General features: G+C 37.9%; 1 pseudogene; it reads right to left on the bottom strand.

The window, feature by feature from the left end:
- Nucleotides 1-48,838: 48,838 nt before the first annotated feature.
- Nucleotides 48,839-108,597, bottom strand: LOC101419528 (tubulin alpha-1B chain pseudogene; annotated as a pseudogene).
- Nucleotides 108,598-144,179: the final 35,582 nt, after the last annotated feature.

Here is a 144,179-nt window from a genome sequence, read left to right as displayed (position 1 = left end):
AATGAGAGGGATGACTTCCACACTCTCATAAGAGTTTTTGCTTAAAGCAAGTTTTGATAATTGACATTTTTTTAAAGTGTTCAATTTTTTTAAAAAACTTACAATAGCATCTTTAAACAAACTTGGTTGTCTGTATCTAATGAATTTTTAAGAATGTACTTTTCTGGTCTAAATTTCAAGAAAGGACAGTTGTGGTAAAAGAGGAAAGTAGGGAAACAGCATATAGCAATCTCCTTTATTGTGAATTATTATACATTTGACTTCTTTTTAAGAAGTTTTTTATTTTATAATAGTCTTTGAATTATAGCAGAGGTGTAATTATTGTGCAGAGAGTTCCTATGTAAGTCAAGTACAATTTGCCTTATTATCAGCATCTTGTATGGTGCATTTGGCACAACTAATGGAATGATACATTGTGATTAACTAGGATTGGCACTTGATTTGAATTTCCTTACTCTTTACATGATATCCTTTTTATCTTCCTAGATCCCATCAAGGATATGAGATTACACTTATTCGTTGTGTCTCCTTAGGCACTTTTGAACAGTGACAATTTCTCAGACTTTACTTGTTTTTGAGGACCTTGAGAATTTTGAGGAGTATTTTTCTGAATGCTCTCCAATTTAAGCCTGCCTGATGTTTCTGGTGTTTCTCTTATGAATAGACTGTAGTTGGGTTTGAGAGAGCAAGTCGACAAAGGCATCATCACATGATTGTCAAAGGTACTTTCTTTCAAGATGACTTACCAGTGTCTGGGGTTGTGATGTCAGGTCTTCCTCTGTAAAGTCACTTCTCTCCCACACTACTTTACACACTGTTTTTTTTGGAAGGATGTCAATATGCACAGACTTTTCTCTTTTTTCTTTTTTAAATTAAAGAATCAGAAATTAGCTTTATTCTTATACTTGTTTTATTTAAAACCAAACAAACCATAATTTGCCCATTTCTTTTTATATATAACAACTTTCATTTTTTAAAGAAGTTTTAGATTGAAGAAAAGTTATGCTAAAAGTATAGGGTATTCCCATCTACCCCACCCACTTCCCCTCCCACACTTTCCCCCATTAGCAACATATTTCATTGTTGTGGTACATTTGTTACAATCGATTAACACATATTGAAGCATTGCTACTAACCATGGTCTCTTATCTATATTATGCTTTAAATGTTGCACCATAAATTTTATAGGCTTTGACAAAATGTATAAGGGCCTGTACCTGTCATTGCAATGTCATGCAGAGAAATTCCAGTGCCCTAAAAATGTCCTACGTTCCATGTACTCATCCCTCCCTCTCACCTGAGAACTTTTGGTAACCACTGTCTTTATATCAATCTTAAAGTTCTCCTGTTCCTACCATAATAAGTCTACTTTGGTTCATGGATGCATTTCCCATTAAGTTTGTTCATTTCTCATTCTTGATGATTTGGGGATGGCAATGTCCACTCTGCTTCAGATTGAGAGGGCGAATACATCTTAGGAGGCAAATGAAAGGAATCGTTTTTCTTGCAGTTGTAGATACTCTTTACTTTTTGGGATGGGGGTTGTCCACCACCATCACTTTGTTATATGTCCTGAGTGAGTCCAATGAAATGGAGAGTAGGTGTTCACTCCAACTCTGCTTAAATTCAGGGCTCAGCTAGCATATGAACAGAACAAAGACTTAAGTCTCTGAGACATATATTTAATAGATATTTGTTAATTATACAGTCAGATAACAGGGATAGAAGAATCATGTGTAGGGAAATTATATGAGTCTAACTCTGTTACATTGGGGAAAGGAAATAGGTTATCAGATATTCCAAAGTAAGGACCACTAACAGGCTGCTGACCTCATGGGGTTGTTTGCCTTGTCTATAGTGTCTGGATATCTCTACTGACTTCGGGAAAACCCTTGTTCAAGGCAGTTAGTGAGAACTGCCTGCAATGTGCGTAAGCATAACTTTTGGAATGACCTCCTGACTCACTTTGAAATCCTTAGCTATAAAAACTTTCTTTTTTAAGTTTTCTCCCTTTTGGTCAAGGTCTTTTTCCAAATGTGTCACTTGTTGGCTCTTGGTAATAATTCCTTGGTGCCAGGGAGACTCAATTCCAGGAGTCATGCCCTATGCTTGTGGGGAAAGTAATGAGTTTACTTGCTGATTTTGGCTTAGAGAAAGCCACATTTGAATAACAAGGAGGTTTTCAAGAGGTAACTCTTAGGCAATAAATATTATTAGGCTAAGTTTCAATTTTACAAGAATAAGATTCGTAAGTACAAGCAATATTGACAACTTTGCATATTGGTCTGACTTAGTCACTGCCTATGTACTAGAGAGATTTTTGCCTCTCTATTTGAGAACATAGCAGGACTCTCCAGGATGGTAATTTGACATTTTATTGGTTATTGTGTGGGTCTCCACCCACAGAGATAACACTCAATGACAACATGAACATATCATATTCCATAGAGGCATGCCCCAGTTGCATCCTCCCTCACACATCCCCCCACCAACAACAACCTGTACCAGTAACCATCACCTAACGTTAGTTACCAAAATAACACTCGCACAATTGTATTTTCAACAACAGAACTCAACAACTCCAGAGTTCACCTGTCCCTTCCTCCAACCCTACCCCAATCTCTATAGATAGCCCAGCTCACTCCCTCCAAACAACTAACACACTACAACACTATCAGCCACACTAACATCATTACACCATCACTGCTGTCCACTGCCACACCATCCCAACCACCTTATCAAACATTCTGCCCAGATTGAGCACAGACTCACTGTGGGAATTCCCCCCATTGGAAAGTCCCTAAGGGAAGATGGTGCCAAGAGCTATCAAAATGGCGCCTGGGGCAACCAAAGTTCAGGACAGTAACAAAAGAGCGCCTGGGGCAATGACTCAGCATATACTGGAAACCGGCCCATTTCCAGGAAAAGGCAACTGAAACCGAGTGAGCACAGACCTGCACAGACCTGATAAGGGCATGGCAACCAGCATGAGAACTCTGACATCCGTTTAACTCCGCCCGATATCATCTAATCAACCTCTTACACGGTCCTTCCCCTTAGACGCCCATAGAAGCTGTCGCATTTCAATAAACCAGACCTGCGCTACCAAGCCTGCGTCTCCGGAGTGGACTCTGTGAGAACTGTTGCTCCCTTCGCCGCTCACCTCGTTGCCGGAGTTGAGATTGCCGGGGACCCACGAGTGGCATCTCTCTCTCTCTCCCTCCCTCTCCCTCCCTCTCTCTCCCTCTCTTTCCCTCTCTCCCCTGGGACCCTGCTCTGCGACAGGCAGCCTTTCCTCCAGTCCGGTCCCAGCTGGCCCTCCACACGCGTCCTCTGTCCCCCCCCGATGGATAAGCGGGGTCCAGCGGAGGGCATAAGCGAGGCAGCAAGAGGCTGAGGACAACGGTCTGTTGAGGAGGGCTGTGTGAGCAGTCAGGAAGCCTGAAGGAGGAGCAGCAACAACTCACCACTTTCTACCCCCTTTCTTTCTTCTGGTAACCTGCCTTCCAGACTCTTCCTCTATGAGTCTGCTCAACATCCTTAGTACATATCAGTGAGATCAAGTAATTGTGCGTTATTGGCTGGCTTACCTCACTCAACATAGGGTCTTCAGGATTCATCTATATTGTCACATCGGTCAATACTTCATTCCTTCTTACAGCTAGTAATATTCTGTCATATGTATGTACCACATTTTGCTTATCCCTCCATCCACTGAGGGTCACTTGGGTTGCTTCTGACTTTTAGCAATTGTGAATAATTCCGCAATTAACATTGCTTTGCATATATCTTTTTGCATCCTTTCTTTCAGTTCTTCTTCATATATTCTTAGTAATGGGATAGCCAGATCATATGACAATTCTATACCTAGCTTCCTGAGGAACTGCCAAACCACCCTCCACAGTAGCTGCACCATTCTACATTCCGCCCAGCAGGGGATGAGTGTTCCCTTTCCTCCACATCATTCCAATACTTAAGACAGTTTTCAGGTTTTTTTAGCAGCCTTTCTTATAGGTGTAAGTTGATATGTCATTGTGGTTTTGATTTGCATTTCCCTAATAACTAGTGACGTTGAGCACCTTTCCATGTGCCTTTTAGCCATGTGTATTTCCTCTTTGTAAACGTGTCTATTCAAATCTCTTGCCTATTTTTCAAATGAGTTGGTTGTATTTTTTTGGATGTAAGATTTCTTTATATATGCTGAATACTAGACCCTTATCAGATAAGTGGTTCTGAAACACATCTCCCATTGGGTAGGCTGCCTTTTCACTTTCTTGACAAACTCCTTTGAAGCACAAAGGTTTTTAATTTTGAGAAGGTCCCATTTATCTATTTTTCTTTTGTTGCTTATGCTTTGTGTATAATATTTATCAAACCATTTCCTACTACAAGACCTCATAGATGCTTTCCTACATTATCTGTTAGGAGCTTTATTATCTTGGTTCTTATATTTAGGTCTTTGGTCCATTTTAAGTTAATTTTTGCATAGGGCCTGAGATGGTGATCTTCTTTCATTCCTTTGGATATGGATATCCAGTTCTCCAGCAACTGATGAAAAGGCCATTCTGTCCCAGTTGAGTGGGATTGGTGTACATGTGTAATATCAGTTGGCCATATATGCAAGGGTCTATATCAGAACTCTTGATTTGGTTCCATTTGTTAATATGTCTATCCTTATGCCCATACCATGCAGTTTTGACCACTGTAGTTTTGTAGTATGTTTTAAAGCCAGGTGGCATAATTCCTGCAATTTCTTTTTTTCTTTTAAATAAATTTTTGGCTATTCATGGCCCCTCACCCTTACAAATAAATTTCATATTTGGCTTTTCCAGTTCAGTGAAAAATGCTTTTGAATTTTACTGGGATTGAGTTGAATCTGTAAAACAATTTGTGTAGGATAGACATCTTTTTTTATAATCTTTTTTTTGAAGATATATAGACTGCACAAAATGTTACATTAAAAAATATGAGGTTCCCATATACCCCCACTTCCCACCACCCCACCACTCCTCCCACATCAAAAACCTCTTTTATCTGTGTGGCATATTCACCGCATTTGATGAATACATTTTGGAGCACTGCTACACAGCATGAATAGTTTACGTTGTAGTTTACACTCTCTCCCAATCCATTCAGGGAGTTATGGCAGGATATATAATGCCCTGCATCGGTCCCTGTAATAATATTAAGGACAATTCCAATTCCTGAAAATGCTCCCACATCACACCTCTTCTTCCCTCTCCCTGCTTTCAGCAACTCCGTGCCCACTGTATCCATGTAAGTGATACAGTCTCTTCCATTGGTAGAGTCACAATACTTCTATAATAGAATACCAGTAAGTCCACTCTAATCCATATTTTATTCCTCCATCCTGTGGACCCTGGGATGGTGATGTCCACACCACCTCTAAATTGAGAGGGGGCTTAGATCCCACATAGCTGATGGATGGGATTCTCTTGCTTGCAGTTGTAGACTCTTGATTCCCTGGTGTGGTGGCTGACCATCCTCACTTCCATGTTAGCTGACCTGGATAAGTCCAATGAACTGAAGAATAGGTGTTGCAACTCTGCTAAGGCTCAGGGCCCAGCTGGCACATGGGCAGTCCAGGGATTCAAGTTGCCTGAGCATATACCAACCCCAGCACCATCCACAGGTTTAGTAAAATTGACAGAAGATGCATGAGTAGAGAGGTCACATCTAAGTAAAACTTCATCTCAAAGTAGATGCCCCTGACAAGGCACTGGACTCCAGAGCCATCTGTCATGACTGTAGGACCTGGATGTCTCTGTAGCCTTCAGGAGCACCACTACCTAAGGTTATATCTACTTTAGCTGTCTCTGAGATCCTGCTGAGACATGTGTAAGTGTGACACCTCTGATGACCTCCTGACTCATTTTGAAGTCTCTTAGCCATATAAACTCATTTGTCTTTACCATTTCCCCCATTTATTCAAAGTTGTTTTTTAGTTGCATCACCAGCTGGTGCTTGGCATGAGGAGGCTTATCCCTGGGAGTCATATCCCATGCTAGGGGAAAGGTAATGCATTTATATGTTGAGTTTGGCTTAGAGAGTGGCCACATTTGAGCAACATGGAGACTCTCAGGAGGTAACTCTTAGGTACCCTGTAGCTCTAGACCTAGTTGAAATTTCAAGACTCATAAGCATAGACATCAGTATCAAGGACCTATCATTGGACCATCCTTCTTCACTGGTCTTTGTCCTTGTACTTGGGGGATTGTTGCTCCTCCATTGGGGAGTGCATCAGAGTTCCCTAGAATGGGAACTGAGCACTCCCTCAGTGTCATGTGAAACTCTACCCACTTTGTCAATACCAAGCGATTATCTGAACATATCTATATACCTTATATGCATGTCCTGGAGAACTCCATCCCACCCATGCATGGGTGCTCCTCACCTGCCACAGTTGAACCCCTCTGTGATCCAAAACTTCTTCAAAAATGAAGTGTAATATATTGCCAAATTCAAAAAATAAGAAAATGAAATAGGTTTAATGATAGGTTTAAGGATTAGAAACAGAAGGCCATGTTAAATTTCACCAAAAATTTATAAGTGTATATATCTTGGTATATTGTTTAAGTTTGCTAGGCTGCTGGAATGCAGTATACTAGAATAGGTTGGCTTTTACAAGGGGGATATACTAATTTATAAGCTTACAGTTCCGAGGCCATAAAATGTCCAAATCAAGGCATCATCAGGTGATCCTAACACTCTAAAAACTGGCCACTGACAATCCTGACCTAGTTGAAATTTCAATCCCTCCTCTGTCACATGGCAAGGAACATGTACCCACTGGTCTTTCCCTTCTCTTCCAAGTTTCATTACTTTCAACTTCAGGCTTCTGTGGCTTTCTCTCTATATCTATCTATCTATCTATCTATCTATCTATCTATCTATCTATCTATCTATCTATCTATCTATCTATCTATCAATTCATCCATCCATCCATCCATCCATCCATCCATCCATCCATCCACATTCTCCTATAAAGGACTTCAGTAAGAGGATCAAGACTCATCCTGGGTCTTACTGAAATAATATAATCAAAAGGTCCTTAACTGAAGTAACCTAATAAAAGTTCACACCCACCATAGGTTCACAGCCACATGAATGGACCAGCTTTGAGAACATAGTTTCCTGGGATACACACAGTATCAAACTAAGACACAACCCCAGCTAAAAGCCCATCTCTAGATCTTAAACATTGTATGACTGTGAACAAATCATATCACTTTTCATCTATTTAATTAACAGAACAATATCTAGCTATAGGCTTCATACAAGACATAAATGGATATGGGCAATTATTTAAATGCAGAACCTATAGCAGGCATGCAATATTAGCTGTTATTTTAATTTTTAATATCAGTTGTTTCAATAATAACATTAATAGTAATAATTCCATATAGGCAAGAAGATAAATTTGAAAACTGAGCTAAAGACTATTTCTCCGTCATTAATAACTTCAGCATGAAGAGTTGGATCAATTTTGGTGAAGTGATTTACTAAAGCAATATGGAATTATAGGATCACAAATATTGGCTGAAATTGATTTAACATTAGATCAATAAACTGTACTGAGCACCTCCCATGCTCAAATTTATTTTAGGCCCTATATTTATGAGGAATAAACCCTTTGGGAATATGGGATTTGACAGTGAGGGCACTTTAGGGAAAGCCATCCATCCTTGGACACTGTAGTGAGTGGGAGTCAGGAACATGGTGGGCATCCTGGGATTTAGGGATGTGTGAACCACCCTCCAAAAGAGTGGGAAATGAGAAGGAGAGATGAAGTCCCACAAAAGATAAGCCACCTAGTTTTGCCAGACCTGCACTGACCTGTAGACACTGCTGTGCCATGGAAGTAGAGTCAGAAGATGCATACCTTTACGCATCGCATTTAACTCTATACATGTTATTCCCTTACATATTATAGATAAGGAGAGTGAGATTACACAGGTGAAGTAAGTCTAAGGGAACAACACTTTTCAGAGGTAAAGCTGCATTTTCCCTTTTTAAGGAGGCACCGGCATTGAACACAGATTCTCGTACATGAAACAGGCACTCAAACCTATGAGCTACACCTGCTTCGCTAAAGCTGCAATTTTAGCTTAGCTAAAATGACTCCAAATCTGTGATTTTCCCATTAGTTTCTAAAAAAGGGAACACTGAGAAAGTTTGGTCTTTCTTTTAAGTAAGTTGCCTGAAGTGGGTTGTGTCCAAGTCTGAGGATTCCCTGGCAATTAACGGGTTGTTCTGATGGCCCGAGGGCATTGTGGGGCACCCACGCTGGGCAGCCTTCCCACACTGAGCACAGCTGCCTGCCTGACACAATGGGGAACAAGAGATGCAGCACAGTTTTTCCACAGTAGTCCGTGTCCCTTGTTGCCCCAGGACCATCATTTCTTCTTGGAAAGTCCCAGAGCAAACCTACAGTTTGTCCAAACACACCCCAAAGAACAATCATGAGATAACATTCTAGAGATATATGAGGTGTTTCCCATTGTCCCTGTGAGCCCTTCATCAACTCCAGGCAACTAAACAGCCTGCCACGTGACGGCATCACAAGGAGACCAGAAAGGGAAGGATTCTTTTACTTTTTTGATAGCAAGTAGTCTTCTGAAGGAAAGCATGGTTACTTTAGGGAAGTTTGTGACCAGACACATGGGCAGCATTGAATAGAGGAATTTCAGAGGAAAAGACATGGATTAGAACAAAAGAACAGCAGAAACTGAATGGCAAAGGAAATGAAAAAAGTATCTGGATTGAGCTTCTGAAGTTTTTCTGCTAAATGTTATGACTGGAGAGCACAGTCAAATAATTTAGAGTCAACGGTTTATATACACTGTTGTCTGGAACAGGAAAATATTTAGATAATCTCAAGAAATCCAACAATGGTGATGGCCCATAATTTTGTAAACAAAAATGCAAAACAAAATAAAGGACCATTTGACTGCATGCTATATAATGTTTGAAATCAGCACAGATAATATTAGGGGTCAAGTTGCTTTGTATTCAGAATTAGAAATGCCTTTCCATAAGTTAATGGGGGCATGGCATTCTTGCATGCTTTCATCTGTACAACTAGTAAAAATAATGTAACTAGGAATTGATTATTGATAATAAGCCACAACTCCCTAGTGACTTTCTTTATATTACTAGGAAATTAGCTGAGCCGCCATCTTTCAAAGCTTATTTTTTAGTTGGCTAGAACCTTATACAGCACCAGGATAGTATCTCTATATATTAAACAAGCGAAAATATGTTCCCTGTGAACTTGAGGACTCTCCTGCTCAGTATACAACCAAGTGAGGTGAAGAATGAAGAATTGGACAGATCTGCTCAGCCCTTCATCAACTGCCTGAACTTGGGTAATTTATTTCACTGAGTTATCTAATTTTCCTCATTTGTAAATATGAGTAACCATATCTATTTAGTTGAAGTGATTTAATAAATAAGACATGTTTATATATATTTATCATCATGCCTAACATGTCATATCTGAGGGGAAATGAATTTGCATTTGTTTCACTCTCCTATAGCACATGTGATTTTAAAAACTTAGACATGTTACAGAGTGGGACAAGCATGGTCATTGCAATAAAAAATTCTGGATCTGAATTTCTTACTCATTCCCTTAACGTTAATGTAGACCCAGATAGATTATTTACTTTTAAGTAGGCTCAGATTTCCCAGGAGGGGGGGTAGGATGAGTAAGTATTAATTCTAGGAAAAATGGAAAGTGAACAAAGAAATAGAACAATTAATGTTACTTATCTGATTAGTAAAGAATATTTATACCAATGAATAATGTTAAGAGTGAATATTTATTTAAAACCTAGAATATTAATGTTTTGGAAAATGGATGTGGGAAAGTAGGAAAGGTTACATTATAGAAAAATAAATCTGTATCTACCATAGTAGAGATAAAATAGCTACATTTAAAATTCATGAATTAAGAAACACAGCCTAAACACATTATTTAGAAGTGTGTTTGAAATAATAGATAAAATAGCAAAATATTTCATAGTGGCTTCTTCTATACAACGGAAGTGGAGATAGGATGGGGTTGAAAAGAAGACAATGTATTTCATGGTAAGCTTTTAAGTAATACTGCTTTTCAAATTATATACTTATATAACTTTGTTAAAAATAAAAATATGCTACAGGATATGAGACAAAGGTGATCTCTGAATAGGTGAGTTGATTACATATCATTAATTTGTCTAATTCTTATCTACCTTAAATCCCCTAGGGCATGTACCACTGCTGTTTGGTAATCACTCTGTACTTAATGCTTGGTTCTTCTTAGGAGCTTGGGATAAACATAAATAGGTGGATTGATCAATGAAAGAAAGGTATGTGGTCACCAAAGTCCCTTCCAGATATAAAATAAATTAATGTAATCACAACATTTTGTGAGTATTAACCACTCTTTGGTTAGCAATAAAATACGAGTCATCTTTGAGGAAAACAGTCCTCCATGAAAAGATACGTGGGGAAAGAAATCAAAGCATGCTAAGCTATCCACCAAGATTTGAACTCCACTTCCATTATAGTGAAGGTACAGCTGGGAAATAGTGGTCTGGGCACTATGTTCTCTTGCCTTCTCATTCTGTAAGGCATGCTTGGCTGTGCAGGTCAGATCTATTAAAGCAATGATATCTGATTGCAAGTGAAGTGTGTCACCTCCAGTGGTAATTTAAGACCCCATAGATTCCGTCATGCTTTTTTTGGAATAAGTGCTTTTGAGTCCATATATGATTAGGAAGCAAGAAGACATTCAAAACTAGTAGTATGCATACAGGGCAACAATGTCAATAATTAAGGTCTACTCAAAGCATTATTAGACCAATAAAAACCTTTTTTTTCCTAGGCTTTCTTATTTCTTAAGTACATCATATAGGATGCTCATTTAGTAAGGGTCTCTAACTGGTAAATTCTGTTTTTTGTGCTTTTGTTTTACTTTTGTAGGAAATCCTCTTTAATTTACTATATCCAGTTTAGTCAGTTAACCAACTCTGATTTGAGAATTATTTTTATCAGTACATTTAAGGAAATTATTATTCCTGTGTGTTGTGGCTTCCATTTTTGCTGCTCAAAAGGTTCTGGTCAATCTAAGTTCTGATTCATTATAGATAATCTGTTTTCCCTTTGGAAGATTTTAAATTGTATCATTTCTCATTGTGCTTTCTACTACATTAAATTTAGGTATGGGTACATTTTTATTTATTCTGCATGAGTGTGGTAATTTCTAAATCTGACAATTATTCTTTCTTTCTCTAGTTTTAGCCCATTTTCAGGCATTGTTTTCTTTTAATTTTTCTTTTCCTCTTCTTCTAACATTTCTTTCTCTGGATTTACCTCATACCAAGCTTTCTTATATGAGCCACAATAGTTTTTTTTTATTTTTAAAATTTTTTTAAATTTTTTAATTGTCTTTTTTTTTAAGATACATAGGTCACAGAAAATGTTAGAATAAAAAACATAAGAGGTTCCCATATACCCCACACCCCTCCGCACTCCTCCCACATCAACAACCTCTTTCATCAGTGTGGCACATTCATTGCATTTGGTGAATACATTTTGGAGCACTGCTGCATTGCATGGATTATAGTTTACATTGTAGTTTACACTCCCGCCAGTACATTCAGTGGTTTATGGCAGGGTATATAATGTCCGGCATCTGTCCCTGCAATATCATTTAGGACAACTCCAAGGAAGAAATTGTATCACTGATGTGGAGACAGTGGCCACAGTTGTTTTGAAACACCTATTTTATAGTTCTCCTTCTCTTTGTATCTTTGTTTTCCGATCTTTATAATTTCTTTAGATGTATCTTTTTTTCCCACAAAAATCATACCTTAATACTCTCTCTGCACTTTCACCCATCCAATCAGTGTAATTTTAATGTTTGCCTTTTTTCTATTAAATTGTACCTTACTCATGGCTCACGTTTTCAAAATTCTGTTTATGCATTTTTTAAACATTTTGAACATATGCATTATCCAATTTTTTGTATTCCACTGAGCTTTTTATTTTTCTACCTACACTCATTCCTGGTATGCTTTTCCTCTTGTGTTTTATGCATTTAAAAAATGGGTACTAATTTTCAAGCAGCAAGGCATTATGGGTATACTGTAGGAGTGCACACCAGTAGAGATTATTTGCATTAGTTCTGTGAGGAGCTCAAAGGAAATACCAGTCTCTGACCATTGTACATTACCGTACTGAGTAGAGGTGAGATTAAATTCATACCTCAGACCCACGTGGTCAGGTGTATGTCTATGAATCTCCAGAAGACGCATATTCCCACCCAAAGCCTAGTAAACAACCCTATTTTGTCTAGTCCTTTCTTTCACTGAACATATTAACTTTGAGTGTCTTTGTTTTATGTTCCTTTTTGTATGTTCTTTAACCTTTAATAATTTTTAATTTTAAAATAATGTACACATATTAATTTAAGATGATCTTTTAAAAACAGATAATACAATTTTAAAATAAGAGGCCTTTTATTTATTTATTTTCTGGTCCACATGAAGCCATTAGAACCCAAGTGCCTAAGTTAGCTAGATTAGCGAGCACCTTAATAGCATTCATAGCTGTAATGCTAACATGTCAGTCTGGATTTCTAGTCTATCTTCATTTTTGGTGCCTGGAAATTTACCTTAATACTTTATTAACTTAACCATAATTATAATGAAATATTCTTATATCATACTCACATTTTCTAGCAGGGCTTTATTTATTTTTAGTTTATTGAAGTATATCATTTATACATGAATATACATAAACAATAAGTGTATAGTAAAAGTTGTGAACTTACAAAATAAACATGCATAACATCATATTGGGGTCCCATACATAACCCCACCAGCAACACCTTGCATTGTTGTGAAACATTTGTTATAAACTATGTAAGAGCATTGTCAAAATATTACTTCTAACTATAGTCCATATCTTACATCTGGTGTATATTTCCCCCAACCCACTCTATTATTTTTTAAATATATTTTTATTACAGAGAGAACTTGCAAAACAATCATGCACATGTGTAGAATTTCCATACAACACCCTTTCACCAACATACCACACTATGGTGGAATCTTTGTTACAGATTCTGAGATAATATCAGATTATTACCACCAGCCGTGATTCATAGCATACATTTGGCATGCTTTTTCCATACTTCCCCCTTATCAACACATTAAAACTTTGGCATTGATGCAAGAATATTACAGTGTTGCTGCTAACCAGGTCACACCAATTGTAGTTTTCCCATGCTTCTCCACAATCCCACCACCCTGTAATAGTGATATATATCCTCTCTAGCTCACAGAAGGACACTCTTGCATCTGTCCCATCAACCACAATTCTCACCCACCTCTGGGTTCACTGTGTTACTCATCCCCTAGATTATTCTTTAGCTTTCTTTCATTTGACATATACATCATTAGACTACCCTTTCCAGTCACATTCCCACTCATAAACCAGCTCTAGCAGGGCTTTTTTATATGAAGAGGTAATTTTTAAGCATCTTCTACATTCCCAGAAAGAAAATTTCCTTAGCACATTTCCTCTTATTGATTGGCAGGAGAGAGGGAAACATAAGTAATGCAAACGAGTACAAGATTGTGTGCAGAAGATTTTTTGAGTAGTCGAGAGCCAATAGAATCCATTGTTCTCAGAGATGCAGGATAGTACAACCACTGTAAATGAGAAAGACCTGAGAGAAAGAGAGTATGTATTTATGTGTGATAGACTTGGGAGAGAGATGAATGACACTTATATATATGCATATATATATGATGGTGCGACGGTTTGCTCGGTCGGTAGAGGTGGGGTCTGGCTGCGGATGAGGGGTCGGTCCAGCTCTGGACGAGGGGTCGGTCCCACTTGGGATGAGGGGTCGGTCCCACTTGGGACGAGGGGTCGGTCCGGCAGCAGACGAGGGATCGGTCTCACAAGGGGTTGTGCGGTTCGGCTGACGGGGTCGCCCGGCGAAGCCGGCGACGAAGGGGCCGCCCGGAGAAGCAGGCGACAAACTGGGGACAAGGGAGGCCAGGCCCTTGTCGGGGGCTCTCAGGACTGGAGGGCGCACGGCAGAAAAACTACCACGGAGACAAGGTAAACACGCAAGTCCACTTTACTGAGGGAGAGGCAACAGTTTTATAGGGGCTGGGGAAGGCTGATTGGTCGAAGCCACGCCCTGTTCTGATTGGTTGCCGGTGAAAGGTCAGTGGGCGGTACTGGACGAGGGAGGGGTGGTGGTTAGGGATTGGCTGTTGCTGTTGCTGGGGGAAGGGGCAGGGTTTAGGGATTGGTGGCTGCTGTTGCTGGGGTGGAGGGCAGACTGGATTTTTCCGCCCACGCCTGGCTGTTGCTGCTGTCGGGGGAGGGGAAAAGGGCAGACTGGATTTCTCCGCCCACGCCTGGCTGTTGCTGCTGTCGGGGGAGGGGAAAAGGGCAGACTGGAATTTTCCGCCCTGCGCCTGCGCAGGGAGAAGGAAGAAGAACGGTGCCGCCCCACAGGCATCGTGTGGCGCCATCCGGGAGGAGGGGCGGCCGCGGAAGCATGGCTGCCGAGAAGGGGAGACCCGAGGGCACTCTGCGCCCATGCCGAGCTTCCTTCAGGGGTGGCGGTGGGCCCGACCAACCACCCTATTATGGGGGCAGCGGAATTAGGCCTACCGCGGCCGCTCCCCTTGCCAGGCCAGCAAACCACACTTCAGCCCGAGGGGTGACCACATGATGGCTTTTATTGTTCCAATGAACTTATAATGAGGCAATAGCCAAGATTATGCAAAGGGGAAGGAGCATTTAATTTCCAAGAAGCAGCAGAATGCATAAAATAGTCTTATCAGGCAGTTGCAAATTGATAGAATTAGGAAAATATTGAGTTACCATCAAGCAGTGCTGAAGGTACACTTAAAAATGTGTTATCATAAGTCAATCAGAAGGTTTTGGCATAATATCATTAATATTATATAATAAATAAAATAAATACAATGTAACAAAATATAAATGAATTATACTCTCATTCAACTATATTTGTGGAAAGAGTGGATCTGCTAATATAATACATTTAGTGAGCTTGATTTTGGTCAGGTATATGTCAAAAGTGGAGAAAAAAGCAAGGCAGTTGAGAGTTTCTGTTTAAAGAAACAGTTTTTGTGGCCGACAATTGCATCTAAATTGACATAAAAGGGAAATGAAAGCACAAAGGAGGTGATCACAGTGAAGATGCAGTTGACATCCCATATGGCTGCAAATGTCTTGGAGTTGAGATCAAATCATAGGTGAGATTTAAAGATAGGGAATGATATTTTGAGGGCAAGATAACTGAAACCAAAGTTGCAGAGACAGAGAAGTAGAATCCAGAGGTTGAACACCTGAGAAATCAGCATATGAGATGGAACTCCTTGGATGTTAAAGTTACAAATAATTATGTTGATGTTGAAGGTGGATATAGAAAAGAATACAGAGAGTGAGAGGTGGAATACATAGTTTGTTCTTTTGAGAAGAAAGGAAAGATATTGAAATATTTGTAGCATCCTGCAACAAGGAGTAATGTATCCCACAGGAATTAGTCTGATGGTGGATCAGTATTAATTGTTCATTTAAGTGAATGAAGGGAAACTTCTAGAAGGAGAAATGAAGCTTGGCAATTGTGTCATTAATGTTTCTAGAATGTTCTTTCACATGGTAGACTTAAAATAAATATTAGTAAGCTTCCCCTTTGGATCTTAATTTTATAATTTGCAAAGTCCACATACTTTTCAAATACATCACCTTTATTAACTTGGGTACTTTGAATACCCAATGTATATTTCTCCACAAACAGAATCAGGCGTTTAAACAGAATACTATTTTCTAGCCCTGAAATAGGAAGAAATATCACAACATGACCAGATCTTCTACATGACAGACGTGTGTTCTGTGGGCTTTCAGCATCTGTTCCACACCTCAGTAGAGCGTGTTAAGTACCTTTCAAACACTCAGAACCTCTGGGATCTCAGCCTGCGCAGGATTCTTCTCTGGAGACCTACCATAGTTCCATTACCGGATGTGCCTCAATGCTGAAATCGCTAATCTTGGCTGTGTATAAAGTTTTTGAGCCTTTCTTCCATCCTAACTCCAGTTAGGAAGGCTGTAATCTATTTCTGGCTCCCCTTCATTGTGAAGATAAATCAGCATTGGGGGCAAAAACAAACAAACAAACAAATACCAAACTGAGAACATGGAAAGAAAGCCCTTCAAGCATCACAGGAAACAAATTATACTCAGTATTCAAAAATTCAGGATGATGCCTTAAGTATTTATGTTTGAACAGTTGGAGTCACTGGAGAGTAAAAAAAAAGATAATAATAATGATGCAATTGGGATTGAAATAAATCTGGTAGGAGCCAAAAGGCATTCTGTTTTCAAAACATTTCTACTTTGAAATTCAGGTCAGGAAAGCAATGAAAATACTTTAGCAAAAACACTATTTGAGTATAGCAACAGCTTCCAGCTTCCCTCAGTAGCCAAGTTTGCAGTCCTGGTGAAATCACCTTGCTGTGAGAAATTTCAATATCTCACACCTGCTGTCCCCCATCCCCAGTCCCACTTAACCAGCCTGCAAATCAAATCTGCACTAAAAACGCAGTGTGGCGATCATTTTCCTCTTGCTATGGGGTAAATTTACAGGGGGTAAACTCCCACTTTATTTAAGAATTCATTGCCAAAACAAGAGGTGCTTCTTGGTTCTCACTGGCTTTTTTCCTCCTTTATTAAGATTCTAATATAGGCTTTTTTTTTTGGTTGTTTTTTAACTCAGGGTCATCCATTAATCTGTGTATCTGTGGCTGTGTGTGTTTGTATGTGATGTCTGCTCCATCTGATCCTAGCCAGGACAGCCCTCCCTTCTGAGAAATGATTTGAGGGTGAGTATAGGGAGAGCCCTAACGGCTTCCCATGCCTACCATCTTCTCAGCAGGCTACAGTTTGAACATGGCAGGTGGGTGAGGGTGTCTTCTGCTCCCTCCCTACTTGTGCTTCTCTCTTCTCATTCTTAATGGAGGTTTCCTTGTTTGTTTGCCGGCAAAATAGTGCTTCGACTTTTCTATGAAATGGGATCGATATCTGCAAGAGTGAGAACTCTTTGGCTGTGGGTGCCCCACTTTTAAAAGATGTGACGACTGAGGAGAAAAAGAACTTGCTGGTATAGTTTCAAGAGGATTTCAGTAGAAACAACTTTCTAGCTCAAGCAGGAATCCTGAGGAATGGGAGAGGGCCAGGGGCAGAAAAAGACCAAAGAGGGAGAACACTTTGAGACCCCAAGGAATGTAGCCCTAGCTCCCCGAGTCCCTGCTTGAGGGTTTGGAGGAAATGCTTGCATCACCATTGGGTTCCCAGCGCTGTCCAGAAAAAATGCAAATAAGCTTGCATTACTTCTCATAATAGATCAAGCCTCTCCTGTCCCTTGCTTAATTCTGGAGAGACCCATGTACAGTAGATATTATTATTCCCATTTTACAGGGGAAGAAACCGGGCCTCAGGGAGAAAAAGCACCTATGTTTCACAGAAGCCAAGTGGCAGATCTAGATTTAAATATATCTAATAGCAAGCCTTTTCCATTGTATTAATTAATTTCTGAGAGGAAAAATAAATAAACTCACAATGACCACCACTACTTCCATAATAAAGAATAAATCCCTATCACTTTACTAACTGAATATTGAAATAGAGACACAAGGAATGGTCAGGGTAGGGGAGAGGAGCTTGGAGGGAAATTTACTTCTCACCTAAAGATGCAATCCAAAGGTATAACAGTCTCAATGAAGAGGATCTAGATAGAGGGGACAAAACTTCGTCAGAGTCAGATTGAACAAAATATTCTGCAATAAATTTCAGGAGTGTGAGGAGGGAGATAGGGAAGGCAACCAAAGAGCTGTAAATCCCCTTACAAAGAAGCACATCTAAGACTTAAGGCCTGGGATACTACCTGGGAAAGTAAACTCCTTTGGCATCTCCAGATTCACTCTTGGAAGAGGCACATTTTCTATCTACTTGCAAACCGGTTTCTTGATCGCCCTCTACCAAGAAACCAGGGGTGCCTCAAGAAACTAGAGGTAGACTGCTATGTCTCACTTGATAAAATGGAAGATTTTAGGGTAATTTCTCGTCTTTCCCAAGTTAGGGGAAAAACATCAGTCTTTGATTTATTAACTGTGGTTTTATGTAACTTATTGTTTCTCAATTGCATTACCTTATCTGTAAAAGAGGGAGAGCATAATTATCATACTGATTTACATTTTGTATGCAAGGACTTGGGATAAGGTATGATGCTCCCAGGAGTTAAGAGATATTCAAAATTTGGTAAGACAATGTTGGTGATGACAATACGATGATGCCATGGTGATAAGAGCAGTGATGATGATGGGGATGGGGACCACAGCACTAACCAGGGGTGCGGTGGCCAGGTGAAAGGAGCCCTGCTTAGAGTGCTCAGTAGTGATGAGCTCAAAAGTAACTGACTTGTCAGGAACAGTAAGCACTGGTAGTCAATGACAGTTATAGGGAGGAGAATTGTTTAGCATTTTAAATTATTTAAGCAAAAAGAAGGCATAAGCCCTTTTTATTTACTTTTTTCCTTTCTGGATCACTCCCCTAGGAGTTTTCTAGGAGCCCCATGGCAAAAACCTTGGCCACAAGCATTTCTATGTGTACCTTCACCAAAAGGATGAGCACACTGAGAGCATTAACCATTTAGTGTATGACCAAATTCTGGGGACATCAGGGTCACATCGGGTGGCCACCCCCCACCTCCTTTCCAAGTGTGTACAGATGTTCCTGTAGGTTTCCATCCACAGCCCAAGGAAAAGGCCTGACCAGACCTTAGACCTAGCAACTGGTAACCCTTAGAAAACTAAAACAGGAAGTCTGACACTTCCTGATTTCTTCTGTGTATGTATTTATTTATTTATTCCCCACCCCCCTTGCAGCTTGCTTGTTGTCTGTGCTCTGTGTTCGTTCGCTGTGCACTTTCCTGTGTTTTTTTGCTTGTCTCCTTTTTTTGTTGTTGTGTCGCCTTGCTGAGTTGGCTGTCTGAGGTGCTGGTGGGCAAGGCAGCACTTCACGGCACTGGTGGGCGAGACTGCCTTCACAAGGAGGCCCCAGGCCACGAACCCAGGGCCTACCATATGGTAGCTAGGAGCCCAACTAATTGAGTCCGCTTACCTCCCGATGCCATTTTCTTTAAAGATTTATTTTTTATTTATTTCTCTCCCCTTCCTTGTCCCTCCTCCCCCCACAGTGGTTTGCTCTCTGTGTCCATTTGCTGTGTATTCTTCTGTGTCCACTTGTATGCTTGTCAGTGGCACTGAGAATCTGCATCTCTTTTTATTGCATCATCTTGCTGTGTCAGCTCTCCATGTGTGTGGTGCCACTCCTGGGCAGGTTGCACTTTTCTTGCACTGGGCGACTCTCCTCATGGAGCGCTCTCCTTGCACGTGGAGCTCGCCTACATGGAGGACACCCCGCGTGACATGGCTCTCCTTTCATGCATCAGCACTGTGCATGGGCCAGCTCACCACATGGGTCAGGAGGTCCTGGGTTTGAACCCTGGTGGTAGGCAGATGCTCTGTCCATTGAGCCAAATCCTCTTCTCATGATACCATTTTGAAAGATAAGATTGATTAATCCTCTCCAGAATGTTCTTAAGGAAGACCTATTGGTGAACTTAAAAGAAAATCAACAGCTCATGTCCCATTGATTGACAATTAGCAGCACTGGCCTAGCAGAGGAGAGTTGGATGTTTGCCCCTCAAGTTATCCAGATCAAATTCTTACGCACATTTGGAAATAAAGTAATGGATGGTAGTTTATTCCTCACTCAAACTCTACCCACTATTTCACTCTAGGACCAGCTGCCTACCCCAGAATGCCGGAGACTTTGAAAAGAAAGTAGTGCCTAGATGTTACCTTGATTTGAAACTTTTTTCTGACCTCAAACCTTGAGCAAATAAATACACGATGTTTAACCCAAACTATTTAATGGTATGTGCTTGAGCAGCTGTGACAGCTTGAAGTTATTTTGTGAAACCCAGAAGCTCACGTTCTTAGAATTAATACATTCCTGTTGTCATGGGACTCTTTGACTGGACTGCGTCTCTGAGGCCTGACCCAGGCTGGGTGCCCACCCTCTTGATGGGGTCTTAAATAAACTGAGAACTTAAAGCAGAAACACCCAGAGAAGGACAGCTGCCATTTTTTACTCTGCGTGTGAGAGGACGCCAGGATTAGCTTCAGCTGAGAGAGAGACTGAGCATTTGTTTGTTTCTCAATTGTTTGTCTAGTCCCTATTTCATTTACCTGCACTCTAATCATGACTATTTCCTTCATTTTAGTAACTTCTGGTTTAGTTCGGTCTTTTTTGTTTTTCTCAATCTGTGAAATGAGGTTATTGATTTGAGATGTTTCCTTTTAGTAAAAGCTTTCAAAGCTATAAATTTCCCCCTTGACACTGCCTTTGCTGCTTGCTGTGATGTTTGGTATGTTGTCATTTCCTTTTCATTGGCCTCTAAGAATTTTTTTTGATCTTTTGATTCTTAAAGAATATGTTGTTCACTTTTTAGATATTTGTGAATTTCCCATTTCCTCTTCAGTTACTGATTTCTAGCTTCCTTTCATTCTTCATTCAGATAAGATGCTTTGTATGATTTCAGTCTTCTTAAAGTCAATGAGATTGTGACCTAATGTGTGGTCTATCCTGGAGAATGATCACTGTGCACTTTAGAAGAAGGTGTGTTCTGTTTTTTGGTGGAATGTTCTGTATATGTCACTCAAGTTTAGATGTTTTAAGGTGTTTTTCAAACCCTCTCTTTCCTATTGATCTTATGACTAGATGTTCTATCCATTATTGAAAGTGGGGTGTTGAAGTCATCAGTTATTATTGTAGAACTGTTTATCCCTTCAGTTCTGTCATTGTTTGCTTCATGTGTTTTTGGGTTCTGTGATTAGATGAATACTCTCAATTTGTTTTGAAAAAAACATCAATTCGCGTAAATAAACACTGACATCTTAACCTTGACTGAAAAACAATTCTAGAAGATTTCTCTTTTCTGCATATGTTTATGAATTCAAAAACGTGAAAATAGTTCTTGAGTGCCAGTTATAGGCTAGGACTGAGGAAGAAACTGGAATTATAAATATGACTCTCTATATGCATATATATATATACACACATGCTTACACGTATATGCATCTTCTTAAATACAAATCTTTAAATTCAAACAAAATAGACTCAAAAACAGGAATTTATAGCATTATATTACATTCCTACAACAGGGATACATATAGGTTGTATGATAACCCCAATAGTTTCAGATGTTGCAGAAAGGTCAAGGAAAATAAGGAAAGGAAAATACCTATGGTGTTCAGCAAGAAAGAATGCCATTGGTTATTTTATAGCAAGAATAGTTTGGGTAGAGCGAAGATGGGTTAAAATGATGGTATGGGTGAGGACGTTACCTTTAAAGTTATCATCCACACATAAATACTATTTTTTTCTCTTTTTTTTTTAATGTTACATTAAAAAAATATGAGGCCTCCAATATACCCCCCACCCCCCTCACCCCACTCTTCCACCCATAACAACAACCTCCTCCATCATCATGAGACATTCATTGCATTTGGTGAATACATCTCTGAGCACCGCTGCACCTCATGGTCAATGGCCCACACTCTCCCACAGTCCACCCAGTGGGCCATGGGAGGACACACAATGTCCGGTAACTGTCCCTGAAGCACCACCCAGGACAACTCCAACCCCCAAAAATGCCCCCACATCACATCTTTTCCTCCTGAAAGAAGAAGGTGTGAAAACAATTAACAGTAATATATTGTATAAAGATATGTATTTAGTGCTCAATGCATTGATTTCATCATTGTGGTGGATCTATAAAACTCTTCATTCAGCTGAGGCAAGCTTTGCTTAATAAGAGTCTCAGATTCTCCTCCTTCTCAGGCCAAGAGCAAACTTCTGAGAATTCATTCTGTAAGACTTTCCAGTCTGAAGGCAGGTTTGGCTGGATCACAGAAACCTGAAAATCAAACCTTTTATAGATAGGGGCTGGGTTGGGGCTGAGAAGGGATGTTCAGAAATTTAGAGGGGAAAGGACGGTCAGTGCAGGGAAATGGGCTGGAGAAGAGACAGCACACTAGGAGCAATTAGGAGGATGGCTGTCCTCTGTGGTCCAGGAGCAACAGAAGGAGCAGGCCAAAAGGCCTTGAATAGCCAAGAGAGGGTTTCCCTGATGGCCCAGGCCTTAGGCAGTCTTTCCCTGGCTTTGCAGGCCTGTGGATAAACCCCACCAGGGACCAGGAGGAGATACAACATGAAACATCCTAGGGAGGAAGAGGTAGAGGCATTTGGTTTGTGATGGAAGCCTCTGGTTCTCTTTCTCCTCCCCCGACTAAGTCATGGTAGGTGCAAATGGCCTTGGGGCTTTCCTCTGAGAGCCCCTGACTGCTCTGCCTTTCCAGATTTAGCCTCTCATTAAAGCCTGAAGTCCATCCACTGTGCACGCACCTCACACGCAGATTAGGACCACAGCTACATCTGGAAATGTGAAGTCGAATTCTACCAAATCTGTTCTGGCTTATGTTAAAGAAAAAAATTATTACCACCATGTAAAATAACCTGAAGCTGTTGTATCCCCACTCTGGGGAGGCCTGATGTTCTTCAGCTGAGGGGAGGGTGTCTCTTGAGAGCATGGGTGGCTCCCAGTGGAGGACAACAGACTAATGTGTCAAGCCCTCAGCATTGTTGCTAGTATCTGTGAATCTTGTCCTCCAAGCAGTGAAGCATGGTTGTCACCTTAGGACCTGAGGGGAGGGGGAGAGAGGGGTAGAATAGATGGAAGAGGGGATAACTGGGGGCAATGGAACTGTTCTGCATGATCGTGCAATGATGGATACAGGCCATGTTAAATTTCATGAAAAATTTATAAAAGTGTACAGTCTAAAATGTAAACCATAAGGTAAACCATAATTTAACAATGGTGAGTAGCTATGTTTCAATATTTCTACATCAGTTGTAGCAAATGTAACATCCACATGTAAAACGATCTTTGTTGGGGCAAGATGGCATTGGAGTAAGTACATACACATCATCTCTCCTACAAAAAATGAGTGAGTGGGGACAAAATCCTGCCTGAGTTGAGCTGTTTTGGGAACCCACAAAGCAGGAGGATTCAGGACATCGATCTGGAGAAAGTGTGACAAAAAGAGTGATTGCTCAAGTTAAAACTGTGAGTTTCTGGCACTTGAGCCTGGAACTATGGGGTGGCTAAGCCCCTCCCTCAGGGCAGGAAGCCTTGCTGGTCCCCAAACCTGGCCAGGCACCCAGCTGGAGGAGAAAACTCGGAGAATAGAAGAGTTCTGGTGAACAGAGGAGAGGGATCCCCTGAGTGTGGGTCCTATTGTCTGGACCCCCTTTTTTGAGCTTTAAGGAGCATACCAGCTGGCCTGAGGAGAAACCAAGAAGAGGAGAGAAGTGAATCTGCTGAGGAAGCCAGATTTACCTCAACACCCTGGGATAGGGAAAATTGGTCTGGGAGAAGGTAGAGTCAGGCAATTAACTAGTCCTGTGCAACACACCTGGGAGAGGGGGATAGTGGGAAGTGCTTAATAAGCTTCCAAGAGCATATTTAGAGTTCCCAGAAAGGCGTGGGTTCTTTCTCTCAAAGAGACTGAGAGTCATTATTTTCTGTGGTGAGTTAATTCACCAGGGTCCCATTTGAATTTCAAAAGGGAACTCTCACATGGGCTTTCTGCTGCCCTGGGAGAGAAAACAGTTAGGGGGGAAAAAGGTAGGGGCTGGGGAGGACAGGTTCCTAATCAGTTTATTCAATTGCAAAGAGTCAGTCATGCCCTAGGAAAGGGACTTTTTTGAAGAGCAAATCAACCAAGAAAGAAAGTTTAGCTCAGTGTAGAATGTGCAAGGCCTCTAGTTCAATTCCCAGCTACTCTAAGAGTAGTGACCCACTGGGATATTATTTAGGACAGGGAAAACATACACATTATTCTGGTATTAGCTTCCCTTGGGTTAAAAAAAAAAGTGATACTCTTGTTACATAATTTAACTTAGTTTACTCACAAAACCCACTTCAAAATCTTCAGCGAGAAAGCTGCAGGGTAACTGATTGATAAACACCAGCAACCTGACAAGCTCCACAGTGGCTTAAGAAAGAAGTCTGGTTTTTCTTAATGTTTCATTGACTCCTTGCTGTGGGTTTGTTTGTTTTGTTTTGTTTTGTTTTGTTTTTGCTTTCTTGTCCTTCCTTCCTTTTTATCATGCATCCCTTCCATTTTTTTTCCATTAAGTGCTGCCAACTTGTTTCTTGTTTGCTGTATTTCCTCTTCCTTGATTTATTCTTTCTGTGTGTACTAATTTTGGCTACTAATGCTATCTCTTTTCCCTCCTACATCTTTTCATCTTCAACCTTCTGTTGTTGCTCTTACATTCCACCTCTCATTGTTTAGCACCCAATTTTTCTGTTTTTTTTTCTAAAACTTCTATTCTGTTTTCTATCTTTTATTAACTCTTCCTGTTTTTGTCTTTTCTCTTTCCCTCTCTCCTCATCACACTGGCCTTTTGATTCATAACTATATTCTTCTCCATATTCAGTTTCCCATTTCATTGTAGGTATTTCACTTTTTTATTCCTGTAACTCTACACTGCTTACATGAGTTTAATATCCATTATCCTAGGTCTTATATGGTGGTTCTGCTAACATTTACTATCAATATGACAATTATACTTTTTCTTTTCTTGCCTCTTTTGCTTTTGCTGGCCCTAATCTTTTTCCTTCAGGGGAACTTAGACAACAACAAGGAAATAGAATAAGAAGAACAAAGTGTCAAAGAGAAAACTTAACACACCCACAAAAACAGCAACTAAATAAACCCCAAGACTGATGGAGAAGCTAATCCACTGAACAAACTCATCAATATAAAAAGATGACCAGATAGCAACAAAAAATTACAAACCACACCGATAATCAAGAGGACAGTGCCCAGTCCAATGAGCAAACTAAAAACCAGGAAGAGGAGAGGAAATTTGAATAACTAACCAAAGCTGTCCAATCAAATATCATGGAACAAATTAATGAAGTGGAGGAAGAAATGAAGGATATTAAGAAAACATTGGAGGGCATACTGAAGAAATTGTAAACATATGCAAAAAGTAACGGATATGATGGTGATGAGTGGCACAATCCAGAAATCAAAAATACACTTTAAACAAATAACAGATTTGAACAGACAGAGGAAAGAATTAATGATGTGGAAGACAGTACATCTGAAATCAAACTGATAGTAGCATTGATAGATAAAAAGAGAGAGAAAATCCCGCAGGGACTTAGGGATTTGAATGACAACACAATATGCACAATCATACACATTACAGGCATCCCAGGAGGAGAAAAGAAGGGAAAGGGGACAGAAGGGGTGTTGGAGGAAATAATGGCTGAAAACTTCCCTAACCTATTGAGGGAGATGGATGTACATATCCAGGAAGCACACCACACCACAAACAGTATAAATCCCGGGAGGCCTACTCCAAGACATACTCTTTTTCAAATTATCCAATGCTCAAGACAAGAGAAAATACAGAAGGCAGTAAGAGAAAAGAGAAACATCACATACAAGGAAAGCTCAGTAAGATTTAGTGTGGATTTCTCATCTGAACTATGGAGGCAATATGGCAGTGGTATGACATAGTCAAGGTATGAAAAGAAAAAAATTTCCAGCCAAGAATACTCTATCCAGCAAAGCTGGCATTCAAAAATGACAGAGAGTTCAAAATAGTCACAGATAAACAGAAACAAAGAAACCTGCCCTTCAAAAATACTAAAGGGCATTCTGCAGGAGGAAAGAAAAAAAAAATAGGAGAGTCAGAGCTGGAGAAGAGTGTAAGAACAGCTAAAAAGACAACAGGAGAAATAAAAACAATATATGACATACAAAAAATGAAAAATATGGCTAATGTAAGTAATTCCTTGAGAGTAATAACACTGATTGTTAATGGATTAAACTCACTAGTCAAGAGATGCATTGGCAGAATGGATAAGGAAATATGGCCCATATATAAGCTCTACAAGAAACCCACCTTAGACTCAAGGGTTCAAGGAGTTTGACAGTGAATGGCTGGAAAATAATCTTACGAGCAAGCAATAACCAAAAATGGGCAGGAGTAGCTATACTAAGATTGGACAAAATAGAATTTAAATGTGAAACTATTGTGAGAGACACTACATATTAATAAAAGGGATAATCTTTCAAGGAGAAAGAACAATTATAAACATTTATGCACCTAACCAGGGCACCTTAAAATACATGAGGTAAACACTGGAAAAACTAGGTGGAGGAATAGATGCCTCTACAATTATAGTGGGGAACTTTAATGCACCATTATCATCACTAGACAGAACATCTCAACAGAGAATTGATAAAGAAAAAAAGATTTTGAATAATATATTAGAGGACGTGGACCTAATAGACATATACAGAACACTACACCCAAATACAGCAGGATACACATTCTTCTTGAGTGTACATGGATCATTCTCCAAGATAGACCACATGCTAGACCACATAGAAAGTCTCAATGAATTAAAAAAAGATTGAAATCATAAAGAATAATTTTTCTGACCACAATTGAATGAAGCTGGAATTCCTCAAGGGCCAGAGAACCAGATTAGGCATAAAGATATGAAAGTTAAGCAAAACACTCTTAAACAAACAGTGGGTCAAAGAGGAAATCTCAAAAGAAATAAGTAACTACCTTGAAACTCATGAACATGACAACACATCATATCACAACTTATGAGACATAGCAAAATCTGTACTTAGAGGGATATTCAGAGCCAGAAATTCATGTATTAAAAAGGAAGAAAGAGCTTAAATCAAAGACCTAACTGCACACATGGAGGAATTGGTAAAGAAACAAACTAACAAACTAACTAACTAACTAATCCCAAAGGAAGAAGAAAGAAAGAAATAACAAAGATTGTAAATCCTCACAGGGCCCACTGGATGGAATGGGGGAGAGTATGGGCCATGATGTGGACCATTGACCATGAGGTGCAGAGGTGCCCAGGGATGTGCTTACCAAATGCAATGGATGTGTCATGATGATGGGAATGAGTGTTGCTGGGGGGGGGGGGGGGAGTGGTGGGGTGGGGGTGGTGGGGTTGAATGTGTCCTCATATATATTTTTTTAATGTAATATTTTTACAGAATAAATAAAAAATAATTAATTAATTAAAGAAAAAAGAAAAAAAAGAAATAAATGAAATAGAAAATAAGAAAGTCCTTGAAAAAATACACAAAACAAAGACCTGGTTCTTTGGAAAGGTCAATAAAATTGACAAACCCTTAGCTAGACAAACAGATAAAAAAGAGAGAAGATGCAAATACACAAAATAAGAAATGAGAAAGAGGATATCACACTGACCCCACAGAAATAAAGACTACCCTAAGAGAATACTTTGAAAAACTGTATGCCAACAAGATGGACAATTTAAAGGAAATTGATGAATTCCTAAAAACACATAAGCAACCTACATTGATGGAAGAAGAAATTAATGATCTCAACAAACGAATCACAAGTAAAGAGATAGAATCAATCATTAAAAACCTCCCAACTAAGAAGAGCCCTGGGCCAGATGGCTTCACAGGTGAATTCTATCAAACATTCTGGAAAGAACTAACACCAATCTTGCTTACACTCTTCCAAAAAATCGAAATAGAAGGAACATTGTCTGACTCATTTTATGATGCCAACATTATCCTAATTCCAAAGTCAAACAAAGACACCACAAGAAAGGAAAATTATAGACCAATCTCTCTAATGAACCTAGATACTAAAATACTCAAAAAAATACTTGCTAAAAGTATTCAGCAACACAAAATCAAACAAATTATACAACATGACCAAGTAGGTTTCATTCCTGGTATGCAAGGATGTTTCAACATAAGAAAATCAATCAATGTAAACACCACATAAATAGATGGAAAGAAAAAAAATCACATGATCATATCTATAGATGCAGAAAAAGCATTTAACAAAATACAGCACACTTTCCTGACAAAAACACTACAAAAGATAGGAATAGAAGGTAACTTTCCAAACATGATAAAGGAATATATGAAAAACCCATAGCTAACATAATTTAAATGCTGAAATCCTAAAATTTTTCCCTCTGAGATCAGGAATAAGACAAGGATGTCCTCTATCACCCCTCCTATTTAACATTGTGTTAGAAGTACTTTCGCAAGCACTGAGGCAGGAAACATATATAAAAGACATCCAAATTGGAAAGGAAGAAGTCAAAATTTCACTATTTGCAGACAACATGATCCTATACATAGAAAGCCCTGAGAAATCTACACCAAAGCTTATAGAAGTTATAAATGAATTCAGTAAAGTTGAAGGTTATAAGATCAATGTGTGACAATCAGTAGCATTTCTGTACACCAATAATGACCAATCTGAGGAGGAAATCAAGAAAAAATAGCATTTATAATAGTAAATAAAAAAATCGAATACCTAGGAATAAATTTAACTGAAGATGTAAAAGACTTATACACAGAAAATGACACAATATTGTTCAAGGAAATCAAAGAAGACTTAAACAAATGGAAGAATATTCTCTGTTCATGGACAGGAAGACTAAATATCATTATTATGTCTATCTACCCAAACCAATATACAGATTTAATGTAATCCCAATAAAAGTCAACACAGCATTTTTTAATGAACTTGAAAAATGATCTTTGAAATATATTTGAAAGTGAAAGTGGCCCAGAATAGCCAAAGACATATTGAAAAAGAAAAATGAAATAGGAGGAATCATACTATGTGACTTTAAAACATACAACAAAGCTAAAGTTATAGTGATCAAAACAGCATGGTATCGGCACCAGGATAGACATGCTGACCAATGAAACTGAATTGAGGGTTCTGATGAAGATCCTTGCATATATAGTCATCTGATATTCGACAAGGCCATCAAGCATAGTCAACTGGGAAAGAATGACCTCTTCAACAAATGGTGCTTGGGGAACTGGATATCCATAAGCAAAAGAATGAGAGAGGGATGCCATCTCATGCCTTATACAAAAATCAACTCAAGATGCATCAAAGATCTAAATATAAGAGCCAAGACCATAAATACCTTGGAAGACAATGTAGGGAAGTATGTACAGGACCTTGTATTAGGAAATGGCTTCATGAACTTCACACCCAAAGCACAAGCAGCAAAAGGAAAAATAGATAAATGGGACCATCTCAAAATTAAAGTCTTTTGCACCTCAAAGGAGTTTATCAAGAAAGTGAAGAGACAGCCTACCCAATGGGAGAAAATATTTCACAGCCATGTATCTGATTGAAGCCTTATATCCAGCATATAAAAAGAAATCCTATATCTCGAAAATAAAAGGACAAGCAACCCATTCAAAAAATGGACAAGCGATTTGAACAGATGTTTCTCCAAAGAATAAAAACAAATGGCTAAAAAGCACATGAAATGATGCTCAGTATCACTAGCTATTAGGGAAATGCAAATCAAAACTACAATGAAATACAGTCTTACACCCATTAAACTGACAGCTATTTTTTTAAAAATATAGGACTACAAGTATTGGAGAGGATGTTGAGGAATGAGAACCCTCTTCCACTGCTGGTGGGAATATAAAGGATCCAGCCATTCTGGAGGACAGTTTGGTGGTTCCTCAAAAATCTAACTGCAAATTTGCCATAAGGTCCAGCAATTCCACTGTTGGGTATATACCCAGAAGAATGGAAAACAAGGACACAAACCAATATATGCACACCAAAGTTCATAGCAGCATTATTCACTATTGCCAAAAGTTGGAATCGACCCAAATGTCCATCAAGAAATGAATGCATAAACAAAATGTGGTATATACATACAATGGAATACTACTCAGCCGTAAGAAGGAAATGGTACTAACACATGGGATAACATGAATGAATCTTGAGGACTTAATGTTGAGTGAAGCAAGCTAGGCATCAAAGGACAAATACTACCTGACCTCTCTGATATGAATTAAGAAAATCAAGCTGCCTCAGAGAGCCAGAAACTTGTAGATAGGCTTATAGGAAATGGGTGAAAGAGAGGAAAGTTGTGAGCCAATGCCTACATGGGTGAAATCTCTGATAAAGTGGAGGCAAATCGTTACACAGTGAAGGGATAAGATGGGGGCATAGGGATACTATTGGATTGGGCTTTGCAGGCTTGAGGAGGGTTAGTTGGAAGGATGGATCATGTGGTCCATGGAATTGGGGGGAAGGTTGGGTGGGAGCAGGTGAACAGGGGAGATTGTCAGGTATGTGGTTTAATCTATAATGCTGAGAAAAGTCTTTAGAATTTATAATAAGGAAGTGTTACTGGTTTAAGGTGTTTGACTAGGGGTATCTGGCACAGGGTTCACCTAGGCAATCTTCTAGGGAATGTGTGGGTGTGCTCATCTCGTCATAGTGTGTTATATCAGTGGGTGCAGACCCCTACAATGAGCAGGAAGGTGTTTTTCCCCCCCTGGGGAAGCCTGATGTTCTTAAACAGAGGAGAGAGTGTCTCTCAAGAGCACGGGTGGCTCCCAATGAGGGAGGACAGATTAGTGTGTCAAGCCCTCAGCATTGTTCCAAGTATCTATGAATCTTGCCCTTCAAGCAGTGAAGCTTGATTGTCACTGGTGACCATGAGTTGAGGGTGTAAGGGAAATAGAATAGATGGAAGAAGGGGAACTGGGGGGCAAAGGAAGTGTTCTGCATGATCCTGCAGTGATGGATACACGCCATGTTAAATATCAACAAAAATCTATAAAGGTGTATATTCCAAAATGGAAACCATAATGTAAACCATAGTGTAACCAAAATTTTATAAAATTGTGCAATCTAAAATGTAAACCATTATGTAAACTGTAATGGAACCATGGGTGGGAGCTATGTTTCAATATCTGTACTTCAGTTGTTTCAAATGTAACATCCACATGTAAGATCATTACTGGGGGTGGGGGAAAAGTATTTGATGTTGGGTATATTAGAGTCCCCTATATTCTATATGTGACTTTACTGTGATGTAAAACTTTTTTGAAGACATAATGGGAAAAAAAAAAGGATGTAGACACTGAAGAAGAAATGGAAGAGATTGTCTTGCCACTGTACATACAGGGCAACACCTATTACAGTGATGAAAGTTAAAAAGTAAAAAAAAAAAATTTAGGATAATTTTCATTTTTTTAATACCTCAATCTATTTTTTACTTTATTTCAGTTTTCCTAAATTATTATGTATTCTATTCTAATCTTTAAAATTATCATTACTATTTCATTTCCCTATTAATTGAATTTGGCAATATATTAGGTTTCTTTCCTGAATGAGTTTTGGATCACAGAGAGGTTCAACTATGTCAGGGGAGGAGCATTGATGTGGGGTGTCATTGATGGGGGATGCATGAGTGGGAGGGAGTTCTCCAGGGCATGCATATAGGGTGTATATATATATATTTGGAAGTTCATTGGGTATTGTCAGAATGGGCAGAGTTTCACACAACTAAGGGAGTGCTGAGTTCCTAGCCAGGGGAGCTCTGTCACATTCCCCAGTGGAACAGCTAAAATCTCCCAAGTGCAAAGGCAAAGAACAATGAAGAATGGTTCAATGATGGGCCCTTGATACTGATGACTATGCTTATGAGCCTGTGTGCTTGAAATTTCAACTAGGCTTAGAGCTGCAGGGTGCCTAAGAGTTACCTTCTGAGAGCCTACATATTGCTCAAATGTGTCCACTCTCTAAGCCAAATTGAGCATGTAAATGCATTACCTTCCTCCAGCATGGGGAATGACTCTCAGGGATGAGCTTCCCTGATGCTGAGGGATTACTCAATGACCAGCTGGTGATGCAATTAGAAAAGGACCTTGAACAAAAGGGGGAAATGGTAAAGACAAATGAGTTTATATGGCTGAGAGACTTCAAAATGAGTCAGGAGGTCATCAGAGCTGTCACCCTTATGCACATCTATGCACAATCTCAGAGACAGTTAAAGTAGATTCAGCCCCAGTAGTGGTGCTCCTGACGGCTATGGGAACACCCAGCACCTATGGTCATGGCAGATGGCTCTGGAGTTCAGTGTCTTGCAAGTGGACCCTACTTTGGAATTTGTGCTCCTGAATGTGATGGAATTGGACTCAGATGTGACCTCTCTACACATGCCTCTTCTGTCCCTTTTACTGAACCTGTGATTGGTGCTGGGGTTGGTGTATGCCTAGGAGACTTGAATCTCTGGGCTGACCATGTGCCAGCTAGACCCTGAACCTCAGCAGAGCTGCACCCCTACTTTCCATTTCATTGGACTTACCCAGGTCAGCTAACAGGGAGGTGATGATGGTCAATCACCACACCAAGGATCTAAAAGGATCTACAACTTCAAGGAGGTGAATTCCATCCATCAACCATGTGGTATCTAAGTCCCTTCCTGATTTAGAGGTGGAGTGGACATCACCATCCCAGTGTCCTCAGGATGGAGAAATAAAATATGGATTAGAGTGGATTTATTGGTATTCTACTATAGAATTATTGTGACTCTAGTCATGCAAGAAACTATATCATTGATGTGGAGACAGTGGCCATGGGAGTTGCTGAAGGCAGAGAGAGGGAAAAAGGGGTGTGATATAGGGGCATTTTCAGGACTTGGAGTTTTGCAGGGACAGATGTAGGACATTATATATACTGCCATAACCCACTGAATGGACTGGGAGAAAGTATAAACTACTACATAAACTATAATCCATGCTGAGTAGCAGTGCTCCAAAATGTGTTCATCAAATGCAATGAATGTACCACGGTAATGAAAGAAGTTATTGATGCTGGAGGATTCGGGGGTATATGTTCGGGAGTGAGGTACATAGGAACCTCTTATATTTTTAATGTAACATTAAACATGAGGAAGTGAAGTATAGTCAACTCCTCCATGAAGCTTGGCAGCAAAACAGTAGAAAAAAATGTGTTGGGTAAGATTTTAAAAAAGGATATTTAAAATATAAATGAATTGGTCATCATGCTATACATGAATAGGAAAGGTCCAATAAAGAACATAGTATATGCATCAAAAATGATATGAAGGCTTCTCACAGTAGGTGACTTATTGGTTTTCATTACAATCTAAATCACTATGACATTTTTCTGGACCTTGTTCAAATATTTTTAAAATAAAGAAGAAATAGATAAGAATAGCAGAGGGGCACTTTCAAATGAAGGTAATGATGGAAAACTAACACTATATCATATAAAAACTGTCATCAAGCCACAGCTTCCTAAAACTGTTCTTGTAAATGTCTAAAATGATCTCTGTATCCTTGCTCACATGTTCTTATGCTGGTTTATGGACATATATTCATTTTATACCACAGAAAGTCAATAACTAAGGCCAAATATATGGCATTGATAATATTTGCTGCCAAAATACAGAGAAAAGAGAGATGCCACTTTCATTAAAATTGGCCAGAAATACCTATTTGAAAAAGTAGAAATTAAGCCAAATCTTAAATGAGAACAAAACAATGATCTCTCCCACATGAGAACGAAAGAGAAAATACTTCATCATAAGTTCTGATACAAAAACAAGTAGCATAGACTGAAGAATTATAAGCTATTTATTCTTTCATTCATTTAAAACATCTTTCCAGAGGATATTCTGTATGTAAGGCATTATGATACAAGCTGTGAAATTTCATAGGAAGAAGAGACACATGGGGAAAATGACCATTGAAATAGTCACAAAAAGCTCCACAGAAGAACTGAAAGGGCTGAGTTTATATAATAAAGTGAGATGTCTTCTCTATGAAAAAGCAGAGAAAAGATCAGTAATCCAGCTGCCATCCCCAAGCTTCCAAATGATAAGAAACTGAAGTCACTGCCAAGAACAAACTCCTTTGAGAGCAGGTATATCTTTACAGAGTATAAATAGAAACACTGGTATTTCAGAAGGCTTTGCAAATGGGTGAATGATCTTTTTTCTCAGAATCTCAGGATTTGCTTCTTCACAGCCTATGCTTCCTCACATGGTATGTCTTTTTAGTGGGAAAACACTTCCTGTGCTTGGAGAATTTTTCATCTCATGATTCTGCAGCCCACACCCAGTAGTAAAGTCCTTATTTCTTTCCCCTAATCTTTATGCAACAATGTGGGTGAACCCTGAAGACATTACATTGAGTGAAATAAGCCAGACACAAAAGGATATTGTATGATCACACTGATATGAAATAATTAGAATAAGCAAACTGATTGAGTCAGAATGTAGAATAAAGATTACCAGGTGATGGGGCGGGGATAAGGAATGGGAAGTTAAGTCTTAAAATGTACAGGATTCCTATTTGAAATATGGAATTATTTTGATAATGGATTGTGGTGATAACACAATACTGTGAATATAATTAACAGTACTGAAATACATATCTAAATATCATTAAGAGGAAATTTCAGATTGTATATATAACAAAATATTTTTTTAAATTCATAGAACTATGCCACAAAAATGATGAAACCTTAAAAAATAATAATTTTCCAATTAGTTTTAGAATTATTCACACTGTATTAAAAACCACCACAATTTTGAAATATTGCCACAAACTATCCAAACAAAATACCCTCAATAAAATATGCATTTTTTACATATTTCCCCGAAAAGTTTTCAATTTTTGGGAAATGAAATTGCTAATAAATTAGTAATATTTGGTTGGAAAAAAAAGGGTGGTTGAGGTAGGTACAGTTTGGTATTATGCAACCTTGGATTGAATGATTTGAATCCCAAATTTGAAACTTAAAAAGAAGCAAACCTGTGAGTTTCTGGGCAAGTTACCACCTGGGTCTTAATTTCTGTCTCTGTAAAATGGGACACTACCACTAGAGTCATTGTTAAGAATCGAGGGCATTTAATTCCCTAGCACAGTACCAGGCAGTAAAGAAATCCTTAGTAAATGATACATATTGTAAGTGCATTTGATAATTATTAATATGTACCTTAGGCTAAAGAACACTTCTGCCAATTGTCAGAGTACTGAGCATGATTGTGTTTTTCAGATGATGGTGAACTCTTTTCATTAAAAGTTTTCAAACACAGCCTTAAAGTTGTTCCACAGGGAATTGAAACATCAGCTAGAGACTGGCACAGATGACATCAAGGTCCCTTATGCTCAGACTACATAATTCCATGACCCAAAACATAGACATTAGTTCTTTTCTAATTAGGTGTTTGTCATGAGTCCAAGGTTCAGGTTTTACCTATATGGATAAAAGAGCTGTAAAAGAGGAATTTCCTTTGCTGTTCGGATTCCTTCAACAGCAAATATCCCCTCCAATGCTGGTAGCCAGAAAAGTCAGAGCTTAGAGAGGCCACAGACTCATGTCTTTTGAGACATGTACTGACATGACCCCATCTTCTTCAAGGTTACAGCTTCCTGCTAAAGCTCCAGCTCGATCAGGTCTGATCTTTATGAAACAAAGCCGCAAATTCCCTTACAACCCATGTATGTCATTCATAAGACTGACCTGTTGTAGAAAATATAAATTAATCTTGAGAGTTATGTCCTTGATAAAAGAGCTCAAAATGTAAATATATTTTTGTGTTAAGGGAATCGACAATGACAGAAGTAACACATCATGGAAATAATGAGAAAATCATGAGACAGTGAATAAAGCACAGTTTTTATAGTCAGAAAACCCAAGTTTAATTCCATTATTTTGAAATTTTCAAAAAGTTTCCAAAAAAGTTAATCATGATTCTTGTTACACATATAAAAATGGACATGAGCTCAATATTTTATTTTAATAATTCATGAGAAAACTTGTACGGCGTTATAACCAGTGCAAAAGGCAATTCAAAGAAGAGACACATTTATAGAAAAAGAATATGGAAACAAACGAGAGGCAAAACTGACGCCTTCAACTGAAGGGTCAAAAAGTCAAGTGAACTTCTACCAGACAAGATTTACATGTCTATTGACAATAAATATTTGCATTCATATCTCTTATCTACAAAATACACCCAGTTGTAACTGATTCCCATTCAATCGGATAACCTGGAATGCCTACTCTAGATATGTATTTCTACTGAAGCCCCAAATTTCCCCTCCACTTCCTATACCTTAGTCGTGTGAGTCTTAACATTTTCCTTAACATCTGATGAGCCTCATCTTTCATTAATAAATGCCAACTTGAAGGGTTAAGAATCAATCCATAGAGATGTTATGTAGGACATACCCAACAATATGTCTAGTATTTTGTTGCCAGACAAAACACCCAGGTAATCAACTCCATGTACTCAAAGACCAATCTGGAAACATCAGGATTTCAAAGAGAGACCAAGTCCTTAAGCAGAAGAATAGGAATCAAAATCTCAAATCTATTCCCCTTGTTTGGAGAAACTTTGAGTTTTTATGAAATTTAAACAAAGGAATGTGCAGACAATGACATTGGAATGTTAAGAGGCTGATAGATTTGTTTGATGAGAAATGTGGTAGTGCAGGCTCCAGAAGCTAGTTAGGGTTAGAGTTAGGGTTAGCATCAGATTACAGGTTACCAACTGGGATATAAACTGTTTAATGAACCTCCATTAGGAACTGACGGAGTCAGCTAGGTAATATGTAAATTCATAAATAGTTCAATTCACATAAGATACTGCTGAACTAAAAGTTTGGCTAGTCTGATTCGTAAAGTTATAAATCACCTAATTAGCATGACTTAACAAAGCAAGCCTTGGACAGGCTGTTAAAGATTGACAAAATCCAACCCAGTTATAGTTACTAGTTAAAGATTACCCAGTTATAGAAATAAAACAGTATTAGAATCAAAGAAATGCATTTAGATATTTGTCCCTAGCTACTTTATTTTTGTTTTGTTTTGTGGATAATTTTGTTTTATTATTTTTTCTTCTTTATTTTATTTTAAATGTTCATTAAAAAAATATGAGGTTTCCATATAACCCCCACCCCACCCAACCCACCCCTCCCACATCAACAACCTCTTCCATCAACGTGGCACATTCATTGCACCTGGCGAATACATTCTGGAGTACTGCTGCACCACATGGACAGTGGTCCACATTGTAGTCCACACTCTCCCCCAGTCCACCCAGTGGGCCATGGCAGGACACACAACATCCAGCATCCATCCCTGCAGCACCACCCAGGACAATTCTAAATCCTGAAAATGTGTCCACATCATTATCTCTTCTTCCATCTCCCTACCATCAGCAGCCACTGTGGCCACAACTTCACATCACTACTAAAATTTCTTCGCTTTCTAATCACAATAGTTCCCCAGCAGAACACCAGTAGGTCCACTCTAATCCATACTCTATTTCTCCATCCTGTGGACCCCAGGATGGTTATGTCCAGTCCCCCTCTACATCAAGAGGGGCTTAGATTCCACATGGATGATGGATGTAATTCTCCTGCTGCAGCTGTAGGCACTCTTGGCTCCCTGGTGTGGTGGTTGATCCTCTTCACCTCCATATCAGCTGGCTAGGTTAAGTCCAACAAACCAGAGGGTAGGAGCTGCAAGTCTGCTGAGGCCCAGGGCCTGGCCATCACATGGACAGTCCAGAGATTCAGGTCTCCTGAGTATACACCAACCCAAATGCCAACCACAGGTCCAGTAAAAGTAATAGAAGAGGCATCTGTAGAAAGATCATATCTCAGTCCAACTAGCTACTTTGAAGTTAACATACATTAGTGCCATGGTTACAGTGAGTAAGTCATTCTACATCACACAGAAAACATCTATGTAGTAATACAGTGACTCTAGTTATTTGTTAATTTTCAGTACTCTGTTTCATTGTCCATTCAAGGACTGACCAAGTTTCCATTGTGAGCTCCTCAGCTTTTTTAATTCCTCACAGTTTTTAGCAAACTCTGATGAAAGAAGGACCATTAATGTTCAAAATATATTATGCAAATTACAAGAGGTAACTTTCATTCTACTCGTACAGTGGGGCATCTAAAAAACATCACTTTAAAGCAAATTTTCGGGAAGTGGACTTGGCAAAGTGGTTAGGGCGTCCGTCTACCACATGGGAGGTCTGTGGTTCAAACCCCAGGCCTCCTTGACCCGTGTGGAGCTGGCCCATGCTCAGTGCTGATGCATGGAAGGAGTGCTGTGCCACGCAGGGGTGTCCCTGCATAAGGGAGCCCCATGCACAAGGAGTGTGCCCTGTAATGAGAGCTGCCCAGCATGAAAGAAACTTCAGCCTGCCCAGGAATGGTGCCGCACACACAGAGAGCTGACACAATAAGATGATGCAACAAAAAGAAACAGATTCCCATGATGCTGACAACAACAGAAGTGGACAAAGAAGAACATGCAGCAAATAGACACAGAGAACAGACAACTGGGGGGGAGGGAAGGGGAGAGAAAGTTTTAAAAAAATAAAGCAAATTTTCAAGAACTGTTGATTTGTCACTTCTTTTATAAAAACAAAGCTATCTTCCTATAGAAAAAAAAAAATGAACTGACTTAAAAATTGAAGAATTTGAGCAGGTATTTCAACCCAAAATAGACATTGATTATAATTTGGGATAGTCTCTGGCAATAGAGTTTTGGAAGATTCTCACACAATATTTATACTAAATTGGAGTGTAGGTGGTGTCACCATGGACTTGGAGAATGGAATTAATAGGATTTGAACTGAGCTTTTAAAAAATGATAGTGTTCAGATAAAGAAGTCAACTAAGAATTTGTCTGGATGTTGAATAATACACAAATTGCAGAGGCTGCAAGTTACCTAGTGAATGTGGAAAATGGGTAAATTGAGGAAAGCATTTGGCTATAGCATACCAAAGGATGACTGGGATGGAAACATCTGCATACACTTTCGTGGGAAAAATAGGAAATACAAGTTTCAAGGATCACCTGAGAAAAAGCAATCTTAAAACCAGGAATATCAAATAATAAAGAAAGTGCTTTAGGTGAACAACAGCACAGCATTTCTGTAGTAACTGTATTCTCTTTTCTACCACAATTTTTTTTTTATAAAGGTTATTTATTTGGGGTAGGCGCTTACAGATACCAGGCCATAAAGCATAAGCCACCAAAGTCTATTTGGAGCCAAATGGCTGCCAATGACTGTGAGGGTTCAGGCTTCCTGGGTTCCTGGGGCTTGCTTTACTCTGGCTTCAAGGTTCCTTCCTTCCTGGGGCTGGCTTCTCTTTCCTCTGGGTGCTGACTTCCCAGGGCTCCAGTTTAAGTCTACAGCATCAAACTCCAAAATTAAAACTCCAACATTAAAGGCCCCCACCTCTGTTCTTCATCATGCTTTTTATCTGTGAGTCCCCACCCACTAAGGGGTGAGGACTCAACACCCTAATCATAACTCAGTCATGCCCAGGTACAGATCAGACTACAAGAATAATCCAATATTGCTTTTTGGAATTGATCAATTATATCAAACTGCCACACTCCACCCTCTGAATTCCAAAAAGTCATTACAGTATTCAAAAAAGCCTTAAATCAGTTACAATGCAAGTACTAAATCATATCACAATCAATTTAAAGAAATACAGTTTTTCCTGGGGCAAAGTCATACCAGCTATAGACCTCTGAAATTTACAAAACCATTTATCTGTTTCTAATACACAAATGTACAGACACCGGCTAAACATTTTCATTACAATAAGGAGAAATTGGGAAGGAAACATGAGTCACAGTTCCTCTACAGTTCAGTAAACCTGCAGAGCATCCTCCATTCAATTTCAATCTCAGAGTCATTCTTAAAATGATAGTTTCTTTTCCTTGGGGCCAGATGGGAACCCACCCTTTCCACAGTCTTGCCCAATGACCATTTTCTTGGTTCCACCCTTATCAATCATCTGGGTGTTCACCAAGCTCCAGACCTCTCCCTCCAAGAGTGTTGGGGTGATTGCCACACCTCACCCAATCTTTAGGTTAGAGTCTTAACCCCCCTAGTACAGTGATGTGAAGACAACATTCCCCCTAACTTTTGGCATACAGGCTCAACCTTTCAAAGCAACGGGTTGACCACCGGCCTTCCTAACCTTTGGGGGACAGGTCCACCCCTCTCAGACCTGTGGGGTGCTGACCTTAATTGCCTTAATCCTTAGGGAATGTGCTCCACCCTCTCTGCACCCTGGGGCAGCAAAACTCTCCCTTAACATCGGACAGGAACATCCACCCTCTTCAATGCTGAGGCAAACTCACCCTCTCTGTACAAATGGGTGGGGTTCCTCTTTTGGCCCAAGGTGATGTCTTAATTCCAGATCTCAGCTTCCATGGTTTTCCTCTTAAAGCTGTTTCTCCTTCAGTTTCTCCTTTCCATGACCTTTTTATTCCAGGCTGATAGTGATTTTGTTCATACAGCTCTCTCAAAAAGTCTGCTGGTTTAGCCTGCAGGAAGTGGGGGTCCAAGCCATCAGACAGTAAGCCTTTCCACAAGTCTTTCCTAGATAACTGCATCTTCAATTTTGATTTACCAGTTCCAAATTTAGTTAAGTGCTCAAATGAGGCACTTTCATCTGGGAGCTTGATTTTCAAAGGCTCGAAATTTCCAGAAACAGTTTCTGGTTTGTTTGTTTTTTTGCCAGACAGTTTAGTCCTTAGCTTTTATCTCTCATCTAGCATTTTGCTATAAGTTGCAAGCAGAAGCCGTGCCACATTCGCTGGGTTTACTTTGGAAAGTTCTTCAGCTAAATGCCCAGGCTCGCCATTTTCAAATTTTTCCTTCAGTACAACACCAGGAATTAATTTTGCTAAGTTCTCTGCAACCTTAAAACACAGATTGCCTTTCCTCCAGTTTCTAATAATAGTTTCATGATTTACTTCTAAGGCATCATAAAAAGTCTCTTTAGCATCCATATGGCTATCAATAGTCTCTTCAAAGCACTGTTTCTTTCAAGCATCTCACAATTCCTTAAAAAAAATACCCCTTACCCATTTATAAAACCATTCTACCATTTCAGGAATTGCAAAAGCACTTCCCCACTCCTCGGTACCAAATTGTGTATTAGTCAGCTAAAGGGGTGCTGACGCAAAATACTAGAAATTGGTTGGTTTTTATAAAGGATATTTATTTGGGGTAGGAGCTTACAGATACCAGGCCATAAAGCATAAGTTACTTCCCTCACCAAAGTCTATTTGGAGCAAGATGGCTGCCCACGTCTGCGAGGGTTCAGGCTTCTTGGGTTCCTAAGTTCCTGGGGCTTGCTTTACTCTGGCTTCAAAGTTCCCTCCTTCCTGGGGCTGGCTTCTCTTTCTTCTGGGTGCTGATTTCCCAGGGCTCCAGTTTAAGTCTTCAGCATCAAACTCCAAAATCAAAACTCCAACATTAAAAGCCCCCTCTACCACAAATTTTTATACTGAATACTTTGTCAAAAAAGCTCAGTATTTCCATTTTAAGCAATTATGAAGACGGCAGTGATGTTGCTTGCCTACATTTTTTGTATGGAGAAATATTTTCATTTTTTCCCGTGTAAATGTATGCACATGGGCTTGCTGGTTCACTTGGCAAGTATTTGTTTAACTTTGTAAGAAATTTCAAACTGTTTTTGAAATTGTCTGTACCATTTTGCATATTTGGGAACATTGGGTAAGAGCTGAAGTTGCTCCAAATCTTCAACAACAATAGCCTCAGTCCAGAAACAACCTAAATATCCATGAACTAGTGAATGGATTGGAATAGTGGTTTCTCTTATGCAATGGAAAGCTACTCAGCAATAGAAAAGGAACAAACTGCTGACACATGCAACAACATGGATGCATTACCAAAACATTGTGCTGAGTGAAGGAAGACAGAGGCAAAGCTTGTCCATTTCTATGAGAGTCTTAATGTGAAGCTATTGTGATAGATACAGGTCTGCCATGGGTCAGAGTTTAAGGAAGGAGGAAACTCAGGGCAAAGGGGAGGGGAGAATACTCAGGGCAATGGAAATGTTCTATATCCTGTTTCTGTGAAAGGTTTTGCATATTTGTCAAAATCCACTCAACTGTGCACTTAAAGATTTTTTTATTTTATTGTAATAAATTAGACTTGAAAAGGCTGATTTTCTTTTTAAGGCACATGTCATTTAGAACTGTCTCCTAAAGACCCATATCAGGACATTTTATAATTGTTTCTTTTTTCATTGATGCTGCCCTTAATGCAGTTTACATTAAAATCTTGTTTTAGAGGCCATCAGTTTATGACCAATGGCCCTATTGATTTTATTAATTTGATGTGATCTTGGGCAACTAACATCTTCTGAGACTCTTGATTTCTTCAAATGATTAAACTGAAAGGTTGAAATCTATTATCAGGGAAGCAGACTTGGCCCAGTGGTTAGGGCATCCATCTACCACATGGGAGGTCCGCAGTTCAAATCCCAGGCCTCCTTGACCCGTGTGGAGCTGGCCCATGCACAGTGCTGATGCGTGCAAGGAATGCTGTGCCATGTAGGGGAGCCCCACGTGAAAGGAGTGCACCCTGTAAGGAGAACCGCCCAGTGTGAAAGAAAGTGCAGCCTGCCCAGGAATGGCGCCACACACACGGAGAGCTGACACAACAAGATGACGCAACAAAAAGAGACACAGATTCCTGTGCCGCTGACAACAACAGAAGCGGACAAAGAACACACAGCAAATAGACACAGAGAACAGACAACTGGGGCTGGGTTGGCGGAGGAAGGGGAGAGAAATAAATAAATAAATCTTTAAGAAAAAAAATCTATTATCACTAAGTTCCCTTGTACTCGAACATTTTACTGTCAAAAACACATGGAGGATGACACTCACTATACTTAGCCAGTATTTTCCTTAGTAATGTTGGATGCTTTGTCAGTAAAGAACAGGTATATCCTAAGTGAGTGAGTTCCTTCTAATTAGATGGTGGTCATGTGCTTGTGTGTTTGGTTGCTGCTTTTGTTATTTCCTTGTTTTGTGATGTTAAGATTGTCAATGATTTTTACAGGGGTGCCATCAAAATGCATAATATAGCATGAGTCTAAAATAAAGACAGTGACCCTCTCTGGATGGGACAAAATGTATTTACATTGCCTGACTCCTTACAGAGCTTCCTTTTCCTTTTTTAATAAAAAAGATTTTTATCAGAGAAGCTGTGGGTCTTCAGAAAAATCATGCAGAATATACAGAAATCGCATATACCTCCCTGTCACACAGTTTTTCCTATTTTTCACACTTTGCATTAGTGGGGTATTTTTTTTACAATTGGTGAGACAATATTATTATAATTATACTACTAACTCTAGTCCGTAGCTTACAGAAAGGTTCACTGAGTTGTACAGTCCTTTACTTGCTTTGGTTTTAATTTTTATTCTAGAAATATATATAATCCCAAATTTCCCCCTCCTCCAACCACATTCAAATATAATGCTTAATGGGGAAAACCTAATGCTTAATGGGTACCGAGTTTCTGTTTGGGGTATTGGAGACGTTTTGCTGGAGGGTGGTGGAGGAGGCAGCACAACACGGCGGAGGTGGCAGAGGCCACGACGTGGTGCCCGCCTTTCCTTTGGAGAGCCAGGCGTTCCCCCAGTTGGCTGCTGGCAGCCACTGTCTCCGCTTGAGATCAGGTGTGGAAGAAAGACACTGACTGGCTCTGACAGGATTTCCATTTCTTTGGGAAGGCTCACTTATGAAATGCCTTTAATCATTGATGAGTACGTTTCATTTGCTGTTTGCTGCAAACAGTTTGTGCTGGGTTTGACAGTTCCTTGACATTCGGCAAGCAGCTGCAGTAATAGCCTTGACAGTATCTTTAACAAATGAGGCACACGGGGTGCGAGCAAAGCTATTGATACATGCTAAGTAATCTGATAATGGAATGGCAAGTGGTATGGAAAGCACAATGGAAATGAGATTGTATCAGAGACATAGGAGAGTTGAATTCCTAGACAGAGGAAGAAATGCTAAACAGCGTCCCTTTTAATGCACAAATACCGTCTTTACTAAGGTTTTTGCAACGTTGTCTTGGAGAATGCCGGCTACTTCACCTTCCCCTATCACTGCTGAAGCCCATTCCCACCCCTGCCCACCAGGCTTCTACTTGATTTTTTTTCTCCAGACCATAAACTTCTTTGAAGTGAGCCTGTCTCACATGGCTTTCTAGCCCCAATGCCCAGCATGTTTAAATGCTTTCCGCATGTCAATCCACCTCTGATTGAGAGGCTGCCTTTCTCATCCCTGCTTCCTTCTGATCAGCAAGCATTCGGAAAAAGTGCTAGACACACATATAAAGTGTAGCAGTTTGATATGGTTATGAATTCCAAAAATAGCTATTGGATTATGTTTGTAATCTGGTCTGTACCTGGGCATGATTGAGTTATGATTAGGGCTTTGATTGAGCCATGTCATTAAGGTCTTGAGGCCCCCCCACCAAGGGGTGGGGACTCACAGATAAAAGGCATGGCAATGGACAGAATTGAGGGTTCTTAATGTTGGAGTTTTGATGTTGGAGTTTGATGCTGAAGTCTTAAGCTGGAGCCCTGGGGAAAGGGACAGAGCCATTCACCTGATAGTCTACAGCTGACCTTGGGGAGAGAGGCAAAGCCTAGAGAGCCTCATAGTCTACAGCTGACCTTGTGGAGAAAACAGAGGAGCTGAGCCCAGAGGAACCCAGGAAGCCTGAACCCTTGCAGATATCAACAGCCATCTTGCTCCAACACGTGAAAATAGACTTTGGTGAGGGAAGTAATTTGTGCTTTACAGCCCCGTATCTGTAAGCTCCTACCCCAAATAAATACCTTTTATAAAAACCTGGTATTTTGCATCAGCACCCCTTTGGCTGACTAATAGATAAAGCAATGCATGTATTTGCATAGATATGTGTAGAAGTATGCCCAAACTGCTTTGAAACATAAATGCATCACAGTGTGGTTTTTCAAGTCTGAGATGCAATGTGTTATGCATACGCTTTTGCTTGAAATGTGGATGTGAAAAATGATGGCAAAAGGAGTTGAAACCCTCGTGTCCTTAGGATCAACCCTCACCATGGAGACAGACCTTAAAGGTAAAAAACATTGAAGGTCTGCTGTTGCCTCACCATGCTTTTCTAATACGGTCATGTGATTTTTTTCACTTACATATTTTTATTTTTGACTTCATGTGATAATTTTGAACACTGAGTTGTGCTAAACCCAGTATTTGATACAATGGGATGAAATTAACAATTAAAGCTCACATCTTATTGTGAAAATTAAACTTCCAGAATCCATTTTATTTAGTAATATTGATACCTTCTGACTTTGTAATTCCACTTATGGAAATTAATCCTAAAGATATGCACCCAGAAAAATGAACATTTGAAATATATTTGGAGTTATTTCACACCATGTATGGCCACTGAAAACAGAATATAGTTAAATATTTTGAAAAAATATTTAGTATTTAGTATTACTAATGACTTAGTAAGCAATGATATGTCAATACATAAAACCTTTAAACATTTTGAAAACCACCCATTGTGCTGCTACTTTAGTAACTGTATAAAACCTTCTGGAGTAAAATATTTTGTACAGCAGACTCTTCTGATTTCACTTTACTGTTGCACCTTTATCTATTTCTTTATCTTTTTATCTATTTATTAATGGCCTAATGATATCTTTATCTATTTATTAATGGCCTATTTACTGAATACTTACATTATACAATTACCTTATTGAATGTTCAAAGCAACTATGAGGTGGGAACTATTGTTCCCCTTTTACAGAAGCAAAACTTGGGGAAATGAGCATAAAATAAACTGGCAAATGAATTCAGGCCATTTGAATCCATTTCTCTCAACCTTCATCTCTTCACTACCTATCTACCATCTCATTGTGTTTATAAGCGTTTTTAGATGTGTTAAATGAGATGAGGTCAAAATAAAAATAAATATTGGTCTTCCAGAAATGTGGAAAACATCGAAAGCACAATAGTCAGTCTAAAACAAAATGTCCTAGATGCTGTATATGCCGTATTTATAAGACAACATATATGAGTGGGAATTAAAACTAGCTTATCTGCAGAAACGTAATCTGTTCTCATAGAACTACGACAAAGTAAGCCTTTGTTCTCCTTTATTCAAATTGTTCTGTATGCATTTTAGCAACTTTTCAATAAAAAAAAAAAGTAACATTGAATCTCTCAGACCCAATTAGCAGGAAATTTTGACAGGAAACTGTGCCCGTGCCTTTGAAATTCTAAGGACATGATTTCTGACTTCCACATTAAGTAAGGAAAATTGTCTTCTCACGTGCCCTATGAGTACTTTTTCACACTCTGATGCTTTTTGATTCTCTAAATACTGAGAAGTAAGATCAGTGAGTAGGACAAGGTCAAATGCCAACCTTGCTCATCAAGACATCCTGGTGTTACCTGGAGACAGGAGTGGAGTATGATTTCAGTAAGCATGCATAGGGTTAATTGATTAATTACAGAGTGAGCGCAGAATTGTCTTCAAGTAAAACACTCCCGACATCCAAGAAAAATACCCAAGGTCACGCAGGATGTTCATGAGAAGAAGCTCTGATTCTAGAATCCAGGTGGCGTGGTTCCAGCTCTGGCCCCAGAAAAGAGATTTCATCTTTCAAAGGAGGAGGATGCCTTCCAACCCACAGAGAGGCGGATGGAAAGGGTGCGAGCACTCTGGAGAGTACCTGGCAAGACACGAGTACCTGGCAAGAGGCAGATCAGCAGCAACTCATCTTTCTCTTCCGTCGTTCCATGATTTCTTTACTAACTAAATTTTATTTCAACCTCAAAAAATAAAATAGCAGACAAAAGGCAGCTTAACAAATTATGCAAGCATTACTTTAAAAAATTCTGTCAAGGTACATTTATCTCATTTAATCCTAAAAAACAAACTCAATTGTTTCTTAATTTTCATACAATGTTATGAAAGGTCAAGTGGAGATTCTCCTGAATGAAATGGGGAAAAAAGCAGGGGTTTTTAACCTAAGGCATGAGTAAAGATGGGAGAAGACACCGGGACTGGTTGTCATGCCTAGTGACAGTACAGGAGGAAGATTTTCAAAACTCAGCTCTCAGCTTCAAGCAGAAAGCACACTGTCCACTCCTACAGCATTCTGAACTCTAGCCACAGGCTTGGACAAATTGCGCTTAAAATGCGCCTCCACTTACTATGAGAGCTACATCTACAGAACCCACAGGTAATTAAACTGCCGTTATTCTTGGGAAAGTTGAACCTTTCTCTGTGCAACTGTAAAATTCTTTGAAAATATTAAGCACAGCATAAATGTTAAGAAATATTAATTACAATGACATTGATTGTAAGTGGAGTCAGCATTTAAAAGTAGAGGGAAAAGATCATGATTATAAACTATTATCATCTAGTAAGTACTTTTATATCCTCCACTGTCATGAACTGTGGTAAGATCCCAGGATGATAAAAATTTTATGTGATAGACTTACACACACACACACAAAGTGAAGGCAAGGATCTTCCTGGTGCTGTGATACAGGTGACATAAGATGGGGAGATGGGTTCTCAAGTTCCAGCCTTCACCCAGACATTCACTGTACAGTTATTTGTTAAGTAGCAGCCATGTACTAAGTATACTCACCTGCTATGGATACACTAATCGACAAGGTAGACCCATCTCTACCTTCAGAAAGCCTGAATGACTAGAGATGTGCAATCCAACTAATTTCATCTCATTGGTCCTCAGTTTCTTTGTTAAGTAAAGGAAACAGTTTTGTTTTCTTTACCCATCTATGGTTGATTGAATTAGGTACCCCAACAAAGACATTTTCTTGGTTTTCATCCACATTCCTGTGTAAATAGAAACCACTAAAGACGTCTTATTAGTTAAGGTGTGGTCCACCTGAATTTGAATGGTCCTTAATCCCCATTGCTGAAGTCCATTATAAACAGAAGAAACTTGTATGCAGTGAATCTAAGGAGGCCCAGGAAGAAGCCAGAAGTCAGCGGCAACTGGAAGAGCAGATGCAAGGAGAGGGAGATCCCTGCGTGATGGGAGGCAGAGATGACAGTCAAAGAACCCCCCGGAATTGCAGCAAGCCAGGGCCAGAATGCCACACACTTTGATGGGAAAGCATGACCTTGCTCACCTTTGATTTTGGACTTGTATCCTCCAAAACTATGAGGCACTAAATGCTTGTGGTTGAAGCCTACGCTCTATGTGGTAGTTGCCATCATAACCTGGCAAAATGTGACAACATTTTCAGAAATACTACTTGGATCAATAGAGATAATAATTCAAGAAGTGCTTCAAAACCAGTAAAAAAAAAATGCAAATAGAAGGAATCATCATCATGGGCCAAACTGATATTTGCAATCAGCAATTTTGCCACGGAATGAATGCTCTGATATAAATATCAGGGGCGCAGAACAATTCTTCCTTTGCTAGGTGTCCTACTTCAGGAGAACATTGCCAACGAGTTTTAATATTCTCTCTCTTATTCTCAATGTTTCATGGTTTGTTTTGAAAAAGATATGGCATTCTTCTTTGTTCTCCAGAAATAAATTTCAAAATAGGGCCAGGGCCCAAAATAAGTTAGACGGCAGACCAGGATGCCAAAAAATGAACAGACAAACCAGCTGACTTTTTGGGTTCAAAAAAAGAAAACAGTAGACATATTAATGTTTGATTAAATCATGCATAATCTTTTCCTTTTGTTTTGGATTTCAAAGAATCATATCCCTCAGTGAGAGGCAAATATAATGAAAGAATCTTCAAAAAAGCTTAATTGTATTGTTTTTTTTTTACTTTTCTTAAAGCCTTTACTGAGACATGATTGAAACTTTACAGATACACATGGAAAAATAAGACATGATCACAATCAAGTGCAGACAAGCTAACCAGAGAGCTTAAATGCCTTGTCAGCTAATGGAGAAGCTGAAGTACTGGGAGTGAGACAAGCTGTAGGGCTGAGGAATGGGTACTAATATTCTTCTCCTTCTTCCTCACCTTCTCCTTCAACAGAATCTACACCAACCTCCTCATAATCCTTCTCGAGGGCAGCCATGTCCTCACAGGCCTCAGAAAACTCTCCTTCCTCCATTCCCTCCCCCACATACCAGTGGACAAAGGCAACAAAGGCACGCTTGGCGTACATCAGGTCAAACTTGTGGTCCAGGCGAGCCCAGGCCTCAGCAATGGCGTTGAGTGTTGCTGTGGTGTTGCTCAGCATGCACACAGCTCGCTGGACCTTGGCCAGGTCGCCACCAGGAACCACAGTGGGAGGCTGGTAATTAATGCAGACCTTGAAGCCAGCGGGACACCAGTCCACAAACTGGATGGTGCGCTTGGTCTTGATGGTGGCAATGGCAGCATTGACATCTTTGGGAACCACGTCGCCCCGGTACAACAGGCAGCAGGCCATGTATTTACCATGGCGAGGGTCGCATTTCACCATCTGGTTGGCCGGCTCAAAGCAAGCATTGGTAATCTCTGCTACAGAAAGCTGCTCATGGCAGGCTTTCTCAGCAGAGATGACAGGGGCATATGTGGCCAGAGGAAAGTGGATGCGGGGATAGGGCACCAGGTTGGTCTGGAATTCTGTCAGATCTACATTCAGGGCACCATCAAACCTGAGGGAGGCTGTGATGGAGGACACAATCTGGCTAACGAGGCGGTTAAGGTTGGTGTAGGTTGGGTGCTCAATATCAAGATTTCTGTGACAGATGTCATAGATGGCCTCATTGTCTACCATGAAGGCACAATCTGAGTGCTCCAGGGTGGTGTGGGTGGTGAGGGTGGAGTTGTAGGGCTCGACTACAGCCATGGAGACCTGGGGGGCTGGGTAAATGGAGAACTCCAGCTTGGACTTCTTGCCGTAATCAACAGAAAGGCGTTCCATCAGCAGGGAGGTGAACCCAGAACCGGTTCCCCCACCAAAGCTGTGGAAAACCAAGAAGCCCTGAAGCCCTGTGCCCTGGTCAGCCAGTTTGCGAATTCTGTCCAGAACCAGGTCGATGATCTCCTTGCCGATGGTGTAATGCCCGCGGGCATAGTTATTGGCAGCATCTTCCTTGCCTGTGATGAGCTGCTCAGGTGTATTGTTAACAACAGAACCACAATAAGTATTCAGGAGAAAGTTTGGAATGGTCAGTAATCAAGGAGTTTATTATTAAGAACAGTAATTTCTCTCTTCCTCAACTTGTACATTGGAATGTTATAAAGAAAGCCAGTGTTGTATAGGACGCCATATGTAGTATTATGTGGGGGGAATATTTTACAGTTTGAACTCCATAAATAAGCCTTCATTTTAACTTTCTGACATCAATTATATTTCCTATAATATAGCACAAACAAAAAATTTGATGGTCCAAAGCAAATTACACATTTGGCATATATCTCATTTTACTCCTAAGAAACACCTCTACAATGGTATTAAGTCCTGCCAGAGATATTTACATTTAAAAATGCTATTTCTGTAAGCAATACATTGGTATAAATAGCTAACATGGCAAGAGTAGTAATCCCATATAAGCCTCCAATTAGTTTTACATTTCAATTTTAGAGCAAATGGCAGGCATTTGGGAATTGCAATCCACACAAGTATGAACGTGAAGATTACCACATAAAACCATAATTACTTGACTTAAGAAATAACTTTTCACTGCATTTAGGGAAATTATGGGATACATCATGTGATTATCACTTTATGATCTGGACCTACAATCTAGCCTCTTTCTGTCTCCTCATTCTCTAGGCAGTGTGGAATTTAGGTAAAAGGGAAAGTAAAATCAGAGGAACTGCTGAGTTTTCAAAACAGTGAAGGGACAGGTATGCAAAGATTACAAAATCTTAAAGTGTTAGGAATTCATTCAATTATCATCTCCGTCAAACCTGTTAGCAATGAATGCAATAAAATGCATCTGAACTTATTATAACAATTAAAGTAATATACAGTTAATTTATATTCCTTTTAAAACAAATAAGCCAACCCCACACACACATAGCTTATTCTATTAAAGGCATCATACTGCATGCACTTCTTGGCATTATGAACTGGCCAAGATTATGAAACAATGACTTTATGTTTATTCCACAAATTCAAATTTAAATCTTAAATCTGTATGTTGGCAGGTAACAAAGTAAAAAAACAGCAACATGTTTTACAACTAGAAATTATCTTTTTAGGGATTGGAGGTTATTTTTCACTCTAAGTGCATGTCAGCTAAATGCTGAACATTAATGCATGATTTGTCATTCGGTTGCAGACTGAGCCTTTTGGAATAAAGATCATGAGAAGGTTTCGATTGTCCTACAGCAACTGAATGCATATTATAAATTAACCCCCATACTTCTTGTTTGAAATATATGATCTCATTTGATCCCTACCACAAATTCTTGGTTTAACTGACCTTCAGAAAAACGGCATTACTTCCCACAAATTTCACAAAATAAAGCAGGGCAGGTGATAAAACACAGGTCTTTGCAGCTGCAAACCAGTCACAGTCTTAACTTAAACATTTCACAATACAGAAGACAATGAAAATTAGATGGAAACAGGGACTACAATCTGCTTTGCCTTTTTTAAAAATATGACTGAGGACATAAAAATCCCATGGCCCCACTTTCTAAACTAAGGTTTCAAGATTAGCTCCTCTAAGACTTAACATTTGAATGATTAAGTCAGAAGGTATCTCAGGTATGTCCAAGTAAATATACTTTGATAGTTTACTATTTGAAAAGTATTCTTTCTCTCGGACTATTCTAGTTGGTTCTTCTCTTTTGGGTTGAAAACAAAATCTGTATCAAAATTCCTTATTTTAAAATGAAAGAATATTTATTAGATTTATCAGAATAGTGGGTGGGCAGTGGGGTACAATATAAGATAACATAATACTTTAAAGCATAGAACAATACAGCAATACAACCTAGATATCAAAAGCCTGCATTTTGAAGTCAGATGGGCCTGCATTCAAATCCTATCACTGACTCACGGAAACCTGAATAAGTTATTCTCTTCATGCCTTGGTGTACTTCTTTGTAAATCAGATGTAAGGCCCTAATTCATAAGGATGAACTGATGGTTAAGTGAAGCAATGTACCTAAGGAATTTATAGAATCTGACGCAGGAGGCCAAAATTAATATTATAATTTCTATAACTGAAGGAAATCATTGTAGCTGAAATACTATATGTGCATAGTGCTCAGTGCATTTCCAGGAGGCCTTCTGAAGTCTGAAAATATCCTTTAAATGGGCCCAGACTATCCATCCACTGCAATGAAGGCACAAAGAGGAATTGGTACAGTGGGTGCAGCTGGCTGAAAGATGTAGAGATGTCATCCCACCTCCACTTCTAACTTCCTTTGACTTCCCTAGTTTATAGGAGACAGATGGCCATGTAAGGGTGCCTCCTTCTACGCAGCTCTTGGTGATTTTGTTTTGCCCCTCCAGTTTCTGAGAAGTGATGAAATCTGCTCTTGATATAACTAGAAAAGCAGGCACGGTTTGGGATGACTGCAGTGTGAAAAATTTCCAACCCTGGGGAAATTATTCCCAAACTTCACCAAAAATTTCAGAACTTGCAGATGTAAAAAAAAATAGAATGTCATAAAATCTATGGAAAACAAGATAACATGTAAACAGTAGATGTGAAAATTTTAGGGCTATCAGAAAGACATTTAAAATAAAGGTGAGCCAGGTGAAGACTGCTGTGAAGAGTAAGGTTGGGTCAGCAGGTTTTTCACTTCCAGAGATAAGAGATACCCTGAGCAGGAGGAGAACAGGGGTAATTATTTTGGCACATGATGTTGATCTGCATAATTTTCATAGGCAGGATTGGTCTCTAGATGATATCTTGCCCTTCTCCATTTGTGCTAAATAGGCTGGAATAGAGAGTTGGGTGCTAGGACAGATTGGTAGGGCAGTGCTTTAAGAAATGAGTGAAAACTCAATCCAATGGAAAATGTCCAAACCTAGAAGCTAAGGTAATGGTGCCTGCTTACCGGCAGCACATCCATTTCCTTCCATACAGTCCATAAAGCTAACCTTTGATATACAGAAAATGTATCTATAGAGAAGCTAACAAGGGGTCTCAAATACCAACATCTCAGCCCAACAACAGGTACTTAAGAAAGGGCAACATCAATAAACAGATAAAGCAAGTCACCAAAAAGACAAACAAACATGAGCAAATGGTTATTATCAAAACAAAGAAGACTTCACACCATATAATTAATATTTCTAGAGTTACAATGGGGGGTGGAAGTCAAGTAAAACTCTTGGAAATGGGAAGTAGAACTATTAAAGGAAAGGGGCAGAATGAACACAGCTGAAAAATCATAAACAAGAAGATTGCCTCAAGGACTTCTTCCAGGAGCAGTACAAGGAGTTAGAGGAGTGCAATATGAAAAATACACAACGATGAAAGGAGACTGCAAGGAGACTTACTGCTTGTTCAGCACAAGCAGAAGAGGAAGGTGTATCTTTAGGTAGACTGGGGTGTAGGCAAATATATTCCTCAGTGTTTCAGGGAAATAACACCACAGAGGTTTATTTCTTGCTGGAACCTTCCAAGGCATGTGGTGTTCTGGCTGACAGAAGGAGGAAGGTTCTCTCTATGTCGTTCTGAGTCCCTGGCTGGTCTGCTCTGTCTTATGCGAGTCTTTCCCCAGAGTCATGGTCCCCAGCAAACCAGATGAGGAAGAGGCACTCAGCACAAAGTGCACGCATATGCTTTGCGTGAGGGCTGTACAGGATGCATGTCTCTGCCTCTCGCGTTCTACTCTGAGAACTTAGACACAGCTGCACTCACTGGAAGAAAGGCTGGAGGTGAATCTAGCTGAGGACCAGCTGGTGGCCTCCACCCTAGAGGAGAAGATAAAAACTAAGAAGTCATGGAGCAGTAATGTCCAATGTAAAAAAAAAAAAAAAAAAAAAACCCATTGAGAAGTGAGCAGATTCAATAAAAATTAAAAGCCACATGTGGAGACAGTATTTCAAAACATGTCCGCATAATCTTAAAAATAATGGAGTATTTTCCATAAAATTCTGTGGGAAAATGCTTTGAAACTAAAATTTTACACCCAGGCAAAATAGGATTCAAATGGCACAAAAAAACAATAGCATTCTTGGTAGGAAAAATGCTTAGAAATATTACTGTTTACATGCTTTTTCTGAATGAATTATTAGTAGATTTAGTTCAGCAAATGGAAAAAATAATTCAGGATAAAAAGTAAAAGAAACTGGCAATCAAATATTTTCAAATAACAAATAAACTATTACGATACTAATGGTATTATATGAGATTGAATTCATGTGGAATTTGAGGAAGACATAAGTAACCCAGAGGGGGGAGGCTTCTCGTAGGAAAATTGCACATGAAGGTGTAAATATGTTAAATAATTCATATTTGGGCCCTTGTCATCTTGCCTGGCCTAGTCATGAGTTACCCTGGAACTAGAGAAGCACGTACCTCCGTATGGTCTGGGTGATAAAAGCCACCCTATTTCTCAGAAGCCGCTTGCTGCTTCTGCCCTTCATGCTGCACAGTGCGAAGCGGCCAATTTCCAGCATTTGTGGGAAAGCCTCACCTGTAGGATGTTCTTCTTCTCCCCCCTCCTCTCCTGACCCTGGCGGGGGTCTAGGCTAGAGAAGCCCTCGGCCCCTCCCCCTCCATGCCCTTTGATCTAACAAAGCTGTGCTGTCACGCATTCTCCTCTTCTTGGCTATTTGTTATTTGCATCTCATCCCCTGAAGAACTTCCACATAAGATCAAAAGAAAAGGGGATATTTTAATTTGGAATTAGAGCTGTTGTGAGTTTACAGAAACTTTGCACCTTCATGTAGAAGATACAAAGTTCCCATATACCCCCCCACAGTTTTCCCTATTATTAACATTTTGTATTAGTACAGTACCTTTGTTAAAATTAATGAAAAAAGGGTATATTTTTAATGTTAAAACTGAAATATCTGTTGGCATCAAGTGGGATGTAAATTCTATTAATATTTAACAAAAGAGGAAAAATAAATTAGGATTTTGGAAGAAAGGAAGGTAAAGGAGATAAGTGTTATCATCTATATTAAATGAGAGAAAGGGAGCTCTTAGTACTCACCATCTTTCAGAATGAGGGACTCACTGACGGAAACAGTCGAAAGCCTCTTCTAAGTCTGGATGTGCTCCAGATGAATCTCTTGCAGGAGAAATAAAACCCTTGGATCCTTAGTGTTGTTTAGGGTTGGAAGTTGGAGAATTCTAAAGTATAAATGATGTATTTTCTGATTTAATGTAAACAAAGGGTGTCCAAAAATAGCATAAAAGGGAATGGAACTTAGTACGTATCTGGCATATTATTGAGTAAGTGTGAAATAACTACTATGCATCTCTTTTTTTTTTCTTTTTTAATTCATTCATTCATTCTTTACCTGGAAGAAGAGTCATGCCACTTTAGTTCCAGATGCCTGGTTTTTGGAAGGGTGGTGTATTAGTCAGCCAAAGGGGTGCTCATGCAAAATGCCAGAAATGGGTTGTTTTTTATAAAGGGTATTTATTTGGGATAGGAGCTTACAGATACCAGGCCATAAGCATAAGTTACTTCCCTCACCAAAATCTTTTTGCTCACATTTGGCAAGATGGCTGCTGACATGTGCGAGGGTTCAGGCTTCCTGGGTTCCTCTCTTCTGGGGTCTTACTTGTGTTTCCTCTGTGTGCTTACTTCCTGGGTCTCCAGCTTCTTAAGATTTCAGTATCAAACTCCAACATCAAAAAACCCTCAATTCTGTCCTTTGCCATGTCTTTTTTCTCTGAGTACCCACTTACCAACGGATGGGGACTCAATGCCCTAATGACGCCCAATCAAAGGTCTAATCATGACTTAATCATGCCCAGGTAACAGACAAGATTACAAACATAATCCAAAATCCATTTGGAATTCATAACCATACCAAACTGCTATAGGTGGTATGGCACAACTTCTTTAAACTGGTAATAAGAGTTCTAAGCAGAATATACTCAATATTCTAAAAGTATTAGCCTTCAGATTTATGACTATTTGCAAGTGACTCTGAAGAACAATGACAGTACTTTTCAATGGAGATCATAATGAAGATAATCTGTGTATATAAGGCTAGTAGTAATAAGACTGTTATATATAACTATCTTAATAGCAGGTATCAAAATTCCTTTTAGGGAAGAATACTGTCTTTTCTTAGAGAATTAAATAATGAGTAAGTTGGACCCTGCATATATGGACAATAAACAAACAAGGAGAGAAATTAGATGGCAGAGCCACTCTGATTTTAAAATGATAAGAATTTTTTGAAGAACAGATCATAAATAGAGAGCAGAGAACAAAGGAGAGAAAAGGGGAGAAATGTCTTTCCAGTAAAGTGAAAGAATTGCCAAGAACTCTAACACCAATGGTCTTATATTCATTGTGACATTCTTAATGTTATTAGAGTGATATAAATCCCTCCATTATTCAAAACCTCCCAGTTAGACTACTAAGCATGATAACCATCTGTGACTTTATTAGTTTGCTAGATAATATGGAATACACAGATGGGGCAGCAAGGTACAGAAGAGGAATAGCCAACACAGTATGACAAAAATATTTAAAGTCTCTCTAGTTAAGTGAAAATTACATAATTAAGACAGAAGCAACCATTAGAAAACAAACACCCCAGATACACCCCAAAAATATTGAAGAGAAGAGAATTCTATGCTATCTCAATGTAATGGAATGAAGTTCTGGGCCTCTCTTCTCTAGATATGAAGGGCAAGCTCACTGGAGCTGACCCTTGATTTATGGGAATTAGACATCTAGCATGCATTTTTATATTTATCATGCACATTGTGGGGCTGATGTGTTATAGGAAAAGGGAGTTACTAGGCCAATGAGGAAATCTTGCAATTATTAAGTATGTGTATTTCAGCTGATCATTTCCTTGAATTTGACAAATTATTAATGTCCCACTTGCATCCTTCAAAATTGTCCAGCTTCTGTTACAGAGGAAATAAGCCTCTAAAACTAGATTAATGTTTTGTTCTCATTTAGTCCAGGTGGTGAAAGTAAAATGGATCATGTGTGACCAGATTATTAGAGTCTATCATTCAATCACCTCTTTAAAATGAAGATGCTGGTTATTAAGTTGGGAAATTAGCAATTCCTCTTTCTCTGTCATTTTGCCTTAGTCCTACACCATTTTCTCGAAGCAGTAAATTAGGGGAAGAAAGAAGATTTTTTTGGTAGAAAGATGACGAGGGAGAGTTGTTAAATTAACTGCTAGAGGGAGTGTTCTGGGGATGAAAGAACCTTTCCCCAAGAGCTAGAGATTTCAGTTCTCAACCATTAACTATTTGTATCCCTTTGGCATTTGACTCTTTCCTCAGCTCCCTCGTCTATAAAACTAAAATAATAAGACATGTCCAGTCTTCCTGATGTTGGAAAGCTTTCAAAAGATATATGATAAAGTATTTTATTTAAAGTAAAATGTACAATGCAAATGCAAATAATGTTCAAATTCAGAAATCAGCTTTAAAGTCTAGGTTTTCAATCCAGTACAGAACTTTTATTCTTCACATTTATTCCTACTACTGAAAAGTAGAATGTGGGTAGAATTTTTAAATTGATTTAGCATCACTATCATTACATTTTCCACATAAAACTCATAATGCTCTTTACATTAAAAGAAAAATGTCTATTTTACGGGTAAGAGAAGCAACCCCAAAATTACTTGTATCCAGAATTTGATATTTTTCTTTTCAATTGAGATGAAATACTGGGTGACAGTACTATATGGCTCTCATAATCAAATGCTTGGTGCAAAATCTCCATTGCTGTCACTCCAAAATCCTTCAATATTACAAAAGAAAATCAGAAGGAAAGAAGTCCATCAAAAAGAAAAGGAAAAATTACATATAAAAGAGCCAAATGGAATTCTGGTGGCATAAAACCGACTTTTCCCAATCCTCACATTTACAATGGTAATGAATTACCCAGAAGGCTACATGAGAACAGTTCTTCCAAAACCAAAGAAGTAGAGAGAAGCAATGCTTGTTTCCTTCAGTTGATCTTGGCAACTGGGGTGATGGAATTCCACTGGGGAATCCTTGCCAGTCCTAATACTATGTAGCCACTTGATCCCACTCAGAAAGGTAAAAATTTTATGCCTGGTGTGTCCATCTGAAATGGCCTTGGGAACCACTTACAATAATTGCTCAGTGTTTAGGGATTTCTAAACAAACATAAATATTTTCTGAATCAATGAATACAATGTTTTGAAAAACATTGATGTCAAAATGGGCAAAGCCGCCTTTGTCTCTCCGTTGCTTTAAAGCATTACATCCACACTTTTACAGAATCAAAGTCAAAAAAGATTACTTTCTTTTACCAAATTACATTGACTTTTTGACACTTCTGGCCTTCTGTCACCATCTAGAAATTTTTTATAATTTACTAAATTTTGAAGGAGGGCCATACCTTTTCATTTTGCACGGGGCCACACAAATTATGTAGCTGGTCCTATCTACTAGCTATTTCCAGGCACATCTTTCACATACAACTCTACACTACATTTTCTTAACTATTTACCATTTTGGTACCATATTCTCATATACAGTTCAAAACACAAATAATACTATCAACATATATTCATCCAAAAGCCAGAGGTCATGCATGACTTCTCCCATACCCCAGCAAAGGATTAAGTCAAAATTTTTCTTAATTCTATTTTCTTTGGGTTTCTAAATCCAATTGTGTCTCTCCACTTTTTTCTAGCAAATGCCATACTTAATTCAAGACTCTGTACTCTATTTCGTACAAGATTGTAACATCGTTGTTGTTGCCAATATGATGAACCTAAAATCCATGCAGGCTCATGTGGCTCCTAACCAAACAAGCAAACACTGCCTTCCATTGAGGCCATGGGGCAGTCAGTTTACATAAGCTTCTGTCTCAGAACACCTCCCTTAATTCCACTTCTGCTATGCCTAACAGTGCAACAGAATTCCAAGTACACTTATTTATTGAAGTTTCCAAAACCATGAAAATCATTGTGATTTTTCAAGTGGTGGTGCTTCCGCTTGAAAAGTTCTTAACTTCTTCCCTAAGGGAATTCCTGTGAATTCTTCAAGAGCCAATACTCCATGAATTTTTTATGGGCCAATATTAATACCATCTGTACTATGGAGCATTTCTCTTTATATATACATGTTATTTTCTCCCTTTTCTGGGCTCACCTGGTACTTTGTATATATCTCAGTCAATTTATCACTTGACTTGTTGAAAGAATATTTTATTATTTTTGTTACATTTTTAGCTTTAGCACAGAACTCATAATGCAGTGGGCAAAAATATTTCTTAAATAACATTATATTAATATTAGTTATAAAACTTGTCTATAATTCATATAATAAAGTAATATATGTAAAAATTTTTCTAGTATTGAATATACAGTTAGATAGTTTAACTTTTTTCTTTTTATACATAAAGCTCTCATATAAATTGTGATTAAGTTTACATACTATTTTATATTAATTTCTATTATAAAACAATATGTATTATTTGATATGTAACTATAATATATAATCTTATGTAATAATAATATAAAATATATAATTTGATATGTAAAAAATAGTACTTTATAAACATAAAAGCATTTTTATACAAAAAGTACAACAAAAATTGCTCATTACCAAAATCTAAATACCAATAATATAATTTTTCATATAAACAAATGTTGAAATGCATTATAGAATGTTCACATAAACTCTGTGAAAAAGTTCAAATCAAATATCTTTAAGACTTTTAAAAATATAATAAATGTTTTATATTCAAAGTATGAAATTAAAACTTTAAGATTATATTTTAATTCTCAGAACTTCACCTCTATGTCTCATTTTAAATAAAATGCATTCTATTTTTACTTTCTTTTAGATGGAAATGAGGTTGTATGTAGATGGCTGAATTTTGTCATAATTATTATACCCTGTTAATAAAAGCTATAAATATTGTGTAAAAAATATATATGTATATATATAATATACACACTGAAAAGTGCACATATGAATTTTCACCTAGTAAACTTACCTATTTAAGTAGCACCTAGATGAAGAAATATAGCGTTATCAGCATCATGAGGGACCTACCACATACTTTCTTCCAGTTTTTATTCTCCAAGGAAATCACTCTTCTGGCCAGTAACAACTTAGGGTTTTTGGATCAGCTTTTGAAATTTTCAGAGCAGCATCCAAATGCTTTCAAGTAACTTAGATCCTACACTCTCATAGTTGTCGGTAGTCTGTGGTGTGACTATACCACAATTTGTTTCTGCTAATCTGATAGGAATTTAGACGGTGATCAGTTTGGGCCATTACAGAGTGTTGTTATAAACATTTTTGGACATGTCTTTACAGAACATATGAATACATTTCTTTTGGATTTATGCCTAGGACTGGAATTGTTGGGTTGCAGTGTATACGTGTGTTCATCTTTAGTGGCCACTACAACAGCTGTTGTTATCTATTTGTAATTTTACAAGAAATTTTTGAGATCCCTGTTGCCGCACATACTAAAAACCACTTGATATTGCACGTCTTTTTCCCTATACATTTATTGTAAATGCTAGACTTCTGTCAGATATGTGGCATGCAAATAGTTTCTCCCAGTCTGTTTGTTTTCTCATCTTCTCAACTGTGTCTTTTACAGAGTAAAAGTTTTAAATTTTGATGAGGTATATATTAAAATATTTTCTTTTATGGATCATGTTATTGGTGATCTAAGAACTCTGCTTTACACTTAAATCTTTTTCATGTTTTTCTAAAGGTTAATAGATTTACATTTTACTTTTAAATTATGATAGATTTTGAGTTAATTATAGATAAAGTATGAGACTTAGATCAAGGTTGATTTTTGTTTTGACTTAAAAATTGTCTAATTGCTCTAGAAACATTTGTTGAAAATGGCTATCTCTCCATCATTGAATTGACTTTTTACCATTGTCAAAAATCAGTTTCACATATTTGTGTGGGTCTAATTCTAGGTTCTCTATTTTGTTCTGTGACCTAGTTTTCTTTCCCTCCTCCAATATCACTCTGTCTTGATTATTGTGACTATATAAGTCTTAAAATATGTATGTTGATTCCTTATATTTGATACTCCTGTTCTAAAATTGTTTTAGCTATTTAGTACTTTGCTTTTCCACATAAACTTTAAAATTGTCTTGTCTATATCTATACTATTTTCACTTAGATTTTGAACTAAAATTTTACTAAACCTGGATATCACTTTTGGGAAAAGTGACATAGTTACTATTTTGAGTCTTCCAATCCATAAACATGATATATCACTCCAATTATTCATTGTTATTTGATTTATCATTGCTTTGTAGTTTCACTTACAAGTCCTGTTAGTGTTTTTTAGATTTATACTATTTCACTTTTGGGTAATTGTAAATGTTCTTGTGTTTCAAATTTTGATGCCCATATGTGTTCATTGCAAGTATACAGAAATACAATTTATTTTTTATGTTTATCTCAATTATTAGTTCTAAATTTTTTTCTGTAAATTCTATGCGTTCTTACATAGACAGTGATATCTCATCTGCAAATAAAGACAGTTTTATTTCTTCCTTTCTGATCTGCATTCCTTTCATTTCCTTTTCCTGCTTTGTTGTGTTGTCAAGAACTTATAGCACTGTGTTGCATAACAGTGGTAAAAATGGATATCCATGTGTTCTTCTTATCTTAGGGGCAAAGAATTCAGTCTTTCCACTAAGGTATAAAGTTAGCAGAAGGTTGTTTTTTAGATGCATTTATCAACTTGATTAAGTTCCCTTCTATTAATTTTTTTCTGGGAGTTTTTATCATGAATAAGTATTGAGTGTTTGCAAATGCTTTTGTGGCACCAACTCATATGATAATATCCTTTTTTTCTGCAAATTACTAATATGGTGGGTGGGCTACATTAAGTGAGTTTCCAATATTGAACCACCAATGCATCCCTGGAAAAATCCTACTTGTTCATTTATTATTTATATGTGGTGTTGAATGTTATTTGATAGTATACTATGTCTCTATGAATCTACATTTATTAAGAATATTGGTCTGTAATCTTATTTTTGCATATGTTATTTGTCTGCTTTTGGAATCAAGATAATGTTGGTGTCACAAAATAAATTGCAAGTGTTCCCTCTTTTTCTATTTTCTGGAAGAGATTGTGTGAAATTGGCTTTGTTTTTTTTTTTTTTTTTTACATTTGGAAGAATTCTCTGGTGAAATCATCTGAGGTAGAAATTTCTTTTCTGGGGATTCATTAAGTAGAAATGCAAGTTCCTTTAAAATCATGCGGTTATACAAATGAGCTCTTTCATATTATGTGAGTTGTGGTAATGTGTGCTTTTGGAGGAATTGGTCCATTCCTGTAAGTCTCTAAATTTTCCAATTTATGTTTGTAGAATTTTTGTAGTATTGTGTTATCCTTTGATGCCTGCCAGATTTTTAGAGAGAACCTTCCTTTCATCCCTGATATTAGCAATATGTCCCCCTCCTTATCCCTCCTCCCTCTGTTTCCCTCCTTCTCTCATCCCTTTTCTTATCCTCCCTCCCTTTTATCAGGCTTCTAAGAGGTTTGTCAATTTCATTTATCTTTTCAAAGAAACAGTTCTTTGTTACATTGGTTTTCTGTCTTGTTCATTCTGTTTTCAATTCCATTGATGTCTGCTCTTATCTTTCTGTCCTTATGCTTGCTTGGGTTTATTTTGCTCTGTTCTGTCCACATTCTTGTTGTGGGAGTTCATATTATTGATTTAAGACTTTTCTTATTCTCTAATGTATGCATTTGGTGCTATAAATATCTAGTTAAACACTTCTTTAGTATGTCTTGCAAATGTTTATATTTGATGATATTATTATTTCCATTGAGACTTCTTCTTAGACCCGTGGAGTATTTGGAAAGATAATTTTCTCTCCAAGTGTTTAGAGATTTTCCTGATAACCCTCTCTTATTTATTTCTACTTTCATTGCATTGTGATCAGAGAACAACACACTGTATGATTTCAGTCCTTTTGCAATGTACTTTGGTTTGTCATATCATGTTACATGTTCCTTGAGCACTTGTAAAGAATGTGCATCTTGCTGTTGTCAAGTAAGTGCTCTATAAATGTCAATTAGATCTTGCTGGTTGATTGTGTTGTTGAGCTTTTCTATATCCTTGATAATTTTCTGTCTAGTTGCTCTATCAATTGTTAAATGAAGGGTGTTGAAGTATCCAATTATAATTTCCTATTAGTCTTGGTCTTCTTTCAGTGGCATCGGTTTTTGCTTCACATATTTTGCAACTCTCTTGTTTGGTACATAGACATTTAAGATTAGGTTGAGCCTAATCATTGCTGGGTTGACCCCTTAATCATTATATCATGTTCTTCTATCTCTGGTAATTTTCCTTGTTCTGAAATCTACTTTATCTGATATTAATATATCCAATAGTGATTTTTTAATTTGTACTTTTATGATATAACTTTCCCATCCTTTTTACATTCAGCCTGTCTTATTGTTTATATTTGATGTGAGTTTCTTTTAAACAGTATATATTCAGGCCATATTCTTTAATTTACTCTGCATATCTACCTTTTAATTGATTTTAGAACATTTAGATTTAATATAATAATAGATATGTTAAGACATCATGCAATCTATATATTTTTTCTGTTTTTCCTCTGTATTTTGGAGATCTTTGTTTAATCATTCCTGACTTATTGTGGATTACTTGAATTTCTTTTTACAATTCCATTTTTATTTATCAATAATATTTTTGAATGTATCTCTTTTGTATAGCTTTTTAGTGGTTGCTCTAAGTATTATATATAATATATGTAACTTATCATAGTCCACTGGTGTCATCTTTTTACTAGTTTATTTAAAGTGTAGAGTCTTTACATCTCCTAATGTACTACCACATCCTAACCCACTTGAAGTATAATTGCCATTTTTCCTGATGGATCTTTTCAATGTAAATGGGGTTCTGAATTGATAGTTCTTTTCTCAAAGTACTTCAAAATCATGGTGCCACTTTTTTATGGTTTCCAGAGTTGCTGATGAGAAATACACTGCCCTTTGAATTGTTTTTCCCTAATTGGTAAGATGAAGTTTCTCTCACTGCTTTCAAGAAGTTTCTTCATCTTAGTTTCCATGAGTTTTATCATACTGGGCCTTGTTATGAATTTTTTTTTATCCATTTTTGGGATTTGTTCAACTTCTTGAATCTGTAGATTTATGTCTTTTGCTAAGTGTGAATATTTTCAGTCATTATTTATTTGATTATTCTTTAGTTCTATTCTCTCCTCTCATTTTAGGTCTCTCCTGACATGAATCATGAATACTACATCATTTTTATACTTTCACAGTGGCTGAGCCTCTGTTTTTTGTTTGTTTTTTAGACAACTTTATCCCTGTTATTTAGATTGGGGAATTTCTTTATTCCACCTTCAAGTTCACTGATTGTTTTCTCAGCCTCCTCCAGTTTGCTGTTGGGGCCAACCATTGAGATTTTTGCATACATTTCAAGTATTGTATTTTTCAGTTCTAACATTTCCATGTGATTCTTCTTTATATATGCTATTTCTTTATTAAGTATTTCTATTTCTTTGTTGAGGCTTTGTATTTTTCCATGTGTTTCTAGTGTATTCACAACTGTCCACGCAAACACTTTTATGATGGCTGCTTTAAAATCCTCATGAAATAATTCTAAATCTCTGTCTTCTTTTTTGTTGGATGTTGGCATCTGCAGCTTGTCTTTCACAATCAGTTTGAGATCTTCCTGGGTTTTGATAAGATGAGTGATTTTTAGATAGAAACCTGAACATTTTGGTATTGAGTTATGAGTCTCATTTGGACTTTTTGTCTTGAATGGGTTCCTATGACACAACTTGGGGAAGACACAGAGGGGCTACCTCTCATCACTTTCAGATTTATGCAGAAGTCTTGATTCTTCACTTGGCTGGGGGTAGGGAGCATGCTCCTTATTATTGCTGGCTCGAGTTGGGATTTCCAGTTCACCATTAGACCTCCATGTATATATCCCTTTTGGGGAATGGTAGGGATTCCTTGTAATTGCTCCTCATGAAGTATCCACTGATACCACGGGGAAAACAGCTCTGTTACCTCTGAGTAATGGTGAATGTTCTGACTCTCCATTAAGCCTCCTCCTATACTATCCAAGCAAGAAGTGGGGTGGATGCCTTGTTTATCTCCGTTGTATGGAAGTTCAGGGTCCACGTTATTGTCTCCTCTGAGAACACAATGCACAATGTGTGGGGGTGGGGCTACCACCTCCTTACCACACATTAAGGATGAAAATCCCAGCTCCTCTGCAGCCTTCTCTAACACTCCCTTTTTGGGGCATTTTGGAACTTCATTGTTATCTATTATATCTTTATGTCTAGATTCCCCATTGGTTTTTCCTGGTATAGATTGGGTTGTGACCACAGTTTTTTGGATTTTTTTTTTTTCCTATGATATTTGGCTGGAGAAAAATAACTTTTTTCTAGAAGTTTCCTTTATTCCTAGGCTGTCCTTTTTCTGGGTCTTCAGCTGGAGAGAATAGGCTTTTTTGGACCTTATTGTGTTCATGCTGATTTGTCTGGATCGCTAAATTCTTCAGCTCCAAGTCTGGAATATATTATATAGAAGATCTAGGGATTTCATCACCATGTATTTCTCTGGATCCTGACATCCCTAGCCAGTCTTCCTCCTCTCCTCCTGTCAGTCTTCCTCTGTCTTTTACATATAATACTCAGGGTTTTTTGTTTGTTTGTTTTGTTTTATTTTGCTTTGTTTACTTATTAGGAGGAATAGGGAAAAATATGCCTAGTCCATCTTCCAGAAGCATACATACACTTCATATGTTGCAAACTTTTTAAATGCCATTATACATTTGTACATAGCCATTATGTACAAATAGAATGGGTTTTAAAACATAAATATTGGTTCCTCTTACCTTATTACTTATTAATGCTAATATATTTTGAGTGGTTCATCACAAAATTGTCATAATCTTTTGGGAGATAGTTTCAATTTCCCCATGCTTTGAAGGGGGGCTAGGATTGTGATATGTATTTACCAAAAGATGCAAGAGAAGAAAAACTGTGTGAGTCCTTTGCCTGGGTCTCAAGAGGATCATCTGGGTGTGAACCAGACCAGAAGGACTGCACAGCTGAACCCAACCTGAAATGTAATTCCGTAGAACCATGTGCTAAATAAACAATTATTTTTAAGGCTAATATTTGTAATGATTATTTGCATGGCAAAAGAGAATTAATTCAATTTGTCTTTAGTTTATTTGAATTTTCTAGGTACTAGATAGACACCATCTAGTAGCACTCATTCAATTTAAACTGAATTGATATTTGAATGTTAATTCTAATTCCTTTCAGAATGGCAAACCGTCCTTGCCCACCAAAAATAAAACTCACTAGGTCTTGATATACTGTCCAATTTACACATGGTAGGATTCTGTTTGCTAGTTTTGTCTTAAATTCATCCATTATATTGATAGTTACATTAAAACATCCAATGATAATTGTCAATTTGTCTATTTCTTCTTTTAGATGTTTCAGGTTTTGATATATATTTTTTTGACTATATTATGAAATGCTTTATAATGTATTATATATTATATAGTATATGTATGTGTATATATATGCTTATTTATATATATATTAGAGAGAAAGAAAGGCTGTTACAGAGAAAATGATAACATAATTTCCATACTTCACATTCACAGATCGTAAGTGTAGAGTTTCATTTGTTTTGACAAATAAAAAAACATTTATAAATTTATTATTACTTTTTCAATATTTCTGTTTCTCTTTACCATTAGACATTGCCCCAGCCCAGCACATAATTTTGCAATTTGGGTGCAATAATGCTACATTTTCAAAAGAGCAGATTTCTGTCTATAAACATTGCAATAGTGCTTATTGTTTTTAACACTGAACAAAGGATTTCAAGAAGTACTCCCTTCCAATGCGTGTTATAAACCTTGGCTCCCTATGGACTGCTTTTTTTTTTTTTCCACTCACATTTCTCAATGCCGTGAGAAGCCTGAAATAGCCCTGTGACAGATTCAGCTTCTGGGTTGAGTACTATAATTTATTGAGGCTAGTGGTGGAAGCATTCCTCCCTTGGGTTAATAAAGCATGTACCTAAACAGAACACAGATGCATAGGGACTAAGGGGGAAAACTAAGGGGAAAGTAGGTCAATAGATGCAGTAAAGAGATATCAATCTCCTGGCTGTCAATTCCATTTCTTCCTTCATGGCCCTATGCCAAGCCAGAGCCAACGAAGTAGCGTAGAAGATAGTGTCCCAAAATAGTGGAGACAGTTTCTTTTTCAGTTGACACCCTATCTAGGTCTTCAGTAAACAATTTCACTTTTACAGAAGACTAAGATATAATAATGATTATAAAATAACCATATGTTAACTACATGCCAAGCACAATTCTAAAAACTTTATATATGTTAACATATTTAATGTCCAAAGGAACTCTACTGACAGTATCACATGATTTTTGCAGGTAAATAAGACACAGAGGGGTGAAACAAATTGCCCAGGGTCACACGAGCTTATTAGAATGAGTTTGAACCCAAGTAATTTATATTTAGAAAGCAGGCTCTTAGTCCTCACTCTTTCTCTCTCTTCTCCTGTCTTCTCCTCTCTTCTCTTCTTTTATCTTCTCTAATATTATTAAGGACTTCCAAAGATGCCATCCCATTATCCTCCTTAAATATGACCTAAAAATCCTTCAATTAGAGCAGGTAAGATATATGTATTCAGTCTGTCTGCTGCCCTTAATGCTGGCAAGCTCATAATGATCAGGAGAAACCTGCTTATAAAACTATTTGGTTCTGTAGAATATGTGTGGGTAAAATCCTATTCTTTCAAGCACTGTTTTACCCACATAATAACTGTACTGTTTATAAACACCATGATATACTTTCACTATTTCTATTCATTTCCAAAGATTTACAACCCTTTTACCAATTCTGCACAGATAAACCCTCAGCTTTCCATTCTATACCATCCTTCTATTTCTGGCAAATATTCAAATTATTAACTCCATTAGTTAATAATATATTATTATATTTACATAATATAAATATACATAATATAAATTTACATATATATTCAGTTTATAAGATCTCAATTGTTCAATATTTGTCCTTTTCTGTCTGGCTTGCTTCACTCAACACAATGTCCTCCAGATTCATCCATATTCTCATATGCTTCACAACTTCATTTCTTCTTACCTCTGTGTAATAGTCCATCTTGTGTGTATACCACAATTTGTTCACCCGTTCATCAGTTGTTTCCAACTTTTAACAATCATGAACAATGCCACTATGCACATTGGTGTGCAGATGTTTGTTCACGTTTCTGCTCTCAGTTCTTCTGTTTATATACCTAGAAATAATACTGCTGGTTCACATGGAAAGAATATATTCAACTTTCTTAAGAATTGCCAAACAGTCCTTCACAGTGGCTAATCATTTACATTCCCACCAAGAGTAAAGTTGCAAAATGCTTTTCAAAGGAAGGAAAAGGTTGGGCTTACCTTTAAAATGTCTGATGTCCCATTCTGGATTTTAGGGACAGCTTATACAGTTGATTATATACTTTGGATATAATTAACCAAATACAATTGATTATATACTTTGATATATGCTTTATTAATAAGTATCAAGAAAATTGATTCATTAAAAAATCTTATACATACTTCTTTTTTATTTTTATTTTTTAAAAGACACTTTGATTACATAAATGTTACAGAGAATGTATCAGGGATTCCCATATGCCCTACTTCCCACACTTCCCACATTTTCCCTCATTAGCAACATCTTTCATCAGTGTGATACACTCATTGCAATTGATAAACACATTTTGGAGCATTATCACTAAGCATGGATTATAGTTTACATTGTAGTTTGTGTTCTCTCCTATTTAACTCTATAGTCTATGGCCAGATATATAATGGCTTGTATCTGTCACTGTAATGTCATTCAGAATGATTCCCAAGTCCTGAAAATGCCCCTTTATTACAGCTGTTTTTCCCTCTCCCTAAGCCCAGACCATCCATGAGTCACTATCTCCACAGCAGTGTATTTCTTACATTGCTAGAATCACAGTAAGTCTATAGTAGAATAACATTAAATTTATTTTAGCCCATAGTTCATTTCCAAGCCTGAGGACTCTGGGATGGTGAAGCCCCTCCACTATTAATTGAGGGGAGCTTTGATCCCATACATCCAACTATGGGACTCTTTTACTTGCATTTGTGGGGACTCTCAGTTTCTTGGTATGTTGTTTGTCCATCATCTCCTCCCCGTTAGTTGTCCTGAGTGAGCCCATTGAACTGGACAGCAGGTGTTGCAGCTCCACTGAGATTCAGGGCTCAGTTGGCACATGGACAGGCCAAAGATTTACCTACCAACTCTAGTACTAATTATAGGTTAATATAGAAGGACAGAAGAGTCATGCATAGGGAAACCACTGCTGAGTCTAACTGTCACACTGGGGAGAATAAATATGAGATTAGGGCCCAGAGGCATGGGACCAAATTGCTGAGCTATCTGCCCTGACTACAGTGTCTAGATGTCTCCATATCCCTGAGGAGCTTCAATATTTGGGGTAGTATCTACTTTGGCTGTCAATGAGATCCTGTTGAGATGTGCATAAGTGCTACCTCTGGGATAGCCTCCCAACTCACTTTAAAGTCTTTTAGCCATAAAAGCTCATTTGTCCTTAGCTTTTCCCCCTCTTGGGCAAGGTCTTTCTTTTTTCCAGAAGCACCAATCCCTTGGTGCCAAGGAGGTTCATCCCCATGAGTCATGTCCAATGCTGGGGGGAATTTATTGCTTTTTATGCTGAGCTTGGTTTAGAGAGAGGCCACATTTGAGCAAAAATGAGGCTCCCAGTAGGTAATTCTTAGGCACCCTACATCACCAGGCTAAGTTTCAGTTTCAAGAAAAAAGCTCGTAAGCATAATCATCAATATCAAGGGTCCTATAATAAGCTATCCTCCTTCACAAGTCATTGCCCCTGTACTTGGAGCATTCTTGTTGTTCCATTAGAAAATGCAGCAGAGCCCCACTGGACGGAAATTTAATATTCTTTTGGTTATTGCATGAATCTCCACTCACTGCGACAATGCCCCATGAACATTTGAACACATTTCTATGCCTTACATGAATGTCCAGGTGAACTTCCTCCCATATATCCCCTCTCACTGACACCCCACACAAATGGTCCTCCCCTGTCATAGTTGGAACAGTTCTTTGACCCAAATCCTCTTCAAAAATGAAGCCAATAGGGAAGTGGCTGTGGCTCAATCAGTTGGGCTCCTGTCTACCATATGGGAGGCCCTGGGTTCGCATCCCAGGGCTTCCTTGTGAAGGCAGTCTCACCCACATGCTGTGGAGAACCACCAGCCAGGGCACTGCAGAGTGCTGCTGGCCCGCAAGCTCTGTAGAGTGCTGCCGGTCAGCAAGTGCTGCTGAGAGCTGACTCAGCAAGGTGATGCAACAAAAAAGGGAGACAAACAAAAATGCAGAAGAATGTGTAGCGAATGAACACAGAGAGCATACAGCAAGCAAAATTCAAGGGGGACAGAATGAAACCAATTAAATAGCCACATACAATTAATAAGAAAATGAAATAACAATGACAGCTTTAAACAAAAGAAGTAAAATACAGAAAAAAATAATAAGTAAAACTAAAATAATATTTTTAAAAATTGGATATTAAAAACAACTGAAAAAATATTTTTTGACATTTTGCCTTTCATCACTGTAAGACTGTTGACCTGTATGTACAGTGACATTTTCTTCCATTTATTCCCCCAGTGTCTTACTTTTTTTTCTATACGTACTTCTTAAATAATAGTATGCTATCAGTCAAACTCATATTCATGATTATGTGGGTCACATACAGGGTGTCCATACACTATGTCAGCCTGTCCAAACTACACTGGGAGTAAAAAAAGGAAGGATTACTAATCATGTTGAGACATTGGGCTTAAACTACATCTGCAGTAGGAAAATTGGGATGTATGGTTACCATAATTGGACAGTCCATAATTCGCATTGGGTGTTTCATATGACAACATGATCTGGGATACAAAGAGTTAAGTCCTCAAGATCCACCAAAAGCCAGCATGAAGCCAGGAGTTGTTTCTCACAGAATAGTCTGGAATTGGGTTTGCTTCAAAACCCTCAGGGAGCCCCCTCTGAATATTCTATGAGCCTTGGCATGGTCACCACAGGTCATCTCCATCAGCTCTATCAGAGTCCATGCACCAAGTGTTCAAGAGCCTCAACCACCTGGAGAACATTCTCCTGCTCTGGGTCAGATTTAAAACTGGCAGCTTTTAGAGTTACTCTTTGAAAGATTTAGTGCAAACACAAAACTGCAATATAAGCTGCCCCTAAAATCCAGAATGGGACGTCAGACATTTTAAGGGTAAACCCAACCTTTTCCTTCCTTTGGAAAGCATTTTGCAACTTTCTCAAGACCAGGAGCCCATAGGAATTCTCAGAGGTGATTGGTGAGGCAAATATAATTTCAACCTTAGTACTAGGAAAAATAAGGGACAAAGTTAAATGCATTGGAATTGAGAAAAGAGTGATTCATCATCCCACACAAAAATAATAGATGTGATTTATTGTTCACCCCTTATATACCAAATAAAAGAGCTTCTGTGCATTTGTTCTAACAATAATTTTGTAAAGAAGATGTATTTATTCTTGTATTCAAGAGGAGGATCTTAAGTATTTAAGGCATTAAGAATTTCTTTATTGTCACAATAATAGAAGGATTATAAAATTGGGAGTCAAACCCAAAACTATTTAAATCTGATGTTTTTAGTCTTTCAAAAAATTGCTTTAAGTAGCTCTGTGTTTTCTCTGTTTTTTTTTTCTTTTTAACTTTATTTCAACGATATTTGGATATAATTTTGTAAAAGATTGTTTTAGGTAGAAAATCATTCCACTTTCAACCTCAACTTCTGTTTCCATCATTTTATGGCAGAAATCCTAATCAAAGTTGTCAATAAAAGATGCAATCCATTGAAAAAATAAATATCCATGAGTTCATACTGTCATAGATTAATAATCAAATAAATTAATACATGGAGGATAAGTGATAGCTCTTCCATATAGTAGAATTCCAAAAATAAAAGTAGAAAGACAGAGGAAAATAAAGAATCACTGTTAGGCAAACTCCATAGTAATGAGTAGTCTATTGATGGATGCAGAAATTAAAGAGTGAAAGTTTATTTTAACACAGAATTTGCAAAAATCTCAAAGTATCTTCCCCAGGATACTTAGTAACTACAAAGAGCTACTTGTAGAAAAACCTGGCACACAACTTAACCAAGTGATTATGGCAAACCTCAATGGTTATATGGTATATTGACATGAAAAAAAACCCCTTAATATGATGTAGTTAGATTTAATCATTTTTAGTATTTTTGCCAAAATGCATAAATACATTCAAGCAAGTATTCTTCAAAAGTGTAAAGTTTATGAAAGATGAAGAAAGACTCAGTAACAGTTTCAGAATAAAAGTGACAAAGGAGAAATTACATCTAAATGCAATATGGAGACCTGAAAATGATCTTGAAAAGGAAGAAGGGAATGAGTTGAATAATTGATAAAAGTTTTTCAAAAATTGTTGTTTAGTTAATATACTAATATTACTTTCCTGTGCTTGGTAATTTTACCGAATCTTCCACTTTTCTGTAGGTCAAAGATTAGTTCAAAAAATAATAATAATACCAGAAGGGGTACTGATGCTTAATACAGTTGGGATTTTTAATTTGCTTGACTGTAAAATTGCAGAAATGGAAAGAGTTGATGGTAACACATTATAGTGAGTATAACTAACACAGTTGGTTTATAAGTGGGACTGAAGTTGAAAGGGGTAGTCTAAGGATGCACATGTCAATTGAAAGAAACCTAGAGAATAATCTAGGGACTGAATAACATAGTGAACCTGGAATTGGCTGAGGATTATGGTTAATAGTACAAATAAAAGAATTAGAACAAATGTACCTCACTAATACAAGGTGGTAAGAATATGGAGATGCATAGGAAAAATACAATTATTGTAACTTATGGACTATAGTTAACAACAATGTTGTAATATTCTTGCATCAATGTCAAAGAAGGTAATGTGTTAATAAGAGGGGGCATGGAAAAAATATACCAAAAGTACACTATAGATGATAGTTAGTAGTAATAAATCTGATGATTTCCCCTATAATGTGTAACAAATGTCCTACAACATTGTAATGTGTTGGTGGAGGGGTATTGTTTGGAAATTCTACATATTATGCATGATTGTTTTGTAAGGTCACAAGTTCTTATATATTTTTTAATGGGCCTCTCTAACAATTTAATCATTTGAAACTGCAACATGCAAACTAACTTCAGAATGCAGATGTTCATCTAAAGAAACTCAGTATACCCTGGAAATGCAGTACACAGCTGTTCAACATCAACAAATTCAAGAGTTCAAACTAAGAGTAAAGTAATTGCAAACATTTCTGTCAAAGTTTAATATTATATTTTGATTAAGCTGAAGAATACTTCATATGGTCTATGTAAGTATATTTAGCTTTCATTGTATACATTTTAAACAAGAAAGGCAAGAGACAGTAAATTTTTATTCTGCATGGTTAATGTACAAAATATCACAACTTCCCTTGAGAAATAATATCATATCTAAAACAAACGTTTTTTGAAGAACCTTGTATATTATATATATATTTATAATATTACTCTAAACATTCTTTACATGTATCTTGATGCACATATAGAAGAATTTTTCAAGACTTGATTTCCCAATAAGGTAGCCACTGACCACATGTGGCTTTTGAGCCCTTGAAATATGATTGGCCCAATTTGAGATATGCTATAAGTATAAACTGGACAACTGATCTGAAGACAGCACAAAATATAATAATGCAAAACCTCATTATTTTTTATTGTGTTCATGTTAAAATAATATTATATATTGAGTTAAATAAAATACATTATTAAAATAATAAAAGAATATCAACTCATCAAAACAAATATCTGTGGATATTTTTAAAATACATAGTGTATGAAAACATTCCAGAAAGACAATCATGATATTCTGAACTTAATTTTGGCGTTGGAAACACTGAATCTACACTCTGATTACCTGAGGTGCTTATTTAAACGAAGATTCTTTGCCCAAAACACTTGAATAAGAAATATTCTTGAATGGGACCTGGGAAATGGTACTTACCATAAGTATGATGGTGTTTTAGTTTTGCTAAAGGTTCAGGACACAAAATACTAGAAATGGAATAGGTTTTGCAATAGGTATTTTTAAAGGGAAATCTTATGGTAACAAGGCTGTAAAAATATTCAAATAAAGGCATCACCAAACTGCAGCTGAGGGTAACCTTGGACTCTTGCCACATGGCAAAGTCTGCTGGTCTCCCTCTGATTCTCCTCCAATGTCACTTCCCCCAGAAATCAGCTGTGGGCAATCCGGCACAATGGCTCCTCTCCCTCGGGCTGCTTCGCTAAATCCAGCTTCCAGCCTCTCTCTCAGTCCCTGAGAGTTTCAATGTCTTTCTGTAGGAGATTATGGAGTTGTTACTCTCATGACAGGGTGAAAATGGCAGCTGTCTTTCTGTATTTGTTTCTCCTTTCAATTCTACACTTATATAAGACTCCAGCAAGAGGGTCAAGACCCAACCTGGAGCACCCTTCCCTGAGGTAGTCCAATCAAAGGCCCTAAAGTGATTGAATCAAAAGTGATCTTAAGGATTGTGGGAAGATGGCTTCAGACTAAGAGGCAGGGCTCAATACTCTCACAAAAAACAATAAAGAGCCAAAAGCTGTCCCAGGGAACTGCTTTGTGGGTCAGCAGACCAGGACAGTGCTATACAACTCCCAAGAGAATGAGGGACAGAGAGAGGAAGAACCCAAAATAACAAGTATGAGTTACCAAGCCCTCAGTGTGGCTGGGAAGGTCTCTCCTTCCCCACTCCCAAGTTATTAAGCTGGGATAAAATCCCGGGCTCTCTCAAGCTGACTGAGAGGGGAACATACATCTTCCTCCCCATCAGTTTTTCCAAGGGAAAATGGAGGGGGAGTCGGGGCACTTGCCATCAGTGAATATGGCCAGAAGAGCCTGCTTTGGGTCTCTGCTCTGGACATTCAATGCAGGAACACAGGAAAGCAGAAACTGAAACACTTCCATGGAAATGTGCACTGACGAGTGTCATGTGTTGACTGGTCTGGAAATTGCATAGGCAAAAACTGTTTTCAATTCTCTCTGTATCCTAAACCCTTGTAGAAAATCTGCATCCCATGAGTGAGTAATATTCAGAATGAGAAATATCAGAAATACAGAGAAGATTCTGAAAGCAGCAAGAGAAAAGCAAAGCATCACATACACAGGAAACTCAATAAGATTAAGTGCTGACCTCTCATCAGAAACAATGGAGATGAAAGTACTGAAAGAGAAAAACTGCCAACCAAGAATTCTGTATCTGGAAAAACTGCCTCTCAAGAATGAGTGTGAGTGCAAAGTCTTAGCAGACAAACAAAAACTCATACAATATATTAACAAAAGACCAAAATTCCAAGAGATAATAAAAGAAGTGTTACAGCCTATAAAGAGAAAACAAGGGCAAATGATTTGAAGAAGAGTCTAGAAATGAAGATTATTAGGAATGGTAAACTAAAGGGTAAGAAAACACATAATAATATGATATGACAACAAAGAGCTAAAAGACAAAATAGATGAAGTAATGCCTTTATAGTAATAACATTGGATGCTAATGACCTGACCTCCTCAGTCAAAAGATATAGACTGAAAGAATGGATGAAAAAAATATGAGTCATCTATATACTTTCTACAAGAATGCACCTCAGGCATAAGGACACAATCAGGTTAACAGTGAAAGATGGAAAAAGATATTCCATAAAAGAGTAACCAGAAAGAGCTGGAGTAGCAATATTAATATCAGGAAAAATAAATTTCAAATGCAAAACTGTTATAAGTGATGAAGAAGGTCATTACATACTAATAAAGAGGGCAATTCACCAAGAAGAAATAATTATACTAAATAGTTATGGACCTCACATGAGTGCCCCAAGATATGAGTCACGCACTGGCAGAACTGAAGGGAAAAATAGATAATTTTGCAATAATGGTGGGAGACTTCAATACATCATTCTCAGTATTGGATAAAACATCTGGAAAGAGGTTAAATAAAGAAACAGAGAACTTGAATGATATGATAAATGAACTAGACCTAACATATCTATAGAGCATTGAACCCAATGACATCAAGATATACATTCTTTTCAAGTGTTTATAGATCTTTCTTCAAGAGAGACCTTATGTTGGGTCACAAAACAAGTGTCAATAAATTAAAAAGATTGAAATTTTACAAAACACTTTCTCTGATCATAACAGAATGAAGCTAGGAATAAAAAATGGACAGAAAAAGGGGAAATTCATAAATATGTGGAGGTTAAATAACACCCTCATAAATAAATAGAGGATCAAAGAAAAAAATTCAAGAGAATTCAGAAACTCGAGAAGAATGAAAATGAGAACACAGCATATGAAAACGTATAGAACACTGCAAGGGCAGTGTTAACAGGGAAATTTATAACCCTCAATACTTACATTAAAAAAGAAGAAAGAACTAAAATTGATGATCTAACTGCATAGCTGGAGGAACTAGAAAAAAACAGAAAACTAATCCCAACCCAAGCTTCAGGAAAGAAATATTGATGATCAGAGCAGAAATAAATGAAATCAAGAACAACAACAACAACAAAAAGAAACAATAGAACCAACAAAACCTAAAATTTTGTTCTTTGAGAAGATCAGCAAAATTGACAAACCCTTAGGTAGACGTATGAAATAAGACAGAAGACATAAGTAAATAAAATAAGCAATGAGAGGTGGGACATTACCATTGGCCCTGCAGAAATGAGAGATCATAAGAGGTTGCTATGAAAAACTGTGTGCCAAAAAACTAGACGATGTAGATGAGATGGACAGATTCCTAGAAACACACGGACCACCTCCCTAGAAGAAATAGAAGCTCTCAGGAAGCGGACTTGGCCCAATGAATAGGGCATCTGCCTACCACATGGGAGGTCCGTGGTTCAAACCCTGGGCCTCCTTGACCCGTGTGGAGCTGGCCCACGTGCAGTGCTGATGTGTACAAGGAGTGCCCTGCCATGGAGGGGTGTACCCCGCGTAGGGAAGTCCCATGTGCAAGGAGTGTGCCTTGTAAGGAGAGCAGCCCAGTGTGAAAGAAAGTGCAGCCTACCCAAGAATGGCAATGCACACACAGAGAGCTGACATAACAAGATGATGCAACAAAAAGAAACACAGATTCTGGGTACCACTGATAAAGATAGAAGAACACACAGCGAATGGACACAGACAACTGGGCAGGGGGAAGGGGAGAGAAATAAATTTAAAAAAAATAAATCTTAAAAAAAAAAAGATCTCAACAAAAAATCACAAGTGATGAGATAGAAACATAAACCTCTCAAAGATTAAAAGCCCAGGGCCATATGACTTCACAGGTGCGTTTTAGCAATCATTTAAAACAATCTAATACCGATCTTGCCAAAGCTCTTCCAAAAAATTGAGCAAGAAATAACACTACCAAACTTATTCTATGAAGACAACATGGCTCTGATACCAAAACCAGATAAAGATACAATGAAAAAAGAAAATTACATACTAATATACCTAATGAATATAGATGCAAAATCCTTATCAAAATAAAACAGAATCAAAAAGCACATTAAAAGAATTATACACCACAGTCAAATGGGTTTTATACTGGTTTGCAAGGGTTGTTTAGTATACGAAAATCAATTTGTTTAATAAACAATGTTGATAAATTGAAGAAGAAAGATCACATGATCCTCTTGATTGATGCAGAAAAGGTATTTGACAAAATACAACACCTTTTCTTGATAAAAAACACTCCGAAAGTTAAGGAACAGAATGATGTTTTCTCAATATGGTAAAGTGCATATATGAAACACCTACAGCAAGCACTACACTCAATGGTGAAAGTCTGAAATCTTTCCCACTGAGATCAGGTATAAGACAAGGATACCCATTGTCACATTGTTATTCAATATTGTGCTAGAGTTTCTAGTTAGAGCAATTAGGCGAGATAAAGAAATTAAAGATACCCAAATAGGAAAGGAAGAAATAAAACTTTCCCTATTCACTGATGATATGATCCTATATCTAGAATCTCCCGAAAAATCCAAACAGAACCACTAGAACTGGGGAAGCAGATGTGGCTTAAGCAATTGAGCTCCCATTTATGACATGGGAGGTTTTAGGTTTGGTTCACCATGCTTCCAAAGAAGAAGAACAAGACAGTGAGCTGATGTGACAGGTTTGTGCAGCAAGCTGATGCAGCAAGATGATGCAATAAAAGACACAAGGAGGAAAACATAGTGAGAGACACAACAATGCAGGGAGCTGAGGTGACTCAAGATATTAGGTGCCTCCCACTTTGGATGGATTTATGCTTTATTAACATGCATCAATAAAATTGATTTGTTTTTAAAAAATGATCTAATCAAAAGATCCCTTAACTGAATCTAAAGCAATCAAAGTGTCCCACACCCATTGTGAGTTCATTAGTTCTAAGAACAGGAACTTTTCTGTAATTCACAAAATTTCCAAGCTGTCACAGCTGGGAAAAGAGTATCTACCATAAACTTTGAGAGCCCCTGCCCTAACAGCTTCCTGTATTGATATGTTTTTCTCTCAAGCAAAATTGATTTCCTCTCTGGAACCTGTTTCTACCACTTTATTTGCACACTATACCATATTCCACTATGCTCAATAGCAAGGGCACTTTTGTCATGCTCCCTGGCCCTGCAGTGACTCCCCTGTCTACTTCCTCTCACTTGACCTTTTTTGTATTTTCTGAGCTGCTGATGAATGCTTTACTACAGTTCCTGGCCTCACCATCAGCTTAGAGCTCATCTTCATCCTGCTAAACTTTACCCTAAAATGCTTTGGGTGCTGCTCTTGATTCATCTTCATTTTATTCTGCTCATTGTGGGCAAATGCTTCTCTAGATCAGTCCTGTCTTTGTAATTTAATTTCAGTATAACCCTAAGGCCTGTAGTCCATGGCTTTTGCAAGGCCAGCCTTAAATTGGCACCAGATATGAGCCCTATACCACCCTGCCCTGACCACAGCAGTGCAGACAATCAACCTATCAGAATATGATAGTTCACAGCCTTCTCTGAGGTTGTGGAAGAGTAACATGAGAGAAAACACTGTTTAGGATCCTATTATATACTAAGCACTACACTGGAAAAAAACACCAATGAAGAGCTTATAAAGATGACGATGATAAATAATAATGTTATCTCTAATAATAATCATTGAACACTTCATATATCTAATAATGGAATCAGTACACACCTAGGGCAATATTTTGTACTGGAAATAATTTTTCATGACAAATCGAGCTGGAATCTTCCTGAAAATTAAGTAATTACAAGCTAGCACACCACAGTTCTCTAAACTTGTATTAAGTGGTTAACCAGTTAAAGCCAGTGATCTGCATTTCTTCCCTTATCCCGTTGAAAAACGACTAAGAGACCAGCAGAGCAGGAGAGCTATGTCTTAATGAGGCACTTAGCAGAGAAAGGCTTCGTGTCTTATGAGTATGTTTTAATCAGAGGAAATCACGTAAAGTGAAAGATTAAATCAAAACGCATTGGAGAAAAATTCTGTTATCTGGAGTTTGCTTTCTCTTGAAGAGTCTCCTCTCCCTATTTTTTTCCACCTCTATTGATAGTTTGAGTTCCTTTGCACTCCCTTCCTTTCTTTTACAAATAAACTTCGTTTGCAGGGGGAAAATATCTAGCAAACATAATACATTAAATCTTTTATTTCCACCCCTTCTGATGGATGATTTCATGTTTTCCTGGTAACAGTATACTCCTTTTAAAAGCTGGGGCCTCTCTGGAGCTTGGGGTGCCATAGAGAACATAAAGTTCTTCAGTTATATGCTATCGCATAAAGTGTTTTAAGATTTATTTTATGGGATATAGTTTACATACAATAAAATTCATGCAATTTAAATGCTCAGGTCAATGGCTGTTGATAAATATGCCCACCAATGTCATAAAAAAAAAAAAACCCAAGAATGTTAATGGGAGAAAATGTGAGAGGGGGAGGGAGGGGGCATATGGGAATCAGCTATATTATTTATGTAGCAGTTATGTGATCAAGTTTCTTTAAAATAAACTAGAAGAGTCACTTTAAAAAAAGAAAACCATAATGGGAGTGGATGTAGGTCAAGTGGTTGAGCACCTGCTTCCCATGTACGAGGTCCTGGGTTCAATTCCCGGCACATCCTTTAAAAACAAACAACAAGATCTTGAACATTTTAAGACTCTTTTGATAACAGCATGCCTGCCACTATTATGAAAGCTATAAAATACATATCTTCAGCCCAAATCAAAAGAATAAATATAAAACGTTCCTTTGTATTGTGACTCCTCACAATCGCTTAGCTTTATGGACCAACCTGCCAAACTAACTGCCTTACATTCTACACCCCATAACACAGAGTAGGCTTCTTATCAAAAGAAGCAGACAGCTAATGTGGTCTTTGTTTAGAAGTATCATTTACTCCGATTGTGAATTCTTAGCCTCCTGTGACATATGGACATCATTATGAATGCTAAAAGCTTTCCAGTAACATCTGAGCTGTACTAAAAGCCATGAACCGAGGCTGGTTTGCGGCCCTCCCCACCACCCTACGTGTTTCCCACCATCCCATGTCCAGAATAAATGCGTGGGACCAACATTAAAATTGTACCAATTGTATCAACTAGAGGAAGGTGAAAATAAATGTTTTTTATAAAGAATCATAGACGTTAACACTGGGTGACTCTGTTAAATATGTGAACATTATTGAAGAATACAGCAATTTCTGATGGAAAGGTGAAGGGGTCTTAACCAGAGCAAATTTTAGGTAAGTCCCTTGTCCTTTAGTATTTTGACCAGGGGACCAATATGTAAGAAAAATAAAATCTCTCAAACGGGTTTTCAAGCTCTTGGATAAAACTTGGAAAATTTTAGTGAAATGTTGGAGATGACTGAAGAAGTGCTGAAAGAAAAAAATATCAGATTTTTAGAAATACCTTTGACTTTTTAAGACTCCTTTAAAAAAATTCCAAAAAATACATTCTAATGGTACATATGTGAGATGAACTACAGAATGCCAGAAACACTTTCTAAATCACACACTTCATTTTGCTTATTTGAAAATGACACTGCTAGAATAACAAATTTTCAAGAAAGAAGGATTCCTTAAACGTACACAGTGTTTGTAAGATAGTACCAATTTCAGAAATATTTTATAATAAAGGCATATTTTATAATGGGGAAATATGAATTACATATTTATTTAGTGCTATCTATCTCACATTTACCTATCTCCATCAAGGATTTTTATCAGTTGAGTCTAGGACGTTTGTTAAATCCCTCTGAGAGCCTTAAGCAAGAATCCTTTCCTTATCTCTCATGGGTGGTGGTCTAGCCTTGCTCTATTTGCACACCACCAGTGATGGGAAGCTCACCACCTATGAAGGTGCTTCTTTTCATTGTGGAACAGTTCTGATGGGCAAAGCGCTGGTTCTCATCTCCTGTTACCTCTGCATGTTCTGGTTCTGCCCTTGACCTAGACAGAGTTACTCTCCTTCAACTTCCTATGCCCTTCTGAGTATCCTCAAAGGACACTTTCCCAAGTTCCTTACAAATTGGCCTCTGGTTTTTACCTATCCCCTTAGTAACATGATCAACAGAATTGAATACAGACCTCCAGCTATTACTTCCTTCATCCTCAACCCAATGCCTCTGTAGATACAGCCTGGGCACATACTAGTTTGAGAGACAGCCATCTTAACACAGGATTATATTGAACCTTAGCCAAAATTTCAAAACCTTTTTCATGCGAAATCTTTTAATTTGACGTCCACCCTCATTCATTCCAGCTTTTCTTTTTTTTGTTTTTAGAGATTTTAAAATAACAAAGAATATTTAGACAATCACTCTCCATCTGTGAAAGTATCTTCAATTGTGGATAAACCCATTTGTAAAAATGTAGTGATGTCTCTCTTTGTGAATGTGTGTGTGTATACGTGTGTGCATATACATAAAGGGAATGATTAAACCTGAAGATACACTGGTGATTTTTAAACTCCCTTTTCAATCTTCTTTGTGCATCTTTTCTTATTATTGCCAAGTAACTATTATATCAATTATATCTAATTAAATTAATTTCAAAAGCTCATGACACCCAAATTAATAAAAACATTTTTGTATGCTGTGCAAACAAAATCTATTTTAGTAAAATGCCACATGCCCAGCCATTGAAAAATAGATTAAAATGGAAATGATCATAAGAAGTGCCTGTTCTTGTCAACAAGATTGAATTTTGAAATAATGCAATGCATGTCCAATTAGCTAATGAGTATGCGCTAAATGAAGAGAAAACAATTTAACTGTTGTCTTTCAGACCATGGAAATGAGCAATGTATGAACAAGTGTCATATTTACTCAGATGTAATTGGATTGGGCATTAGATCATCGAAAGGACAGGACGATTGACCCTCAGGAATTGCAGTATTTTTGTGTAATCACTTAAGAAAATGCTAGCTATAAATTTTCTCCTTGCCTCCCACTGCTACTTTTTAAGTAGTCAGGGGGAAGCATTCATGTCCATAGTGATTTTGTTTCTTCTATTTCTATTAAGAAAATCAAGCACCCAGGCATGTACTAAGTGACAGACCATGTGAATATTTCTGCCGTAATCCTTGAAAATGCTCCCTGAGGAAGGCATTTTCATCCCTATTCTGCAGATGAGGAAACCCTTAAGAAACATGGCAAAACTGGAGCTAGAATCTGGGATCATCTCACCTCAGCACATAGTTTCTCTTCAACTTTAGGAACCACATAAAATCTGGAAAACATCTAGGAAAAAACACGTAATTCAGCTGAGGTCTGGGTTAGGTGTAGGATACCAACTGTAGCAGACTGACACATACTATGCCTCACGTATGCCAACTAATATGCGCAAAATAATTAAGTAAAAATTCAGAATGGGAAGGAGGGTATATTCGTACAAAAGGAAATAAAGCCAAGGCCAGGCCAGTATACAAATGTATACTGCAGAGATTAAACTAGATAAGTCCTAAAAGATGAATATGTTTGTTTTCTACGGCTACAGCAACAAAAGCACAAAGTCTTAGAGCTGAACAAAAGAAATTTATTAATCCAGTTCTGTTGGTCCCAGGTCACCCACAGTCCCACCAGGCTATGGAGAAGGAGTCGGCAGGTTTTCATTTCTTTCTGAAGACTGTGAAGGATTCATTTCCTTGCCTCCCCCAATTTCTAGAGTGTGTTCTCTAGTTATATGGAAACTGTATGGTTTTTACAGAATTTTTCTGTAAACATAAAACTTACCTAATTTTAGAAAATGAAAGAGAAAAAGAACAAGACTAAGGATAAAAGTAAAGGAATCAATTAACGTATGACTTTATTTATTTGGAATACCTACAATATGCAAATTCATAGAGACAGCTGCTGATCTCCTCCCTCCTTCGTCAAAACCAGCAAAGTCAGGTTGAGTCCTTCTCATGTTATATCACTCCCACTGACTCTTCCGTTTCCCCTTCCGATTTTGAGAACTCAAATGATTTAAACTAGGGCCACCTAAATAATCCGTGGTAATCTTCCCCCATCACAAAGTTAATCACATCTGCAGAGTCCTTTCTGCCAAGAGAGGTAGCATATTCACAGTTTCCAGGTACTAGGGCATATATATCTTGGGGAGAAAAGCATGGTTCGTCTCCCACAATGACAAAAGTCTAAGTAAGTAGAAGAAACGCACCAATTAAAAGACGAAGATTGTCAGATGAGTGGAAAACAACATCCATTTTCATGTGTTTATAAGAAACACACTTCAAAAAGAGAGAGACCAATGTACCTGGAAGGCATCAGACAGTGAAATAAGCAAGACAAAAAGGGCAAACATTATATGATTTCACTCATATGAATAATCAGCAAATTCATAGAGGCAGAAACTAGAATACTGGTCACTATGGGCTGGGGTGAGACTAGGAAATAAGTAATTCATGCTTAATTTGTAGAGTTTCTATTTGGGTTGATGGAAAAGTTTTGCAAATGGATGACCGGTTGAAGGTAGGTCAACAATGTAAACGAAATCAACACCACTAAATTCCATATTTGAAAGTGCTTCAAATGAGAAATTTTAGGAAATGTCTGTCTGTCTATCTATCTATCTATCATCTATCAATCTATATCCATAATTTTTAAAACTACAAAAACAGGTCTGTGCAACATAGTGAACCCTAATGCAAAGTATGGACTAAAGTTAGTAGCACAATTATGATAATTGGTTTCATCAATTATAACAAAAGCACCATGCCAACTCAAACTGTTAACAATAGGGAGAATGATGTCTGAGAGGGTTATATGGAAACTGTATGGTTTTTACAGAATTTTTCTGTAAACCTAAAACTTACCTAATTTTAGAAAATGAAAGAGAGAAAGAAAAAGGCTGAGGGTAAAAGTAAAGGAATCAAGTAATATATGACTTTATTTATTTGAAATACCTACAATATGGAAATTCATAGAGACAGAAGTAGATTACAGGTTGCCAGGGCCAGGGGTTAAAGGAAGGGGATGTTCCTGTTTAATGGATGCAGAGTTTATTTAAGGTGATGAAAAATTGGGGTAATGGAAGTTGATGATGGTAGCACCATATTGTGAATATATTTAATATCACTTAATTTTACACTTGAAAGTGGTTAAAATGGGAGTTTTATGAAAGTAAAGGGATAGAGAAAGATATGTTGTGATGCTAACATTAATTCAAAGAAATCTGGAGTAGCCATATTAATTTCAGACAGGCCAGACTTGAGAGTAAGGATAATTATCAGGAAAAAAGAGGGGCATGACCTAATGATAAAAGAGTCAATTCTCTAAGAGGGCATAATCATTCATATGCATGCATGTAACAAAAGGGAGTCAAAATATTTAAGAGAAAAACTGATAGAACTGTGATGAGAATTACACAAATTCACTGGCTAGGTGGAGATCTCGACACCCCTCTTTGAGTAATTGATAGATCAAGCAGACAGCAAGCCAGTAAGGAGATTTGGCCTGAACAGTATCAGCAACCCACTTGATCTAATTGGTATCTAGAGAATACCCCATTCAACCACAGCAGATCCACATTCGTCTCAACTTCACATGAAATATTCACCAAGATAGACACGATTCTAGGCTATAAAGCACACCTTAGCAACTAAAAAAAAAAATTTTTTTTAATTTTAACAAGCATGCAAAGTATACCTTCAGACCACAGTGGAATTACAGTAGAAATTAATAACAGAAAGAAAGTTGGGAAACCTCCAAGTATGTGGAGACTAATTGCACATGGGACTAAGAAATCCCAAGAAAATATAAAAATATTTTTAACTAAAGGAAAACTAGACCTGTCAAAGATTGTGGCAGCGAAAGCAGTGCCTAGAGGAATATGTATACCATTCAATGCATAACTGGGGGAGGTGGGGGAGAGAAATAAATAATAAAAAGAAAAGAGGAAAGATTTAAAATCAATAATCTAAAATTCCCACCTTAGGAAATTAGAGAGAGTGGAAGAAATTTGACCTAATGGAAGCAGTAGAAAATAAATAACAAAGATTGGAGTGGAAATCAATGAAACCAAAACATGAAAACAACAGAAAAATATCAATTAACCGAATTAAAATATGGTTCCTTGAAAAGATCAAGAAAATTGATAAACTGTTACCCAGTCTAAACAAGAAAAAAAGAAAGGACAGAAATTAGCAATGTCAAAAATGCAAGATGGGATATTAAAAAGATAATGAAATGATACTCTGAGCAACTATATATCCACAAATTTACTCACAGATGAAATAGACTATTTCCTTGGAAGACACAAACTGCTAAAACTCACAGAATGAGAAATAGACCGTTTGAAGAGGTCTACAAAAATCAAAGAAAATGAATAAATTATTAACAATCTTCTAAATATGTAGAAAATAAGAAGTTAGTTTGCAGGTAAGGGAAGAGCATAAACAAATTTCCTTTGATGGAAATTAATAAAGAGTTAACAAGAAAGCTGTATAGTACTACTGGTTTAAAGCAGAGAAGAGAAATTTGAGAAAATATTACCACTTAAGTAAAGTCTCTATCTGCTAACAGATGCCCCAGTAAGCTATTTCCTCCCTATTGAACTTTGGAGGTATAGGCCAGGGGTCTCTCCAGGGGGCATTTCACACTTGCCAATATGAGCAGTTGCCCAATAGAACCAACATCAGTTAATTGCCAGCATCTTAGCAGTCAGACAAAAGAAAGAGGGAAGGAGGAAATTTGTTCGCAAACTGTGACATCTGCGCTTCAGTGGGCTTGCATGAATTGGGGAAAACATAAAGCAGTCAGCACTCAGGCAGAATTGTCCTTTTAAAATCGTTTGCCCTTTGGTGTAGGATTCATAACAAAGACCACTGTAAAGCTAACATGATTTAGAACTGATCTGGAAAGTTCAAACTAGGGGCATTGCAATGTTTCTTGAGCATGTTTGCAAGCATTAATGTCTGTACTTCGATTTACAAATTAGTTCTAATCCCAAATTATTGACACATCATTTCTCTATTGTTTTTATTTGGGGCAGGGGGTAAGGGGTTGTGTTGATTTTGTTGATCTTTCTGCATAGTGGTTCTGTGGCAAAACAGTCCTCAACAGAAGGAAAAATTCAATATTCAAAATTAAGTTAGAACTACAAGTGTGTGTGTGTGTTTGTGTACATGTATGCATGTGCATTGGTGGGGATGAAGGGGAGAAGGAGGTGTTATATAAAGAGAAGGATATTCTTAGCCAAATGGCTTCTTAGATTCATAGGTCAGACGGAAGCTAATAAAGAAAGAGGGTGAAATTATCAGAGGTGGAATTTAACTAGATTTGCATAAACCAAACATTTTTAAAAATTCTAAGACTTTGACAATGCAACTGTTTGGTAGGCTGAATTCCAAGAACTCCCCTTCCCCCATCAAGATTCCTGTCCCCTGAGTAGTAAGTAAAACACTAATCTAGATGCTGCTAGGAAGGGATTTTGCAGTTCTAACTCAAGTCCTAAATCGGTTGACCTTTAAATATGGATATCATATGGGTTAACCTGATCTAAAGGAAGAGTACTTTAAAAGGCAGAAGAGGAAGCCAACTGGAAAAATCAGAGATCAGAAATACAAGGAGTGGTCAAAGTACCATTGTTGACTTGAAGATGGAGGCCAGGTGAGAAGGAGAAGGAATGCCCAAACCCTCTAGGAGCAGAGAGTGATGCCCAGCAGCCAGCAAGAAACTGGGACTTCAGTCAGTCCTACAACCACAAAGAAATGAATCCTACCAGACTCCTGAATGAACCTGGGAAGAGATTCTTCTCCAGGGGCTTCAAGTAGGAGCCCAATCTGGCCGATGCCTTGGTTTCATCCTTGTTGTACTCTGACCAGAGACCAACAGAGCCTTCCTGGACTCCTGGCCTCCAAGAGGCGATAATAAATGGGGATTGTTTATATGAACTTCAAAGTTCTTGGTAATGTATTATGCAGCAGTAGAAATCTTATGCAAACCATGTCTGCCTTCTTCTGCTCAGGCATGATTCCAGATTAGGTGGTATGAATTCCAGTGACCATCACATAACAGGTATGTTGTATACAAGAGTTACACTAATGATTTTGAATCCTAAAACTATTGCAAACATGCTGTCCACATTCAGAATTTGAACAAATTGAGAAAAACAGATTTGCTTAACAAGGGATATCCACACGTTCATGGGAAGATATGATATGGACTAATTAGATGCCTGCCTGAGGGACACTCCTTTGATAAGGACATTGATGGACAGATCTCTGGGGCTTAAAAGGCCAGAGCAGTTGCTGCTTTGGACAGTGTCAGCGAGAGGCAGGCTGAGACCTGTTCAGTCTCAGTCTCAGTTGAATGTCCATGCTGCAGCCCTCACTGCTGTACCACCACCAGCACCCACTACCAACCACTTTGGAGCCTCTGCTGAGGGCATGTTGGGCCAGCTCCTGAGACTTCACCTTAAGCGTCCACCACCTGCCTTGGGTCAGCTTTCAGGCCGCTGGATGTTAGAGATGTTGGTTTCCTTCACCTTTGAATGTGTTGTGTGCCCTTTACCTGGTTGTGTGGGCAACTTGCTACAAAGCAAGCAAATAATTAGAGCATCCAAACTATTGTTCACCAAATTTGCTTTCAACCTGTGATCAGCCCTACAGAAAAACATACTCAGTAAATAGAAGCTACTTTTATTACTGTTAATTCTAAGGATATTTAGAATTAATTCTAAGGATATTCAGAAATTCTACTTTCATTGCAAAAAACATATTTTAACAGAAAAACATTTGAATGAGTCTCTCAACTATTCTGAAGGGACCCCTAGTCATAGACCCTCTTGAACTGACCATACCTTTCTCTCTATTATTTCTTTTTCTTTTCTAAGACTCCTAGGAGATTAAATCTAGAAACTGTCAAGTTTTCAAAGTGTCTCCTAGATTCAGGCTGTCACAGCAAGGCAGGCACCCACAGTGGGTGGTCCACAGAGGCTGCAGCAGCAGGGCAGGTACTCCCAGGGGGTGTCTCCATCCAGTTTGTGACAACAGGGCAAAACTCCCAACAGGTGCCTCATTTCAGGCTACAACAGCAATGAAGGCACTCTCAGCCGGTGTCTCCATTCAGACTGTAGCAGCAGAGAGGGCAGTCCCAGTGGGTGTCTCCCCTCAGACTGTAGCAGCAGAGAGGGCACTCCCAGCAGGTATCTCCATTCAAGCTATAGCAACAGAATGCACTCCCAGTGGGTGTCTCCATTTAAGCTGTAGCAGCAGGGCAGGCACCCCTAGCAGGTGTCTCCATTCAGGCTGTAGCACCACTTTCAGTGGGTGTCTCATTCCAGGCTGTAGCAGCAGGACAGGCACTCCCAGTTGTGATTCTATTCAGGCTTTAGCGACAAGGCAGGCACTCCCAGCAGGTGTCTCATTCAGGCTGTAGGTACAGATCAGGCACTCCCAGTAGGTGTCTCATTCAGGCTGTAGCAGCTGGGAGGGCATCCCCAGCGGGTGTCTCCACTCAGGCTGCAGCAGCAGGTTGGGCACTCCAGCAGGGGTGGTCATGATGGCTGGAAAGATCTCAGAGGGGAAAGAACCAAAAACAGCTGAGGACTGCCTGTGAATGTGGTGGGTTTTCGTTAGGCAGTCACTGCAAACTTTCGGAAACCTACATGCTGTTCCAGGAGTTGTTGGCTCTACAAATGAATTGAAGGGTAATGGGTTTGTTTCTTGGTACCAGGGAGAAAAGTATCTGTGTAAGAGTAGAAAGTTTTACAGTTTGTAGCAAAAGTAAAGTTACATCCTTCCATTTAGGGATTTTCTGAATTCCAAAAAAAAAAAAAAAAATTGATACAGTGGTTGAAAATCCACCTTCTAGTCATGTCACAAAGCCAAAGAGCCTCTCCAGGGGACTCCTGCTACCCTGAAGGCCCTCTGGTTTGGCCATGTGTCAGTTTCCTTCACTGGACCAGAGCCCATTTGGGCTGGGTTTCTGAGATAAACAAAGCAGGAGATGCTTAGCCAAATAAGCATCCTACAGTCCTAAATCCCTATCCAATTTATTACTGTTGGAGTTTGACTGGACACAAATCAAAATTCTAAGGCTCTTTAATGTCTTTCTGTGGATGTCAAGAATCTCCTTACTCCCTTTTGCCCCAGTTCCTCTCATTTCTCCCAATCCAAAGATCTGCAGAAGCATAGGGTGTCCTCAGCCTAGAGAAGTCCAGAGGAAACTAGACAAAAAAGGAACCCAATCCTTTCTTTCACTGTCCAAAATCCCTCCAAGTAGTACTAACTTCACATTTCCAACACATAAATTTTTTATTCTCCAGAAGACTTGAAATGGTATTTGGCACAGAATAGAAGTGCTGGATGATTTTATGGATGAATATATTTTCCTATTTCCCAATAATCTTTTCATGTCTACACCAAGATTTGGGCCTAATACACGCCTGAGTCCAAAATGTGCCAAAGAAAGGGGTTCAGTGACATCTGGAAATGACTTGAAAATGAGCTCCCACTCCACATTAGATGCAAGCAGCATACACATGATATCTGTGCCTTGTTTAATGCAGAGTTCTTGGTGCCTAGAAAATGTTTGTCTTAAAGTAATGCTCAATAAATTACTCATTAAGTAGATGGCCTTTTGAGGAAGGTCTCCCAGAAGTTTACTTCAAGAGAGTCTGTGCATTTCCATGTGTCACAATATAGGTTATTTTGTGGTGACAAACCACCTCGCAATGAGGGTTCAGTCTAAACCAAAAAAAGAGATGCATTTTTATCTCAAGCCTCTTTCCCACTCTGGGTCAGCCTGGGGGTACTGCTCACTGTGTACTCACTCCAGCCAAGGAGGTAAGGCAACCACCACCGCATAGTGCCTGTTTCCATGGCAGAGAGGGTGAGGGCTCTGGAAATGACCTTAGACCCTTGGACAGCCAATTAAGTGTTCATGCCTAGAAGTGCTCCACTTCACTTCTGCTCACAAATCTTTAGCCAAAATTAGTCATATGAGCACACTTAATTCCATGCAGCCAGGGAGTTTAGCAGTACTGCACACTGGGCACATTTAGAGAACATCATTCATGATTATCACACCCCTTTAAGAGTGAGAAGTCAAGCAAAATTAGCTTGGCCTGAGAACAAAATCTAATCACAGGACAAAGGAAGCGGTTCATGGCACATTTCTGATTGTCAGATTGGTATATCAGCTCTTTCCCTGTTGAACTCACATCTAGCCTTAGGCCTACAATGGTATCAGCCAAGGATGCAAATAAATGTTGCTGTAGACTTTAGTAAAAATTGTCTAAGGCAAATGTAGCTCCTGATACTTGTGTCTCCCAATGTGGCGAAAGACAATCTTCTCCATTCCTAAGAGAACCCAGCACAGTGTATCATCTCTAGGGCTATCAGTGGACATCTTTATTTTTGTAATTCTGTGTTCTTTTTCTTAAAGTGGGTTCACAGAACTCTGTAAGATTCATGGTCCACAAAACATCTGTTGCCTGTTGCATCTTCCCTTACTATGGTCTAGAGGCAAATTTGTTCAAATTTGGTCTGGTGACTTAATCCTATCCAATGGCAAAGGGTGCCTCTGCCAAATTAACCTCATTAACCAAACTGAGGGAATCTGCAGGACCAACCTATTTTAGGGTCATTCCCCTAATTCAGAGTGCACGTACATGATGGAGGCCCAGTAAGACATTTTATTTATTTTTTTTTTTGTTTTTGTTTTTGTTTTTTTTTTTATTAATTTTTTTATTTTTTATTGACTTTGTAATAATATTACATTAAAAATATATATGTGAGGTCCCATTCAACCCCACCCCCCCACCCCCCCTCTCCGCCCCCCCAACAACACTCGTTCCCATCATCATGACACATCCATTGGATTTGGTAAGTACATCTTTGGGCACCTCTGCACCTCATATACATTGGTTCACATCATGGCCCATACTCTCCTCTATTCCATCATGTAGGCCCTGTGAGGATTTACAATGTCCGGTGATTACCTCTGAAGCACCATCCAGGGCAGCTCCATGTCCCGAAGACGCCTCCACCTCTCATCTCTTCCTGCCTTTCCCCATACCCTTTGTCCATTATGTCCACTTTTCCCAATCCAATGCCACCTCTTCTATGTGGACACTGGATTGGTTGTGTCCATTGCACCTTTATGTCAAGAGGAGGCTCAGATTCCACCTGGATGCTGGATGCAATCCTCCCATTTTCAGTTGTAATCACTCTAGGCTCCATGGTGTGGTGGTTGTCCTTCTTCAACTCCATCTTAGCTGAGTGTGGTAAGTCCAATAAATCAGATTGTAGGTGCTGGAGTCTGTTGAGGCTCAGGATCTGGCTATCACATTGTCAGTCCAGAGATTCAAATCCCCTAAATATATCTTAAACCCCAACATTAACTGCACCTCCAGCACATTAGCATGAAAGTCTTATGAAGGGAGATCCCATCTGAGTCCAGATTCATCACACATAAACACCATTTCCAAAGAGGGGCCATCTGCCCTGGTAGTTAACCCCATCGGCCATGACCATAACTCCCATGGGTCTCTTTAGCCCTCAAAGGAACCAATATCTGGGGGTTGTATCTGCTTTATCTGTCTCTCTGACTCTGCTCAGTTGTGCATGAGGGCAAACCTTCTGCCAGCATCCAGACTCTTTTTTAGAAACTCGTAGCCATATAAACTCATTTCTCCTTTCCATTTCCCCCTTACTTTAGGTCAAACAGCATTTTAAAGTCATGGTATTTTATGTAGACATGGATATTCTGCTGATCCGCATTGAACCTTCCGTATAAGGTCATTTTCCAGTTGCATCATCAGTTGGTAGTTGATAGTGGTCCCTTGTTGCCAGGGAGGCTCATCCCCGGGTGTCATGTCCCACGCTGGGGGGAAGGCATTGCATTTACATGCTGAGTTTGGCTTCGAGACTGGCCACATTTGAGTAACATGAAGGCTGACAGAAGGAAATTCCCAGGCACAAAGTTGCTCTAGGCCTTGTTCTTATTTTGGGTTTATCAGCTCACAAGCATAGTCATTAGTATCAGGGGCTCACTGTTGAACCCTCACTCCCTCCCGGTCCCCACCACTGTACCTGGGAGACTGTCGCTGCTCCCCTAGGGACCACGACAGAGCACCACTGGCCAGGAACCCAGTACCCCCCCTACTGTGGTTTTTAATTGTTGCCACTATGAGTATATCCAAACATTACCATGCACCCTGGACATATGTTCTGTACAGCTCCCTGTCAGTCATATATCACCTGTCATTGGTATCCCATACCAGTATCCCTCCATTGCCATTGTTGAAACACTCTGTGATCCAGAACTCCCCGAAATTTGAAGCCCAATATAATGTCATGGTCCCTTACTAGGGAATGGCATATAGCGATGAGTTTAAAGGATAGATAAAGAACTTGGATAAAGTTAGATAAAGAACTTAGATAAAGAATGTTGACTTATTTCCAACCAAGAATACTCTATCCAGCTAAACTAGCATTCAAACATGATGGAGAGTTCAAAATATTCGCAGACAAACAGAAACTGAAAGAGTATACCAACAAGAAACCTCCCCTTCAAGAAATTCTAAAGGGAGTTCTGCAGGAAGAAAGGAAAAAACAGGAAAGGCAAAGTTGGAGGAGAGTATAAGACCAACAACAACAACAAAAAAGACAAAAAAAAATATGCAAACAAAATATGACAAACACAAATCCAATCAAAATATGGCTAACACAAATAATTCCTTGATAGTAATAACACTGAATGTCAATGGATTAAACTCACCTATCAAAAGATTCAGACTGGGACACTGGATAAGGAAATATGACCCATCCATATGCTGTCTACAAGAGACACATCTTAGACCCAGAGACGCATGGAGATTGAAAGTGAAAAGCTGGAAAACAATCATACAAGCTAACAATAACCAGAAAAAGGCAGGAGTAGCTATATTAATATCAGACAAAATAGACTTTAAATGTGAAACAATTGTGAGAGACAAAGAAGGATACTACATTTTAGTCAAAGGGAAAATCTGTCAAGAAGATCGAACAATCATAAATATCCAGTAAGACATTTTAGGCTGGAACTTTATTCCAGGAGTGCACTAATGGTAAATGCAGTGAACTGCAGTGTGGCTTGTGGCACTGGAAAGCTGGAATGTAGTTTTCATTCTGTATGTATGTTTGTATGCATCTCATAAGAGAAACATAACTATACTTTGTAACAATTTAATTAAGTTCAGTAAAAGCATACATGATCACTTCTGCTATCAGTTAATCAGTGTGACACTATATATATATGTATATATGTGTGTTTGTGTGTGTGTATATATATATGTGTATATATATATATATATATATCATTACTATGGAGAAAGTTAAAACCTAGGGAAAAAATGTTTAAAACAAAGGATTCATTTTTAGCTTCCTATAGCTACTACCTTTCTGTTTCTTTTTTTTTTCCCATTTTTTGTTTCTTTAAGAATAAAAACAAATCCCATATAGCCTACGTACAAAGTTATTAAGCAAACTTCTTTTTTTTTAATTGATTTTGTAAAAATATTACATTAAAAAAAAATATATGAGGACCCATTCAACCCCACCACCCCCACCCCACCACTCCCCCCCCAGCAACACTCATTCCCATCATCATGACACATCCATTGCATTTCTACCATTCTGTTTCAATCCTCAAAGAAAGGAGAAGAGCAATCTGACTGGATCCATCTAGAGAGGCTTCCTACAGAAGGCCTCTTCGGATACCTCTGGAGGGAGGGAAGAAGTTAAGAAATACTGCACAAATAATCCAAAGGAGGTGTTATTGCCCTGGGGATCCTGGAGGTGGGGGGAGGGGGGGATGTTTGATATCTGCTAAGTTTTGGCAAATGGATAATTCCCCTATAGGACCTGGCCACTCCATCCATGTGGATATCTTATTAATCAGAAGCCCCAGCCCCAACTACTTTTACCACACTTGTGTTTTTTTAGGTTGAACTTGTTTATTGTGTGCTCATAATGTCTGAGGGCACAAGTGCTTTAACAACACGTTTGTATGACCTCCTGTTCTGGACATAGCTCCTGAGCTGAGCAATTCAGATCTTTTTTTTATTTTTTTTATCGACTTCACATACAGTCATTTACTTAATTTCTATGATTCCACTGTGAGATTCATATCAGAAGAAATTCTTTTCATCCTCTGGCAAAGGGGTTATAGCCATTTCCTCAAGTGTTGGCTGCAGATAGACGAGGTGAAAATCTAGTTTGCTTCCTGTCTGGTATTGTAAACATAGGCAGTTTATTTACTATCTCCCAGGCTCAGTTTGCTTAATTTCTAAAAATGGATAATAACTGTATATGTAATAAGATTGTTGGGAACATTAATTGAAATGATGTATGCAAACCATTTAGCACGATTCCCAACAACAAATGGAAATTGTGCATAACTGCAAAATCAACACTGCCACCCCACCAATGTGAAATATGTGTGTGAAATAGATTTCATTTTGCACTTCATTCCATATGTGTGAGTTCTTGCCATTATCTGATCTTTAAATATCACTGATATAAAACAGCTTTTGAAAAGGAAAATGAACTGTCTTGGACATAAGCTAGTCACGAACTGTTTATTTTCCATCCAAACTGGTCTGAGGATGTGTCTTCCAAGGCCAACTGGAACGTGGGCTTAGTTGGTCGGCAACAGCACCTGAATTCTCTTGCCACGGTTGCAAAGTACATGTTAATGAGGATTGGCATTGTCTAGCCTTATTATAGGCACTTTAAGTAGAGCCAATGGAAAGGGTACCTATCAGGAGGCATAATTACGACAGCAGTGTCCAGATTGATGGAGAAATGATGATGCTCTCAGGCTGGGCTCCCTGCTGTCACTTTGTTGTGCTAAAGCAGAGGGCAGTCTAAGAAAGCTTCAGGTACAATGAAGGCCCAGGACACACAAAGGTATTTCACATTCTGTCATTCAGACAAAAGTCTGAAATCCATTTAGTTTCTCTAACCACATTTCCAATCCATAAAATCATGTCCTGTTCCAAAGTTGCCATTATCAAACATTTGTTACCTGCTTCCTGTTACGTAGCGTAATGAAATGGAGAGCGAGCAAATGCTGAGCACCTACATCACACCAATCCCAGGGTGAGGTCTTTTCACGCAGCTTCTATCATTTGAGCCTCACAAGGACTTTCCATGCTGACTTACATTGGTCCAATTTAGAGATGAGAAAATAAAGCCTTTGAAAAGGACAGGAGTTTGCCGCAATCATGCACTTGAATACAAAGACACAATCCTGGCCCTAGAAGAAATTCTTGCTTGGAGACTTTAAGAAATATTAGGGGAGTCTTTGAAAAGCTTCAGTTACCAGGAAAAATAGTCTTGGTCTCAACAAGAGCAGTTGTTATGATCCACACTTCATGGTTTCAGAACAACTGGGCACTACCAACCCCACCACCAATACCACCATCCCAACATACACTAGATTCATAGAACAACATTTCTGGACCAGGAGGAAAGACCAGGCTTCTGTCCATTATGCTCAGGCAGTGCAAAGTTCCGCTCTCCCAGTGTTATTCTGCAAATACCTCCTCATATTGCTACTGAAGATATCTGGGTCTCTTTCCCTCCATTTCCTTTTCCGATCTGTGTTCTTTGTTCAATTGCAAGACTATATTTCTGATATTCTTCTAAACTCTTCCTGTTTAAAAGTATAGGAGGCACCCTGCCCCACTCCATTGCTCTCAAAATGCAGCATTAGCAGCTGCCCTAGTACCCAACCTTGACACTTTCCCATCAGTCCCCAGTGGCACTGCTTATTCTAAAGACGTTTGGCCTCCAGCTCAACCCATGTTCTTTCTGGGATCTAGGCTTTATTCATGCTACTCTTCTGCTTTGTCACTAAGACACTGTCTCAGAGTGCCTCTTATCTAATACTCTGATGTCAAGTACTCCAGCAATTTCTCCCCTACCCAAGGTTGCGGGGGGTGAATGCTCTTCTTTTGTGCCTATCAACAAAATGTTCTGTGCTTATCTTCATCACAGACATTCTGATACCAAGTTATAATGAACTATTTATGCCTTTCTCTTACTATATTCTGGACTTCTTCGTGGTAGGAATTATATCAGTTGATCTTATACCCCTGATCCCTGGTACAATATGGGGATTAAATACTCCTGACTGTTTACCTCAGGGTTCATGAAATGATTTTATGTATCATGAAATGATTTTATGTATCCATTTAGATGGATGTAATTTATTTGGATCGCTATGTTTTCCTTTAATTGTAAAATTGTCTTCTACTAATGTCTTATTTTACTGTTTAATTTTTTATTTAGTAGGGAATTTCCTTTTTAATAAATATATTTCAGTTAAAAAAAAGAGAGAGAAAAAAAACAAAGAAAAAATATTAAGTAAAATTTGGTTTAAGTGCCAAAAATTTGAGGGTGATATGGGAAAGACCCAAATGTGGCAAGCCCTGGTGTATCCTAGTGTTCTAATGCAGAAATCTTGGTAGAGTCAATAAAAAATGCATTTTAAAGAAAGTGGCCTTTGCAAGTTCATGGACAGCCTGCTTCCAGGAAAGAGGTAAGTTGGATATCTGGAAGATAACAACAAAAGGAATTTTAAACAGGATTTGTACTCAGGGTCCTGCTGCCTGAAGTGCAAATTCTGGCCCCAACACCGGGTTCAAGTACCTGACTCTCTGACTCATGAACTGAAGCATCACTGAGCTCATATCCATCCCAGGTCCTCCGTGGCTGCCAGGCCTAGGAGACCTCAGATGATTTATACACGTCCTCTTGCAACTGCTCTCCTGCTTTCACATCTGATGAGGTCATCACGTTCAGGTGTGCACAGAATCATAGCCTAAACCTGGAAGAAGATGATCTCTTCATTTTCACATGGAAAAGATTTAAGGTGAAGGATCACTCAAAGTGTGGAAACATACAGGAGAGAAACTGAGGTCAAACATGAGACAAAGGAATCTTCTAATTTCATGCCCTTTATTATATGGTTCTAATGTCTACATTCCTTAAGACCATTAGTCACAAACCAGAGAACTGCACACATCACATGGCTTGCCTGAGCAATTCCACAGGGGCAATTACAAGAAGAGTGAATGATGTCCTCCCCTGACTGAACTCCAGGTAAACTTAAAAAATTCTGTGGGGTAGTTAGTGGTGAAGATGGCAGAGGCCACCAGTGAGTAAGACAAGAAAATCCACTAAAATGTTCAGAATAAATCTACTCTACAGAACTTACTAATGTCACAGAAATTGGAATTATTCAATCACTTATGTCATAGCTATCCTGTGTTTTCTTTATGACCAGTTCTAATAAACTTTTTTTTTTTTGGCTTTTATAAAGTATATTTATTTGGGATAAAAGCTTAGAGTTTTAAGGCTGTAAAAAGTCCCGTTAGGCGGAAGATCTAAATAACTTTTTGACATGAAATCCTAACTGATTCACATATTCAACTCTTAAAGCCTGGTGTAAAAGTGGTGATTAAGGGAAAGCCCCATTTTCATTGTCAGTGCAGGTTAATATCTTTGAATAGACTTGAAATAGAGATTCTTAGGGGCAATCATTGCCTAATGTCTTCCATCCCCCAAGGTCATTTTCATACCATGCTCCCACCAACCACTGTTCGGCTGACTGTTCTCCTATTTCTCATCTGTTCTGTACAAGCCTCTGGAGATAGAAATCTGTCTTTGAAATAATATTCTCTGAATGCATCTGGAATTCTTTATATTGTGTCTCCCATCAAGAATTCCCTGTTCACCCCCTACCTTCACCCATAGTCATCTGGCTGAAATATACTTGGAGTCACAATTTTAATAATCTCTGAGAAGGCTTTCTGGTGTCTCTCCACTGTCATTACCCAGTTTGAGATAAAATTTACCATGAAATTTGTAATTTCCTGTAGTGCATTGTAATTATCTGTGGATTTCTCTCTCCCATTAGAGATGAAATCGTTTGAGGGAAGCAGTGATATCCCAACAAGTAGGGATTTGCAATGCCTATGAAATCATAGAAGCTCACTAAATATTTAATAAATATTCATAGCTAGCGATGGTGACACAGATTCTTCTCTTGGGCCTGGTTTGAGTGCGCATGTGCTGTGGGTCAAGAATTGTGAAAATAGTGTAGTGTATCAAAGAAGGGTAGTGAAGCAGTTATTACAAGAATATCTGTCTCAACCACTTCATTTTTATTGTATTTCAACTACAACCCACGGGCTGATTCTCTGACTCTGGGATAAATAACTAACATGTTCCTAGGCTCATTGAAATGCACATTATTGAAAGGCAAACATCCAGAAAAGTACCAGACTAGCCCACAAGCGGAACCTGAAGTGGCGTGGGTATGATGGGGCTCCATACTCTTTCCCTTGGCCAGAAAAAGTTACTCAAAGAAGAGTTCAGTCGGCCATTTCTTTCTTAAAAAATGGCTCTTTCTTTTCCTTTGCAACTGGATGTAGGTTGCAAGTCCTTTTTTTAATTTTAAAAGACCCTTAGATTACATAAATATTACATTAAAAATATGGGGGATTCCCAAATGCCCCACTCCCTACCCCTCCCACTCTTTCCCACATTAATAACATCCTCCACGGTGCATCTGTTATCATTGAGAAGTGCAATTGGAACATTGCCACTAAGTGTAGATTATAATTTACGTTGTAGGTTAAACTCTCTCCCATCCAATTTTGTAAGTATTAACAAGATACATAATGCCCTACATCTGTCATTGCAACATCATTCAGGACAATTCCAATGTCCTGAAAATGCCCCCATATTACACTGATTTTTCCTTCTCTCTCCCCTCAGAACCTCTAGTGGCCACTGCTCCATATCAATGGTAGAAGTTCTTCCATTACTAGAATCACAGTAAGTCTATAGTAGAGTAACAGTAAGTCTACTCTAGGCCATGGTTCATTCCCCAATTCAGAAGTAATCTTTCTAGAAAGGACTGAAATCATGTTTCTTAACTTTCTAAGTTATTCTCTTCTGGCCAGTATTTGATGGTGGCTCACGGGGGACCACTTTTTCTGACTCCCCAGTGAGAATTTCTAACGACCCCCATGAGAAGCTCCTGCACGGCCCTGGGTGCTTGATTGTGCTCTCTGCTGTTGGGTACTAGATTTCCATGGCCCACCACATTAGTGTCAGAGCTTCTTGACAAGGGGTGCTCTTCCCTACACCAGAGAATACAGCCTCTTCAGAGGCCTGACAATTCAAACAAACCCTTTTTTGTAAGTCTTTTCCTGTCAACTTCAAAGAGCTTTAAAATATGATATTTGCTGGGCATGCACTGGAATGTATCACTGATCAGAAGGAGGCATTTTAATGGGGTTTTCACTAAAATGCCCAAAGTGATCTTTGAAGTATCAACTTCATTTAGATTAGCAAATTTTTAATCCCATCTTTGCAAATCAACACCTTTATAAGAAGCTTCTAAATGTCATCAGGATATAAAAATGCGTTTTTATTCTAACTTGCTCACTCTGTCAGTAACTACCACACCTAACAATGACTGAGCAGCTATAATAACTAGGTGCCTCAAACCTTCAGAAGTGTGGAAAGAAAATGGACGATTTTATAAATGCAAATTTTAAAAAATATTGCAATGTTTTAACCCTAGCCTTGGGAACAGTGCCTGGTATGTAAAGTAAGCCCTGAATACATATACTGAATTAATTATTTGAATTAAAAGGTGAGCAAACTACATTTCACTGTCTCACTGATAAGTGCTCATTTCTCCCTGGAATGGCGCATGAGAGTTTTTGCAGATCAGATCACAACTGCTGCCCACATCCACATGCAGGCACACACACTATGCACCTGTGCACGCCATTTACAGCGGTTGAAAGCCAGCCTCGTCAATGGCCAGGTCAGAGGAAGGACACAGAACCCACATCGCCACTAATGCTGATTCTGTTCTGCACGTCCATCAGCCTAGCTTGAGACAGAGCGAAGTCCCAAGGATGACTCTATGCGATTCAACCAACAGAGCTGCTCAGATTTGCATCCCGAAAACTTGGGATGAAAGCAAGATTCTTCATCCTCCATTCTTCTTTTTTATTTCGTGAGATTTAAAAGATAGATAGCCACTTAGAAAAGCACAATCTCTGTACTTGTCTTATTCTTCCCTCAAAAAGTTAGCAACCCCCTCTGTTTTTACAATTAAAAATTTGAACTAAAATATACGTCTTTCTAATGATCCTTTCTGAATTTTAAGTGTTTGCCTCTACCCGTATTTGTAGCATGGTGAGATGGTTTGAATATGTCACTTTACATGGCTAAGCACCGTATGTTAATTTGGCAAGCAGTCCTGATGTGTCTTCATGCAGGCTGCGGTTTACATTATGGAATAACACAGAGCCCTTTGACCTTCCACACAATATTCTTACCCATTAGAAAGTGAAGTTTTCCTTAGGTGTGGCTGTTTTAGTATCTCTAACTCCATATATTTGCATTATCAACCAGATGATATTTCTCCATCATGCTGCCAAGACTGTTAGAGTCATCACTGGAAGAAAATGGAAACTGTGAAACCTAAAGCAGAATTTTGTTCAATAAACCTGTTATCTCTTCCTTCATTTTCATGCGTACCCCTTGACTCGCAGAATCAGGTGAGTGCTATGGATTCTGTACAGGGGTATGTCATTAGGTAAGATTCTATTTCTTTGGACAAACCTCAATTTTATCATATAAAAAATTATAATACTTTTAAACATGAAGAAAAATCAATCATGCATATTAAGGGCTTTGAAAAGAGCCCAAGATATATTAATTCTTAACACATATCAATCCCCTTTGCTTGCCTTCTCCCTTACTCCCATCAGGTCTATGACTCTAAATCCCTCAATATCACCTTTCTCTACAGTATCATCAATTGATCCGGACATCAAGATCACAGGCATTCAGACTTAAACCAAACTAAGACAGATATCACCTTCCACAAAAATAACTTGATATGTTTTGTTTTTTAATTTAAATAGAATAAAACTCTTTGTTGTATAGTTATATGGCTTTTAACAAATGTGTAGTTAAACAGAACAATTTCTTCAAGAAATGCAACAGATTCATCGCCCCAAATAATTTCCTCATCCTGCCCTTCTGTGGTCAGACCCTTCCCCAACCCCAAATCCTGCAATCACAAGATCTGGCTTCTGCCCCTACAATTTTGCCATTTTCAGAATGTTATTTAACTGTTGTATGAACGTAAGTTTTCATTTCTCTTGGGGTGATACTTATAGGGGATTGTTGTGTTATCTGGTCAGTGTATATTTATCTTTATACAAAACTGCCAAGTTATTTATCCAAGTGGCTGTTTTGCAATCCCACCAGGAATATTTATGTCTCCCTGTTTCTCTGCATGCTCACCAAGATTTTATGTTATAACATGTGCGTGTGCATGAACATAACTGGCCATTTTAATAGGCACTGTTGTTGAGGTATTAAGTTGCATTTGACTAATAACATTGTGCATCTCACCATGTGCTCATTTTTCACGCATGCACTTTGTTGAAGTACCCATTCAAGGATTGTGACCATTCTCTAGTTGGCTTTTTCTGTATTCTTATTCTTGAGTTTTTTAGAGTTCTCTGTATATTGTGGATATAAGTCCTTTTTCAAATATGTGAATCACAAGTAACTTTTCTCATCTTGTCTTTTTGTTTCCTGAACACTGCCGATTGTGGAGCAAAAGTTTAAAACTTTGGTAAAGTCCTATTTATCATTTTAAATTTTTATGGCTCACGCTTGGAGTTATCTGGAGCAACTATTTGCCTAATCCAGGTTCACAAATATTTTCCATTTTTTCCTGGGCATTTCATAGTTTTACAGTTTGCCTTTAGGTCTACGATTCATTTTGAGTTAATATTTATATAACATAGGAGAAATAGGTTGAAGTACACATTTTTTGCAAATGGACATCTAACTTTTCTGGCACTAAATGTTGAAAAAATAAACTTTCTCCATTGAATTGTTTTTGTACCTTTGTCAAATCAGTAAACTATATTAATATGGGCATTTCTTTATGGGGGTACTGGGGATTGAATCCAGGACTTCATATAAGGGAAGCAGGCACTCAACCACTGAGCTATATCCACTCCCCATTGAAAGTTGGTTTTTTGTTTGTTTGTTCTTAGGCAGTACTGGGGATCGAACCCAGGACCTTCTGTGTGGGAGGCAGGTGCTCAACTGCTTGGCCCACATCCACTCCCATGAGCATATTTCTGAACTGTCAATTCTATTCCATTAATCTTTGTGTTCTATTCTTCCACCAAAATGCCACACTCTCTTGATTATTATAGCTTTCTAGTAAGATTTAAAATAGGTAGTGTGAATCCTCCAATTCTGACATTTTTACAAATATATTTTGTCCTTTGATATAAACTTAAAAATCAGATTACTAATATCTACCAAAAATGTGTTCTGAGATTTTGATGGGGACTGCTTTGGATCTCAAAGTCAAAATGAGGGAAATTGACATCTTCAAAATATTAAGATTTATAAACCATGAACATGGTAGATGTTTCCAATTGTTTAATTTTTGTGTACTGAAAATATTATTTTATAATTTTCAGTATACAGAGCCTGTACACATTTTGTTAAACGTATTCTTAAGTTTGCCATTTTTGTTGCTATTTTAAATGGCACATAAAAATTTTAATTCCAATTATTCATTGCTAGAGCACAGAAATATAGTTGAGTTTTGTATATTGATTGTATGTAATAAAATCATGATAAACTTATTTATTAGTTCTGAGAGCTTTTAGGAAAATTCTGCAAGATCTTATACATAGACATGCATGTCATTGATGAACAGAAAATCTTATTGTCTCTTTAATATGTGTGCCTTTTACTTAATTTTCTCAACTAGGACTTCCAGCATGCTATTGAATAGGGGAAGTAAGAATGGAGATTTCTTCCTTATTCATGATCTTAGAGGTAAATCATTATTTTACATTTAGGTATAATGCTAGCTATAGGTTTTCATAGATGTTTTTTGTTCCACAGATCATGAAAGTTTCTAGTTTGCTGAAAGTCTTTACAGTAAATAGTTGAATTATAGAAAATGATTTTTCTGCATTAATTGAAATGATAATATGGTTTTTCTTCTTTAGTCCATAACTATGGTAAACTATATTTATTGATTTTCCAAGTGTTTAAGTAGCCTTGTATTCCTAGGACAAAGCCCTTTTTTCATGATATATTATCTTAGCGGATATTTGCATCTAGGTTTCTGAGGAATATTGGTCATGAAATTTCAATTTATTGTAATACTATTGCATGCTTTTTTTTCAACTTGATACTGGCCTCATGAAATTACTTGAAAAGTGTTCCCTACAATTCTATTTATTGGAAAATATTATGTAGAATTGATATAAAATTTTCATTAAAAATTTGGTAGAATTCACCAGTGAAACTTTCTGCGTCTTTAATTTTCTTTGTTGGAAGGTTTTAAAGTATACATATTGTATTCTATAAATAATAAGCTATTTAGATTATCTGTTTCTTCTTCAGTGAGTTTTGACGGTTTGTGTCTTTAAAGGATTGATCCATTTCATTTGCTGTCCAATTTGTGGGCACAGAGTAGTTGCTTATAGAATTCTTTTACCCTTATTTTAGTATCTGTTGGATCACTTGTGATGTGCCCTCTTTGGCTTATGATATTTGTAATTTGTGTCTTCTGTCTTTGTTTCTGGGTCAGTATTATCAATTGTACTATCTTTTCAAAGAACTGCCTCTTTGCTTCAAGGATTTGTTATATTGTTTTACCTTAAAACCCATCAAGTTCTGCTCTTATCATTATTACTTTTTTGCTTGTTTTATGTTACTTTGTCACTTTTCTAGCTTGATAAGATCGAATATTATATTACTGATTTGATACCATTTTTCTTTTTTCATATAACCTTTCATGCCATGAAGTTCTCTCCAATCACTGCTTTAGCTGCTTCTAACAAATTTGATATAATATATTTTCATTTTCATTTAGACCAAACATTTTAATGTCCTTTGAGATATTTTATTTTACATATGGTTTATCTTAAAATGCATTGTTTAATTTTAAATATCTGAGAATTTTCTAGATTTATTTTTGTTTCTAGTTTAATTTTATTTTGGACAGTGAACATAGTGTGTATGACCTACATTCTCTTAAATTTCCTAAGGTTTGCTGAAAGTCAAGTATATTATCTATATTTGTGAATAATACATATGGACTACAACAGAGTACGTGCTCTGCTGCTATTGCTGGGTGGACTGTTCTGTCATTGTCCATTAGGGACAGGCAGATAATAGTTTCATTCAGATGTTTATGCTGTTACTGAATTTCCTCCTCTTATTCTACCAACTAACAAGAAAGGAGAGTTAAATTCTCCAAATATAAATGTGACATTGTCTATTTCTCCTTTTAGCTCTAGCAGTTGTTTTTCCTCATGTATTCAAAACTCTATTATTAGCTGCATATACATTTAGGATCATTTTGACCTCTTGGAGAATTGATACTTATATCATCACACACTATCATTCTTTATCCTTGGAAACATTTCTTGTTTTGAAGTATGTTTTCTGATTTTAATACAGTAAATTCATCTTTTAAAAATTAGCATATACATTTGTCTTAGTTTTGTAAAGGTTGCTAAGGCAATATACCAGAAATGGGCTGGCTTTAATAATAGAGACTTATTAATTTATAAGCTTTCAATTCCATGGCTGAGAAAAATGTCCACATCGAGGCATCATCAGGATGCTTTCTCCCAAGCCACAGCTGGGGGCCACCAGGCACATGCAAGGGCCCAGCGGTGCAGGTGCAGTCTCCACCTGTGCCTCCAGGACAGTTGCTTTCAGCTTGTGGCTGCCCCAGCTCTCTCCCTGTTCCTGTGGCTTCCCCTCTCCCGGGTACCACTTTGTCTCTCAGCTTCTCAGAGTTTTTCTCTGTGTCTCTGCATATTTCCTCCATTTATAAAGGACTCCAGTAAAAGAGTTATTACCAAATCTGGGTCACACACTGATCAACAGCCCTTGACTGAGGTAATTTAATCAAAAGTTTCCACCTACAGTAGATTCGCATGCACAGGAATCGATTAGCTCTAAGGAAATGATCTGGAGTCCTCCCAGCTTCAAACTGCCACAAGATTTGACCTGGTTTGAGTCTTTTATGGACCCCAGAAAATCCTCTTTTTAAAGGGAAACTTTTCTGTACCTTTAAACCCATTGTGGATAGGACCTTTTGATTAGACTCAGTTAAGGGAACTTTTGATTGGATCATTTTTTAACAGATTGCTTCAGATGAGAGCCTCTGATTAGATTGTGGACCCAGGGCAGATCTTAACCCCCTTACTGGAGTTCTTTATAAATGGAGGAGTAAAAAGCCACAGACACACAGAGAAAAAGCCACAGAAATATACAGAAGGAACCCAGGATCTCAGAGAAGAACCCAGGAGAGAACAAAAGTCATAAATGGAGCAGCATGAAGCAGAAGTCACGGCGAGGCCCAGAGGGAAGGGATGAGACGAGTGGACAGGCGGTGTGCCCTGCCATGTGCTTGACCACCCACAGCGGAGCCCAGGGAGAACGTGCGCCTGGAGGAGAAGGCAGAGACCTGGACCAGCAGACACTGCCACACTGCCTTGCCACATGGCGGACATCCAGGGTTGCCAGGAACCAAACTCCAGGGACACCGCATCTCTGATGATGTCTTGATTTGGACTTGTCCTAACATCAAAACTGGGAGCTCTTAACATCATAAATCCCATTATGAAAACCAACTCATTTGTAGTATATTGCACTGACAGCCTTTAGCAAGCTTAACCAAGAAGTATATTTTTCATACTACATATATCTTAAAGTTTGAGGAGGTTTTGTAAGTGACATATATTTGGTTCTTGAAGTATTTTTTTAATCCATCAATATTTCCTTTTGTTGGCATTTTCAGATTTCTATGAATGTTATTATATAAAACTGGATTAAAGTCTACTATTTTGCTGTTTTCCAGTTCTTCCATTCATTCTTTCTTATTTCTTCTTTGTATGATTTGTGTCAGATAAATTAAGCATTTTAATAACTGTATTTTATATCCATTGTCAGTCTAGTATTTATACCTCTTTTAAATTGTTTGTAGTTTTTTTAAGGTTTCAAGATATCTATTTAAATAATCAGAATTTGACTTTGAATAAAATAATACAATATTATAGTTTTTTACATGTATTTTAAGGACTCTACAGCAGTATATTCCTTCCGCCATTCTTAGTACTATTTTTGTTATATATTTTACTTTTATATTTGCTCTCAACACACAGTATATTACCATCATATTTCCTTTTGAAAACCAGTTGTTTTCAGATAAATTAAAATAAGAATCTAATGAACTTTAATTTTATCTTTATTAACTTCCTGTCCTTTTCATTTATTTGTGTAGATTCAAATTTCTCTATATTATATACCTTCTGACTGAAGAACTACCTTGAATATTTCTTGAACTGTAAGAATTTTCTTGAATTTTGTTTATCTTAGAAAGCCTATATTTCTCCTTCATCTTTGAAATATATTTTTTCTGAGTGTAGAATTCTAAGATCATAGATTATTTTTCCAGCAATTTTTAATATACCACTCCATTGTCTCTGGCCTACAATTTTTATTGGGAAAAAAAATGTGCTGTAATGCATATCTTTGTTTCTCTCTATATATAATGTATATATTTCCCACATACCTTCAAGATTTTCTCTTTGTCTTTGTTTTTTAGCAGTTTGAATTCCATATGGCTAGTTGTAGGTTTATGTGTATGTGTTTTGCTGTAATTCATTTGTTTTGCTTGCTTGCTTGCTATTTTAAATGTTTGTATGTGTTTAGGGTATTTGTCTAGCTTTGCGTTCTTTGAGCATCTTGTATCTGTGTTTTGGAGTCTGTGTTAACTTTGGAAAATTCTTGAATGTAATTAAAATTTTCTACCTTGTTCTCTTTCTTTTCTACTCCTGGGATTCCAGTTCCACACACATTAAACTATTTGACTTCGTCTCACAGCTCTTGGGTGCTATGTTCTGATTTAAATTCACTGTTTCTCTCTCTCTTCTGATATCAATATTTTAGTTTTAATATTATTGACATCTTCAAGTTCATTAATTATTTCCCTGTTTGTCTTTAGTTTGTTGATAAGGGCGTTATTCAAATTTTAAAAAATATTTTTTCAGATGCCATAAAATCATCTAAAGTGTCAATGACTCTCAGTATAATCACAGAGTTGTGTAATCACCCCCACAATTTTAGAACATTGCCATTGCTGCAAAAAGAAAAACCCCATGCCCTTCGTGACGGTTTGAATTTTATGAATCCCAAAGAGCAAAAGATTGTGTTCTAAACGAACCCATTCCGGTTTACAAACCTGGACGACGCCAGTGAGGCGGGTTCCCCGCGCGTCTCCGCTCCCTGCTGGGGGAGCCGTGGGGAGGCAGCACGACCCCAGCAAGGCAGCTGCCGTGGGAGCAAAAGGACTCCGGTTCTGCCCGCAGCGGGACTCCAGAGAGAAACCCTAAGAGAAGGGCCCACGCCAGGCGAGAGAGCGCTCGCGGATCACGTACCCGGAAGCCGTGGAGAGGCTGGGCCCGCGGAGCGCCCGAGGGGCGCGGCCTGCTCTGCACCTGACAGCCCACAGCCCACGTGGGGAAGGAAGAAGCCCCGAGACAGAGGCGGTGAGCCCAGAGGCGAGGCCGAGGTGCGGGCTGTCTTGCTTTGACACGTGGCAGCTGAATTTGGTGAGAAAGCATGTCTGCTGATGCTTTCATCAGGACGTTTCAGAGACCTCAGAACTGTAAGCTTTTACCCTCAATAAATCCCCTTTATAAAAGCCAACCCATTTCTGATACTTTGCATTGGCCGCCCTTTAGCAAACTAAAGCACCCTTTATATGGCCCTGTTCCCACCATTGGTGAGGTACCTTAGTTACGATTAATGAAAGAATATTAAAATATTACTCTTAACTATAGTTTGTGGTTTGCTTTAGGTATATTTTTTCCCATATACCACCCTATTAATAACGCCTTGTGATAATGATGTACATTTGTTCACAGAAGAATATTCTTATATTTGTGCTATTAACCACATTCATTGTCCACAACAGGATTTGCTGTGTTATACAGTCCCATGTTTCATCCTCTAGCTTTCCTTCTAGTGACATACACAACCCCCAAATTCTCCTGTGAACTACAATCACAGCACAGTTCAGCTTTGTTAATTACACTCCTCAATAATGGGCTACCATCACCTCTAGCCACTTCCAAACATTTGCATTCAAACATTCAAAATACTGCACAAATTGTCAACTCCCCATTCTCTACCATAATTCTATCACCTGGTAACTTACATTCTAGATGTTAACTCATTGAGTTTGCTCATTACACTTATTTCTTAAAAGTAAGATTATACAGTATTTGTCCTTTTGGGTATGGCTTATTTTCATTATCCACTTTTGCTACTGGGTTTTCTGTTTGCTTCATTTCTACATTTCTATTTGATTCTTTCTCATAGTATCTGTCTCTTTGCTGAAATTACGTGATAGTACCTGGTGTCTCCCTTTCTCACTAGAGACTTTAACAGATTTATCATTGTTATTTTAAATTCCTTGTCTAATAATGGTGTTTGTTTTTGCTTGTTTGTTTATTTCAGCACTACGTCTGGTGACTAAACCCAGGACCTCAAATGTGGGAAGCTGGCACTCAACCACTGAGCCACATCAGCTCCCCTGAGTTGATTTTTTCATTTGTTTAATTGTTGTTTGTTTGTTTGTTTTTTTAAAGGAGGTACCGGGATCAAACCTGGGAACTTCCATGTGAGAAACAGGCACTCAACTGCTTGAGCCACATCTGCTCCCTGTAATATTTTTAACATGTCCCATCTATTGACTGATTTTTCTCTTTCCTGTGTATCATTTATTGTTTATTCATATGCCTCCTTTTTTTGCTGAAAGTTAGACTTTTTATGTTGGATAGGAGAGAGTTCCATTGTTGTTTAGGCATGCTTTTCCTTCTACTAGACCGTTAGTGTGAGGATTTGGTTCACCTATCCAAAAGTTGAATGGAGTTTGGGGCTATGACTCTCTCTGCACTTCAGGCTCCACATTCCTCCCGCTTTACCTTGTGCTTAGGATGGCGCTAGTTTGTCTTAGCATCCGGTCCTCCATTCCCAGCTTCACTTCTCCCCTTCGTGCTGCACTTGAGAGTGTCTCTTCCCACATTTTTTGTAAATCTTTCAGCAGGATTTGGGTTATTTGTTGTTCAACGCTTGTTGTTCTGGTTGTGGGGGTGGGTTGTGAGCATTTGTGTTGTTCTTATGTCTTCGGGAGGCCTGTGTCCTAGGCCTTGGGCATCTGCTTGGAATGTCTGTCCCTCCTCTCGCTATACTGAACCAAGAGAGTTTTAATTCAGCGAACCATCATCAGTCGTGGGGATTGACCTAGGAGACCATCTTTTTTCTGTTTCCATGAATCACCAGTTACAGACCTCTCCCTCAATCCTTTCCCACCTTGTCCCCTATTTGCATCTTCCAGTAATTACTTGTAATTAAGAACACAGTGAAAAAGGATTCACCTGGTCCCATAGCTCTGGGTAAAGTGTCATGAAATCTAGTAATCTCTGCTGATAGCTAAGTACTGATCCAGCTAAAATACTCTGAAATATGCCAGCATAAATCTCCACACATTCTAACTGATGCAAGCACATATTCAATGGCAATTTCCTCAAATTCTAAAGTCCAGCAGAGGCCTCTACTTACAGCACAGCTTAGTGCACCTAGTGATGGAATATGATGTCTAAGATGTCAGGGCATCCTCCAGGCTCTAGTTTTGGTAGGTAGATTTGCCAGCTCTAAAATAGGCCCGGCACTTCTCTTTGGGTTCCTACCTGCTTGATCCCCATCCCTGATGACATAGAACTTCTGTAGGTAGCAGGAATATGTCTTGGTCCGGCATTAAAATGCAGCAAGCTTCTTAGTGGAGAGCAATGAAAAGAACTACCTTTAAAACAGCAAGCCCATAAAATGCAAACCAAGATTATAAGAAAAACTCATATCTCTGTTTTAATCCAGTCCACCCAGGCCACGCTGCTAGCCGAGCCTTATGATTAAATTGGCCAGTCATGTACTGCTGCAGCTGTGGCCTTGGGAGCCCATCTAATACCCCTTTCTGAAGTGGCTGTATTTTTCTTTTCATACTCTCCCAGAGGTGAAGTGCACAGAAGATGTGTTTTCTTCTTACTGCTCCTTGGTCACCTTACAAAGAAGCCTCTTCAAATTTGACTTAAGGAGCAGTCAATTTTTTAATAATGTATGAAGCAAAGAATGAATGGTAGAAAATAAAGATATTTATCATTCAGAGCTGCTTATGATGTTTATAAAGAAACTATGAATGGAGAGGCAGAGCAAGTACCCAGGGAAATTCTAGGAAGCAGATGAGCAAGAGAACACTATGGATTACATGACCTTGTGATATGCTATGATTTGTCCCTATCTTTATAGGAACCTGGAAGACCCATAAAATAAACTTCATTTGTAGACACAGATGAGTAAGACGGTTGCTAATGGATCAAGCATATTCAAATAAGACTGATAATTGAAACAAAATTGTAATGTCTTATTTATAATGGCAGATACATTGATTGTCCAACCAAGATAGTTTGTGCCCTTCCTGCAGGTAACCCTCTTCCTGGTAAGAGTGTATTTCAGTTAAGAGAAATTTGCTTGTTGGGCCTAAAATTTGAACACAGGTAGGTCTTGAACTGTCCTCTACAGTCAATATCTTCCTCTAGAGTGACCTAGCTCAAACAATGTTCTTGTACCCATTCACAGCATTCTCTCAGAGCTAAGCTCCTATCATCTACCTGTGGGTACCTTTTCCTTCAATCCTCTATACTTCCAGAATTGATCAGAATCAAGTCTGTCTTTAGATGTTGTACCCTTCCTTTGGGAATGGGTTTCAGTGTGTCTATTTATTTCCTCTATAAGGTCATCTTTAGTAGGTAGGAAGTCTACTAAACTATTTTGGAAGAAATATCTTGACAAGGTATAATATTTGGAAACAAGGCCAGAAAGTTAACTTACAGTATATTGGAGAACATTTCGTGCTAAGTAAATGACCCTCATTTTATTTATTAGGCAATATACAACTGTCAGGTTTTGTTATTGTTGTTGTTTAACACATAATTACAATCCAGCAAGATTAATCTCATGAAAGTATGCAGGTCTTGTTTTTATATTGGCAAGACCAGATTCAGGGAAATTATTGGAAAGTTAACAGACTATTCCAAAAGAGAAGGAACGACTATTTAAAACAGTCTTACAGTCATAATGGACACAAAAAATTAATGTGAGGAATACTGAAATGAATAAAAGTACTTTCTGAACGAATGGATATTTAACCCAGTCAATTGTGAATTACCCACTTCTCCCTCATTTCGATTCCTGAAGGGTTTAAAGGTGACAGTGCTTGGCCATTATACATTTTGTCATAACCTATAAAATATTGCACAGCAGAGCGTAAACTATACTGTACACTATAGACCACGGTTAGCAGCAACGCTTCTAAATGTGTTCATCAGTTGTGACAAATGTACCACACGAACAAAAGCTGTTAATGTGGGAAAACGTGGGAGGGGGCGAGGGTGGGGCATGTGAGAATCCCCTATTTTTTTATATAACATATATGTAATCTAAAACTTCCTTAAGAAAGAAATAGAAAATAGTGACTGTGTAGGACAAAGTAGGCAGGAAACTAAAGGTAACTAATAAGTGGGGACTGCCACACTTACCCGTCCGTGGTGATTTTCTCATATTTGTGCTCACTAGAAAAAGAATGATACACAGGAAAATGGTAGGTGATTTCCTGTCTGTACATGATTTTAATCTAGAATCCATATACTGAATAGGTTGAAATGCAAGGCTCTTTCTACCTCAGCATGCTGCCAGAACAAATATAAAAGAGCCAGACCAAAGGAAATCTTAACAGATCTTCTTGATAAACAGGCACATTTCAGATTTCTGATCATGAGAAGAATAAAGATGAAAATTAAGGACATAGGGGTAATCAATGAATTACAATGATTAAAACAGTTAACATCCAGCCCTAGAATTGACCTATTCTAACTATTCATGTAAAATCCATTTGCAGCGAATTGTAATTAAGACTAACTTCTCATGCCATCGTTAGTGTGAGTCATGAAAATTGCAATTAAGTGACTATTGTAATTTTTAAAACTGCTATTACATTTTCTTTTTGTGTGGCTTGGGTTAATTATTAATAACACTGATAATTGGTTTTTCATATTTTTTCTTTTTATGGACAGAGGTGCTCTGATTGTCATAAAGGCTAATGAAATTAGCATTTCAGATATTTTGTGAGTTTGTTTTATATTATTTTGAAGAACTCCCGATATCCCATATCCTATTTTGCTAGGCGCCTTTTTTCTTTCTCTGTGGATTTGCAAGGACAATCAAAGTATGCATTGAATTTTAAAATCCAATATGTAAAGGGTCATTGGTTGTCCAGGAAGCCTTTTATATCTTTTCTATTCTTGCAATTACTTTTTCTCTCCAAATAATATTTCTTGAAATGCTAATTTACCCATGTGTGACCCAATGGAGTCTAATGGCTCAAGAACAATTGCTCAGCTCACTTTTCATTGGCTCAGGGAAAGTGTGGAAGGCAGTGTTTCCTGACCTCTTGGAGAGGAGGGAGGGATCAGTAAGGTAGAGGCCAGTGTGTAAAGGAATTAGCAAGCCTCTTTTGCTTCCCCATGAGAAATAAAAAGGGAAAAGTCAAAACTAAAATCTGTTACCAAAAGGACTTTCTCCATATGGTACTGATGTCAGAATTGAGCACAGAAATGAAAGGAGTAGAAACTGATGCTATGCCCACAGAGCCCAATGAAAACTCTTGAACACTGCCAGAAGCTATCTCCACATGACACTAGACATCTGCTTAAAAATTAAGAGGATATTTCCAAATAACTTTCATAGTTTAAAAACAATCCATAGTTTTAAAATGCAGGGGAAGCTGGTGCTGTATGTAGAATATTTAATAAGTCAATTGTACATATGTGGAAATGGATAGAGTGGATGGGAAAACAACAGAATGAGTGTAACTAACACTGCTGATTTTTAAATGTGATTGTGGCTGAAAGGGGTAGTCTAGGGAGGTTAATGTTAATCGAAAGAGAGCTAGAGGATAATTTAGGGACTGTATAACAGAGATTTTGGTGGTAAATGAGGATTTTAGTTAATAATCCAAATACAAGAATGTTCCTCTATTACAAGGTGTTAAAGAAAGTGGTGATAAATGGGAAAAATACAACTAATATAACATAGATTATAAGCAATAACATTGTAATATTTTTGTAGCTAAGGCAAGGATGGTATTATATCAATAATAAAGGTCAAACCAAAAAAGAACATGGGATTTAGTTTTATCAGGTGTGAATATGATCAAGCATTTTTTTCTTCTTTTTTTATTAACAAGGAGACGTTGATAATGCCAATTCACCAATCTGTGCTCATTTGTTTGTCTTTCAGAACACTGGATAAGCTGTTGAGTTTGTTTTGGGGATTGTGTGGGATAAATGTGCCTGGACAGGATTTTTTTTAGGAGGTACCAGGGATTGAACCCATAACCTCGTACATGAGAAGCAGGCACTCAAACCACTGAGCTACATCCTCTCTCCAAGACAAGATTTTTTAAGGTCGTGCTTCCATGGTTTGCTGAACTACCTTTTATCTGTTATTTTATTTTTTGAACTTGAAATGAAATTTATAAAAAATGCTGACTAAATGATCAGTACTTTTAGGTATTTTCCTGTTTTTCTCATTTCAATTAGAGTAAACACACACACATGCTTATACAGTTTTTGTGTTCTCTACTTGTCTGACTTTTCAACTCCCATTTCCAAACACTTTTGTGTTCAATATATCAATCACTTGAGATGTATGATACTACATATTTGTAAACACATGTGCATGTGAAAGTATACACACTCTCACATTGAAAGAGAATTGGGATTTTGACTTGATTTAAAGAAATTATTAGAGAGATCCATTTCTTGAGGGTAATGAGAACTGAAATAAAAACAGAACTGGCTTATTTAAAGTAATCTCTGAAGCATAAATTTTAAACTGTTTCACCCTGAACTTCAAGAGAAGTAAGTTGGTTTAACTAATAAGTTATCAATGGGAATTAAGAAAAAAGGGCTAGTAGCAGTATAAAAATGATGAGGGAGCCTCTAATCCACCCTTCAGCCACCTTGTAAGTAAATGTCATGGTTGACAAAATAGTTCACATTGAGAAACACCACTGTGAAGAATATTAGAGACTTAGAGGATATGTCAGGCTTGATAAAGCTGGTAATGCCAGTGCCCATCAGTAGAGTCAGCTAATATTTAATATTTCAAAAGCCCAAGGAAAAGAAGAAGAAAACACCTGAGACCATTGCAAATGAAAACAAACACATGGAACTCATCCTGTATGAAAGTGCTTCCCATCCAAACAATTTGTTTGTACTTCTGTGAAATGCCCTCACTTCCTAATGTTTATATCTCCTCTGTACTTCCGGATAACATCTTTATTTGCCCTTTGACTTTTATCGCCTATTGCTTCCCTACACATATTAATATAAAGCAGTTATGGAGATTTAAAAAAATACAAAGTTAATAAGTCTTATTCCTTCATTATAGACACCCTTCAATCTGATTACATGTCTTGATGGGGTTTTCTGTGGAATGCTTTATGGCTTTATGCTAGACACAGGTGGCTCATACCTGCCCTCAGATAGTTCACAATCTACAATGGATATTCATGGAAAACTATGTCTTAGAGCATCCCAGTACAGTAAGTTCCCACAAAAGGTAACTCATGCAGTAATCACTGTCTGTGCAGAAGGGAGAGAGACACACCATAAGGCTGGGTGTGCTAATAAGATCACATGGGAGCTGCATTGGAAAGGACAAATGGGTGTTTACAAGGTGGCAAGGATCTACTTAGAGATATGAATCATACATAAACTCCCACAAAGACACTTTCATACATATAGTTTACTGAAAGCCCAGAATAGGCAAACTTTCCTAATGATCTTAGGATCATTTTGTACCCTTGTCCTTGCAGGTACTTTTAAAAATTATTGTTAAATGAACTATGAATATTCAGCAATCTTTGCATAACTGCAAGTTCCTTGTTGGTGACAACAACTGATCCACTCACCATTTTATCTCCAATGATTAGAACAAATTCAGTAAGCTCAAAATCAGTTAATTGGTTACCTGCTTGAGTAGACTTTTGGCTATTTCCCCCTGTATAAGTCTCCTGACACCTATTCTGTAATTAATGACATTTTCCTTACTCAGAATCAAACATGAAATAGATTGACTATGACTATGAAAGAAGATACACCAAGATCTTCCTGTCCCTTTCTTTGAAAGATGGATTTCACATATTGCAATGCATGAAACTTGTAATGCTTGCAGGGTCCCTGTAAGGAAACTTGCCCTAACTGTGTATCTGCTCCCTGGTTTCTACTCCTCTGGGGACAGACAGGGATCTGCCCACTCAAGTTGCCTCAGGAGTAGAACTCAACAACGCCAATTGTTTCTGCCCCAAGAGAAGTTGAAGCATTTTCTCCAATAAGTGCAGTATTTTGTCTATGTTTCTCTACTAAAAGGGAATCAAGATTTACTCAGGCATTTGGGAAAACAAAATAGAAGTCTTCATGAGATGAAAGGACAAATCATGTCTGTAGAGGCTTGAATTTAAAGTAGGAATTATCTGCTTATTGAGTAACAGCAATTGGTTAAAGGATCTAAGACAACAGAAATGTACCAAGCCTCTGAAATTTCTTCTCCTATAAAATTCCTTCTTTATTTGTTACTAAAATTAATTTTGGCCATGATTTTGACTAGCACTTAAAAAGCTGAGTGACTTGAAAGAGATAAGTGTGTAAGAAAGACATCATGAAAGTAATCAGTAGTCTTTACTGGATGTCTTCTGTTTACCAGCCTTTGTGCTGTCCTTGAAGGACAGCATTTATCATCAAAGACCTCAATCCAGTTCAAGAGAAATTGTAAATGACTGGGAAGAGATAACAAGATGTTACATTAAGAAGTATTATGTAGTTGGTAAAACAACAACGACAACCAAAAAAGAGAGTGTTGATAATCCATGCAAAATGAAATAGGATACATGGATACAATTATAAATAAGCTAGCTTTGGTATTAGAGTTGTGCTAATAGGAATTTTCTGGAATTAGGAAGAAGGAAATAAAATTATGGCCTACATGTGATATGATCATGGATGACTTAAAATCAAACTACAGATGGATATCTACTGTAATTCAACATGGGATAAATTTTATTTATTTGAAGGCAAACAGACCTCATCTCTTTTTTTAAGTCCATAAAATGCTGTGTTTTATTTTCCTTCATTTTTTAAAAGATAAATAGATCACACAAAATGTTACATTAAAGAAACAGAAGAGGTTCCATATACCCCATTCCCCCTCCGGCCTGCTCCCCCCACATCAAAATCCCCTTTCGTCAGTAAGGCACACTCATTGCATTTCAGACCTCATCTTTTAATAAGTTATTCAAGGCATAGAGTCTATACCAATTCTAATTTCTATGAGAAATAGGAAAATGCCTTATATTCAATTGAAAGGAAGAAAAAAATGGAAAACTTGATATTACACTAATTTTGTATTAGAGTAAAAGGTTTTAGGTCTGAATAACCTGGTATTTAGATTCTAGCTCACCCACTTATTAGGTGAATAGAACACTAAGAGGTCTTTAACATTAGAGATTTATTGTGGATCTCAGAACACTGTGGGGTACACAATTGACAATCAATAAAATATGAGACGGGTTGTAAGGTGTTGGTGGTGGGGTGATGTCGGGGAACCCTGTATGATAATATTCATCTTTGTTTTGTAAGTTCACCACTTTAACTATACCCTTATCGTTTATGTATGTTCATGTACGAATGATATCCTTAAAAAATTTTTGATTTTAAAAAAATGTGCAATGGATTGGCCTCCATGAGAGGGGACCACATCACCAGTCTTCATTTTTTATTATGACTTCTCTTGTATTATTGTCTGCCTTTCATTTCACCTCCTTTCCTAATTCCACAGACTGATCGACACCATATAGTGCTTAGAGCACAGTCATCTAAAATACAGTGGTGAGGGCAGTAATATTGATGTTTTTCCCAGGAAATAACCATCAAGAAAAGTAGAAGGATCTATTTTGAGTTCAGAATTGACCACACAATAAAAAATTAGAATTATGTGGGAGGGTGGCCTATGGTCAGGTCCCTGAGGGCTATGCCCAGTAACTTTTGCTGGCCCTGTTGGTGGGACTTTGGTGGCTCTTGTGGTGTTATCATTAGGCTGATTCTGGGGTACGATCTTGATTGTAGTTCTGATTGCATGAACTTTTTCATTCTTGTCCATTTTGTTGAACCTGTTTCTTCAGGCTTCCTAGAAATTCATGAGCTCCACAGTGTGCTTTCAATAAACTCATTTCCTCTGTACATGAGCCAGAAACAGTTTTTGTTGCCTATCGCTATGAACTCTGAGGACCACTACCCTGAAATTTAACTATAGGTCCAGAGAACTCATTCAATTATAGTACAAGCCATACTAAGGTTGTGCACAAAGTTCATGGTGATTCCTTTTTGGGTTTGCTTTGTTTTGTTTTGTTTTAATTAAAAAAACTTTTTTGAAGATACTTAGATTATACAAATGTCACATAAAAAATATAGGGGATTCCCATATGCCCTGCTACCCACACCTCCCACATTTTCCCATATTAACAACATCCTTCATTAGTATGGTACATTTATTGCAATTGATGAACACATTTTGTAGCATTGCCTCTAAACATAGATAAAAGTTTACATTATAGTTTACACTCTCTCCCACCCAATTCTGTAGGTTATGGCAAGATTTATAATGGCCTGTATCTGTTGTTGCAATGTCATTCAGGACAATTCTCAAGTCTCACAAAAATAACCCCATATTACAACTTTTTTTCCCTCTCCCTGCCCTCAGAGTCTCCAGTGGCCACTGTCTCCACATCAATGATATAATTTTTTCCATTGCTAGAATCACAATAAATCTGTAGTAGAATACCAGTAAGTCTACTCTAGTCCATATTTAATTCCCCAATCTTGAGGATTTGGGGATGGTGATGCCTATTACAACTCTAATTGAGAGGGGCCTTCCATCTCATATGGCTGAGGGATGGAACTCCCATGCTTGCAGTTGTAGATTCTCTCAGTTCCTTGGTGTGGTGGTTGTCTACACTCACTTCCTTATTAGTTGTCCTGGGTGAGTCCAATGAACTGGAGAATAGGTGTTGCAACTCTGCTGAAGCTCAGGACCCAGCTGGCATTTGGACAGCCCAAAAGTTCAAGTCTTTTAGACATACACCTACCAATTCCTGCACCAACTATAGTTTCAAATTGAAGAGACAGAAGAGGCATGTGTAGAGAAGTCACAACTGAGTCCTACTCTGTCACACTTGGGAACACAAATTCCAACATAGGGCACACTGGCAAGGCACCAAACCCTGGAACTATCTGCCTTGACCATAGGACCTGGGTGTCTCCAGAGCACTCAGGGGTCCCATTATTTGGTTGTTGATGAGATCCTGCTGAGATGTGCATAACATCTCTGATGACCTACCAAATCACTTTGAAGTCCCTTAGCCATATAAACTCATTTGTCTTTACCTTTCCCCCCTTTTATTCAAGGTCTTTTTCCAGTTGCATTGCTAGTTGGTGCTTGGCATTAATCCATCCATGCCAGGAAGGCTCATCCCTGGGAGTCATGTCCCAGGCGATGGGGAAGGTAATGCATTTATGTGCTGAGTTTGGCTTAGAGAGAGGCCACATTTGAGAAACATGGAGGCTCTCAGGAGGTAACTCTTGGGCACCCTATGGCACTAGACTAAGTTGCAATTTCAAGAGCAAAGACTCATAAGCATAGTTTTCAATATCAAGGGCCCATCAATGGAGCATCCTTCTTCACTAGTCATTGCCCCAGCACTTGAGGAATTGTTGCTGTTCCATTAGAGAATGCAGCAGAGCTCCCCAGGATGGGAATGTAATATTCTTTCAGTTACTGTGTGAATCTTCACCCACTGTGACAATGCCCCATGAATATTTGAACATAGTTTATACCTTATATCTATGCCCAGGTGAACTTCCTCCCATGTATACCCCATTACTGACACCCCAAACCAATGATCCTCCCCCTCCACAGTTGTAACCCTTCTGTGATCCAAAACTTCTTTAAAAATGAAGTCAAGAATATCACCAAATACTATTAATAGGAAAAAATGCTTTCCAATTTCTGACTCCAGGAATTTGTTTATTCTAATTATTTCCTAACAGTGCAGTTCATATAATATTTGTCCTTTTGTACCTGGCTTATTTCACTCAGCATGATATTTTCAAGATTCAACCATGTTGTCATGAGTATCAAAGCTTCATTACTTTTTATGGCTGAATAATATTCCATTGTATGTATAGATTATATTTTGTTTATCCATTTATTGGCTGATGAAAACTTTGTTGTTTCCATCTTTTGGCAATTGTGAATAATGCTATTAAGAACATCAGTGTGCAAATATCTGTTCAAACCCCTGCTTTCAATTCTTCCAGGTGTATTCCAAGAAGTGGAATTGCCACTGGGTCATATATAATTCTAAACATTTAATTTTCTGAGGAACCAACACACTGTTTTTCACAGTGACTTCACCATTTTATTATACATTCCTTCCAACAATGAATTGAGTGATCCTGTTTCTCCACATGTTCTCCAATGATATCTCATTTGAGTTTTGATTTGCATTTCTGGGATGGATAATGAGGTTCAGCATTTTATTATATGCTTTTTGGTCATTTGTTTATTTTCTTTGGAGAAATGTCTACTCAACTCCCTTATCCATTTCTTAATTGGGGTGTTTGTCATTTTGTTTCATTGTAGATTTTTTATATATATTCTGAATATTAAATATTTATTAGAGAGTTGGTTTCCAAATATTTTTCTCATTTGTATGTTGTAATTTTACTTTCATGATGAAGTCCTTTGAGGCACAAACTTTCTAAATTTTAGTGAATTCCCACTTATCTAATTTTTCTTTTATTGTTTGTGCTCACTTCAATATTAAAGCTAAGTAGTTTAGGATTTTTGATGTATGAAATTGGTATACTGGAAGGATCTAATGATATAGAATACTTAATTGTTAGACAAAATCTAAGACTTTCAAAGATTATTGAATTTCAAATGACCTTTTTGGTGTGCTAATACTTGTGGACTGTCAGAATGGGAGTTAGACCCCAAAATTACCCAACACATCACACCTATCTTCTAATTTATCTTCATGGCAGTCAGGAGAGTAGAATCAAGTACAGGTTTTAAATATGTCTAAAATGGTATAAGTAGAAAATTCTATCAAATATGTAAATAATTTGTTATTTCAAATTGATCAGGATAAGTAAGGGAGAGACTATTCTACAGGTGCTGTGATGTTATCCTTTATAATGAGGGTGAAAAGTGAAAGGCAGTGTATCTAATTCCTGCTATACCAGAAATAAATGCCAGATAGTTTCCAAATCTAAGCACAAAAAAATAACAAGAATTCATAATCATACTAAAATAAAAGTTAATATTTAAAATACTGGCTAATGAAGGCTGTAACAGTCTGAATGTCTTTTATGTATCCCAAAAGGAGAAGGATTATGTTTTTAAACTAATCCATTCCTGTGAGTGTAAGACCCTTTTAAATGGACTACATCAGTGAGGCATGACTTAGTGTGTCTACTGTCTTGCTGGAGCTCATATAAATGGAAACATAGAGACAGACACACAGAGGAAAAGGAAGTTCCATATTGATAATGCCAAGTGAGAGAGAGGACTGCAGTAAAACCATTCTGCATATATGAAACCTTCTCAGCTGAGAGAGATCCTGGAATCTGGAACCAGCAGAGCACAGAGGCATGGAAAGAGGCACCTGTGGGGCTGGACCTGCTGATCAACCCACAGCTGAGGAAATGAGCCTTAGGACTGAGAGCTCACAGCTGAACTTGAACTTGGAAAAAAAGCAGAGAAGCCAGATTCAGAAAGGAGGCTCTGTAAGACACAAGCTCTATGCTTGGTTGTCCACAGATGAGCTCCAGGAGATGGTAGATTCTTTAGGAGAAGGCTGAGAACTCAGTAGAGAACTACAGCCATTTTGCCATGTGGCAGGACCTCAGAATCACCAGTAGCTGACTTTGGTGAGAAAGCATCAACCAAGTTCTTATATTAAAACTCACATCTATCTGTATATAATTATCTATTTACGTAAGCATCTTTAATACATGATATCCCTTATACATAAAAAGTTAAATATAACAATACAATAGAAAAATAACAAAATATCTGAACACACAATTCATAGTAGAATAAATGCAAACATATAAAAATACATTAAAATGAGCAATCTTACTAATAATACCATTTTTTCTAATATACGGAAAGAGTAAATTATTCATAATAGTGTGACATAAATATAATAGGAATTCACAAAAATATGTGAGTGGCAGACAAGTCCACAACTTTTACTATAGACAATTATTTATGTATGTTCATATACAAAATGATATAAAGATAATAGTAATAGGGTTGGTTGGGGGAAAGTACTTTGGTTAGTAGTAATATTTTGACAATGCTCTTTAATTAGTTAAAAAGGTTTAACAACAATGCAAGTTATTGGTGGTAGGCTGAGTTAGGAGAGTCCTGGGTGATGTTATATATGTTTGTTTTGTAAGTTCACAACTATTATTATACATATATTATTTATGTATGTTTATGTATGAGTGATATACTTCAATCAATTAATTAAAAAAATAATAGGCTGTGTTGGGAGAAAAATACACCAAATGAAAAAAAATAGGAGTGGCATTTACAGAATGTTATGAAAAATTTTAAGAAAGCAATATGTAATTATCTAAATATAAAATGACTTTACCATTTCATTCTCATTTCCACTTCTAAAAATTTGTCTTTCTGAAATGTTGCAAGGTAAACATGTAAGAAGGTTGACTACAGCATTGCTTCTAATAAAAACTCAATCTGAAAAAATCTTAAAATTCATCAGTTTATAATAATTAAAAGCTGTAGTCCTGCTATACTACAATGAAAATGATGGTAAAAAATAGGCATTTCCCAAAATACTGACATAAATTATCTCCAATATCTTTTACATCAATAATGCAAATAGATAAATGCTATGATATTATGTTTATAAATATATGTGTGCATGTTTATATACAAAGTTTGTTTCTGCAGATGTATCAAGGTTTATATGTGCATACACGTACAGGAGAATATCTGGAAAGACAGTCAAAGAATTGGGACTTTGGCTACTTCACCATAATGGAATGGAAGACTGACAGAGAATAAAAATTTCACATACTTTATGCTTTGCTGTACCTAAATATTTTTTGTAAAGCCTATGTATTGCTCTGGGGGTAAAATAATGAGGGTGTTAAAAGCAGACAAATGAAATAGGTATTTACTTGAAAGGGAGTGACAGTAAAACCCCTGAAAACAGATGTTATTTAGTAGAGAGAGAGGAGTTTTGTTTCTGCTTTTACTATTACTGGTAAATATGTCATAGACTCTTATAATTAATGCATTTATATACATCAAAGAATAAAAATTTCATGTTCCAACTATCTCTGAATAATTCCTCATAACATATAATTCATGAAAATTATGGGACCATTAGCTTTCTATCTTGTTGGTAATAATTGTGGCTTCTACAGAAAGTTAGTAGTTGTTCTTAGATACCTCAGTGAATTAAATTTGAAAGTTAGGTGGGCCGGCTAATCCAACTAGAGTTTGTGAGACTGCTTTTCTAGTTCAGGCTTAGCTACTAACTAATGTGGATTATGGTTTTCCTGCTTATAAAATGCAAAGAAAGAGACTGATTGAGTAGATACATTTTTTCAGAACCACTGGATTTAAGAAGTTCTAGAATCTCATCCAACCATACTCTTCTGAATTTCTGAGCCTCCAACTGTAATGGTTCCCTGAAAATGCACACCCAGAACTTTTTCTCTTCAATCTTAACATTGCATTGCTTTAATGTGGGTTCCTCTAGAAACAGACCCTAGGAAATGATTCAAGTTGCAGTAGTTTATTTGGGATATATTTCCAAAAATACCTGTAAGGGAATAGAGTTTAGAGACATGATGCTGTGTAAAATTAAGCCAGTTTTCCCTGTGGGCAGTGGAGCTCAATCCCACTGGACATGACTGAGGAAACCCATTCCTTGTCCATTGGTCAGAGCTGTGACTGACGTAAATACTACTTTGGTACGTCTGTTTATCCTGTGCAAAGTTGGAGCATGCTCTAACAGCCAGAAAATTTTCCCAGAGGAAGTTTCAGATATTTCAGCACAGAGATATATGCTCAAGGGATAAGGGGAAATTGAGCATCTGCTATATTTCACCAGTGGCCCTGTTCAAACTCCCATTAAGTTCATTCTATTTGGTTATTTATTTTTCAAGGGATGGTCAGCCATAAATCCTTAACAAAACAAGTCTTATCATATGAGTTTTCGTGGAACAAGTTACATTCCCAGATAGTTAATCCCATCTCCAAACTATAATTAACTTTTATCATCTCCATTCTCTAACACTCATTCTGTTATTACCACATCCTTGACCACTGCTTCAGCTGGTTGGTCTTGGTTACTTGTGCAGTAGAGGAATATAGACCTTCCTGTCTAAGTGTTTGAGCCCCGCAAGTTATCATACAGATTGCTACAATTGCTCGTTCATGGTTATCCCCAAGCATGGAAGCACCAAAAAACACTTCTGTGAATCCTGTAAGTTTCATACATACGCCTCAATGTTCCCATATACTATCAAAATCCTATCTCTTGGGAAGCGGCTGCAGCTCCATTGATTGGGCTCCCGTCTACCATATGGGAGGCCCTCGGTTTATGTCCCAGGCTCTCCTTGTGAAGGCAGGCTGGCCCGCACCCATGGAGAGCTGGGACAGCAAGATGATGCACAAAGGGAGACAAGCAGACACAGAACATGCAGCAAATGGACACAGAGAGCAGACAGCAAACAAGCCATGGCAGGGGGGGAGGGATAAAAAAAATCAATCTTAAAAAAAAAATACTCTATCTCTTCATGGCAGTAAGGGTTAATTATCTTTGCTGGCAGAGTAACTCCTTTATTTGCCTGTTGATCTCCTGGCATGAAGGTCCCAGAATTACCAGTCTGCAGTCATAGCTTTAAAAGCATTAGAAGGAATCAGATGTAATCCGTTTTTCACCAAGTAGCTGCCTGCTCTCCATAAGGGCATACCATATTGAGGTCTCTGCTGCTAATAGGTTGGACATTCAGCTGCAGTAGTTGCTATTTCTGCTTTGGTGTGAAGGAGCACAAGCTGTTTCACCCATGGACATTCTGCTTTCTGGCTGCCTTAGTTATTCTTTTCATGGGCTCATAGTGAAACACTGGCCCTGGCTCTGTTCTCAGGGTGGTCCAAGACAGAAGACGGTTCACTTCCACTGGAGAAGTCGACTTATCAACCTGGTTGTTTTGCTCACCCTGTTGATAAATGCTTTTTGATAAGTGTTGATATGTTTTTCAAAGGTTCACACATTTCATCCCTATATTTCCATAGCATTGCCTATATCTGATCTTCTAATCTTGTTGCTTCCATGCTCCCAATCAGCTACTCAGGACCTTCTCCATTGCCTCAGAATCTAATAATAATCTTATTTCATGCCACTTCTCTCTTCATACCAATTTAATGACCTGGCACAGGAGGCCACAAACTTTGACTCATGAGTCAGCTACCTGTTTTTTTAATAAAGTTTTCTTGGAAACTATTTTTTAATAAAGTTTATGTATTGTCCAACTGCTTTTGCCCTAGAAGAGCATAGTTATGTAGTTGTGAAAGAAATGCAATGCCATGATTCTCTCTGACCTCTGACCTAGCATATTGCTAGATACTCTTCAAGTTTGGAGAACTTACCCTCTCCACTCTTTCAGGGCCAATCATGACTGAAACTATAATCTTAAAACAGTGCATTATTTGCTCACATCAATATATGAAACCAGCTCATCCATGAAACAGGTATCATTTTTTTTCCTTCTCTGTTAGCTGGTTTTAATTAATCCACTATTAACCAAATGTATAAGCTGAGGGAGAAATGCCAGTGCAGCCAATGTAGGTAACCTGGGCTGAACAACTTACCTGTGAAACTCATCTGTGCCCTCTGGTTCTGCTCACATTCATTTCTGAATGTACAGTCTCCAATTTCTAATGGATTTATTGTGATTCCTACCCAATTTTTAAGATCATGATAAGGGGGCATAATTGGGACATTGGAATAGTCCATCGCCAATGACAGATACAGGCCATTATACATTCTGTCAGAATAAAATTGTGCTGTGCAAAGTGTAAACTATAATGTAAACTATAGACCATGGTTAGCAGCAATGCATCAATGTGTTCATCAATTGTAACAAATGTACTAAACTTATGAAAGATGTTCTTAATGTGGGAAAGTGGGGGAAGGGGAAGGAGTGGAGTATATGGGAGTCCTTTATATTTTTTATGTAACATTTATGTAATCTAAAGCTTCTTTTAAAAAAATTTTTACAAATAGATCAAAGATGTATCCTCATGCTAAATATGTGCTAGCTTCAAATTCCAAGAAGTCTAGGAGTTTCTCTGCTTCTTTCTTAGTGGTAAGAGGTAAAATGTGCAATAACTTGCCCTTTAACTTGGAAAGATTGCCTTTCTACCCAGTGCACTAGACCCCTAAAAGGTAATCTAGTGTAGAAAGCCCTTAAATTTTTGAAGGTTTTATCTCGCATTCTTTGGTGTACATAATTCTTATTAGATCATTTGATACTTAAAACTCACTATAGCCAATTAGTATGATGTCATCAAAATAGTACACCAGGGTGATAATCTAAGGAATTTCCAGATAATAAGTATTTCCTCAGACTATTTTTTCTGGCAAAAAACCAAAATGCCATTGGGAGCAAGATGGTGGCAAATTAAGGAGCTCCTAAGGTCAGCTCCTGCCACAGGGCACTTAGTAAACACCCAGAGCTATCTGGAGCTAGCTGAAGCACCTGTTTGGGGGCTCCAGGAGATCTGAAGAGCATCCTGCCACATCCTTGAAGGGATGGAAGGAGGAGACTGCCCATCTGTGGAGAAGATTCATAGGAAGAGTGCGCCACACCAAGGAGGCTGGTGCCCATCCTCCACTGGAGGCACAAACCACCTTAGGAGCTTTTCTGTGGCTGGCATTGAGACTCCACTTCCCCAAAATAGGGGAGGAAGACACAATTGGGTACCAAATTTAGCTACTGATTAGTAAATTCTGCAGGCTAAAGTATAATCCTAGAAAGAGCTTAGCGCCTGTCCATATCAGAAAGTGGCCTGTAGCTGCCATCTTAACTCTGTGCGTGGTATGAGGGGAAGCAGGGAAGATGGAAAATCACAGTGCTGGTAGGGACTGGCTTCTTTCTGTCCAGATCAGATTGCAGGTCTAGCCTGGACCCCAACCCCACCTCTGGGAGGGAGGAAGCTGGGGGACCTGTGCCAGCCTCTCTGGAAAATTACCAGCAAAGTCAAGGAAGCAGGTGATTATCCTACTTTGGCAGTGCAAGCTGCCCCAGGAGCTATTCTGTGGCTGAAATTTAAAGCTCCATCTCCCAAAAACAGGGGAAGAGGAGATGGTTGGCAGCCAATTTCAGCTACTGATGAGTAGACTCAGCTGACTAAGGTAAAACCTTAAGAACAGCTAACTTTTGAATGTGACCAAGTCAGAAAGAAGCTGGTGCTGCCATTTTGACTTTGCCCCCAGCATGAGGGGAAGCCAGCTGACCAAAAGTCACAGTAACAATAGAAACCAGTTTCTTTCACCCAGATCAGCCTTCAGCCCTAGGCCTACTTTAGCCCCACCTCTGGCAGGAGGAGGCCAGGGGGGGGCCCTGCACAAGCCTATCCAGGTAACTGCAGGTAACTTTGGCTGGCACAAACTGAATAATCAGAAGTCTACCAGGGCAACTGAGGTCATCTTGGACCTGCACTGCATAGACTGCTGCCCACACCTGCAGCCCCATCCCTGCCCCAGGCAGGGGAGAAAGGGGCATGAAGCTTCATCAGTGTGTATTCCTCTTTCTCTAGTGTACAATGGCTCCTTTACTAAAGTTCTGGGGGAATTTCTACTTAATGCACTTGCTGAGGCCTTCAGTTCATGGGTTCTGGGTCTCAGGACTGGCACAAGTATGGGAACTGTGTAAAGGTCGTGTATTTCCTCTGGAGTAGGTGATGTCAGTCCTCTACTCCTCTGCTCTAGATTTCTTGGTTATAGAAGTCAAGCATCCCACCGTTAGCTGTTCATCAAAAGCCCAGTCACTGCATAGTGCCTGTGACTTAGAGTCCCATGATAATGATTCCACCCTCCAGCCCTCCAGCTCATTTCATTATTAGGCCCATTTCATCTCTCTCGTTTTAGAGCCACTGCCTGCCTTCTTCTCTTCCAGACAATGATCATACCCAAAGGAACTAAGTGACCCATTTACATAGTAGTATGCATTACTGTCCACCAAGGCCACAGAGGATACTTACCACTGACTTCTAACCAATGCCAGTATCCTCCTCACTAGTACATTCCTTACTGCTAGGGAAGAAAGTGTCTATGGGCCTCCCCAGGGAACTTGGTTTGCTGGTTCTTTGCTGCTAAAAAATTAATTTTTAACATATCCAGTTTCTTGAGCCTCAGGATCAATTAATATCCTGGAAAGGAAATACTGTCATCTCCACTTCATTTTCACTATGCCATCATTTTATAAGCATTAATGAGTCATCCCTGCTTTGTCCTGGAACTTCTTTTAGCAATCCTTGCCAGTACATTATACTCCAAGTTACAGTAGTCTCTGATACCAATAAAATCCCCATTATCAATTATAATTTTTCTACCCATCAGCGTTCAACAAACTCCAGAATAGTTCTGTTCTAAGCTGTTTTTCAAGTTGTGCCATTCATATTAATCAGTTCCTTCAACACTTTATTAAACAATATCTTTCCTCTTATATCAGTGAGGGTACGTTCAGATATCCTGAGATTTGACATTAGTTATTGTTCATAAAGCAGTATAAGGAGGAAATGTGTGGTAAGGACAAACGTAGAGTTGTGAAATACACACACCATAAGTAAGGCATTTGCATGATCCCCAGGCAATGGAAGTTTGTTAAGCTCTAGCAAGTACAAGAAGAGAACTTCTGCCTACTCAGAGGGTACTAGAGAGTTTGGATATTCCTAGTGCTCAAGCACATTCACCAGTTGTCCTCATCCAAGGCTGCAGGGTTTTCTTCCTTCCTTATCCGTGTTCTGACTGCAGCATAGGAGATTCTTGGGGCTGTGCATTCATCTATCTTTGTCATTCTGATACTTTCACAATCACATCTCAGTCCTGATTTTCACTACAATCTCACATTCAGCTGCCGGGCATGAAGAAATGACTTCGTAACTGGAGCTGAGTGGACAGCTGACTGACCTGGGCCTCAGATTTTCTTCTTCTTGGGTTTTGCTGACATTTAACAGTGTTTAACTAAATCACAATTCTTATAGTTACCATGGACTCCCTATCTCTCAAGTGTTAGAGATTTTGGTTAAGCCAGTGCATCTATTTCTACCTTTACCAAAATCCAATTCACCACAGGTGAATCTTAGAAATGTCAATGTTATAAAAGGTCAAGAATAATCAATACTCACCTTATCACCATTGTTAAGACCTTGCTGTCATATGGTTAGCAGGTGATTCAAATCTAGAACAAATTCCAAAGGATTTTCTTCATAAACCATTTCTATTATAAAAAGTCTTGATTTCATTTTTCAACAAAGGACATCTTGAGATAATGATTCTAGTAAATTAGTTTATTTGGAAGGTGATCCCAGGGAACATTAGTAAAGGAGGGGGAACTCAAGACTAGGGAGAGAAGGAAGTCAAAATGGGGGCCTGGAAGGTAGGAAGACTGGGGCAAAGTAAAGAGGGAGAGTATTAGAAGTGTTAGTATTAGAAAGAAAACAGGATCAGATTTCATACAGCTTTGTAGGCCATTGTAAATACTTTGGATGTTATTTTGAGTAGTATTGGGAGACAGAATTTTGATTGAGAAATGATTGATGTAACTTTTGTTATAGTAGGAAAACTTTGGCTGCTCTGGGGTAAAAAAAAAGAATGAATAAGGGCAAGGGCAAAAATAAGAACATTCTAAAGTTTTTACAGTAAGACAGGCAAGACAATGGGGGCGTGGGCATGAGTGATAGCAGTAAAAGTGGTCAGAAGTAGTGATATTCTGAACATATTTTTAAAATTTATTTTTATTAAACAGATTGTGAGCTTACAAAGCAATCATGTCTAATGTGCATGATTCCCTACATCACTCTACAACCAACACCTTGCAGTGTTGTGTTGCATTTGTTACAAATTATGAAAGAACACCATCAAAATATTACCACTAACTATGGTCCAAAGCTTACATTTGGTGTATTTTTAAGCAAAAGCCAACGTGATTTGCTATTAGATTTGATATAAGATTAGAGACAAGAATGACCCTGGGTTTTTTGACCAGACCATCTCAAATCATTATGAACTGAGATGGATAAAACTATGAAAAAATCTGGGAATATTAGGTATATAGGTGAAGATGTTGAGGTTGCTGTTGGATATACAAACATGAAGATAAGAACAGCCATCTGGTATAGAAAATACATTTAGGTCAAGTCAAAGTCAATGGAGAACGGGTGGAGAGAAAATAGGTCTAAGGGCTGAGGTCTGGATCATCCTAATTTCACATGTCAAAGGGATGAGGAAGAAGAAACAAAGGAGTAGGATGAGCAACCAGAAAGTTAGGTGGAAAATGAGGACATTGGGAAACGTAATACTTTGTTGATAAATGTGTCAGGATAGAGTACTGAAAATCACAGTGCACTTAATGGATGCTGAGCTCTTTCTTAACATTATTTTACTTAATCCTTACACCCAATAAAATATTCTTATGAAGTATTACTTTTGCTGTTTTAAAATGCGGAAACTGAGGTCTAAAAATTAAACCACTTGTCCAGTTTACCACAGCAAGCCACAATAAGATCAAGTACCTGGGTTCTCATATGATAGAATGCCATCTTCTCAGTAAAGGCAAGGTAACTTTAGTTCATTTGAAATTACATCTTCCTTCTTGCCCTTTATTTTTCCCACAAATCTACACTTAATTTTTGGGTAGTGGTTTCATCAGCTATTAGCATCAAAATATAGTAGTAGCAGAAAGGATCTGAAAGGTCATCTAGTCAACCTCTTTATACTCAGTTCACAATTTGAGAGAAGACAATGAAGAAAATAGTTTTCAGGGTAATATCGTTGCTAAAATCTCAAGAATTTTAGTAAGAGTGCCTGAATTTATTTCCTAATTCCCCACTTGTTATTTTTAGTGATATCCAAGACATTACTGAAACTATCCAAGGGTCAATTTCCTTATCTGTAAAACAGACTAGCAAGAGTACCCCATAGGATTATGAGGAGTAAATGAGTTAACAGATATAAACTGGTATATAGTGACAACTTAATAACTATTAGCTTTCATTAATGATATTATTTTTGAAGACATTTTTATTTATTTAAATATGATTCACATACCGTAACATTCACCCTTTTAAAGTGTACAATTCAATCGTTATTAGTATATTCCTAAAATCATGTAACCATCACCAAACTCTAATTCCATAACATTTTCATACTCCAAAAGCAAACCATATAGCTAATAGTAGTTCTCCTCTCAGTCTCTGGCAAACACCAATCAATTTTCTGTCCCTATGGATTTCCCTACTAAGAACATTTTACATGAAAGGAATCTTAAAATATGTGAACTTTTGTATCTAGCCTTTTTCAGTTAGCATAGCCTTTTTCAAGGTTCATCAATGTTGTAGCAGAAATCAGTATTGCATTCCTTTGTACGCCAAATACTATTTCATTGCATGGATTTACCACAATTTGTCTATAACTTAATTTATTGGTGAACATTTGAATTGTTTCTGTATTTCGGCTATTAGGAATAATGTTTTTAAAAACGTTCATGTAAAAATTTTAGTATGGGCATATATACGTTTGTTCTCTTAAATATATACCTAGCAATGTGAATGTTGGATCATATGCTAGTACTGATATTAATTTTTTAGGAATTGCAAAATTGTTTTCCAAAGTATCTGCAATATTTTCCCTTCCCAACAGCAATGTATGAAGTTACCAATTTCTTGACATCCTAGCCTATGCTTTTTTAAATAACCATCATAGTTTGTGTGCAGTGTTATTTTACTGTGGTTCTCATTTGCATTCCCTTATGACTAGTGATATAGAATGTAATTTCATGTACTTTTGGCCATTTGAATTTCTTCTTTGTAGAAATGTCTGTTCAAATACTTTGCCCAAATTTTAAATGTCTTTTATTGTTTATTATAAGAGTTCTTTATGTATTCTGAGTACTAGTTACTTATCAGGTAGGTGATTTTCAAATATTTTCTCTCATTTGCGGACTATTTCACTTTCTTGATAATATCCATTTAAGCACTTTTTTTGTGTTTAATTTTGATATATTTTGTTTTATTTTGTTGCTAGTGTTTTGGAAGGCATATCTAAGAGAGAGTTGCCTAATCGAGGTCAGGAAGATTTAACCCATATAAACAAACAACAGACCATATATGTAAAGATTTATTTCTGAATTATCCCATGTCCTTATCCATTGATCAATATATCTATCCTTATGCCAGTGACACATTGACTGATATCTGTAGTTTTGAAATCAGAAAGTTTGAGTCCTCTAATTGTATTCTTTCCTTTTAAGATTATTTTGGCTATTTTGGCTCCCTTGCATTTCCATATGAATTTTGGGGTATACGTCTCAATCTTTGCATAAAAAGGCAGTTAGAATTTTGATAGGGATTTCATTGAGTCAGTGAATCAGTTTAAGGATATGCACATCTTAACAATATTAAATTTTCTATCCATAACATGTCATACCTTCCCTTTTATTTAGTACTTCTTTCATTTCTTTTAATTATGTCTGTAGTTTTCCATAGATGTCTTATATTTCTTTTGCAAATTTATTCTTAATTTTTTTTGAGGTACCAGGGTTCAGGGATTGAACCCAGGACCTCATGTATGGGAAGCCAATGCTCAACCACTGAGCTACATCAGCTTCCCCAAGTTGATTTTTTCATTTATTTTTGCTTATGTCTGTTTTTCAGAAGGCACAGGAAACAGAACCTAGGACCTTCCATGTGGCAGGCAGGCACTCAACTGCTTAAGCAACATCTGCTCCTATTCCTATTTTAATTTTGTTGCTATTGTAAAGGCAATTGCATACTTAATTTCATTTTGGGGTTGTTCATTGATAGTAATGAGCAATGGACTAAAGTAGACTTATTATTATTCTATTATAGACTTATTCTAGCAATGGAAGAACTTTTACCATTGATATAAGGGCAGTGGCTACAAGAGGTTCTGAGGGGAGGGAGAGGGATGAATAGGTGTAATAGGGGGAATTTTGGGGATTTTGGATTTGTCCTGCATGACATTGCAATAACAGATACAGGCCATTATATTTTGTCATAACCCACAAAATTTTGCGGGATAGAGTATAAACTATAATGTAAACAGTAGTCCACCATTGATAGTAATGCTTTGATATGTGTTCATCAATTGGGGCAAATGTACCACAGTAAAGAAGGATATTGTTGGTGTGGGAGAGTGTGGGAGGGAGAGGGAGTGGGGCATTTGGGAATACCTTATATATTTTTTGTAATATTTATGTATCAAAAGCTTAATTAAAAAGGAAAAAAAGAGAAAACTGCATGTAAAGGGGTGGTACATGAGAACTCTGTACTTTCTGGATGATTTTTCTATAAACCTAGAACTGTTCTAATAAAAATAATGAGAAAAAATTTAAAAGTCAACAAAAGTGAAAAAACTTATGTTGTTTTAGATCTTACAAAAAATATTTTAGTGTTTTATCATTAAGTATGATGTTGATTGTGGGTTTTTTTAGATTATCTTATAAGGTTCCGAAATTTTCCTTCTGTTTCTAGTAGTTGATTGTTTTGTATCATACTCGTTAAATTTTATCAAATGCTTTTTCTGAATCTATTCTGATGATAAGTGGGTTTTGTCTTTATATTCTGAATACAAGATATAACATTAATTTATTTTCATATAATAAACAAACTTTGTTTTACTTGGATAAATCTTAGTTGATCATGGTTATGGTCACATAAACATTTTCCTATATTCAGTTTGAATATTGTTGATGATGAATTTTACATCTATATTCATAAGGGACATCAGTCTTTAGTTTTCTTGTGATGTGTTTTTCTAGTTTTGATATGAGGATAATACTCACCTCATAGAATCATCTGGGAAGCATTACCTCCTTTTTTATTTTTTTGAGCATTTTGAGAAGTATTGCTATTAATTTTTAATGTTTTGTAGAATTCACACTATTAAAGTCATCTGGGACTATAGTCTGTGTGTGTGTGGGTAGTCCTTTACAACTAATTCAACTTTCATTATTATAACTCTATTCAGATTTTTTCTTAAGTCAATTCTAGCAGTTTTTATCTTTCTAGGATTTTATGCATTTAATCTGGGTTATCTAATTTGTTGGCATAAATTATTTATAGCATTTCCCTATAATCCTTTTCAAAAGTTTATTTACTGTAGGTACTAAAATCTTTAATTCCTGATCTTAGTAAATCAAGTTTTCTCTTATTCTTCTTCCTCACTTTAGCAAGTGTTGTCGATTTTATCTTAAGCTTGATTTTGATTCTCTCTATTGCTTTCTCTTCTCAGTTTCACATATCTCCTCTCTTCATTATTTCCTTGCTTCTGCTCACTTTGGGTTTTATTTGTTCTTCTAGTTCCTCAAGATGTGAAGATAAGTTACTGATTTTTGAACTGTCCTCTTTTATTATAGGAATTTACAGCTACAAGTATCCCTGAATTCCACAAGTTTTGGTATGTTGTGTTTTCATTTTCATTTACCTCTAAATATTTTCTAATTCTCCCGTGTGATTTCTTCTTAGTGTTTAAGAATGTGCTTTTTATTTCCACATATTCATGAATTTTCCGTATTTACTTCTGTTATTGATTTATAATTTCATTCCATTGTAGATAGTGAAGATATTTTGCATGATTCCAATCTTTTTAAATTTACTAAAAATGTTTAATAGTCTAACATATAGTTTTCCCTGGAGAATATTACATGTGCATTTGAGAAAAACGTATATTCTGCTGTGCTTGTGTTATAAAATTATTGCTCGTTTGTCTATTTCTCCCTTAAATTGTGTTGTGTGGTTTTGCTCCTTGATTTTTGGGACCTGTTGTTAAATGTTGTTCTGCTAAGGAAGAGGAAGAAACTGAATGCTATGCAGAGGCAGCTTTATTAAATGTTTTGCTAAGGAAGAGGCAAAAACTCTAAATACTATGCAGAGGCATCTTTGTCCAATCAAATGAGTTTCTTATATCAAATGATTATAATAATTGAGCAAACACAGAAAAGAAGAGTAATTAATTAAAGACATAGGAAAGAATGAAAGTATACGCAACCACTCACCAAATCAGGGGAAAACTCAACATCTGACCTCTCACGTGGCTGGGGAGCCCCTTTGCAGTCGATCAGAGCCCTGATTGGGGAAACAATCCCAGGCAAAGCACCCCTCCTGGGTGAGGCTCTGACTGGCAGTTTGGGAACCATCTCTTTTAAAGGGTCTTGAATCTCAGAACTCCAATGAGTCTTGCAACTGCGAGGAATGGCCTCATCGAAAGTAACTGAATCCACCTGGTCGGGAGGTGACTAGTCCTCCACAGGAGAGACCGCGGTGTCTTATGGAACACTAAACAGGAAAATAAAGGTTTTCAGCTTTTAGTCTTACAGGGGATACAAACAGGACATGCAAATATCATGTCTGGTATTTAGTTCTTCTTAAACATTTGTTTTTTGGGTAATGGATGATGGGGTTGCCTGCATAGCAGCATTACAACATTCCAAATGACAAAGGACAAGTTAGTCATTCACAATTCTAGACTAATACAGCAGACACAATTGATTAGAAAGCTTATGAATTCACAGTTCTTAATAATTTTCTTAGAGTACATTACATGCATATATGTTTATATTTTATGTCTTCTTGGAGGATTAACACTTTCATCATTGTAAGATGCCCTCCTTTGTCTCTAGTAAATGTTTTTGCCTTAAAATTTACTTTGTCCATTACTCTAAAATCTACTAGTATAGTAAGATTGCATAGGTACAATTTGCATGACCTACTTTTTTCAATTACTTTACTTTCAATCTATTTATGTTGATTATACTTAGATCACTTTTTTTTAAGATTTTTAAAAAATTTCTCTCCCCTCCCCCCCCAGTTGTCTGCTCTCTGTGCCCATTTGCTGCGTGTTCTTCTTCTGTGTCTGCCTCCATTCTTGTCAGCAGCACAGGAATCTGTGTCTCTTTTTTGTTGTGTCATCTTGCCGTGTCAGCTCTCCGTGTGTGCAGCACCACTCCTGGGCAGGCTGGACTTACTTTCATGCTGGGCAGCTCTCCTTATGGAGCACTCTCCTTGCTCGTGGGGCTCTCCTAAGTGGAGGACACCACTGTGTGGCGCAGCACTCCTTGCACACATCAGCACTGCCCATGGTCCAGCTCCACACGGATCAAGGAGGTCCTGGATTTGAACTGTGGACCTCCCATGTGGTAGGTGGACACTCTATCCATTGAGCCAAGTCCGCTTCCCTTACTTGGATCACTTTTAATAGATTCCTTCAATCTCTGCCTTTATATTTGAATTTTGAATCCATTTATAGTGAGTGTACTTTGATATGGCAGCATTTATGTCTGCCATTTTACATGAATGTCATGTCTTTGTTCTCTATTCCTTTATCACTGTCTTAATAAATACTGTCTTAGTCCTTGACTTGGGACTTATAATTAACAACTTATTACAATCTATTCAGATTCATACCAACTTAATTTCAATAGTTTATAAAATTTGCTCAGTTATAACTCCATTACCATTTCCCTTTTTCCTACTATTGCTATACAAATTACTTTATTCATTTTATGCCAGCTAACACATATTTATAAGTATTGCTTTATGTAGTTTTTAAAAAATCTGATAAGAGGAAAACAGGATTCAGAAACAAAAAAAATGTGCATATAATCTTTTTATATTTTTATATTTACCTCTATTTACTGGTGTTTTTCATTCTTCCATGTGTGTTTGAGTTACAGTCTAATAGCCTTCATTTCAGCCTGAATGACTCCCTTTAGTATTGCTTGTAAAGCAGGCCTGCTTGTGGTAAATCCTCTCATTGCCGTTGTTGTTATTGTTTGTCTAGGAATGTCTTGACCTCTCCTTTATTATCAAAGGTTTGTGTTGCTAGAGATAGAATTCTTTGTTGGCCATTATTTTTCTTTCAGCATTTGTATATGGCATTGTACTGCATTCTAGTATCCTTGGTTTCTGATGAGAAATCACCAATTAATCTTTTTGAAGATCCCTTATACATTGTGAATTGCTTCTTTCTTGCTTTTTTCAAGGTTCTTTCTTTGTCATTGATATTCAACAGTTTAATTATGATGTATCTATCTTCAGATCTCCTTAAGATTATTGTACTTGAATCACTTTGAGATTTTTGAGTTGTAGATGGAAAATTTAATCAAATTTGGGAAATTTCAGCCATTATTTGTTAAAATAGTCTTTTCATCCTCTCTCTCTCTCTCTCTCTCTCTCTCACATTCTGTTCTTGTTCTTAGATTCTTGTTATGCGTATGCTGCTATACTGGATTTGTCCCAGAGGTCTCTGTTATGGGGCAAATAAATAAATAAATAAATAAATAGAAGGTCTAGTCCCATTCCCTGTAAAAGCAATCCATTTGAAAATAAGAGGTCATGATGGACTAGGACAGCCTGTAATTCAATAAGACTATATCCTTATAAAAAAGAGATGAGATACAGATACACAAGGAAAATGTCATGTGAGAATGGAAGCCTGGATTAAAGTGCTACAGCTGCAAGCCAAGGAATTTTTATGGATTGTCAGCCCACCATCAGAAGCTAGGAATAGTTGAGGAAGGCTTCTCTACTGCAGATTTATGAGGTAACATAGGCCTGCTGACATCTTGATTTCAGACTTCTAGCCTCCAAAACTGTGAGAAAATAAAATTCTGTTATTTAAGCTCCCTAGTTTGTGGTTATTTATTACAGAAGCCATAGAAAATTAACAGTCTCTGAGCTTCTTTTGATTTTTCTTCATTCTTTTTCTATTTGTCCTTCAGATGGGATATTTCAATTGATCTGTCTTCAAATTTAATGATTCTGTATTTTACTAGCTCATACCAGCTAGTGAGCTTCTCTAGCATTTTTTTTTAATTCACTAATTTTGCTTTTCAATCCATGATTTCTATTTGGTTCTTTTCCATTAATCTGTCTTTTTATTGTTATTTTCTATTTGGTGGGTGACCATACTTCACTTAGTTCTTTAGATATAGTATATTTAATTCTTTGAACATGTTTAAAAGAGTTGATTTAAAGTCTTTGTCTAATAAGGCCAATATCTGAGTTCCTCAGAGACAATTTCTATTAACTGATTTTCCTGTGCTTGGCGATACATTCTTTTTTCTTTGAATACCTCATAATTTTTATTTGAATCTGGCTATTTCATGTACTATAGTGTGGCAGCTCTAGAAATCAAATTCCTCTTTAGCTTGTTATTCATGTCATTTGTTGTTATTTGTTGTTGCTGCTACTGTTCATTTCTTTGGTGATTTTATTGTAATAATTCTGTAACGTCTGTATCCTTTGTCAAGTATGGTCACTGGATTTTCTCCTCAGTTAGCTTAGTGGTCAGCTAATGATTGGGCAGATATTTTCTTAATTTCCTGGGAACCGTACTGCCCAAATTTGTCAAGGATCTCTGTGTGCTTTGTAGGGCACATCTTCATCCCTCAGTCAGGAAGTTTAAAACTGTCCTTGCCTTCACTCCATGCTTGCATGGAGCCTCACGGTTAGCTAGAGGCAAGAGCTTAGAGCTTTCTCAGGTCTCATTTGAGCATTTTCACAATCCTGCCCAGGTGTGTTACCTTCTAGTTTCCCAGGAACATGTGGGTGCTTTACAAAGCCCTTGTGGACATCTCATTCTCCAGCTTTTCCTCCTAATTTTGTCTCTCAGTTTCTTGCTTGTCCCAACTTTTTTGTTGACTTGTGCAGCTGTGATGAAAGCAATTGCTTTTAAATGTTTTGGACAAATGCCTCCAAGGACAAAGCTGTCTATGATGAGCAAGCTCTGAGTCAGGACAGGGAAGCTCTGGGAAGGGGTTTCTGTGTGACTATGAGATAGTTCAAATTAAATTCTTTAGGAATGTTGCCTTTTGGGAGCTCCAAACCCATTCTTTCCCCTCTAACGCATGCTAGATAAATGATTTCACTATGATTGTAAGAATGTTCATTTTAAAGGCTACCGTTGAGCTGAAGAGGGGGGTGAGAAAAAGGCAAGTAAAATATCACAAAACATCCATGTTTTCACTGAGATTCAGCCATTTTCCTGAAATAAATGCTCCACAGGTTTTTGTGAGTCTTTTTTTAAATTTTCACTGTTTTCAAAAGTTGATGTTGACAATTTTTTTTTTTTTTTGCTGGTGTTCTTTTTGCTTTTAAGGAAAAATGGATTTCCAGAGATCCTTACACCATGATTCCCTCTGACCTCATTCAATACTATTATTATTAATCAGAATTATAACTTGGGTATTTTAAATCTGTAGTATTTTCACATATACTCAAGAGAACATACAAAGAGGAATCAATAAAATTATTAGTATGCAAGAGACTTAGGAATAATTTATCTATTTATCGAACTTCTACCACACTGATTTTCAAACTTCTAACATCATAGAAGTTTTTTTCAAACAAAATGCCAAGAAGAAGTTAAATAGATATGAAACAGTTAAAAACGAACTTGTTTGTTTGTTTTATTTGAGTGGGATGAACTTGTGGATTTCTGCCCGTTCTGCTCTGTGCAAGTAGGACACCCTAAGGAAATGCTATGGAAACCCTGGGGTTCCAATGAATATGGCTTGAGAAATGAAGTAGTTGAATAAGGAGGGTACACAGAGTGGAGGAAAGTGAATGTGATTTTCATAAAATCCACAGATGGAGATACAAGTCAGGATTCCCAGCTCAGTTCTCTCTCAACCACCTTATGGTATACTGTAATTCTACATTTCCTCCACTAATTAGCTTATTGAATTGCAATTTTTTTGCATTGTGGATGTATACTCTTTTCCACACTCAGTCATATTACATGCAATATACCCTCTGTTTCAGTCTGCTAAAGACTGACAATGCAGCCAGAAATAGGCTGACTTTTATAATGGGAAATTTATTCGGATAAAAGCTGAGGCTGTGGAAAGGTCCAAATGAAGGCATCATCAGAGACACTGTCTCACCAAAGGTCAGCTGCTGGTCTGATCCTAGGATCCCACCAAGTGGCAAGGCAAAATGGCAGCTCTTGGTTTTGGTCTCTGCCTTTTCCTCCAGGCTTCTTTCTCCACAGACTCAACTGTGGGTGATCAAGCACATGGCAGGGCTTGTCTCTTCAGCCTTGAGCTGCTTCGTGGGCCTCTTTACATGCCTGTGTGCTCTGCTGATCCCAGCCTCCAGCCTTGAGGACCTCTTTCAGCCTTGCAGGACTTCCGTGTCTTTCTATGACTGCAGGTGGTCCTCTCCCTCACATGACAGGTGAAAATGGCAGCTCTCTTTCTCTGTGTCTCTTTTTTTCAGTTCTTAGTTTATATAAGGCCCTAGCACGAGGGAAGACACCAGCCTGGTCACACTTCATTGACATAGTCTAATCAAATGGCCTAAAGTGTTTTAATGAAGTTATCTAATCAAAGAACACTTAACTGAGTATAATCAGAAATCCCCATCTACAACCATCTTCACAGGCACAGGTGTGGGTTAGCTTAAGAACACATAACTTTCTGGTTCATGCAATAGACAAACCAGGATAACCTCATTCTGAAATAAATATTTAATTTTAAATATATTCTAATTATTACTTTAGAAAAATAAACAAAAGCAAGTATTTGGTGGCAGATAACAAAAATTAAAACCTTTAAAGAAATAAGAAATTTAAAATATCATTCTCTACTATGAATAAAGGCAATTTTAAAACAGAATTTTATGTTAGATAATGGCAAAGAAAAGAAGAACAAATTAAATATGAGTGGCAGGAGAAGAACAAGAAAATGCAATTTTTCAAAAATGAGCTAAACTTATCCTTTGAACATCTGGGTTTAACTGGCTCATTATCCTTTCTTTATTAGTTTTTCTTACTGTTTCAGAAAGACATTTAAAATTTGAAACAAATATGGAAAAATGTTTTACCTTGAACAGTGTTTGAACAATTCTATATTGTTTAAAATTTATGGCATGAACAGGTGTACTGCATTGATCATAAAATGGAAAGAGATTCCCTTTTCCTGATGTATATAGAGAATCTGTTAGAAATCTCTTCCTGAGGGCCCTGTAAAATAATTTTGTTGAGAAAAAGAGTCATGGATATTGTGACTTATCTCCTTGATTTTAACAAGCTGCTTTATAATGTTTCTCTTTCATTTACTATTCTCATTTACTCAACAAATAATAAATAAATAAATGCAAAGAATGTTTTTAAATGCATGAACGGTTTTACATTTCCCAAAGGGTCTTCAATAAATATTTATTTTATTTCCATGTAATATTGATTCACCAGGAATATTCAAAATGGCATTTAAATCTCAGCTTCCATTACAATCAGGGATTTTAATTTACTCTAAACCAAATTTTGAGCCCTGTTTAAGGAAATCAAGAAACCCATCCATCTCTAACAATTATTCTCTCTTCAAAATTACAAATGTTATATTTAGGCCATTCGTACAATTCCTCCCAGAGGTTACTGAATCTAATCATACTAAGTCCTGAAGGATATATATATGTATACCAAGGATATTACCGATGACCAGAGGACTGAAATGTATTCTTTATGAACCATTTTTCCAGTCCTCTTTCTTGTCCTTGGGTGCCAAGAAAACAGAAAATATAACTTCATTCCTGTTATAGCAGTCAAATATTTTTTGTTCTGCCTCAGCATCTGACTTTGGCTAAGCCATTTGTCTCCACACTGACCTTTGGTCTGGCTACTAAGCAGCTTTCCAGCCCTGGGGCATAAACTCCCTTGAATCCCAAACCCACCTCTGTGGCCACCACCCACACACCTAATCCAAAACTATTCCACAGCTCTCAGACCCTTTTTTGCATGTGTTTGCCTTAAACCACCCAATCCGTGACTCAGGAAGCTACTAACCTCCACCCCTGGGTCGCAATAAAGGCACAAGCCCATGGTTCCCTCTCACTCTGCCTTTGTATCCTCTACCCCTGGGTTGAGCCCCTTGAGCTGATTGCCCTTCTCCTCAACTCCTCATGCTCCCCTGCCCACCCGCACCGGGACCCATAGGTAACACAACATTTTTCCTCATGCATTATTGCTTCCCTTTCCTGTCATATCCCACCTTACATCCACCAGGACCCAAATTTAAAACCCTACTTAATTAATTCAAAAGAAGTCCCAGGTACTCTTGAAACTATACTTGACTTCACCAGGAACAGTTGTAGGTGCTTGCTCTTCATTCCTCAATTCAGCTGGAGGTATATTTGCTTTTGAAAAAGCATTCATGATCTTGTTTCAGCCATTGCTTCTTTGTCTCTTCTACCTGAGAAAGCATAAAAGGTGTCAATTTATCCTTATAATCCCAGGGTTTGGCAAAGAGTAATCTACCAATAAAATTATTTTATAGAATGAGAGAATGAATGATACTTGATGTGCAGCAGCGTGCTAGTAAATGCAAGAAAATAAGATGCAGACATATCTTTCTCTAATAGGCAGGAAGGAATAAAGTATTCTATTCTAGATATCTGATCAGGCTGGAAAAGTACCCCACAGATCCCTTTACTGTTTGAAGTGAGTAAGGACTACCTGTGTTCCCCACAGACCCAAAGACATTAGCTGCCTTGTCTAATTCAACGTGGTGTACCCCTTAACTGAAACTAACCAGTATGTAAGGGTTTTGAATAAATAATTGTTAAATAGGTGTATGGACTGAGGACATGAATTTCATCTAGAGCATGTCTACCTTGGTCTCCATAAGAGGACTCCTAACTCTGACAAATGGTATCTTCATTTTTCTTAGAAATATTGATTCTTGGATGCCCATATGCTTATTAAATAAACTATTAAAGGGAGAGGATATGTATTTTTAAGAGCCACCGGAGACTTAGCATCAGGCATGTTTAATACCAACCTAAGGAATATGACTCAATGGATGAAAACAGGTTCTTCTAGTGTGTTGATGTGAACGGTGGAGATGCAGGAGGTTTCAGAGGATGGCGTGTCAACTCCATGTGTGGCTGTTTGCGATTATTTTAGGAATCCCCAAAAGAGAAAGCTTATGTCTTTAAGCTAATCTATTCCTGTAGGTATGATACCCTTTGATTCCATTACCTTTGACTTAGGGCTCTTTGATTAGATTACTTGATAAGACTGCTTTAGGGCTTTTGGTTGAACTACTTCAGTGAGGCATGACAGGTTGAGTCTATACCTTGCTGCCTAGGTCTGATAAAAATGGACACTGAGACCCAAGAAAATAAAGCTATCATATTTGATCCTGCCATGTGAGATAGGTTTCACCTACATCTGAACTGCAAAGAAAGAACCCCCAAGAGACTCAAAGAGCTGGGGCCCAGAGAGAGAGAGCGAGAGCGAGAGGAAGCCATGTAATAGATAAGCCCTATTCCAGGTTTCCTACAGCCGAAGAAGAGAGGGACCTAGACAGAGATTGATGGCCATTTTGCTTTGCCATGTGGTAGCTGATTTGGTGAAAGAGCACCTCTTATGGTGTCCTGATTTGTACTTCTCATGACCTTGGAATGTAAGCTTTTACCCCAAATAAATCCCTTTTATAAAAGCAAGCCCATTTCTGGTACTTTGCATCAGTAGCCCTTTGGCAAACAAAAACACTGTGTAAGGAATATTTCTCCTCCAGATCATGAGGACTTTCTCTCCTTTGTTTGCCAAAATGAAAAAGATAAAATAAGAACTGTCATAGGTCAAACAGAAATTGGTATACACACAGCCCCCCTCCACCTTTGCCATACACAC

Source organism: Dasypus novemcinctus, chromosome 7, assembly GCF_030445035.2.
Source record: "Dasypus novemcinctus isolate mDasNov1 chromosome 7, mDasNov1.1.hap2, whole genome shotgun sequence".
Lineage (NCBI taxonomy): Eukaryota > Metazoa > Chordata > Mammalia > Cingulata > Dasypodidae > Dasypus > Dasypus novemcinctus.
The sequence above is the reverse complement of the archived record's forward strand: the minus strand, read 5'-3'. Positions and strand labels throughout refer to the sequence as shown.